General features: G+C 35.9%; 2 protein-coding genes and 1 long non-coding RNA gene across 5 annotated transcripts; 1 reads left to right on the top strand and 2 right to left on the bottom strand.

Moving 5' to 3' along the window:
• Positions 1-41,029: 41,029 nt before the first annotated feature.
• Positions 41,030-92,199, bottom strand: LOC129533268 (uncharacterized). The gene is made up of 4 exons (XR_008679377.2): positions 92,157-92,199; positions 86,667-86,790; positions 42,106-42,201; positions 41,030-41,393 (listed from the first exon to the last, which is right to left on the bottom strand). It is a non-coding gene; the product is annotated as an uncharacterized lncRNA (long non-coding RNA).
• Positions 92,199-136,514, top strand: GNPDA2 (glucosamine-6-phosphate deaminase 2). Of its 2 annotated transcripts, none has more exons than XM_019025605.3 (7): positions 92,199-92,357; positions 96,604-96,762; positions 100,438-100,539; positions 101,557-101,739; positions 107,697-107,881; positions 110,893-111,067; positions 136,280-136,514. In XM_019025605.3, exons 2-7 carry the CDS (start codon positions 96,639-96,641, stop codon positions 136,342-136,344), a joined length of 834 nt encoding a protein of 277 aa, XP_018881150.2. In that variant the 5' UTR covers positions 92,199-92,357; positions 96,604-96,638; the 3' UTR covers positions 136,345-136,514. The 2 variants fall into 2 exon arrangements, with proteins under 2 accessions (XP_018881150.2, XP_004038675.1); XM_004038627.5 differs by lacking the exon at positions 136,280-136,514 and adding an exon at positions 115,710-116,717.
• Positions 118,188-140,546, bottom strand: GUF1 (GTP binding elongation factor GUF1). Of its 2 annotated transcripts, XM_004038626.4 has the most exons (17): positions 140,146-140,546; positions 138,376-138,487; positions 138,087-138,235; positions 137,725-137,805; positions 136,511-136,588; positions 135,602-135,685; positions 132,897-132,961; positions 132,212-132,415; positions 130,781-130,920; positions 129,529-129,652; positions 128,961-129,093; positions 128,076-128,219; positions 127,137-127,270; positions 124,414-124,515; positions 123,185-123,304; positions 121,474-121,510; positions 118,188-120,316 (listed from the first exon to the last, which is right to left on the bottom strand). In XM_004038626.4, the coding sequence occupies exons 1-17, from the start codon at positions 140,308-140,310 to the stop codon at positions 120,179-120,181; spliced, it is 2,010 nt and encodes a 669-aa protein (XP_004038674.1). In that variant the 5' UTR covers positions 140,311-140,546; the 3' UTR covers positions 118,188-120,178. The 2 variants fall into 2 exon arrangements, with proteins under 2 accessions (XP_004038674.1, XP_018881149.1); XM_019025604.3 differs by lacking the exons at positions 129,529-129,652; positions 130,781-130,920 and having other exon boundaries at positions 140,146-140,533.
• Positions 140,547-144,179: the final 3,633 nt, after the last annotated feature.

The following is a 144,179-nucleotide window of genomic DNA, read 5'->3' as shown; positions in this document are numbered from 1 at the left end:
GGAAAATAAATGTGTTATTCCGCCTGAGAATCTCATTACTTGAACCAAATACAGGTGATAATCCAAGGTCATTGCCACAACAGGGAAAGTAGATTGGTCTCAGTCGGAGTCTCCAAGCATCATGCATCACACATGAGTCAAAGGTTCATGGTCTCACTCTCTTGAATTGTGTTTATCAGCAACAGCAGATTAGATTATAAAAGTTAGTGGTGTGCTTTTAGTAACTGCAAAGTAAAGGTCACTTCAAAATTGATGTATTTGGAACAAACTGTGCTCTACATTCTGTTCTTTGTACCTCACTGCTTATTATTAGAAATTTACAAAGGGGAGTATCAGAGTAGTAAAAAAAAAAAAGGTCATTCCTATCGAATTCAGATGTAGTTTGATTCATTTCTATAAAAATAACTAATGCTTCTGAAATTCTTCAGTTGGCTTTTGATGATTCACAGAACTACAGTGCAGCATGAGAACAAGTCTGTTAAATGTATTCCCCAGACTTTGAGCAGAAAAAAATAACTGAGGAAGTTGCCTATTTTTCAAATGATATAACATATGCAAAGTGCCAGGAATATAACGTAAGTACTCACTAAAAATTAGCTCCCGTCACAGTTACCCAAAGCCTTCCTCCTTCTCCTCTTCCTCCAACTCCTTTGCATCCACCTCCTCCTCCTATAGTGTAACAATCAGAGATAGATTGCCTTGGCAATTCCAGAGTGTCCACAAGCCACATATTCAAAAATAAATTTCTAAATTCTTCTCCATTTCCCATTGTCCTGTGCTTAGTAGTACTAATTCTAACAACTAGGATACATAACATCAAATACTTTAAGGCAATTGAGTGTTTTCTCACTTTTTTTGTACAGAATATTAAAAATTCAGTTCTTTAGAATGTATTCATGAGCTTATTGTTTTATGGTTTTTCTTGTTTACCTGGTAAGGTCTGAATGTTGCTGTTTTCCAAAATTTTATATGGTGAAATCCTAATCTTCAAGGTAATGGTATTAGCAAGTGGATCGTTTTGTAAGGTGATGAAGTCATGAGGGCCTACTTCTAATTAATGAGATTAGTGCCCTAGAAAAGAGACCCCAGAAAGCTACCTTGCCCCTTCCACCATGTGAGGACACAGCAAGAAGTCACCATCTATGAACCAAAAAACAGGCTCTTACCAGACACCATATCTGCTGGCACTTTTATCTTGGATTTCCCAGCCTCCAAAACTATGATAAATACATTTCTGTTATTTATAAGCCACCCAGTCTATGGTACTTTGTTATAGCAGCCTGAATGGACTAAGACATTTCTATTAGAGGCTTTTAAATTTTTTTCTATTTTATATGAGTGCTCACAAAGAAAAAAAAAAAACCTACATTATGGAATATGTCCATGTCAAAGGGATATGGGAACTAACTAAAGGAGCTTCCAGTGACCATAACTGGAACAATTTGAACAACAAAATTAATAAACTAGTATTGTATTACAGCCCCATAAAATAAATATTCATGAGTTTATACTAACATAAATAAACAATTGGATAAATAAATAAATAAGAAGAGACAAATCTTCCCTGTAGAAGTACTTCAAATAATGTATCGAGAACCTGTGCACACAAGGCGGTGGAGCATAGCTCCTCATTCCTGAGATGTAGACTGCACATAGTGGCATCCTTGCAAAGAATACATTACAGAAAGGGTTGGGGGGATAGTAACTTTACAGTGGAGAAGCCTGAGAAATGCTATCTAGCCAGATGATCAAGGTTAATATCAACATTGACAAGGCATGTTGATAGTATGTACCCTTGATATGATGTGATAAGAATGGCACTTTATTTCCTTTCAAATACAAATAATCCCAGTTGAAGCATGTGAAAAAGATTAGTTGCACGCCTGCTGAAGCATATCCTACAAAACACCTAGCACTTCTCAAAACCAACAAGGTCATCAAAAGCAAGGAAAGTCTGAAGAACTGTCAATAGCCTAGAGTAGCCTAAAGAGACATCATGACTAAATGTAATGTGTTATCTTGGATGGAGTCCCAGAAAAGAAAAAAAAGGGATATTAGTTGAAAACCAAGAAAATCCGAATATGGACTTCACTTAATAATAATGTGTAATTCTCACTAATTTTTACAAATGTACTGTATTAATGTTAGATACTAATAATAGAGGAAGCTGGATAGAGGGTAATGGGAACTATATTTGCAATTTTTTTGTAAATCTAAAACTATTCTAAAGTAAAAATTTTATTTAAAAAATATACACATAGATGTACTCTTGGTTTTCTAAATATAGTTAGCTAGCTTTCTCAGGCAGCTCAACCAACTAAGCACTGAATTAAACCTCAAAAAAATCCTTATGAGGTAGGTACTATAATTATGGCATTTTTACAGATAAGATAACAGACTGAAATAGTTTAAACAGCTTTACCAAAGACCTACCCAAAAGTGGCAGAGCTGGAATTGAAATACAGAGAGCCATGTTCTGGAACCTATACTCTTAATCACCATCTTGTACTATCTCATAATGTGACAATATTCATAGAAAATACAAAACAATCTACACATCTATTTTTTAAATTAATAAATTATTTTGGGAAAGTTATTGCTTACAAGGTCAAGATAGAAAAATCTGTTATAGAAGATGTCCAATTAGAAGTAGCTGCAGTATGTGACACTCACAGAGAGAAATGAAAGAGGAAAGCAAATACAGCACCTTCACCTGAAATATCCAGGTACTCACATTGGGATTGATCAGGGAAACAATTCAACCCATGGAGAATAAAGAAAAGCAGGGCAGGGAGATGGCCCACCTGGGAGTGACACAGAGCCAAGGCAACCTCCATTCCCAGCCAAGGGAAGCGGTGAGTGAATGTGCAATCCCAGGATACCATACTTTTCCCATAGATCTTTGCAACCTTCAGATCAGGAGATCCCCTTGTGATCCTGTGCCACCAGGCCTTGGGTCAGACACACAGAGCTGTGTGGAGTCTCAGCAGATCAGCTGCTCAGACACGCACAAAGATCCAGGAGCTCTATATACTTCAGCCCCAGGATTCTCAGCAAAGGTGACTGCAACACAGGAAAGGCAGGAGATCCATACATACCCCTAGGAAGGGGACAGAATCCAAGGGCCAAGCAACATCAGTCTGAGGGCCCTACTTCCACAACACCTCACAAGATAAGACACACTGGCTTGGAATTCCAGCCAGCCACTGGCATCAAAGTGGAGCCTACATGACAGGACAGATTCCCCAGTGGGGAGGGACAGGCTGCCATCCTTGCTGTTTGGTCAACTCAGCTGTTCCAGCCTACAGGCTTTGCAGAGTCCAAACAGTCCAGTCAAGGAAGAGTTTCCCTGGTGCAACACAGCTGCTTTGCCAGAATGTGGCCAGACAGCTTTTTTAAGTGGGACCCCTATCCATTCCTCCTCACTGAGTGGGACCTCCCAGCTGAGGCCTCTAGCGACCCCTGCCCACCCATATTCTATGGACAGAATTCTAATTTCTCCCTGGGACAGAGTGCCTGGCGGGAGGGGCAGACCATTATCTTTGCTGTTTGGGTGACTCAGTGGTCCAGCCTGCCAGCTTTGGAGAGTCCAAGCCAACTAGGGCAGAGCTGGTTCCCCAGCACAGCATGGCTGTGGACAGATGGTTTCTTTAAACAGGACATGGATCCATTCCTCCTCACTTGGAGGGTCCTCCCAGCTGCAGCCTCTGGCCACCTCCACCTGTGTTTTATAGCCAACAGAGCTCTAATTCATCCCTGTGATACAGCGTGTGGAGGGGTGGGGCAGGCCACCACCTTTGCTGTTTGGGCATCTCAGCCAATCCAGCATACAGGTCTTGGAGAGCCCAAACCAATAGGGGGCTGAAGGGATCCCCAGAATAGCACAGCTTCTCTACCAAAACTCAGCCAGATTGCTTCTTTAAGCAGGTCCATGATCCTCTTCTTCCTGACTGAGTAAGACCTCCCAACTGGGCTCTCTGTCACCATTTATAGGCACATTCGGGCTGGCAACAGGTCAATAACCACCTGGGACAGGGCTTCCAGAGAAAGCAGCAGGCTGCCATCTTTGCTGTTTCACAGTCTTCACTGGGGATATATCCAGGTACTGGAAAAACCAAAACAAGTAGGGTCTGGAGTGGACCCCGAGTAAACTGCAGCAGCCCTATGGATGAGTGGCCAGAATGTTAAAAGAAAAACAAACAAAAAACAACAAAAAAAGCAAAATCTCCATCCAAAGGCTGGCAACCTTAAAGAAAGGTAGATAACCCCACAAATACAAGAAAAAAGCAGTGCAAAAATGCTGAAAACTCAAAAAGCCACAGTGCCCCCTGTCCTTCATATGACCTCAACACGTCTCCAGCAAGAGTACTGAACTGGGCTGAGGCTGAGATGGCTGAAAAGACAGAAGTAGGCTTCAGAATGTGGAAAAAAAAAAGAACTTTGCAGAGCTAAAGGAGCATGTTGTAACCCAATTCAAAGAAGTTAAAAATCATGATTAAAAAAATGCAGGAACTTACATACAAAATAGCCACTATAGAGAGGGATATAACGAATCTGACAGAGCTGAAAAACACACTACAAGAACTTCATAATGAAATCATGAATATTAATAGTAGAATAGACCAAGCAGAGGAAAGAATCTCAGAGCTGGAAGATTATCTTTCTGAAATAAGACAGGCAGAAAAGAATAGGGAAAAAAGAATGAAAGAGAAATATGGCATTCTGTAAAGAGACTGAATCTATGACTGATTGGGGTACCTGAAAGAGATGGAGAGAATGGAACCAAGTTGGAAAACATACTTCAGGATATCATCCAGGAGAGCTTCCCCAACCTAGATAGGTAGACCAACAATCAAATTTGGGAAATCCAGAGAACCCCAGTAAGATACTCCATGAAAAGACCATCCCCAAGACACATAATCATCAGATTCTCCAAGGTCGAAATGAAAGAAAAAATGTTAAGGGCAACCAGAGAGAAAGACGAGGTCACTTACAAAGGGAAGCCCATCAGACTAACAGCGGACCTCTCAGTGGAAATTCTACAAGCCAGAAGAGATTGGGGGCTAATATTCAATCTTCTCAAAAAAAAAAAAAAAAAAAGAATTTCCAACCTAGAATTTCATAGCTGACCAAACTAAGTTTCATAAGTAAAGGAGAAATAAGATCCTTTTCAGACAAGCGAATGCTGAGGGTATCTGTTATCACCAGGCCTGCCTTTCAAGAGCCCCTGAAGGAAGCACTGAATATGGAAAGGAAAAATCATTACCAGCCACTACAAAAACACACTGAAGTACACAGACTAGTGACACTATGAAGCAACCATATAAACAAGTCTGCAAAATAACCAGTGAGCATCATGATGACAGGATCAAATCCACACATAACAATACTAATCTTAAACGTAAATGTGCTAACTGCCCCAATTAAAAGACCCAGAATGGCAAGCTGGAGAAAGAACCAAGGCTCATGGTATGCTGTCTTCAAGAGACCCATCTCACATGCAAAGACACACATAGGCTCAAAATAAAGTGATGGAGGAAAAATTACCAAGCAAATAGAATACATAAAAAAGCAGGGGTTGCAATCTTAGTTTCTAGCAAAACACACTTTAAACCAACAAAGATGAAAAAGGACAAATAAGGGCATTACATAATGATAAAGGGTTTCATTCAACAAGAAGACCTAATTATCCTAAATATATATGAACCCAATGTAGGAGCACCCAGTTTTGTAGAGCAAGTTCTTAGAGACCTTCAAGGAGACTTAGACTCCCACACTATAATAGTGGGAGAATTTAACACCTCACTGGCAATATTAGACAGATCTTAAAAACAGAAAATTAACAAAAATATTCAGGACCTGAACTTGGCTCTTGATTAAGTGGACCTGGTAGATATCTGCAGAACTCTCCGCTCAAAAACAATAAAATATACATTTTTCTTATTGCCACACAGCACTTACCCCAAAATTAATCACGTAATTGGAAGGAAAACACTCCTCAGCAAATGCAAAAGAACTTAAATCATGCAGTCTCTCAGACTACAATGCAATCAAATTAGAACTCAAGATTAGGAAATTCACTCAAAAGCATACAATTACATGGAAATTGAACAACGTACTTCTGAATTACTTTCGGGTAAACAATAAAATTAAGGCAGAAATCAAGAAATACTTTGAAACTGATGAGAACAAAGAGACAACATACTGGAGTCTCTGGGATGCAGCTAAAGCAGTGTATTAAGAGAGAAATTTATGGCCCGGTGCAGTGGCTCACACCTGTAATCCCAGCACTTTGGGAGGCCAAGGCAGATGGATCACGAGGTCAGGCAATCAAGACCATCCTGGCTAACATGGTGAAACCCCATCTCTACTAAAAATACAAAAAAATTAGCCAGGTGTGGTGGCGGTCACCTGTAGTCCCAGCTACTCAGAAGGCTGAGTCAGGAGAATGGCGTGAATCCGGGAGGCGGAGCTTGTAGTGAGCTGAGATCATGCCACTGCACTCCAGCCTGGGCAACAGAGTGAGACTCTGTCTCAAAAAAAAAAAGAGGGAAATTTATAGCACTAAATGCCACATCAAAAAGCTAGAAAGATCTCAAGTTAACAACATAACATCATAACAAAAAACTAGACAACCAAGAGCAAACACTCCCCAATGCTTGCAGAAGACAAGAAATAACCAAGATCAGAGCTAAACTGAAGGACATAGAGACATGAAAAACCCTCCAAAAAATTAATGAATCCAAGGCTGGTTTTTTGAAAAAATTAATAAAATAGACCACTAGCTAGAATAATAAAAAGAAAAGAGATAAGATTCAAATAAATACAATCAGAAATGATAAGGTGGATATTACCACTGATCCCACAGAAATATAAACAACCATCATAGAATATTATCTCTGCACATAAACTAGAAAATCTAAAAAAATGGATAAATTCCTAGACACATACACCCTCCCAGGACTGAACCAGGAAGAAATTGAATCCCTAAATAGACCAATAACAAGTTCTGAAAATTGAGGCAGTAATAAATAGCCTATCAATCAGAAAAAAAAAAAAAAAAGCCCAGGAGCAGATAGATTCACAGCTGTACCCCACCAGAGGTACAAAGAAGAGCTGGTAGCATTCCTACTGAAACTATTCCAAATAATTGAATAGGAAGGATTCCTCCCTAATTCATTCTATGAGGCCAGCATCACCCTGATACCAAAAGCTGGCAGAGATACAACAAAGAAAGAAAACTTCGGGCCAACAGCCTTGAGGAACATTGATGCAAAAATCCTCAACAACATACTGGCAAACTGAATCCAGCAGCACATCAAAAAGCTTATCCACCACAATTAAATAGGCTTCATTCCCACGATGCAAGGTTGGTTCGACATACACAAATCAATAAATGTGATTCATCACATAAACAGAAATAAAGATAAAAACCACATGATTATCTCAATAAATGCAGAAAGGCCTTCAATAAAATGCAACATCCCTTCATGTTAAAAACTTTCAATAAACTAAATATTGAAGGAACATACCTCAAAATAATGAGAGACATATATGACAAACCTAAAGCCAATATCATACTGTAGAGGCAAAAGCTGGAAGCATTCCCATTGAAATCCAGCACAAGACAAGGTTGCCTTCTTTTACCAATCCTATTCAATAGAGTATTGGAAGTTCCTGCCAGGGCAATCAGGCAAGAGAAAGAAATAAAGGGTATTCAAATAGAAAGAGAGGAAGTCAAATCAGTTGGCATGATCCTATATCTAGAAAACTCCATCACTGTGTTTCAGCCCAAAAGCTTCTTAAGCTGACAAGCAGCTTCAAAAAACTTTCAGCGTACAACATCAATGTGCAAAAATCACTAACATTCTAATATACCAACAACAGTCAAGCAAAGAGCCAAATCAGGAATACAATCCCATTCACAATTGGCACAAAAAGAATAATCCTACACAAAATGAACAAAGCTGGAGGCATCATGCCAACTGACTTAAATCTATACTATAGGGCTACAGTAAACAAAACAGCATGGTACTGGTATAGGAACAGACACATAGGCCAATGGAACAGGATACAGAACCCAGAAATAATAGTGCACACCTACAACTATCTGATCTTCAAAAAGACTGACAAAAACAAGTATTGGAAAAAGGTTTCTCTATTTAATAAATAATGCTGGTACAACTTTCTAGCAATATGAGGAAAATTGAAACTGGACCTCTTCTTTATACGATATACAAAAATCAGGTCAAGATGGATTAAAGGCTTAAAGGGAAAACCCAAAGCTGTAAAAACCCTAGAAGAAAACCTAGATAATATCATTCAGGACATAGTCACAAGCAAAGATTTCATGACAAAGACACCAAAAGCAATTGCAACAAAGGCAAAAATTGACAAAAATTGATTAAACTAAGTTTCTGCAAAGCAAAAGAAACTATCAGCAGAGTAAACAGAGAACTTACAGAGTCAGAGAAAAAATTTTCCAACTTTGTGTCTGACAAAAGTTAATATCCAGCATCTATAAGGAACTTAACAAGTTTACAAGAAAAAAGAAACATTAAAAAGTGGGCAAAGGACATGAACAGACACTTCTCAAATACATACATACATATATATATAATATAATATATATATTATATTATATATAATATATATAATATATTATATATAATATATATAATATATTATATATATTATATATAATATATTATATATAATATATATAATATATTATATATATTATATATAATATATTATATATATTATATATAATATATTATATATAATATATATAATATATTATATATAATATATATAATATATTATATATAATATAATATCTATATTATATTTAATATAATATATTATATGTTATATTTAATATATTATATTAAATATATTATATATTATATATTTATATATATATTATATTATATAATATTATATATATTATATTATATATTATATATAATATATATTATATTATATATTATATAATATATAATATAATATATATTATATATAATATATAATATAATATATATAATATATATAATATTATATATAATATATAATATATAATATATATAATATAATATATAATATATAATATATATAATATATATATACACACAACCAAGAAACATGAAAAAAATCTCAATATAACCGATCATTAGAAAAATGAAAATCAAAATCACAATGAGATACCTCACATAAGTCAGAATGGCTATTATTAAGAAATCAAAAAACAACAGATGCTGGTGACGTTGTGGATAAAAGGGAATGCTTTTACAATGTTAGTGGGAGTGTAAATTAGTTCAATCATTGTGCAAGACAGTGTGGCAATTCTTCAAAGATCCAGAGACAGAAATATTATTTGACACAGCAATGTCATTACTGGGTATATACCCAAAGGAATATAAATCATTTTATATACCCATAAAATTTTTATTTTACACCCAAATTAAAAAGACACATGTATATGTATGTTCATTACAGCACTATTCACAATAGCAAGAACATGGAATAAACCTAATGCCCATCAATGAGAGACTGGATAAAATGTGGTACATATACACCATGGAATACTATGCAGCAATAAAAAGAAACTAGATCATGCTGTTTGCAGGGATATGGATAGAGGTGGAGGCCACTATCCTTAGCAAACTAACACAGGAACAGAAAACCAAATACTGCATGTTTTCACGTATAAGTGGGATCTAAATGATGAAAACACATGGACACATGTAGGGGAACAACACACTGGGGCCTGTCAGAGGGTGGTGGGTGGGAGGAGGGACAGGATCATAAGAATAGCTAATGGATGCTGGGCCTAATATCTAGCTGATGGGATGATTGGTGCAGCAAACCACCATGGCACACATTTACCTATGTATCAAAGCTGCACATCCTGCACATGTACCCCTGAACTTAAAAGTTGGAAATTAAACAAATAAAATAAAATACAGATGAACAAAAAATAATCGATTATATTTCTGAAAGTTCCCATAACAATTGACTAGAAAATAAAAATGTTAAAGGACATACTATTTACCGTGGCATCAAAATTATGTAATATAGTAAATCTAGACCAGATGTATAAGGTTTCTACATAGAAAACAATAAAACATTATTGAAAGAAACTAATAAATACTTATATAAATGTAGGGGTATAACGTTTATTTTGTAAAGACTTGATATTATGAAGAAATAAATCCTTCAATTCTTCTAAAACTTCTCAAAAGGTCATTAAAGTTACAACAGGATGTATGGGTGTGGAGTGTGGTAGTGTGTGTCTATCTTTACCAATTATCTTAAAATTTAAATTGAATGCAACAGACTCAGAATAGTCAAAATACTATTCAGACAGACAAAGACAAAAGAATTATCACTAAAACAACTGGAAAAAATATTGGAAAAAATTAAATGTACTCTTGTGTCACATCATAAATAAATATCAAAACTAAGTATAATATAGGTGTAAATGTAAAAGACAAAACTAGAAATTTTCAGAATGTATTATGAGAGAATATCTTTATGACCTTGGAGTAGGATAAAGCTTTTTAAACAAAACACAAAAAACACTAAACCAGAAAAATTTTTTAATTGGACTACATAAAAATTTAAAAATTATAGCCTTCAAAAGATATAATCAAGGGAGATAAAGGCAAGCCAATGTACAGAAGAAAATATCACACACATATATGAATATATAAAGAATTCTACAAATCAAAAATAAAAAGCTAGCCAAAATAAGCAAGACAGTTAAACAGTTACTTCACAAAAAGGACAGTCCTAATGGCAAATAAATACATGAAAATATTTTAATCTTAGAAGTAATCAGAGAACTACAAATGAAAATCCCAAAGAAATACCACTAGAAACCCATTAATGACTAAAATTGAGACTGAAACATTTTAACAGGGATATAGATTAACAGAAACTATCACACAATGCTGGTGCAATTATAAACTGGGACAACCATTTTGAGAAGAGTTTGGAGTAAACTACTAATATTGAAAATATGCACATACTATAATAGAAATTCCACTCCCATCTATATAACCAAGAAAGATGTGGACACATGCAGCAAAAGATGTATACAAAACTGCATATTATTTACAAACATTTCAAACTGGAGAAAGCCCAAATGTCTACCAACATTAAAAAAGAGGAAGATCAAGAGAAGTTGCTAAATGGGTACAAACGAGCCATCCAATTGAAGAAATAAGAACTAGCGTTAGATAGATCAGTAGAGTTAATATAATTTGCAGTCATCTATTATACATTTCAAAGTAGCTTTTTGAATTTGAATACAATTTTGAAATAGAATTCAAATGGTTCTGGTATAAAGAAAAGTCAAACATTTAAGGTAATGGATATCCCAAGTACACAGATTTGATCTTTACCAACTATATGAATGTATTAAATTATCACATATATCCCAAAATTATGTACATCTATTATGCATCAATTAAAAAAATAAAACAAAATGGATAACAATTTGTGGAATAATAAAACAATAGAATACTATGAATCAATGAAGGTGAACAAACTGCTACAAGCAACAACATGGATGAGTCTCACCAAACATAAACATTGAGCAAAAGAAGCAGATAAAATGAATCATTTACTGTATGATTTGATTTATATGAAGTTTGATAACAGATGAAACTATAGTGTAATGATTAGAGATCTGTGCTTCAGTGAAAAAACTGCAAAGAAAAAAGCATATATTATAAAAGTCAGAAGCATGTTTACTTTGGAGGCTGGGGTGGTGAATCAGTGTTTGGACATGATCAGTACTGGACATGAGGGGGAATTTTGTGGTGGTGGCATGTTTTATTTCTTGACCTACATGGTGATTTTATGGTTGTTCATTTTGCACTTTATAATTCATTGGGTTATAATTTTTTGTACACTCCTAAACAGAATATATTTTAAAAATGAAAATATAAATTACTTTACTTTACATTTAAATATATATTATTTTATATATTTAATGCATATAAATCTTAGTATAAATAATTATACTATATGTTATATAATTATGCACATTGTGCCTTATTATAAAACTTTTACATATATAAAATAATATTTATTTAAATGTAAAACAAATTAATTTTACATTTTTATTATAAAACAAGGCACATTTTATAATAAGGCATTTTCTCATGTTTAACTGTCACAGACTACAGAACAAGAGACCCTTGGGATCCCATTCCCAGATATACCTAACTTGCAAAATACCTAACCAAAATGAAAGTGAAACAATTTTATTCTAGAAAAAAGATATATTTACCAAGGATGATTGGAACGTCTTCTTTAATTACAAATTACTCATGATTTCCAAGAAAGTCTTTCTGCAGAAGGCAAGACTATAATCACTCTCAGAGCTATACAGTGTCCCCATTGTGCTGTTAGACAGGATGGTAATTAACATGGTCACAACTATAACTGTCAAGCACGAAAGCAATGCTGAGTGTATTTCTGATCCAGCTGCTATCAGCATGGGGTACAAAGATTGAAAATATTGCTAAGAAATCAGTCTCCTTCATCAAAATTGAGCTGGCTTTGAGCAGTAGTTCAGAAGCTTTCTGAGAACAAACACAAGTACAACTAATTGCTACCAAGAAAATTAATATAGAGGGCTCTATTCTGTATTTCACCTGTGGTTTATGTGCAGGTGTTCTAAATGCTTGCCAAGAAAGTAATATAAGTTGTCTCAGGAAACAAAAAAGAGGTGAACGGCATCTCTCTGAGTACACAAAAGAAATGTATCAATTGTCAAAACTAGTTACAGTCAAGATCAGCTTGTTATATTTTGTTATATAAAGCCTTCCATTTCTAGAAATTAATAGTGAATATTACTGGCACACTAAGCGAGCAGTGAGGGGTCATTGGTATGAGAGAAGGAATCAGAGGCCAGTGTTCTCCAGCAGAATTGAGTATAGAGTAAGACGACTATCCAAGAAATGGACTGCACAGGTTATGTCCCCTAGTGACTGCCTCTAGGGTACATACACAGGGCCACAAACAAAAGTTTTTATTTTTTTTCAGAGTCCCTTTCTATAAAAATAATTTGATTAAAAATACACTACAAAAATCCATGAGTCTGTGAAAGATATAGCAAGTAGAAGTGAACAGGGGAAGAAGTTTAACTGCAATGTAGACCTAACAAAGTCTTGGCCAACCTGGTGAACACCTCTAAAGGGAATACTACCTGTCAGGGTATTTGATGTCAGGCTAAAATGGACAGGCCTTAGATATCTAACCCTCAGTCATCAGTTGTGGCTTCCAAAGGAATGTTGTGACTTGGAGTGAAACAGCTTTGGGCAACTAAGGCAAATCCTGAAGAAGCTGAGGTCTGGAGGCTGCCTGCTGACTGCAATGACCACAGCTTGGCATCAAGATCTCTGAGGTAGTATCTGCATGATGTATTTCTATGTCTCCCATAGTTCACCATGATGTCTCTTCTACTGAATTTTCCATAAACATTAGAGTGACAGCCTCTCCAGGATTGCTGCAGGCCTCTTTTTCTGAAGGAAAATGGAAGAGGGAGGGAGTGAAAGTTAACCTTAGGAAGGCAATTGATTCTCGTCGTCTTTCTTCTCTGCTATCTATTCTAGAACTCCCTCACCATCAGCTACCAACTCTGCTGACCTTGGAAGCTTACCTGATGGTATGAATCAAACACTCGTCTCTGAAATCCCTGAACCATGATCACTGTGCTTTTCTCCAGCTGAGATTTCTATCGCTGTCCATTTATAGTCACAATAAAGCAAGAAAGAACCAAGAGACATTGTCTTAGTCCAGTCTACTATAACAAAAATAGCATATATTGTGTAGCATAAGCAACATACTCATTTCTAACAGTTCTGGTGGCTGGGAAGTCCAAGATAAAAGTGCCAGAAAACCTTGTGTCTGGTGAGGGCCCAATTATTGGTTCACAGACAGCTAACTTCTTATTATATTCTCACATGGCTGAGAGCAGAGAGAAAGGATGTAAGCTCTCTTCTGCCTGTTCTTATAAGTATACTTATCCCAGCATGAGGGTTCTGTCCTGATGACCTAATTACCTCCCAAAGGCCCCATGTTCAAATGCCCTCACATTGAGTATTAGGGTTTCAATATATGAATTTTGGGTTGACACAAGTAGACCATAGGAGGAACTCAAGTAGATTACCTGATTTTATTTATATTCCTCTCTGTATTGTGAAACAGCAATCTGAACAGATGATAACCTTATTTTTGCCTGCTGGTTCCCAGAGAAACAGAGCTCAAACTGCCCAGGCAGCAGTGATAGCTTATGATTCAATGGAACTATTTTTGTACCACTGGTGAAAAATGTTCCCCCTTTGGTAATCAGGACTTGTAGCTATGCAGAACTCAGAGTTGTAAGGAGAAGATACGCAAATTCTTCATCAGTCCCTGAAATTCATGGTATGAGGTACCATTCCTCTTCCTATACCTTGGTTTCTGAACTCACGCATTCCTTCCATAGAAGGCATGCACTACATACAGGTCTTTATGTAAATGTGTACAATGCAACCTAGACTATAGTGCCTTTTCTTGCAGAATATTGCTGCCAAGTTAGCACACCAGCTGTTGAGGTCCCTATGAGCAGCTGTTGAGGTCCCTGAGGTCCCATTGAAACAGGCAGTTTCAATGCTCTCTCAGGCCAGCAACTTGGAGTGACATGGCATGTAATATTAGCAATAGCTCTCACAGTAATGGGCCCATTTCCACACCCCCTTTGCTGTAAAATAGTTTATCTGGTCTGACACAATTTTATGTGGTACCACAAGCCAACGAATTAAATACTCTCTAAGTCTCTGGACAATGTGCTGATCAAAATTCTATTGACAAAAAAAGAAAACCAATAATCAACATGTCTGTGTAAAAAAACACTGGCTATTCTGGAACAGAGGGTCCTGATATAATCAACTTTCTATCAAGTGGCAGGTTGGTCTCCTGAAGAAATGGTTCTTATTGGGGTTTCAGAATTAGTCTGTTGCTAGTAGGTAGGAAATTCAAAGGCTAAGCTTGATCAGGTGTCGTAAGTGGGAGTTCACAATTTTGGGCCTAGGCACAGTTCCTATATCACTATGAAATGGACACTGTGGCCACTTCATCTATCAGCCTATTTTGCCAACATTGGAGTAGTTGTTGAAAGAGTCTGGCTAATGACAATTGGCTAGGCCATTTTGTGTAGTTGGTTGTTTAGTGCCTCCTCAATGGTTGATATTCACTGGTGGTTATTATGTGAAATACAAAGATCCTCAAACTTCATTCACTCCCATATGTTCAACCACATACATTTATCCCATATCTTCTTGTCCATGATCTTCCAATCTTTTTCCATGAATGTGTGTGTGCATTCTAACCTTGGGTCACTTCTCTTTTCATACTAAGTCAATGCCTGGATGCATCACAATCACTCTCTCCATTGGAAAGATTTTTTCTGTACCACAGTTTTTCAAGGCATCCTTGAGTAAGGTTATAGCGTAGCTGGTATCCATATTTGGCCTATACTTACATACCAAGCTGACCTATCTGGAAGCCAAACTCAGAAATTTTTCATTTTTTTTTATTTTAGTCCTACAGTATGTCATAGAGCCATAGAAATGAGCTGAGAAAGAAATGCTTGTACTATTACTGGTGGGAGCCATAGGGACCTCAACTACCTGTTTATGCAAATTTCTTGTGTTCTCTCAACCTGTTTGTGCTCAATCCTGGATATCACACTTTCATCTTATAATAGGGTTACTGTTGGTATTATCTGACTATGGCTTAGTAACACTTATAGGACCTAGCTCATGATAGTTCTGCCCACATGGTCACTTGCAGTCCCATGGTCAGGCCTGGTAGCTTGTCAAGAGTTATTTTTCAAAAGACATAATATTCCCTGGTTTTATGGCATTTCTCCATTATCCCAGGAACCTCTCTTGTGCTTCACACAAAATCAACATGGTCCCATTTCCTATCACTGATAGTTCTAACATGCAGGTTCCAACAGATTGCATAGTTCAAAAAGAAATACTGCTTATATCACAGCCTCAGTCTGCTCAGAGCTCTTTCCTGCTCCATCCATACTCAAAGATAGCAACTTTTTAAATTTGTTTTGTCACTCAGCATCCAGGCAAAGCAGTATCCCTAGGTGTTAAATAAGCTGTCTCCAGAGCACAAAGTAGCCCACAAAGCACTGTGCTTTCTTAGTCATGGAAGAATAAGAAGCAATATGTAATAATTTAACTTTGACTCTGGACAAGGATGTACTGGCAGGCTCTGGTCACTGAACCTCTAAAATTTTCCTCAAGTGGTCAGCCCCCAAATCTTTTAGGGTTTATTTCCTACTCTCTGGAGCAAATTTGTCTTACTGAGCCTGCAGCAAGACTAGCCATCTCTTGCTCATCCAGGCAGATCTACATATTATTGATGCAATGAATCAATGTAATAGTCTTCAGGATATAAAAAATGGTCCATATCTCTTTAGACTACATTGTGAAAAGAGAATTAACATAGTCCTGGAGAATAACTATATACCTGAGGCCATATTAATCATTCTAGCAAAGATACTTTCTTTGGCATGGTAGTTGTAGTTAGAGCTACTATTTACTTGAGCTTGCTGTAATGCAGAGTCATTCTACAGGATACATCTAGTTTCTGCAGTGGCCAAACTGGTAAGTTCATATTATATGTGATAAATATCACCATCCCTTCATTTTTTAGATTCTTAATAGTAACTCTATACTCTCCATCTATGCCCAGTTTTTCACTGTGCACTATTTTTTTTAAAATTTATTATCTTGGCTGAAGGCAGAGAGGGCATATTCAGAAGCTTTCATTAGGCCATTGCCCTGCACACCAAGGACCAAAAATGCAATAGTGCCATCTTACAAGCATCTAAATCCCAATTATATAGTCAGGATAAATTAATATATAATTCAGGGTAAATGATTACCATGGGTTGTGAATGCACAACCTCAGTGACGTTTCCTCCCTGCAACTGAACCTGGCCCAAAGGAACTGAATGTAGGAAATTCTTGGTTGGCTACCATCTTCAGGGTTGGGCAATAATTCCTTCATTGAAGAGGGAATGGAGTTGCACAGCTCCTTGTCTACAACAATAGATTAAAATTCAGATGTAAAAGTAAACAGACAACTAATGAGAGGAGAATAATGTAATAGGGAAGAATAGGCTTTCAGAAATCAGAAATTTGTAGTTTCTAAGGGGAAAGAGATGATGCAATAAAAGTCCAGTTAGGAGCCAAGATAATCCAACAGATAAGAGAGTTGTATCACTACAATCGTCAGTAGCAAACACAAGCAACACTCCACCTCCCCCTAAAATGAAATGTGCTTTGTATAGATATGAGCTTCAAAGTAATTCCCCATGCTCTTTTTGCTACCTTTTTGCTGCTTTTGAACCTCACTTATAAAGTCTCTTAAGCCAAAATGGTTTGTAGGCCATAACAGAAACTTAAATTTAATTCTAAACATTAAGAAATACCAATTCAAAAGTTTTTTGTCAGAGTAGTGATATGATCTGATTTACACTTTTACTAGTTATCTTAGGCTTTTCTATCAAGACTGTATTGTGAGGGGAAAAGAGTAATAAGTAGGAATTCCAGTTAAAAGACCATCACACAAGAGTTCTGGAATAACAAAATAAGTCAACTCCACCATAAGCACAAAAAACACTTGCCCAAAAAATGGTTAAAATCAACTTTTTTTAAATTCTAGAAATTACCAAAGGCTTGCAACATTACAAGGAGCATTTTTTTGAAGAAAAATAGCTGAGTCTTCATAATGACAGCCAGTTTTGTGGCATGTTAATTTTCTCTATTTCCATCCCCCTTGCCACAGCTCCGCAATATCCTTCAAAATAATCAGTCTTGCAACAACAGTAGCTGTAAAACTCAACAATCTAGCAGCTACTGGAGAGGGCACTAGATCATCCCCCTAAGACTCACATACAAATATTGTTACTGTTTGGCATGTTTGGCAGCTCCCTAGAGAATTCTCATTCACAGAGCTTGTCTTTGTTTTATGTAATTCAGTATTCACTCAGTGGTATAAGCTCTATACCCAAGACATTTGTCAGAAACAATCAGTGGTAACTGTTTATCACAGCCGATTAGGGCAGCAATACCAGTTGGAACAAACAAACAGAAACTATCCAAAAACTTTAGGTCTTAAAGTTCTAAATCTTTAAGGAATATGGGGAATAAAATGTTCTTAGGAAGACATACATCTAGAGATCTAGAAGGCTATGCACATGTGCAGGGCAATGTGCTTGCCCAGGAACAGTATGAAAGGCCATAATCTCTCACCTCCGGCTGATGATGAGACTCTACAAAGCAGGATGTGAAGACTAAGGTAGAGTTGTTAATCAATGAAATCTTGAAGGCATACACTGTCACACTCTGTGTTACAACATAGCAACAACAACAAATATGAAAGTGAGGAATTCTGATGTCAACATTTTTCATATTATGCAATTTAAAATATCTAGTTTTCCACAAAAATATTGTGGCATACAAAGAAAGAGAAAAGTATGGCCTATGTATAAGCAAAAATACATTCACTAGAAGCTATGCCTGAAGAAGCTCAGATGTTGGTTTACTAGACAGAGACTTTTAATGAGTTAGATATATATCTGTGTGTGTGTACACATATATAAACATATTTTTCAAGTACTAATAAAAACCATGTCTAAAGAATTAAAGATATGTGTAATAACAATGTCATAATAAGGAAAATCAATAAAATATAGAAATTATTTTAAAAAACAAACAAAAATTCTGGAGTTGAAAAGCATAATAAAATTTTGAAATTTTATTTTGAAATGAAAATTTACTAGTGGGGCTCAACAGAAGAGTTGAGCTGGTGGAAGAAAGAAATAGCAAACTAGTATCTATTTTACTAAAAATAGAAAGATAGGTTAGTTGAGATTATCTAGTTGTATTAGTCCGTTCTCACACTGCTATAAAGAAATACCTAAGACTGGGTAATTTATATAAAAAGAAGTTTAATGGGCTCATGGCCACAGGCTGTACAGGAAACATGGTGGCATCTGCTTCTGGGGAGGCCTCAGGGAGCTTTTACTCATGATGGAAGGCAAAGTGAGAGCAGGCATCTTACATGGCAAGAGCAGGATTGAGAGAGAAGGGGGAGTGCCACACACTTTTAAACAACCAGATCTTATAAGAACTCAGTGTCACAATGACATCACCAACGGGGAATGGTGTTAAACCATAAGAAACTGCCCCCATGATCCAATTACCTCCCACCACGCCCCACCTCCAACACTGGAGATTACAACTGAACATGAAATTTGGATGGGGACACAGATCCAAACCATATCATTCCACCACAGCCCCTCCCAACTATCATGTCCTTCTCAAATTGCAAAACACAGTCATGCCTTCCCAACAGTCCCCTAAAGTCTTAACTCAAAAGTCCAAAGTCTCATCTGAAACAAGACAAGTCCCTTCTTATCTATGAGCCTGTAAAATAAAAAACAGGTTAGTTATCTCAAGATATGAATGAGGTACAGGCATTGGATAAATATTCCCTTTGCAAAAGGGAGAAATGTGCCAAAAGCCAGGGGCTACAGGCCCCATGCAAGTCTGAAACCCAGCAGGGCAGTCATTAAATCCTAAATATCCAAAATAATGTCATTTGACTTCATTTCTCACATCCCGGCCATGCTGATGCAAAGGGTGGGCTCCCAAGGTCTTAACCAGTACTAGCCCTGTGGCTTTCCAGGGTTCAGCTCCCACAGTTGCTCTCATGGGCTGTCATTGAGACCCTGCAGCTTTTCCAGGCATGCGATGCAAGCTGTTGGTGCCTCTACCATTCCAGGGACTGGAGGATAGTGCTCTACATCTCACGGCTCCATGAGGCAGTGACCCAGTGGGGACTCAGTGTGGGGGCTTCAATCCCACATTTCCCCTCTGCACTGCCCTAGTAGAGGTTTTCCATAAGGGCTCTTCCCCTGCAGCAGTCTGCTGACTGGATATCCAGGCTTTTTCATACATCCTCTGAAATGTAGGTGGACGCTCCCAAGCCTCAGCTCTTCCATGCTGTGCACCCACAGGCTTAACAACACATGAAAGCTGCCAAGGCTTATGGCTTGCACTCTCTGAAGCAGCAGTCCAAGCTGTAACTGGATCCCTTATAGCCATGACTAGAAATGGAGTGGCTGGAATGCAGGGATCAGTGTCCTGACGCTGCACTGGAAAGTAGGGCTCTGGGCCTCACACAGAAAACCATTCAGTCCTCCTAGGCCTCCAGGCCTGTGACGAGAGGGGCTGCTGCAAAGGTCTCTGAAATGCCTTTGAGGCCTTTCCTTCATCCCCTTGGTTATTAACATTTGGCTCCTCTTAACTTATGCAAATTTCTGCATCCTGCTTGAATTCTTCCCCAGAAAATGGGTTTTCCTTCTATACTGCATGGCCAGGCAGAAAATTTTTCCAGCTTTTATGCTCTACTTCCCCTTTAAATATAACTTGCAGTTTTACATCATTGATTTGCTCACACATATGGGAATAGACTATTAGAAGCAGTCAGGCAACATCTTGAACACTTTTCTGCTTATAAATTTCTTCTACCAGATACCCCAACTCATCACTGTCATGGTCAAATCTCCACATATCCCTAGAGCAGGGGAACAATTCCTCCAAGTTCTTTGCTATAGCATAACAAAAGTGATGTCTGCTCCACTTCCCAATAAGTATCTCATCTCCATCTGAAATCTCCTCAGCCTGAACTTCATTGTCCATGTCAATACCAGCATTTTGATCACAGCAATTTAACAAGTCTCTAAGAAGTTCTAAATTTTCCCTCATCTTCTTGTCTTCTGGGCCCTCCACACTTTTCCAATTTCTGCCTGTGACCCAGTTCCAAAGTCACTTCTACATTTTCAGATATCTTTATAGCAATGCCCTACTCTTCAGTACCAATTTTCTGTATTAGTCTGTTCTCATGCAACTATAAAGAAATGCCTGAGATTGGGTAATTTATACAGAAAAGAGGTTTAATTGGCTCAAAGTTCTGCAGGCTGTATAGGAACCATGGTAGCATCTGCTTCTGGGGAATCCTCAAAATGCTTTTACTCATGGTGGAAGGCAAAGTGGGAGCAGATGTTTTACATGGCAGGAGTAGGACCAAGAGAGAGAGGTAGGAGGTGCCACTTTTTTGTTTTGTTTTGTTTTGTTTTGAGACAGAGTCTCACTCTGTCACCAGGCTGGAGTACAGTGGTGCAATCTCGGCTCATTGCAATCTCCACCTCCCAGGTTCATGCCATTCTCCTCCCTCAGCTGCCCAAGTAGCTAGGATTACAGGCACACACCACCACACCCAGCTAATTTTTGTATTTTTTTTTTTTAGTAGAGATGAGGTTTCACCATGTTGGCCAGGATGGTCTCGATCTCTTGACCTTGTGATCTGCCAGCCTTGGCCTTCCAAAGTGCCAGGAATACAGGCATAAACCACCATGCCTGGCCAGTGCCATACACTTCTAAACAATCAGATCTCACAATAACTCACTATAGTGATGACACCACCAAGGGGGGATGATGTTAAACCATGAGAAACTACCCCCATGATCCAATCACCTCCAACCAGAACCCACCTCCAACATTGGGGATTGCAATTGAATATGGGATTTGGGTGGCAACACAGATCCAAACCATATGAAACAGAAAGAAAATGAATATGGGAAAGAGCATAGCTACAGAGACATGTGAGACATGAACAAGGCTATCAACAAATGTATTATGGAAGTATCAGAAGGACAAGAGAGAGAAAGAAAAAGACAAAGAATATTTGAAGAAAGTGTCTAAAAGCATCCCACATTTCATGAAAAAGTGTAACCTATACATCCAAGAAGTTTAATTTAATAAACTACAAGTAGAATAAACCCAGAGACTCACACATTGACACATCATAATCAAAACGTCAAAAGGAGTGAATTATCATGTGGAAGAAATCCTCAATCAGGTAACAATAGATTTATTAAAAACTGTAAAGGCCAGAAAGTAGTGAGATGACTTATTCAAAGTACTGAAAGAAAATGAGTGTTAACTGAAAATTCTACATTCAGCAAACTTATCCTTTAAAAATAAATTTAAGTATTCCAGAAAAATAAAATAGGAGAGAATGGAAAAGGACACTAGGCCATAACTCGAATCCTCACAAATAAATAAATAGCACCAGTAAAGTTAACTACATAGGTAAATATAAAAGATGGTATAAATGTATTTCTGTTTGAAACTCTTTTTCTCTGCTATATGACTTAAAACACAACTTCAACAAGCAATAATTGTAAAATGATGCTAACTGGCATTGGCTTATAATGTATAAGAATATAATTTGTATAAATAATAGCACTAAAAAGGAGAAAGAAATAAAAATATATGCATACAGGCATACACACATATATGTGGTTTTATATATTATTGAAATTAAGTTGGTATTAATCTGAAAAATATTGTTTCAAGTCAAGTCAGCTACAAATTCCAAGACAATGTATAAACAATATTTCCTGAAATATAATCAAAGAGACAATACAAGAATGAAAATAGTATTATTAAAAGTATCTACTTAACACAAAAGGGAGCAATAATGGAGGAATAGAGAAACAACAAAGAAAAAATAAAACTTACATAATTAGTAATCATGTTAAATATAAATGGATAAACATTCCAATCAAAAGGCAGAGACTGGCAGAATGAATAGGAAAAAAAAGAGTCAACAGTATACTTTCTAAGAGAGATACACTTCAGTTGAAGACAAAAATAGACTGAAAGTTAAATGACAGGAAAAGGTATACTATGCAAACAGTGACCAAAAGAGAGTTAATGTGGCTATAATAATATCAGACAACACAGACTTCAAGACAAAAAACGTTGAAAAGCAGAGGACAGTTTATAATTATAAAATGGCCAACATATCAGCAAACAATTATAACTATATATATATAATATATAAATATATATAACAGAATCCCAAAATACATGAAGCAAAAACTGACAGAATTGAAGGGAGAAATAATCAGTTCAACAATGGTAGCTGGAGCATTCAATACCCCATTTTCAATATAGGATAGAACAACTATCCAAATAACAAAGATAAGATTTGAAAATTATCATAAGCTAATAAGACCTAATGGACATCTATAAAGCACTCCACCTGACAACCCCAGAATACTTATACTTCTCATGTGCATTCGAAACATTCCTCAGGATAAACTATATGCTAGGCTATGAAAAAAGACTCAATAAATTTTAAATTATTGTAAATGGAGAGAGTGGTTTCTCCTATCTTAATGAAATGAAATTAAAAATCAATTATAGAAGGCCATTTGGAAAATTCACAAATATGTGGCAAACAACACATTCCTAACCAATGGGCCAAAAAATCACAAGGAAAATTGAAAATATTTTGAGATAAATGAAAACAAAACAACATAGTAAAATTTATGGAATGCAGCTAAAGTAGTGCTCAGTTGATCAGTTATAGCTGCAAACACCTATGTACTAAAAGAAGAAAAATTTCAAATAAACAACCTAATGTTCCACTTTAAGAAACTAGAAACGAGCAAACTAAATCAATGCAATACAATGGGAGAAAATAGTATGAATTATAGTGGAAATTAATGGAATATAGAATATAAAAACAATACAGAAAATAGACAAAACCAATAATGTGTTATGTTAAAAGAAACACAACAAAAAAGATAAACATGTAACCAGACTGAACAAGAAAAAGAGTCCCATTATTAAAATCAGTATTAAAAGAGGAATAATTTCTACCAAGCTTATGAAAATAAAAAATATTAAAATGGATTATTAAATAAATGTATATGAATAAATTAGATACCTAGATGAAATGAACAGATTTCTGTAAATTCACAAACTATAAAAACTAACCCCAAAAGGTATAAAAAATCCAAATAAACCTACAATGACCAAATAGGTTGAATTACTAATTTTTAAATATTTCAAAAGGAAAAGCACAGGAACACACAACTTCACTGGTATATCCTGCCAAATATTTTTAAATTAACACCAATATTAAACTCTTTCAAAGAGCAGAAGATGAATGAACACTTCTCAAGTCATTTTAAGGAGGCAGTGATCAAACCAGATGGAAATATTACAAAAAAGAAACTACAAACCAGTATTTTTTGAGGAATATGTACACAAAAATTCTCAACAAAATAGTAGCAACAATTCAGCAACCTAGAAAGGATCATGCACCATGAACAACTAGGATGTATCCCAGGAATGCAATGTTAATGTAAAACATGTTGCTATGGTTTGAACATTTGTCCCCTCCAAAACTCATGTTGAAAGTTGTTTGCCTTGTGGCAGTGTTGAAAAATGGTACCTTTGGGAGGTAATAGGGCCATGAGCTCTTTCTTCTCTTGAGTGGGATTAATACCATTATAAAAGGGCAAGTTTGGCCCCTTATTGTTTCCTTACCTCCCACTTTCTGTCATGTGGGGACCCAGTATTCCTTTCTTCCAGAGGACCCAGCAAAAAGGCCTTTACCAAATGTCAGCTCTTGGATTTTGGACTTCCCAAACTCCTGAAATGTGAAAATATAAATTTCTGGGTTTTGTAAATTACCCAGTTGTGGTTTATCAGCACAAAATGGACTAAGATACATGAGAAAATAAATCCATGTCATATGCCATATTAATAAAAGAAAGAAAAAAGCACATGACCATTTTAATAGAGAATTGGACAAATTCAACAACTCTTTATGATAAAAAATCTCAACCAGAGTAGGAAGACAAAGAAACTTCCTAAATTTGATAAAGGGTTGCTATTAAACATGCTCAGCTAATATCATATTTAATGTTGAAAGTCTGAAATATTTCTTCATAAAATCAGGAACAAGCATGTCAACTCTCAACAATTTTATTAAACATTGTGCCTAAGGATCTTCCCAGGTAAATTAAGCAATAAAAAGAAATAAAAGTTAACCAGATTTGAAAGTAGTAAAACTATCTTGTTTCATAGATGACACATTCTTGTATATAAAAAATCTTAACAACTCCACCAAAAAACTATTAGAACTAATAAATGAGTTCAGCACATTGCAAGATACAAGTTAAATATAATAAAATCAATTGTATTTCTACATACTAGAAAAAAAGACAAAATTAATAAAGCAATACTATTTACAATAGCATCAAAAACAATAAAATAGGTGTATATTTAATAAAAGTAGGGCAAGATTTGTACATTAACAAGTATGAAATATTATTGAAAGAAATAAAAGAATAGCCAAATAAACAACAATTCCATGATCATGGATCAATACTGTTAAGCTGGCAATACTCCCCAAATTAATTTCTAGATTCAATACCATCTTTATCAAAACTCCAGTGACTTTTTTGAGGGTCAGAAAAGGGAAAGTTGATCATCAAATTCATTTGGTGGCAACCAAACCAACAGCTAAACAATTTGGTGATATCTATACAATGGAGTACTACTCAGTTATAAAATACACATATATACGCACACACAATTGCCTGGGTCCATCCTTCAGACCCTGAACCAAAGACACACACTGACATAGATAGCATGCCTGATTGCTTTGCCAATCTTGCATTACTGGGCAAGCTAAGAGCTCCCCTTTTAATGCTGCATCCTTAAGACAAGGTCCCATAGCTGGAGCATGCCTCTTGTCCTTTTTCCTATTTATTGGAGGAGGGGGCTCAGGTAAAATCTCCGTTTCCTCTTTGTTATTTTGGCCCGTGATATTGGGCCTGAGGGAAGAGGAGGCGGTAAGGCAGGTGACAGTTCCTCCTCCTCCCACTTTTTAGGCTCTTCTGTGTGTAATGGAACCGGAGCAGCTCTAACTAAAGCCCATAGTGTTAGAGCTGTTACTGGGACCCGTTGCCCTTGTGCATAATGTTGTTTAAGATTTCTCCTGGCTGCGTGCAGTGGCTCATGCCTGTGTTGGAGGCCAGGGTGGGCAGATCACGAGGTCAGGAGATCAAGATCATCCTGGCTAACACTGTGAAACCCCGTCTCTACTAAAAATACAAAAAATTAGCCGGGCATGGTGGCGGGCACCTGTAGTCCCAGTTACTCGGTAGGCTGAGGCAGGAGAATGGTGTGAAACCGGGAGGCGGAGCTTGCAATGAGCTGAGATGGTGCCACTGGGCACAGAGCAAGACTCCATCTCAAAAAAAAAAAAAAAAAAAAAAAGGTTTCTCCCTAACTTGTTCTCAGAGCTCTACATATGGACTATGGTTTACAACAGTTTGCATTAGGTCCCTTAATTAAGCCTGCGAAACTGAGGCTCCACTAGCCTTAAGCAGCTGTTTCAATATTTTTATATACTGTTTTTGTTGAGCTGATGACTGTTGTCCCATGATGAAACTTCAGCCTGAACAATCCCCCGCCAAACTTGGAAATCCTGACTGGGCATCAATGACTTACTGACTCACTGACCTGCACAGTCCTTTTCACCTTCGTTTTTGGGGGGTCCATCATGCTCCCTTCGCAGTGTTCCTCACACAGGGCACCAGCTTGGTGGGGGGGGGGGGTCCATCCCGCAGACACTGACCCAATGGCAGATGAATAACATACACTGACACAGATATTATGCTTGTCAGTCCAGCTGAGCATCCAGGCCACTTACAGACTCCAAGGAGAGTGCTGTAAAGAGTAGCAGCTGGGGCCCCAACTCACTGGCCTTCCCGGCATTTTTTCAGTACACATTACATGACAAAAGCTCTCAAGTAAACACCACTAGAGGTAATTACCATTGCTGATCCCCCCAGAGTAGAGAGCAATCATGCACCCGCGGATGGCCAAAGCTTAGTCTTAAGACCACATGATTAAACAAGCTATTTAGATAGACTCCTCTACATTCCTGTGTTAATTATCCTTGCTATAGCTCAAAGAGGATTAGGCTGCCTTCAGCCATAATTTTATCTTAAGGCATTTGCAAAAACCTCAGGCCTTCCAAGAAAATTTGTATTTATTTTATAATTTCTCCCACCATCCTGACTGAACCCCTACATACAATAACATTAATAAATGGTAAAATGTTGTTATAGAAAAGAAATAGATGCAAAATAAGTTATACTGGATAATTTATTTATGTAAAATTCAAGAATAGGCAAAACTAATCTAGGGCTATAAAAATAAGAATAGAAATTACTGGAAAGGTGGAGATGGAGTAGAAGTAGATGTGAGATAACCTTCCAGGCTTATTACAATATTTTATATTTCAACTAGGGTGTAGGATACCTGTCTGTGAACATTTATCAATCTGTATACATAAGATCAGTGCATTTCTCCTTCTGTAAATTATATCTCATTTTTTTAAGAAGTACAAGTCAAATTCACCCAATTATCAATTTTCTGAAAGCCAATTATTTATTTTTAGGTTGACCTTTTTCTCTGCCTCTTCCCCGAATCCAATTTTTCTATTTCATTTGCAAGTGAATGAACTTCCAACAGGCATCTCTTTTTTATGTTTTCAAACTTACGTCTTTCTGCACCTGCCCCAGAAGCTCCCAAAACAAATCAATTGTCAGTTTGTAGCACTTGTTTCATGCCAAACTATTGAAACAGGAGTAAGGCAGAGCAAGATATGATGCCACAAGATAAGAGATGATAGCAGACTCCAATTTAAGCAAAATATAATGTATTTGCAAGTAAAACATCTTGTTAGGGAAAGAAAATTCAAGAACAGTGCAAAAGCAAAGAATGGGGTCAGGCCACTTAAGAAGAAATTAAACATTCAAAAAGTTGTTAGAAAAGAATTTTTAAAATACTTCCTCATTTGAAATAAAAATATGGCTCACAGTAACTTCTTGTCAGCTTCCATTTGAATATAGGAAAAATATCTTATTTTTAAAAATCCTCTTTTTAAAATTGATCTCATGGTAATAGTGAACAGCATCGTGGTTACCAGAGGCTGGAAGGAGTAGTGGGCAGGGAGATGAAGAGGGGTTGGTTTTCATGGGTACAAAAATAGAGCTAAATAGCAAAAATAAGTTCCAGGGCTTGGTAGTACAATAGAGTAACTATTGTTAACAATCATTTGTTGTATATTCCAAAATAGCTAGACAAGAAGATTTAGAATATTCCCAACACAAAATAAATGATAAATTTTTGAGATTATGGATATTCCAATTACCCAGACTCAGTAATTACACATTGCATATTTGTTTCAAAACATCACATGTATCCTATAAACATGCACAACTATGTATCCATAAAATTTAAAAATAAATGTTTTAAAATATGCTTTTTAAAATCTTCTGCTATGGCATTAAAAACAAACACATGGACCAATGGAACAGAATAGAGAACCCAGAAACAAATCCACACACAATGAATTCATTTTCAACAAAGGTGTCGAGAACATACTCTGTGGAAAAGACAGTCTCTTCAATAAATGGTTCTGGGAAAACCGGATGTCCATATGCAGAAGAAAGAAACTAGACCCCTCTCTCTCACAGTGCATAAAAACCAAGTCAAAATGGATTAAAGACTTAAATCTAAGACATAAAATTATGAAACCACTACAGGAAAAAATTGGGGAAAAGCTCCAGGACATTGGTTTGGGCAAAAAGTTCTTGAATAATACCCCACAAACACAGGCAACCAAAGTAAACATGGACAAATGGGCTCATACCAAGTTACAAAGCTTCTGCATAGCAAAGGAAACAATCATGAAAGTGAAGAGACAACCTACAGAATGGCAGGGAGTATTTGCAAACTACCCATCTGGACAAGGGATTAATAACCAGAATATATAAGGAGCTCAAACAACTCTACAGGAGAAAAAATCTTGTAATCTGATCAGAACATAGGCAAAAGATTTGAACAGACATTTCTCAAAAGAAGACTTACAAATGACAAATATATGAAAAGGTGCTCAATATCATTGATCATCAGAGAAATGCAAATCAAAACTGCAATGAGATATCATCTCACTCTGGGTTAAAATGGCTTATATCCAAACTACAGGCAATAACAAATGCTAGTGAAGATGTGAAGAAAAGGGAATCCTTATACACTGTTGGTGAAAATATAAATTAGTACAACTACTGTGGAGAACAGCTTGAAGCTTTCTCACAAAAAAGTAAAAATAGATACCATATGATCCAGCAATCCCACTGCTGGATACATACCCAAAAGAAAGGAAATCAGTATATTGAAGAGATATCTGTACTCCCTTGTTTGTTGTAGCACTGGTCACAATAGCTAAGATTTAGAAGCAACCTAAGTGTCCATCAACAGATGAATGGATGTTGAAAATGTGGTACTTATACACAACTGAGTACTATTCAGCCATAAAAAAGAATGACATCCAGTCATTTGCAACAACATGGATGGAACTGGAGATCATTACGTTAAGTGAAATCAGGCAACTATAGAAAGACAAATGTCACATGTTCTCACTTATTGGTAGGATCTAAAAATCAAAACAATTGAACTCATGGACATAGAAAGTAGAAGGATCATTACTAGAGGCTGGGAAGAGTAGTGGGGGGAGGGGGAGGAGGTGGGTGTAGTGAATGGGTACAAAAAAATAGAAAGAATGAACGAGGCATACTGTTTGATTGCACAAGACAGTGACTACAGTCAATAATAACTTACTTGTACATTTAAAAATAACTGAAAGAGTGTAGTTGGATTGCTTGTAACACAAAGAATTGAGGGGATGAATACCCCATTCTCCATGATGTGATTATTTCACATTGCATGCCTTTATTAAAATATCTTATATACTCCACAAATATATATACCTACTATGTACACACAAAAATTAACAATTTTTTTTAAAAAACCTGCTGTATTAAAATTTTAGTAGCTTTCAGTGATTATTTTAATTCCTCTTCTGGGTTTCAGTCTCTCTATCTCTTTTTTTTCAATTAATTTCATTTCCATGGTTGATGCTTTAAAAATGTCTTCAGCCTTTAAAGCATATTAAAATATATATGCTTTGCTCTGTATAACACTACACACACACACACACACACAAATTATATTTCACATTTTGTTCTTGTAATGAAAGTTATTGCATTTTTGCTGAGATTTGCTTTTAGATAATTGGCAAATATATATGACACTTCATTTAGATGTATATGAAATGCTACAATATTTTTTTCTTCTTTTATTTTTTCTCTTTGGAAAAATGTTTTTAATATGTCCTTCTCTAAAGAAACATTATCTCTCAGAAAAATCACACAGACAGCTAAAAGATGTATTCCAACCCCATACCAATAATATTATTGCAACTTCACCACTTGGGATTTGCCTGGATGAATAAATGACAAACTAAATAAATAAATTTATTCTCTTGAGTTTATTTTTCAAGCGAGTAACCATATTTTACATTATAAAAGCAGCATCTTATTATAGCAAAGCCATAATGTCATTCTTTTTTTCAACTTTTTAATGACAGGATTTAAAACTCATAAACTCTAATCAAGTAATTTTTTGATGTATTTACTCTTAGTTACAAGGATGCCCTTTAATCATTTAAATGTTTTCTCTTTAAAAAAATAAATAAAGATACTTAATGGTAGCAATAAAATTTTTATAATTCTATTTTTGTTGGTGTATTGTGCACCTGAAGACACCACAGACAAAATTAAAAAGTAAACAAGGTGGGTAAAGTATTTGTAGTAAATAAAATCAACCACAATTAATATCTCTTGGAAGGATGTACTGAGTTCAGTCAACTCACAAAAAAGAAACAAAAACCAATCAATAAACATATGGGGGATATGTCCCCCTTGGAACCAAATATGCGTTAAAGTAGCACAACACTATTTTTTCCTAGCAATTTGATAAAACTTAAAATGTCAATATTTATTGTTAAATAGGATGCAATAAGTTAGCTGAAGGGAATGTAAATTGGAATAAGCTTTGTAAAGTACTTTAGCTACAGATAGCAAAGCCTTGGAATTGTTCATACTTTTTTACATAGAAGTTCCACTTCTAGTAATTTATCCAAAGGATAAATTGCACAATAAGCACAAAGTATTATCATAGCAGATCTCTGCCAAGTTTAAATTATTAGAATTAAAAATGTTTGATAACTGTATTAGTCCATTTTCACACTGCTGATAAAGACAGTGGACTTTCTTTCTGGACTGGGCAATTTACAAAAGAAAGAGGTTTATTGTACTTACAGTTCCATATGGCTGGGTAGGCCTCATAATCATGGTGGAAGGCAAGGAGCACCAAGTCACATCTTATATGGATGGCAGCAGGCAAAGAAAGAGCTTGTGCAGGGAAACTCTCATTTTTAAGACTATGATCTCATGAGACCCCTTCACTGTCACGAGAACAATACAGGAAAGACTCACCCTCATGATTCAATCATCTCCCACTGCGTCCCTTCCACAACACATGGGAATTATGGGAGCTACATGATGAGATTTGGGTGGGGACATAGAATGAAACCATATCAGTAACCAAAATGTACAAAATTTGGGCACTAAAGTAAATTTAAAAGAGCCTATATTTGATGAAATGCCATACAATGCCCCTCGAAATCACATTTCTCTAAGACTTAATGCTAGGAATAAATGCTCATAACTCAATCATAAGTGAAAAAACAAAAGCAAACTAATAAAAACAAACAACTATACACCTACCCAGTTTGACCACCTGTATGTGAAGGGGCTCTCTCTCTCCTGAAAAATTCAGGGGAAATTAAATTATCTTTAATGGATTAAGTTTTATAATCAGCACAGAATGACTTAGAATAGGCATATGCAAAAACCTCTGAAGGAGCAGGAGAGCATCCATGCAAGCAGCTACCACCTCTGGAGAGGAAGCCCCCATACATTATATCACTGAGATTTGTCACTTACTTGAAAATGTTGGCTAAAATGGACAATTAAAAAACACAGATAGAAATACGATGACATAAAAACAGATGATAGGCAACAGATTGATGAATCAATAGATAGAGTTATTCTTTTGCCAACCTTGTGATATCTGACTAAGGCTTAGATCTCACATATAGATCTGCTGACTATAGTTTAGTGCCTTATTATTGATAAACATATACAAACTTTTAAAAATCTTTAGTTTTCTGTATATACTTTTTTAAACCTAGAACACAACTTAAAGTTAGTCATAAGTAATATAAGTGTAAACTCTTTTTTAGCTGTTTTCCATTCCTTTATTTATAATTATATACATTTGGCTCACCTAATCCTAATTTGAGAGCAATTTCTTTTTAGTGACTTCCATTATTGTGTCTTTCCACAGCTTTCATGTTAGCCTTCAAAAATATAGTAATTCCATTTCTTTATCCAGTCATATTTCATTAATTTACAGAAATTTAATTTTTTTTGAGATAAAGTTGCCCAGGCTGTTGCCCAGGCTGGAGTGCCATGGCACAATCATAGATCACCACAAGCTTGAACTCCAGGGCTCAAGTAACTCTCCCTCCTCAGCCTCCACAGTAGCTGGGACTACAGGCACATGCCTGTAGTCTGGGTAATTTTTTGTAGTTTTACTTGAGACAAGGTCTTGCTATATTGGCCAAGCGTTTCTTGAACTCCTGGCCTGAAACAATTCTCCTGCCTTTGCCTCCCCAAATCCTGGAATTACAGGTATTACCCACAATGCCTGTCCATAAATTTAAATTTTAATTTGAGTTACTTTATACCAAAAAGTCTAAACTGTGTGACATTAGCTTAGTGGTCAAGTCAGATAGAAAGGAAGATGAAATGAGGAAGCAATAATTACAATTTATGTAATGCAGTGCTAAAAAGTGGAGAAAAAGAATAGCAAGACTAAACATCACTCCAAATAGCTGAGTAAACACCAAAAGTCATCATGGAACTTAACTTTAATGCCTGATTAATTCTGAAAAATCTGCTATTAGCTACAATACAGAGATTCACAGTAAGAAATCTATAGCTATTTATTCTTTTGCTAACAGTATTTACCATATGTTACAAACAGCTGAATTGTCTTTTCCAAGCTCAGTGAAAAGACTATGAGTTATAATTCTAAAATTTCTACTGTTTTGGTTTTCTGTATATCATTTCCAACAACCTTGTAAATTGTCTCAATATGATATATGGTAGGAATTTTAAAACACGTGTTGCCTCCATTTGTAGCCTCCTCACTATTCCCCACAGGTAACAGGACCTTTAATCTAGCTATATATAGTAAAACTCCAAGTAGAAGAGATGGACATGGTTAGAAGGGACAGAATGGAATTCTCACAAGAAGGTTGGCTGGGATTGCATTGTGGTTTGAATGATGGTGTCCCCTCCAAATTCATGTCAAAATGTAATTCCCAATGCAGCAGTTTAAAGAGGAGGGACCTTCTGAGTAGTAATTAAGTCAAAAGGGCAGAGACCTCAGAAATTGATTAATGGCCTCCTAAAACAGGCTTCAGGGAGAGTTAGCCTCTGCTGCTCTTCCACTGTTTCTTACGTGATGATGTGCCATTCCTTCCCTCCAGAAGATATAGCAACAACAGTACACCATCTTGGAAGAAGAGACCAGGTCCTTACCAGATACCAACGATGCTGGCATCTTGATCATAGACTTCCAAACCTCCAGAACTCCAGCATAAATTTATATTTTATATAAATTACCTAGTCTCAGGTATTTTACTATTACAACCCCAATGGATGAAGAGAGCTTGTTCCCTTGCTGAGGGTGCACATAAGAACACTTTGTCTGTTTTTGGTTGAGCAATTTGGGAGAGCCCAATTTAGACTAGCTACATCATATATAAAATAGTTTTTCCACTCAGGTACTTAAATAGCATATACGTGTGCTGCAAGCTATTGGTGACTATACATTTTTTTACAATGATAAACTTTTTGCAATGCAGACAAGTTTACCATAGTTAAAATTATGTTTGAATACTCTTTGTGTGGTTTTCTTTCTGAACACTGTTGGAATAAAATTCTCCATGAGTTTCTCATATTTCCCTATGTCTTGTAAGCAGTGTTACTAGCAGATATTTTTCTGGACTATCTTTTGAAGGATGTTTGGATAGCAAGGACCCATGGAAGATGGAGATATTATCTACCTCTGAGGCAGAGTGCAGGTCTGTTTTCTGTGCAATATAATAAAAATAATGTCTCCTTTCAGAGCAAAGATTGGTCAAGTTTGCTTTCAGCCATCTTATAATACATTGGGGTTTCCTAAGCATGAGGTTTCTCAGCTGTGATACTAACACAGTGGGCACAGCATCCACCTTGACCCATCTATACATTGCTCCTGTGGGGCTTAGTGTGGGTAAGAGCAAGGGGATAAAATGAAACTTGAAATTCATGCTACCTGCTGTGCCAAGGGTAATACAATCCTTTGTCTTTGAACAAAAATAAAATTCCATGTCTGCTGGTGACATCCGTGAAACAGTGGCAAGCTAACTTGTTAATTTACAGGTAGAATAAAAATCTCAGATCCTTCATAGTTCTTGATAAACTTCTAAATTTAAAATTAATACTTTTGCACACATGACCTCATCTGCTTTGAGAGAGTGATCTGTATTTGCAATACCTCTTAATATTGCCAGGTTGTCACTATAAATATACGGATTCAGAAGTTTCCTAATTTTAGTATAATAGATTCCCTAAAATGTGACATTCAAAGAACATGTTTTTTTTTTTAACTTATATTATTTTCCAGAAAGAGACTTGGACTTCAGAGGAATCATCTATTCACTTTCAGAGTCTTGTGGACTTTTATATCTTCAGCATTCAGAGATAGGATTAGCAAAAAAGAGGGCTAGTTTGGCCATTCTTATCTGTGTCAACTACAGAGGAACTGTCACCTAGCTCATGTCACTGAAAATTTTTCTTTCTGATTCCTGTTCAGTTCCCTGGAAAGGTATGTATGGTTTGTTTTAAAATGTACATTTCTTCTGTCAAGGCATATATCCACTGCTAAAATATAAAATATCTTTTTAACTGTATTTAACTTTTATTCCCCATATGCCTTGGCAGAATTAGCTAAACCTGCAGATATGAATATTAAGATTGGGTATGAATCATGTGGGTGTCCTATTAGGAGCTTTCACAAATCCTTGAACTGATTCACGTTCAGCCATAAGCATCTCACCTATACTCCTGCTACAGCAGCCTAATTTATCTCTGTATATTAGTCAGGTTCTTCAGAGAAACAGACCACATAGGATACCTATAGATATAGAGGAATATATTTATTTATTAGGAATTGGGTTGCACAATTATGGAGGCTGAGATGTCCCACCATCTGCCATCTGCAAGCTGGTAGGCCATGAAAGCCAGTGGTATAGTTTCAGACCAAGCCTGAAGACCTGAGAACCAGGGATCTGATGGTGTAAGTTATGGTTCGAATCTAAGGCCCAAGAATGAGGAGAGCCAATGTTTGTAGACAGGAGAAGATGGATGACCCTGTTCAAGTAGAGAGAGCAAATTTGTCTTTTCTCTATTTTTTAATTTTGTTTGGACTTTCAATGGATTGGATTATGCCCATCTACATTGGTGAGAGCCACTTTCTTAATCTACTTATTCAAATGCTAATATCTTCCAAAAATTCCTTCATATTAACACCAAGAAATAATGTTTTACCAGCTTTCTGGGCATTCTTTAGCCCTGTCAACCGAACATATAAAATTAACCGCCACATCTTGATTTCACTATTGCCTTCAAACAATCTTCTACAGATAGCCACCAAAGTAATTTTAAACATAAATTGTACCATAAAATATTCTGTAACTAAAATGATTGTTTTGGATATATATTCTCTAACTCTTAAATGGCCCTTAATCAATAAATCTGCACCATACGTTAAATCCATTCAGTTAGTTTGGCATACATTTGGAGCACCTACAAGAAAGGAATATTGCTCAAGGTTAAAGATTCTATAAATATTTCACTGAGTTTTTATTTATGGCTGAGGTGAGCATTTGTTTACACCTGCTTTCAAAACTTTCCAAGCTAAAGTTATTGCATGTCTGCTCTCTGATTTAAAATTTGTGAGTTTCAATTGCACATTCATTTAGATACTGGGTCAAGCCTCAGATTACATTTTAACAATAACACTAATATTTCCCACAGGTAGCCTCAGCCCATCTCCATGCAGAAAAAGAGTGTTTCTATAAGATGTGTCTTTATCAAGTTTCTCGCTTTTAAATCCTTTTTTACTCCTTTCAAATATCAAACACTAGTTTTACACTTAATCAACAACTCAGAATGGCTGTACTCCAAGTACTTGTCAGAGTATAACCACAAAATCAATACTGATCAATACTTCTCACAAACTATGTTGAATGAAACTATTTATAGATGATTATCTGAATAGGTAAATTCTTATCTGAAGAATAGATAAACTCATTCATCTACTATGAAATATCTCATTGGGTTAAGTATGATTGTCAAAGAACTCTGAAACTTTTGGCTTGCCCAAAAACTTACCGTGAAAGAAATTCAATTTGACATTAGGCTATCATTATTTTTTGAGAATTTTTTAAAATAATAAATTGCATTTCAGTAACAGGCATAGCTTAATATTTTGTGTTGACTATGTGCCCAGCACCATTCTAAGAATCATATGCAGCCGGGAGCGGTGGCTCACACCTGTAATTCCAGCACTTTGAGAGGCCAAGGCAGGTGGATCACGAGGTCAGGAGATCAAGACCTTCCCGGCCAACATGGGTGAAACCCCATCTCTACTAAAAATACAAAACTCAGCTTGGCATAGTGGCACATGCCTAGAGTCCCAGCTACTCATGAGGCTGAGGCAGGAGAATCACTTGAACCCGGGAGGCAGAGGCTGCAGTGAGCCGAGATCGCACCCACTACACCACTCCAGCCTGGCAACAGAGCGAGACTCCATCTCAACAACAACAACAACAACAACAACAACAACAACAACAACAACAAAAAGAATCGTGCATCAGATTTCATTTACTCTTCACAAAAAAAAAAAACGTGAGTTATACCCTACTGTTTTCAATATTTTAACAATGAGGAAACTAAACCAACAAAGAATTTTCTCAAGCCCATTCATCTTATAAATGGTGGTAGAAAAATTTGAACCCAATTTAAGATGCCATTCCCTTAATCATTACAGAAACCACTACTGTAGTTAATTTCAGGATGTAACTAAGGAGCGTTTTATTGCATTTATATAGTGCCCTCTCCAGGAAGACTCATGGAAGGAATAGTTTCTTCATATCAGTAGAAAGAAAAAAAATGTTATTCTTCTTTGAAGCCAAAATTTCTCCTTAATTTTCTAGAAGTTATAAATTATTTGACTAAAAATTTATTCATTTTTGGATTGCTACTCAAAAGTTTGGACCCACAGTGGCTCATATTGGAGCAATTGACCAATTTTATAAACATACATTTTGCATATTAGACTCATCAAATTTCCCTCCTGTTGATATTGAATGTAAATATTTATCAGATATAAATATAAATCAGACACAGCTAATTGGTGGTAGTCGGAAAATCTAAGTTTCTGGTCTCAAAATATTCTTTCTATTGTGCTATCCCCAAATATTTTCTGATGAAGAAAGATAAGGCAAATACAAAAAAAAAATAAGATCAAACCAGCCTACAAACAGCCGAGTAAACACTAGAGACCACAACATTGGTTTATTGCATGGTTAACTCTGAAAAACTGAAATTCACTAACTGCAGCTTTACAGACTGTCTGTGCTGTGTGTGTGTGTGTGTGTGTGTGTGTGTGTGTGTGTGTACATATCTATAAGGGAAGGAAGGAAAGAAAGGAGGGATGGGGGAACAGAGAGGGGAAGGAATTTATTGTCACCTGTTAAGTAAGAAAAATGATAAATCTTTTCATCTCATTTTGTAGTTAATTTAAACTGGACTTCACTAAAGAAGTCAAAACAAGGCTGGGTATGGTGGCTCACACCTGTAACCCCAACATTTTGGGAGGCCAAGGTGGGAGGGTTGCTTGAGCCCAGGAGTTCAAGACCAGCCTGAGCAACATGGCAAGACCCCTCTCCAACAATTAGAAACTTAGCCAGGTGTTGTGGCATGTGCCTATAGTCCCAGCTACTAGCAGGGGGGTGGGGGTAGGGGCACTGAGGTGGGAAGATCACTTAAGCCCAGGAGGTTAAGGCTGCAGTGGGCAGTGTTCATGCCAATGCACTCCAGCCTGGATGACAGAGCAAGACCCTATCTCAGGGAAAAAAAAAGTTACATAATTATAATATTATACACGCCTAGTTCTTCTGCTAAGAGAATTTCTCTGTTATATACGTACATGACCCTGGTTTCCTCATATAAATCCATACTTCCAGTCACTGGAATTGGACCAAGAGTGAGTACCTGATATCAGGGTAGCCAATCCACCTGTTTGCACATGAGTCATGGCCAGGAAAAAATGGATACATTTACGAATTAGATTTTTTTCTCCCTCAACAAATTGAAGAGGGGATACTGAAAGATTATGTTGGTTAGCAGTGGAGCTATAATTGAATTGTATCATGCAGTTGTGTTAGGCCATAGCAAGCTATAAGTAGACACAGAGTGAGGAGGTTTGTTATTAAGTAAGGCATGAGAGTTTATTTTTTATAGCGTGGTCAGGGAAGCTCTTTTTGTGATGGCATTTAAATGAAGATATGATAAGAGTGAGGAGGAGAGGTATAGTGGGTTGACAGTGCCTCCTCCCCCAAAAAAAGTTATGTCCAAGTCCTACCCTGCTACCTAGGAATATGACTTTATTTAGAAATAAGGTCTTTGTAGACATAATTAAGTTAAAATTCTCAAGATGAGATTATCCTGGATTAGGGTGGGCTCTCTACCCTATGACTGATATTCTTATAAGAGAATAGAGAAGGAGATGGGGAGACACAGAGACACAAAAGAAGGTGATATGAAGATGGAGGCAGAGATTAGAGTGACACATCTACAAGCCAAGGCTTGCTGGCAGACACCAGAAACGAGGAGATGCTTGGAATGGGTCTCCAAAAAGAGCCACACTGCCAACACTTGACTTTGGACTTCTGACCTCTGAAACTGTGAGAAAATAAATTTCTGCTGTTCTCAGCCACCTATTTTGTGGTACTTTATTATAGCATTCCTAGAAAACAAATGCAGTGGGTAAGCCATATACATTTCTGAGGGAAGAACCTGCTTAGCAGGTTGGCTCTGAGTAGGAGAGAAATGGATGGTAGGAGATGTGGCCAGAGATTATGCATGTGAATTTGATATGTCTGTTATAATGCCAAGTCCCTGTAGCCAGGGAATGTTTTTGTGTTTCTGATTTATTTTTATCATGGTAAGTAGGAAGCTCCATAGAGTTAAAGTGGAGTTGATTTTTAAATTTTTGACAAAATATGGAAGTTACTTGTCAGCTTTGTGTATAGGCCCCCATCACCTCAAATGGGCCACATACAGGCAGCTGAGGAAAGCAGTGACACAGAGGAGGCACAGAGAAAGAGGCAGCAAGTCCAGAGAGAGAGATGGTAGAGATGAAAAATGACAAATTAGGAAGAAGCCAGTCCAGACTCTATCAAGGGTTCACATTTTGCTCAGTCAGCCTCAAGTTCTCTGAAATAACTGGTATAACAAAATGATAGAAAATTGTAATATCTTTCTGGAAAATTCTGATTTACCAGATATGTGAAAATACATTGGTTTATTAACAACTCACTATGAATAAGTTTGTCAGATCAATTTTCCAAGAGCAAGCAACTGATAGAATTAATGGATAGTTAATAGAGGTTTAACCAAAAGCAAGGTTCGTCTCTGAGAAAAGTCAGATGCTAGAGTGAGATTACATAGCAGATCACCGTCAAGACAGAAAAATGCACAAAAGCATCTATCCAGGAGGCCTCAAGAGTAGATAAGGAAAGATGAAAGAATTTAAGCTTTAAACATCAGGAAAGAATTGGAACAATGAGCTCCACTGATCAGTTTGTTTGTCCGTCTCTTTCATGTGTCTCTCTATAGATCTTCCTGTTTTATGACCTCTCCACAGACAAGCTTCATTTCCTTCACTGTCCATGCAATAAAACAACCAACCAATAATGCATGGGTCTCCTGTATTACAATCTTGGAACCAAGGAAAAAATGACTTCCATTTTCACCTGTATTTCCAGGGAATGGCCTCAGTTACTCAAATGGTCTCATCTCTGGCCCTATCAACCATGGAAATGAATAAAATTATATAACAATAATAGTTCAATTCTCACTGCAACTATATGAATGAATGGGGAGATGATTTCTGAAGAAATTTTTAACTAATAATACAATAGGTAGGTATTAGATAATCTAATACAAATAGCAAATATAATTATAATCAGCATATGCCCATCCTATTCTATTCAATTTAGGTAGTCTCTTTCCCCAATCTATGCTCACCATTGTTAGGGGCAGTGAATCCATACTGGTATGCAGCAACCTCTATTCTTGCCTCCTCAGAAGAAAGAATTTGAGGGGCATAAGGCAGAGTGAGAGACTGAGGCAGGAGTAAAAGTTGAGTAAAAGTTTAGAGCAGGAATGAAATAAAGAGGGACAAGTGGGCGACTTGACAGATCAAGTGCCCTGTTTGACCTGACCTTTGACTCATGGTTTTATACACTGGCATATTTCCAGAGTCTTGCATCCCTTCTCCCCTCATTGTTTTCTTAGGGTTGCTGTCTGCATGCACAGTGGCCTGCCAGCACTCGAGAGGGGCCACATTTGCAGTGTGTTTACGAAGTTGTGCACATGGTCAATTGAGGCATTTTTCCCTTACCAGCTGCATGTTTGTAGAGGAAGATTGTATACCAGTTAAACTCTGCCATTTTGCCTCTTAGTGCACATGCTTGAAACAACTCACCTGACTCCTAAAATCTTATCAGAGAGCTGATCACCAGTTTCAGGTTTTTCTGTCTATTGGGAGACTGTCTTTCCCTGGCACTTGATGCAACTAATTATTAGGTTTGTGCATAAGTAATTGCTGTTTTGCCATTACTTTTATTTTAGAGAAACAGTTAACAACCACTTGACCATCACCTGATGGTCATATAACACTCCTGGTTGGGGAGAGGGGCTGTCTCCTTCCCTGCTGATGTCTGACTAGCTGCCTACTATAACATTTCACACGTCAAGAGTCCAAGACCCCAATTCTTTGGGGAAAATGGATGAAGGTCAGTCTTCTGTAACTGCCTCCTGCTGACAGAGGGACCGTGGTGGTTGTTCTGTGGGCCTTAGGCTCTTGTTACCTGTCAGGGCAGTGTGACTCCATGGGATGGTAAAAGCAGTATCCAGCCAGGTCCAAGGAAGAGAGGGGCAGGATTTCACCTCTGTCTTGTCCCACTGATGGGGCATTCTATCGGCCCCCTGCAGAAGGGTGGCTCTTGAATATTAAGGGGATGTATCACTCACTGAGGATTATCTTGTGCTTGATGGCCTGAAGGCAAGAGAAGACAAATCAGGTTATTAGATTTAGAAGTTGTCAAAATGAAATAACAGGGTGAGGACAGCTCCAGAAAAATATCCTGAAGCTGCTGCCATGCCCACGTAGCTGAAAGCTATAGTCATGCCTGCTAAGACTTAGGGGGATGGAGCTGCTAGCTAATTCCAATATGTGCCCAGCATTAGAATCTTGATCCAGATTTTTGCATTACTCATCCCTCCTATTTCTTTTGAGCTTAAGCTAGAGATCACTAGTTGGTTCACAGAAATAAGCAGGGTTAGTCTAAATTGCAGATAAATCTCAAAAACTATTGATGAGACTAGAATCTAATAACAAGTACTATGGTACATTAACATAATTTTTCTCTCACCAGTTCTCATTTCTATTAAAAACAAATCATGATAGAACTGATTTATTTGTGAAATAAGCTTTAGTCTTATTAAACTTGGCCTGGCTATTTGTATAAAGCACAGCAAGAATAACTATTTGCCATATGAGTTACTTTTCAAATTGGCTTTGATGGAACTTTGTTCCATGAGAAATCTCAGATAAGACTTTTTAAAACCTTAAGCCCAGCCATGGGTTTAAATCTTCAAATACCTGTGCCATCAAATAACTGTATGAGTTGAATAAATTCCTTTCTGCTTGAGGTCCCAAGATAACTCGGGGCTCCTGGGCCTGTCAGAAAGTGATATTCTTTACTTACCACAGGTCAGGAATCCTGTACAGGAACTGTGTAGAGTAGGTATGAGGCCAGTTTTCCCAAAGGGCTTTTACTGGATCTATAAGTCAAATATGATTCCTTAAAGGAAAGCACAAATTCCAGTTAGCAAGGCTTTACAAAGTCTTGGTAAAACAACCAGTTTCCAATTGTGTCCTGTTGCAAAAGAAAACAGATTCTTACTGCACTTATGCAAATAACTATATTCACATGTTAAGAATATTCATAGTTTCCTAATTCTAGAAAAATCAGGTAGAGAGAAACAAATATGCTCCAAATTTTGTTTATAGGAGTATACTTTACTCAATTGTTAAAAGGTGTAAATAGAAGAATTATTTCAGTCTTCTATTAGGTCAGTCCATACAGTTGACTTATGCTCTGCTTAATACTCGTGAACATTTCAGCTCTCCTTAAGTGTCCTGAAAGTTTTTCCTCTATTCTCATGTCACAATCTCCGAATCAGAAACCTGCATTTAAGAACACCAGTTAGAGTCTGATAGCTGATTATAAAAACACATTTTAAAGAGGATCAAAACAAGACAACAATTGTATGTAGATTAAAAAGGTCTTAGGGAAGCCACAGTCAAAGGCACAATTGACAAGGAAATTTGTTAACCTCTGTGGCACAAAATAATTTGATACTTATAACTATTACTGATAATATATACTAAGTTACATCAGAATTACAGGAGTTTCACATGATTATGGCCAAATATTACCTTTGCTTTAGTGTACTATTAATGTTAAATCCAGCTCCTAATAAAACCTTTAGACAAATCTATTCAATCTTAATCAGTTTGACCATAAGGTAAGATTCTCATCACCCTTTATAATTTTCTGTTAAAGAACAGAAAAATGCTTTAAAAAACATGCTGTGCTTTTATTCCAATGTTAATTTTATGGAAAAACTGAAAAATACCCATTTAACTTTAGCCAACATGATCACACACAGAATTTCTTTGACAAAATTTTTTGACAAACCTCCTACAACTTGCTTTAACCTTCAGCTTTATCCTATCCACCTAATAACAATCCTTTAACCCTCTAAGCTAGGCGAAAAAAAATTACATTCCTATGCCTTCTTATAATCTTTTACTAAAAGTACGTTCTACTTTCCTTACATGCCTTGCATTGAAAACAGTTTATCCAGTAGCCTCAAATATATGTTACACTGTTAGCACTTAGCAACTTTTACTTTTAGTGTACAACCTGGTAAGTAAACGATTTTAGTTATGTACTAGGTGTGGAGCCTAGGACATCAGATGGAAGTGCAGATAAGGTTTGACTCTTACAAGCATAGCTAGGGGGCATGGCTAACTCCGTATGTCCCCAGGCCTTACCTGGGGGATAATTTAATGGCTTTAGAGCAGGCAAGCTGTACATTTAAGAGTCATAGTAGCAGTGTATGAAGCATTTAGTATGCCTAATAACCTTTAAAATTATATATTATTTCTTTATGTAAATTCCCTTTCATGAATCTTTTTATGACCTACACAGAACATCTATGACATGCTTGGACTTTCTGACTTGTCCTAAACATCCCTCTTTTTAAACAACATTTTAAACAACTCTTTTTAAACAGTCATTTTACTTTAGGACAATAATTTACCATACAAGATCCTTTCTCATATAAAATCTACTTTCTGTATAACCTTTCTTACCAAAAATACTTCTTTACCTCAATATTCTTTGAATTAGACAGAAGTCATTTCCCTTTCTGTTAGGAAGTCATGGTTTGTACTATGTGTTGCCATGAGAGTCCTGTGAAGGGGGAGCAGATAAGGAGTTTATCTATATACTGTAGGAGTTATCCCCCTTCAAGAGATTGCTCAGTTAGATTTTTTGCTAGGGTCTATCCAAATAAGGGTGGGCTATTTCTAAACCCCTGAGGAAAGACAGTCCAAGTCAAAGTTATTGGTTAAAGATTTAGGTATCTTTCCCAGAAGAAATAGGGATATTAGAGCAAAAGACAAATTTAGAGGTTGAGTAAATATTAAGCTGGCACCCATTTTGAAAAGTATATTTTTGCCCCAAAGGGTCGTGATCCTTTTCTTTAGGAGAAGGAGCTGTCATTTACCCCATTACCTGACAGGATTTGGAGGACAGCTGCTCAAAGGATATTAGCACATAGTAGGAAGCTCTTGAACCTGAAAGGTGAATTTATAATTTTACTTGCCACCTCCAAAGTTGCTCGTGCCCTGTTGTTGACGATGTCTAATCTGGGAGTTGGCTGGAGTAGAGAGCCCCTTCAGCTCAAGCTCATCAAAGATTGGGATTCCATCCTGGGGGCCCTTTGGCCTTCAGGGCAGTCCAGTTTTAGTGGTTGAGCTTGCGGCAGAGGGGGCAAGCAATGCAGGGCTTTTTCCTATTTAACCCATTGGGGCAGTTTGCCTTCCAGTGAGCCTGGCTTTCCATACCAATGGCAGTTACCTGGAGGAGTGTCCTTAGGACGACCTGGAGGGGACTGGAGAGCTTGTAAAACAGCCAATAGTTGAGCCTGCCTCTTATTTTTGTGTTTGTTCTTCTTTTTCCCTCTGTCCTCTTTATTCTGCTCTCAGTTGTAAAAGACTGAAGAGGCTAATTTGAGGATTTCCTGCATAAGGTTATTGGGGTCTCAGGCTGATGTTTGTATTTTCTCCCAGTTCATTTTTAGGTCAAACAGTATTACAAAGTAAAACTAGTTTGTTTTTTTTTTTAAGGTTTAGGGGAATCAAACTTTTTCCAGTTTTTGGGAATAATCCAAGGGGCAAATCCTCTGGTATGGAGATGCAATTACTCATCTGTGAAGAGACAAGAGAGGAGAAAAAAAGGAAAAAGAAGGTGTCCCTCTTACTTTCCTATTATCCTGAATAGGGCATCCCCTCTTTGTCCTTAGCATTTTGGAATAAATCTGTCTTACTGTGTACCCTTAACCTTGGTCTCATCTTGTCACAGTTACCCACTTGAGAACACAGGAGATACCGGAGTGACAGAGAGCCAACTGTTCATCCTTGGGATTCTGAAATAACCAGTCTTAACCTTGTCTTTATCTCTGTTCTAGTGGTAATCTGTTAGCCTGGAACCAACCTTCATCTCTTTCTAATGGGTCCCTTGAACCTGTGGTCTTGGGCTGGGCTATATCCTTGTCTCCATGACCTTACAGTGACTCTCACTCAGAGTATTCTACCAACAAAACGATTATCTCTTTTCTCAGCTTCCTATTTCCCATGGTCTTTGAGTAGATGAGAAGCCTGTTTTTTAGCTAACTACTGCAAGGGACTGGACTTCTCTCCCTTTGAATATGATCTTGAAGGTCTTGATGCATGTTGAAAAGGGTATGGAAGTGTCAGAGAATTTGAGGGAACAGGAGTAGGAGTAAGTGGGAGGAAGCAAGAGGGATGCTCATAAAAAGCCTTCATATACTTGCAGAAACAGCAGCCCTTAGATTTGAGAGGGAAACGTTTATTTGCCCTCTTGACATAAAGCAGTAACCTCCAGAGGACTTGGGCCTTGGGGAAAGAACTTGCAAATGACAAGAGAATAACTATTCTTCCTCCTAAAGGGGTGCTAACTCAAAAAAAGAAGGTAGGTGGGATCCTTAAAAAACCACCGAGTGAGGCCCAATGCAGGCAGACAAACTGCTTCAAAAGCCACCAAAAAACTTAGCCCTGGAGTATAACAGGGACAAAAAGTATATGGTAAGTCATAAAGAGCTGGCAGAGACTCTTTATGAAGCTGGAAGAGTTCCAATTACTGTTGGTCCCAGCAATGTGCCAGCAGATGGGAAGAGTTGGAAGTAATCTGAGCTGGTAGGGTAAAAACAAATAAATCTCAGGGGATATTTGCAAGAGAGCCTGTGTATTTGCCTCCACGCTAATGCAAGAGCCACAGGTACATGAATAACGGGGAGTATGTATTTAAGAAGTCACGTGGCATGTGAGGTGAAAGTAAAGAAGAGGCAGAGATGGACGGTCTTGTGGTGCACACGGCCATTTCAGAATACGCATGGAGAACAGGTCATGGGGGTTTTGGGGAAAGAGCCAATTTTAGTTGGAAAAGCAGAGGAAACTGCAGACATTGCATGGTCTTATACTTTAGACTTACCACTCTCACAAGCCTCTCATCCAGGAGGGTCGTTAGTGTCTCAGTTCTACTCTGTGCAGACTCCAAGGTCCTTCCCAACCCTGCAAGCCACCCATCAGAGTGAGCTGAGGGATCAGCCACGGGGAGCAGAGCCACCGTGGCTGAAAGCGGGTTGGTTAGTAAGCAAGACAGTGAAAGGGGAGAAGGAAACTGTGTACAAGGATTGAACACCTTCAGCCAAAGAAGGCAAGGCATAGAGGTGTGTTACCACCAGGGAATGTATCCAAGTCATGTGGCACCAAAGTATGTCAGCAGCAGTGAATCTGTATGGGTCTGAAGCAACCTCAATTCTTACTCCCTCAGAAGAAAGAATTTGACTGAAGGGCATAAAGCAGAGTGAGAGACTGAGGCATGTTTTAGAGCAGCCATGAAAGTTTATTAAAAAGTTTAGAGCAGGAATAAAAGGAAATAAATTGTGCCTGGAAGAGGGCCAAGCAGGCAACTTGAGAGATCAAGTGCCCTGTTTGATCTTTGACTTGGAGTTTTACATGTTAGCATACTTCTGAGGTCTTTCATCCCTTCTCCCAATTCTTCCCTTGGGGTGGCCTATTTGTATGTGCAGTGGCCTGCCAGCTCTTGGGAGTGGCTGCATGCTCAGTGTGTTTACTGGAATTGTGCATGTGCTCACTTCAGGCATTTTTCTCATACCAGTTGAGTGTTCCTAGAGGAATTCATACACCAGTTAAACTTTGCCATTTTTCCTCTTAGTGTTCATGCTCGAGCCCAGTCACCCAACTCCTGAGACCTTATCAGGAAGCTGATCACCAGTTTCAGGTTTTTCTATCTATTGGGAGACTACATTTCCCTGGCGCTGGATGTGCCCAACTATTATTTTAGAGAGACCGCTAACAACTGCCTGACCGTCATCTGATGTTCAGCTGACATTCCTGGTGGGATGCAAGGAGCCCTCTCTTGCCCTGATCATGTGTGACCAACTACCTACTGTAACACCATTACTGATTCTATTAGATTCATGAAAATGCTGTGTAACACACAGAAGCTGCTAATATTTTCAGGAATCCATTGTTCTCATTTCATGTTGATAGCAATGTCATTGAGAAGCTCTTTTAGAAATAATTTGGCAATCGTTATCAGGAACCAAGAATATGTTTTCTCTTTACATATTTCTAAAGAAAAAAATGGAAATAAAGCTTAACAACGGTGAGCATATCAGTATTATTAGCAACTTTTCCCGCTTTCACCTTCCTCTCTCTCTCTCTCGTAACCTCAGTAGTGTCTCCTCTATTTCCATTTTCATTCTCCACTCTTCTCAAAAGTTGTTGTCTTAACTGAAGCCTTAATATCTTGCCTTGTACCTTAGGCATTTGCAATATATTTTTATCAGGACAGCACCTCTCTGAAAGAAATGTTAGTACCCATTCTTAACATTATTTATGACTATGACAAATTGGTAAAACTTAACAGTTAAACACTACAGAAACAGGCAGTTATAGCCATTAATCCGATTATCTTAAAACTAACAAGAACATGGAATAATTGCCATAAACAAATGCTAGGGTAAAAAGACTGAATTCAAAATTTAATCCATGAAGTGAATATAACCACTACAAAATGAGATGGATATATATGAATAACACCTTAAAGGAACAAGGAAAAAGAGAAAATAAAATGTATCACCAGTGGTTTAATATACAGACTTTTGAGTGAATATATTTGTTTCAGAATCTTTGCTATGATTATAATTTTATTTGCATATAAACACATATAAAACATAGTGAAAAAGGAGTTACAAACAAGATATAGTGTTATGCCTTGAGCCTCCATGGACAGTTTTGATTTGGAGGTTCTCAGTGAAATCTCAGCTCTCCTACTCTGACCCCTCCCACTACACACTCAAATTAGCTGCAGTGCTGCAAAGGATAATTTTTAATAATAATTTTAAATCAGAAGAACAGAAACTTTCCTACTCACTGCCCACACATTCTTCCATTTCTATCTCTTTAGAGAAATAATTCCTTAGCCCTGCCATTAGGTTTCTTCTTTTTATTTTTTTTATTTTTTTTATTTTGAGATGGAGTCTCCCTCTGTGCCCAGGCTGGAGTGCAGTGGCGCAATGGCGCAATCTTGGCTCTCTGCAAGCTCCGCCTCCTGCTTTCATGCCATTCTCCTGCCTCAGCCTCCTAAGTAACTGGGACTACAGGCACCCACCACCACGCCCGGCTAATTTTTTTATATTTTTAGTAACACGGGGTTTCACCATGTTAGCCAGGATGGTCTCGATCTCCTGACCTCGTGATCCGCCCGCCTCAGCCTCCCAAAGTGCTGGGATTACAGGCATGAGCCACCGTGCCCGACCGCCATTAGGTTTCTAAACACAGACCTCCAGATTCCCTTGTCTGCAGAAAGCTTAAAGTCATGTGCACACAGCAATGGCTCAAAATTCCCATGAAGAGCAGCAAGAAACCATGTTTCTCCGAAATTCCTATTGTATGGCAGGTCCCACATCTCCTCAGCATCCCTCTTGGGTTTTGTTCCCAGTCATTCGTCTTATATTTGTTTGTTTTGGAAAACCTTCAATCATCTGTCTCCTTTTGGATGCAGGAGAAATCAGAAATGTTTCTGATTTACCAAAGCACTCTTAGAAAAGCACATGACAATTTTTGTCAATTTATTCTTCATAATTAGTCCATCTGCACTGATGACAGAGCTTGAACGCTTTGGAAGTCTTAAGATTTGGAACATTATGATTTCTGTTTTGTAGCTTTTCTAATATTGCTTCCCTTCCATGTATTTGTTGAGAGCAATTTTACTTCCTAAACTCCACTTCATACTTCTCCTTGGATATGAAATCATTCCCCTTCTCAAAAGTTAAACTAAAATGAACTTTGTGTACCCTGGTATTCCTAAAAAGTCAAAACCAGAATGTAAACATTGTTTCTTTAAGATATGTGTCTCAGTTATTTGTCCTCATCTTTTAAATTGTACTTTATCTTAATGTACCTTTGAAGTTTTTCTTTTGACAGATAATGGAAAATGAGAGGGAAGGAGGACAAAGGAAAAAGGAGCACAAGCCTGCATTTACTGAGCAGAGAAGCAGCACCAAAATAACTTCCACTATTGTATTCTTTTCCACCTCCAGCAAAGGTGGTATAGTTTCAGACTGGGAACAGTTTGTCTCCTTCTGCTTCAGATGACTCTCTTGCTTTAACAAACATTGTGGGTAGGGGGAGTGGACACGATCTGTTCCAAATGTTCTTGGGCAGAATAACAGAGTTTAGGTTAAATGAACCTAAGAATGCACACAGCACCATTCTGCATTTACCATATTAAACAACAACCAAAAAAAAAAGCAGATAATTTTTTATAGCTTCACATGCTTCTCCTCTTTGCCAGTGGTTTTCCCAGTAGCTCTCAAGCTATTTTTAAACACTAAAAAAAAATAACAAAGCACTGACACTTTTTCTGAGGACAGATGAGCCTTTAATCTTTCATAACATGCCAGTGAATTTAGTTGGGACATAGTTTTTGGTATAAGTTGTCTGTGATTTGTGTTGCTAGGTTATAAAAATGTCTATGGCCCAGTCAATTTTTCCATTTTTTTTGGAGAATGGAATCCTGCAGTAGTTGGGGTAGCTATTCCACAGCCGTTCTCCTTTTGTAGACATTTTGTGGCCCTTAATATATTGTCTTAGATCTAGGCAACAACCCATCTACGGAAAAATCTCCATAGCAAGAGGCACCAAATTACAATGATAGGCTAAAACAACCCCAGAGAGCGTGGAAACACCAACACCCTGCCCCCCATCCCCAAACTATATGGCTGATGCACAGTCCTCTGGGAAATGAGCGGAGAAAACCACCATAACATGTAATAAATTCTCAGTGAATGAATGGATAACCCAATATGTAACACTACAGAAGTAGTTATATCTGAGAAATATTTGATAAACGTACTTGTGGAGACAGCTTACCTTTTTAAAATTCTGAACAGACATTTTTATGGAGGTAAAACACACATAACATAAAACCTAACATTTCCCCCCATTTTAAGTGTACAATCCAGTGGTATGAATTACATTCACAATGATGTGCAACCGTCACCACTATCCACTTCCAGAACTTTGTATTCTGTACCTATTAAACAATAACTCCCCATTGACCCCTCTCCCCACCCCTGGTAACCTCTGTTTCTGTCTTTATGGATTTGCCTATTCCAGGTACCTCATGTATGTGAATAATATAATATTTGTCTTTTTGTGGCTGGCTTATTTTAAACTGCATATGCTTTCCAGGTTTGCCCTTATTAGGGCATTATCAGAATTTCATTCCCTTTTAAGGCTGAATAATATTCCATAGAATATTATTTTATATTAATATATACACCACAATTTGTTTGTCTCGTTGTCTGCTGTGTAAAAGGGTTGTTCCACCTTTTAGCCATTGTAAATAATGTTGCTATGAACACTGATGTACAAGTATCTGTCTGGGTCTGTGCTTCCAGTTGTTTTGTGTAAATCTTAGAAGTGTAATTGCATGATCATGTGGTAATTTTAGGTTTAACTTTTTGAGGACTCTCCATATTGTCTTCCATAGTGGCTGTACTATTTACATTCCTAGCAGCAGTACACAGGGATCCAAAATTCAGGAAGATATTTTACTTTTTAAATCCCACCTCTCCCTCTGTGTGTGTCAAGCATTTATTGAACATGTATAATCAACAAGATGTCAGAGTGAGTCAAGCACAAATGAGGCACTGTTAAACTTGTGTTCTTTGAATTGAAAAAAAAGGTCCTGATAAGAGTTTGGGTAGTTCAAAATTAAAATCTGATGTTCATTGATTTATATAAAAGTATGTATTGCTTATCAGTTTAAGTTATTTGCATTAATAGGGTATTTTCTTTGCTTTATTCCTGCGCATATTATTTTTAGATCCTAGCAGTATCAAAAAATGAGTACATTAATAAATATTCATGTTGGCTACAGTCAACTCAATGCAAATATTGTAACTTATTTTAGTCTGCCCAATATTTAGTAATACTAGAACAGGCAAGAACAAGATAGTTATTATAACCACTATTATTTTTAAATGCTTACTAGGTGGTAAAAACTGGGTTAAGTGCTTTACATACATTATCCATGAATTAGGAACTATTATGTACATGCTAGGAATAAAGAAAGTGAGACTTGAAGACACTGGGGAAATTCATCCAAGGTCACATCGCTAATATACGGTAGAGTTTACTCATACCAACTCATCCTGGTCAGATTCAAGTTCAGAATCCTAATTGCCTCATTTATTTTGACAGTGTTTGGTAATGGTTAAATACACAGGAGTTTTTATGAGAGGAAATATTAAGAAATAATTTTCAAGTTTCATCCTAATTTTCAAGTTTCATCCTGACTCTTGGCAGCCATTAACAGTGTTCCAATTGCTTCTACACATAGTTTGAAACAGCTGGAATAGGATTATATTGCTATTATTTATCAATTTAGAATGTTGTTATTATTTACTTCTGGGAAATCACATACTTCCTCAGAATAGTATGTATCTATATTTATTGAATATATGAAAGTTTCTTTCCACTTTTGAATATAAAGCCCAGCAGAATTGGAACTAGAACATTTAATCAATTTTAGGAATTTCAGAAAGTTTAGCAAAAACTCATCTAAAAAATTTTTCTACAGATAAACTCTTCCTTTGGCTTCCTATTTTACTTAAAGTAAAATCTCAAACCTATTACCTAAAACTCATGACATCTGTCAGACCTCATGGCCACAACTCCCACATCATTCATTCTCCTCCAGGTTTACAGGACCCTGTGGCTGTTGCTCTAACACACCAAGCAAACTCCCACATCAGGACATTTTCACTTGCTATCTCCTATTTGAAATCCTGTCCTTCCTGGTATTCACATGGCTCATTTCTTAGTTCCTTCAGGTATCAATCAAATGTCATATTCCTGACAACCCTCTATAAAATAACACCACATATCCCCTCATCTCTATCAGTCACCCAGTCTTCACTTTGCTTTATTAATCTTTATAGTACATTTCATTATGTAATATATTATCTGTTTGTGTTAGTTATCCATATCCTTCCATTAGAAAATGAGGGTCTTGATTTTGTTCAATTCTATATTTTCTTTACGTAGGATGTAACTGGCTCTCAATCAATATTTGTTGTTTGAAGAAAAAGAGAAGGAAAGAGGAAAGGAAGGAGGATATACATTATTTCATTTATATGCAGAGCAAGCAACATAAAATATCCTTAAATCCAGGAAATTTGTGGTGCTAACAGAGATCTTACTGCAGTATTTTGAATCCAGACTGTTGTCCTTCCTTTAGGTTTATAGAGCACTGTTTAATATTTTCCAGAAAAAAAAAACTCAGTTTGGAAGATAATTTAAATGAGATGGATAAGCCACTGAATGGAAGACAAACTCAAACAGCATGGGAAAAGAAAAACAATGGAAAGCAACAGGTGAGGCATATCCACTTGCCAATAGTGTTCTCATGGTCCAGCTACCTCCATCCCATTTAGGGATGACGGTAGCAGTATTAAAAGATTTTTTCAAAGCATTCTTTAGACTATAGCTATAAACTTTTAACTGGAGAACCTCTCTAGAAATAAAAATTTGATATAGATTTCTTCTTTATTTTCTTTCTCTCTTTCTATTTATTTATTTATTTATAGAGACACCATCTCACTCTATCACCCAGGCTGGAGTGCAGTGGCGTGATCATAGTTCACTGTTGCCTCAAATTCCTGGGCTCAGGTAAGCCTCCTGCCTCAGCCTTCTGACTAGCTGGGACTACAGGCATGTGCCACCAAGCCCAAGCTAATTTTTTTTTTAATATTTTACAGAGAGGAAGTCTCACTATCTTAGCCTATCTGGTCTTGAACTTCTGTCCTCAAGCAATTCTCCTGCCTCGGCCTCCCAAACTGGATTTTGTCTTCAAATATTCATAATGGATACAGTTTACCAGGCACAATCTAAGGCACAAACACAGCTTCTGGATATATTAGCATTGCCCTCCTCCCTATACCCCATTTATATCACAAAGATGCTAAGCTCCATGTGAGGTGAGGAAATGTGTAAAGTGAATGTTATAAATGTTAACAGCAGCAGTTCATAAATCACCTATTAAAGACGGGGACACCTAAGACACTGTGTGCTCTACAACAGTGTAAAAAAATCTCCAGTTTCTCTTCAAACAAACGATTTTTCTCAAGAAAGACTACAAGCACTGTTTTTTGAGTAACCACGTTAAAAAAAACCTAACTCCTGTCTTAACCATTCTAATTAAGCTACAGCTATGCTTCCAGACCAAGAACAGGTACTCGCAGGTGGAGCTGCAACTCAGCGACAGAACATGTAAAATTTGAAGCCATAACTTTGAGAACTTTGTTCCCCGTAATGTGCTCAGGCATTTCTGTGCAACATGTCTTGTCACCATGCCTGCTGCTGCTCAATGCACAGTCACGCAAGCTGACAAATAGGTCAACATCCTGAAGTGTAGTCTCAAAGGTGCTCAGAATTCTTCCAGGTGAGCTTTATTTCTTCTACAAGTTTTATTGTTTTGCCATTCACACTTAAACTGTAATATACCTAGCATTAAATTTTATGCATAGTGGAAAGAAGGGATCAAATTTCATTTTTTTCATATAGGTATCCAAATGAGGCAACACTAATACTGAATAATCTATTGTCTCTACTCTTCAGTATCACTGAAATAATATTTTAATTTTTCCTATGTTTGGTTCATTTTTCAAGAAATCGTTCCACTTCAACTAGAATTGTATTTGTTTATAATATTCTGTTATCATTCTCTTAAAATGTCTGTAGAATCTATAGTGACAATCTTTCCCTTCCTGAATGTTCATTTTTGTTTGACATTTTCTTTATCAATTTTGCTAAAGTGGTATATATTTTATAGTCATTTTTTGCAGAACTGAGTTTGACTTAATATTCCATTCATTTTTTCCATTTTTAAGAATGTCCGCTCTGTATTTCCTCCTTTATTTGGCTTACTTTAGTTTTAATATGTTTATATTTTTTGAAATTCTTACAATGAAAACATATCACTGCCAGTGAATATAGACATTTAACATTAAAAATTTCCCTTTAAGCACTGTGTCTCACAAATTTTGATGTGTTGTACCTTTAACCTTTATTTTTATTTAATTCAAAATATTTTGTAATTTCTCCCATGATTTCTTGAGCCATTAGTCATTTATAAGTATATTGGTTAATTTCCAGTTGAGGTTTTTATAGATAATCATTGATCTTTAATTTATTTTCTATGGTATAGAACATACTCTGTATGATATAAATCTTTTGAAATATATTGAGACACATTTATGACCTGTAGATGGTCTATTTTTGGGAATGTACCACATACACTTGAAAAGAATATATATTCCACAACTTGGACTATATATCCAATTGTAGAGCACTTCATCCAATATTCATCCAATATTCCATATTGGATGAAGTGCTCTACAATTGATCTTAGCCAAAAGTCTGAGAGGCGATAGACGAAGTGCTCTAAATATTATTAATTAGGTCAAGGCTAAAACTGTGTATATTTTTACTGATTTATATCTAACTGTTCTATCAATTACTCATAGAGCAGTGTCAAATTCTCCAGCTATGTTCATATGTCAGTTTCTCCCATTAGCTCTGTTTATTTTTTTATGTATGTGTTTTCAAGCTCAACTATTAGGGGCATATATAGTTAGAATTGTTATGTCTTCTTGATTCATTGACCCTTTTATCATTATGAAATGATAAAATGGCCCTCTTTCTCTCAGAAAATCGTATTTGTCTTGAAATACATCTTATCTGATATTAGTATAATCACATCAGCTCTTTGATGGTTACTATTTGCATGACATATATTTTTCTATTGATTTTCTTTCAATTTTTCTGGGTTTCAGCAACTGAGTTGTTTGTTCTCAATAGCATATTTTAGGTGTTTGTTATAAATAGCATATTTAGGTGTTGTTATAAATAGCATATTTTCAGAACTTTTAAAATCTAGTAGTATAATCTCTGCTTTTTACTGAGTGTCTAGTTTATCTTTGTTAAATGTAATAATACAGTGGAGTTTAGAGGTAACAGTTTTAAATGTTTAGATCTAACATTTTATACACCAGAGATTACAAAATTAATTCTTATAACAGTCTACTTACATTTAATCTTATACCACGTTACATAAAATGTTAAGAACTTTGCCAGAATATCCTTCCATTTACCCTCCCCTCATGTTCTTTTTGCTATTGTTGTCTTTTATTTTATGCTTTACACCTACATACTACAAGCCCCAAAATCCAAACATATAATATAGCAAATAACTTTTAAGAAATTTAGGGAAAAAATAGTCTTTTATATTTACTCTCATTTTACCATTTTTGGAGCTTTTTATTGTTGCCTGTAAATCCAAGGTTATATTTAATGTTATTTCCTTTCATCCTGAATAATTTATTCTACCTTCCTTGTACTCCAGATCATCTTGAATTATTTCAGCTGTTACATATCTGTGAATGTCTATCTGACTTTTATTTTTTATATAGAATGCTACATATAAAATATTAGATTGACCCTTTTTTCCCTCTGTGTACCAAAGTTATAATGTCATTGTCTACCCACCTTTGTTTCTCATGAGAAGATGGTGCATTTTGTATTATTTTTCACACTTACAAACTTTATCTAACCCCTACTCCCAACTGCTTCCAAGGTTTCTTTCTTTACTTTTGGTTTTCAGTCATTTGACTATGATGTTCCTAGTGTTATGTGTATATATTACCTTTTTGATGCTTAAGGTATATGTTTCTCTAGGTTGGTGTTTATTCACCAAATCTGGAGAAATTTAGCCATCATTTCTGTTTTTAAAAAATTTCTTTTAACCTTTTTTCAAGACAGGGTCTCACTCTGTTGCCCAAGCTGGAGAGCAATGGTGTGATCATTGCAGCCTCAAACTTCTTGCCAGGCGCAAGGGATTCTCCCACCTCAGACTCCTGGGTAGCTAGAACTACAGGCTCATGCCACAACATTTGGCTAATTTTCTTTCTTTCTTTTTTTTTTCTTTAAGAGATTAGGTATCATTATGTTGCCTGGGCCAGTCTAGAACTCCTGGTCTCAAGCAGTCCTACCACCTTGGCCTCCCAAAGCTTTGGGATTACAGGCATGAGCCACCATGCCCAGTCTAGATATCATTTCTTTGAATAATGTTCTTATTCATATCTTGTGCTTTTTCTTTGTATATTCCAGTTACACACACATTAGTATGATATTATCCTACAACGCACTGAGGTTCCATTCATTTTTTAAATTATTTTTCTCTCTATTCTTCAGATTATATGATTTCTATTAATTTGTCCTCAAATTCACTGACCAATCTTTTCTTCTGCCATCTTCTCTCTGCTATTAAACCTCACCAGTAAATTTTCAAGTAATATTACATTTCAAGCAATATACTTTTAAGTAGAATTCTTATTTTTTCTGTCTTATAACATCCATTTCTCTGCTCAGATTCTTCATCTCTTCAGCATCATTTCCTTCACATCCTTGAACATGCCTATAGTAGCTGAATTTTAAATCTTTGTTTTCCAATTCTATCATCTCCAAGAATGTTTCAATTGTGTACTTTTACTTTTAAAAATCAGCCACATTTTCCTGTTTTTTCCCCCATGTGTAGTAGTAACTTTTAGTTTTATGCTATGCATTATGGATTGTAAAAACTAGACTCTGGATTCTAGAATCTTCCTCTAAAGAGTGCTGATTTGTGGTTAGTAAATAACTAAATTACTATGTATCTTCAACTTGTGTGGGCTTGATTTCATAATTTCTTGGGGAGGATTTGTTTCAGTTTAGCCTTAGTCTTAGGAAGAATGCCTAGTCCTGAGGAAATAATCATTATTCCTAAGTCATAGCCCTTCTGGGGTTTCAATTAAAAGCAAATCTCATTTGGAAATATTTAAGTGTCAATTCCCATGATCCTTGTGCTGGGCAGAAATTCAAATCTTTGCTTAGCATTTTCAGCCTACAGGCAGGTTTTCTTTCTATATTCCTTGGAATCTCCACTGTGCATGCACAGTTCTGGTTTATCCAACGATGTGAGAGAAGTTTATATGCAGATTTTGGGTCGTTCCTCTTTTTCAAGTATTTTCCTATTCAATTTCCAGCTGGCTGGCAGTCCTGAACTCTAACTCTAACCACTTAAGCTATGAAAACTGTGGCTTTTTGCTTGAGTTTTACTCCCTGGCACCACAGACAAATATTGTTTATCACTGGCAGATCTGAGGCACAAGATCAGGGACACCTGGCTTAGAACTAGTGCTAGAGAATGAAATAGCACCAGGCTAGAAAATGGAGGGTAAGCATTCATCTGGGAGTGAATCTTTCGTGGCCAAAAGCTAAAGGAAGAGAATCCAGCAGCTCCTAGGCCGGGAATCATTATTCCTACGGATCAATCAGAACCAGATAAGTCAGGGAAAGGCACCAGTCCAATAATAACTTATTAAGCAGAAGTGATCAAAAACACATTAACTTGTTCTAAAATGTTGTAAGAACTTTCCAGGGTATTGATTCCCCCTTGTGTCTTACGTCACTCACTACAAAAGAACACCTTGTAGTAATAGTCATTTAATTATGCTGTCATAAAATATTTTATGCAACCAAAAAACATACTTCTGTTGTTGCTGTCTTACTATTTGTCTATTATGGCTATAAAAGAGTAAAAACATTTTCATTCCCTTTCATCCAAAAACTTTACAATCTAACAGTTAATGAAAGGTACTCTTAGAAAGATAGGATGACAAGGGACTACTGAAATCATGAAACCTGCCACCTTCATTTTACAAAGGGGAAAACTGGAGAGTAAGGGACTAGATCATGTCCCCAGACAGTGAATGATAGAGCCAGATCGGAACCTAGCTCTCCTTCCTGAGTCAATGACCCTGTTCCATCTATTTCACTGCATCCTGTCTCCTCCATTATTCCCTGGGGCCCTGGAAAGCATCCAGCCTATAAACTTCCTCGAATTGGCAAAGCATCCTAAAATACATACATGGTTATTTTGGACATAATCACGATTTAGTTATCTCTGAATAAAATCTCGAGAAAAATCAGTAGCTCTACGGAATCACTTAATTTACCAAGGATGGTATTTTAGTCTCTAGGAACGTCTATCTAAATTTAGACTTTTCCTGCAGCAATATTTCTTTAAACTGTACACCACGCACCACAAATTATCGTTACATCACTTCGCTTTTAAGTGATTGGTTTTTTTTAAAAAAAATAGGTAAATAGTGACCCCCAGTGGCAAAACTTGTTAGTATCCGCACACTGTAAAGAATTGAAATAAAATGAGATGCTGGCCAGGACAATTTTGACTGATTGTAGGATATTAGTGTCCTGTAAACATACCCTAACTAACATTAAAAAAAAGAAAATGACTCTCATGTATTCCTATGGAATATCTCTAAAAGAGAGATGGAAAGTTATTTCTTATTGTGTAATTGAATACTATTGTTTACTTTTACTTGTAGTGCCATTTTTTCTTTTACTATATTCAAAAATTAATTTGGAAATTGATTTAAAAAGCTATAACCATGAATATAAACTAACATATTCAGAAATAACTGACCTTAAGCTACATTTTTATGTTGGTGCTACTCCGGTAAAATCCAGAACACAATCCGTATATCCAAGCTTGCAGATTGACTCATATGTATTAAGCGAGTGAGAGACCAGTAGGCAATGATTATCTCTTTGCTAAATAAATATTGCCATTCCAGGAGGCATATGCTGAAGCTGTGAAGATTCTCCAAATTCTTAAACATTATTATAGCATATAATTTCCTTCATAAAATGCCATAACTAAATGGAAAAAAAAGTTCTTCACACCCTTATCGATTTCATAAAACAGCTCTAAATTTTTGCACTTATAGAGCTATAAAAATTAATTCTCCCTGGAGTACTCACTGAAATAATTTCATGACCTATATTTTCACATTTTAAGATAAAATACTTAGTGATCTTGCATATGACATACAGTTATGCCATAGGTGAATTTAACTGCTTGGTTTTAACATAGCCCGTGCTTCTATTTCATAAGCAGTCATTTTGTGAGACTTCTTTACTGTCTCATTATTTCCTGTTCATCCTCTTTTCAGGTCCATTTTCAACAGAATAAATAGAGTTATTTATCACATATGTGATGAATCAAAAGCACTAAATCCTTGTGCATGTGTGTGTGCATGCGTGCATGTACGTGCATAATTTACAAATATCAATCATCTTCTGGATCTTGTGGAAATTACTTTGAATTATTACTAGGGTTTAAAATATACATCAAAACACGGACACTTACAGCTAGATGCTCTATTTGAAAATCATATTGTCTATGGAGCCAATAAGATGAGCTCTCATTTAAGGTAACAAGTATCAACACGCTTCTAAAGGAAAATATTAATAACATAAGTGTGAACGTGTGACTGATTTAGAGAAAACAGAAAGCAAGCTAGAGCATAAATGGAAGCTGTTTAAAATTTTTTGTGTGATGTCTGTAAGATATAGAAAAACTAATTCTGACTTTGACAGTAATCTGTTTACTCTGTTTAGTTCATAAGAACTCCATCTGTCCAAGTTATTTTGCTGCATGAAGAAAGGGACAGGAAATTTGCATGTAAAGACCTATTTACAAATTGATGTAATTTCATTTTAGAAAACTGTGGAAATCTACTACTTGGAGTTTTTAGTTTCTAGACTTCTGTTTCCAACTAAATAGTTTATTTATTGAGTAAATAATCATGAAGATCATTTAGGTTCTCTGGGATGTTAACATAACAAAACAGTGGATAAAATACACTAACAGTTGATTTAACTCTGAGAATATATTCACAATAAATTATCCCACTTTTGATGTTTTTATTTCTCCCACAGGAGCAACATTCAATAAACAAGTCACAGGATTACATAACTGACAAACAGCACCAGAATACATAAATATGTTACTATTCCTTTTAGTCTGAAGCTATAGCTACTACATAATATTGAAGTGTGTATATTAAATGTTGATTTGGGTGACATTATATTGATTACAACCTTTTATTCAAGAGCATGTCTAAAAGCTTAGCAATAACTAAGATTCATATTAGTAACCTGGAGGCCCTAAAACATTCCTCTATGTGATTAATAAAATATTAATTATAATGTTTATGTAGTTTTCTGTTAACTAGGTAGCAAAAGTAACAGTAACATGAGGAGTAATAATAGTAATAGCAACAGCAGCTTACATTTATTGAGAAAGATGTGTTCATTATTGTCCTAGTCTTTATATCAATTATGTTGACTAATACAACCCTATGAAGTAGAGATAAGAAAAATAGGTGGTAAGTGGTATAAGGTAGGTGTTCAAGGTGACATAAGTAATAAGTGGTGACAGTTAAGTGTTCAAGGTCAGACAGATGGCAAGTGGTAGCAATTACATGTCCAAGGTCACAAAGGTATTAACTGGTAGAGGTTTTGTGCCCAAGGTCACATAGACGCTAAGAAGTTAGTTATTCAAGTTGAAATAAAGGTAGAGGTTATTTTCTCTACTGTGGAACAGGTGGAAAGTGACAGAGTTATATGTTCAAGACCACAAAGGTGGTATGTGGTAGGATTTACATATCTGAGGGTATATAGGTGGCAAGTAATAGTCTCTCTAGTCTCAGTTTTATCATCAGTAATCTGCAGTTTTGGTCTGGTTGACTGTGGAAGATACCACTAGTTGCCCCAAATCTGTCTTTTTTTCTGACACAGTAAGGCAGCTATAGCTGACATGACTGCCTAACGAGGACTTTATTTCCCAGTGCCCCTTGTAGACAGGTGCAGCTTAGTGATTGAGTTCTTACTAATGAAATGTCAACAGAAGTGACACGTAATTACTTCTGGCCTAGCCTGTAAAACCTTGCACGGAGACCCTGTATCCAGGCTCACTTCACAAGCTGGAAGAAAGTACCTAAACAGTGAAGCTGTTGAGGACAATGGCTTAGGGTTTCGCCCAGAAACAAAGTAGAAATAAGCCAGTTCTCTAAAGGATTGGCTGGAGCATAGCTGTATGCCAACCTATAATGCTCACCTCAGACTGTAACATGCAAAAAATGTTTATTTTCTCTAAGCCACTAAACTTGTTTTATTTGTTATATCAGCTGAGTCTTCCCTTAACTAACTTGCAGATGCCTTAAATTCTAAAATGCTGAAGTTTTAAATAATTGAAAAGTTGGTAATGTTATGGTCATAAATTTTAAAACGTATAAAGCAATAAATCATTTGATAAATCTAGAATCCCTAGCACTGACTCCTTTCCATAAGATGTTTTATAATATATATCATGTCTGATGTTTAGTTCTCTGGATTCTAATCCTTTGCCTTTCTTTGTATCATAGCATCACTTATTATAACTTCAACACCCCCTATCATATTTCCTTAGACTTTAATCCATACTAAAATATTAAGTAAAAACCACAATAAAGAGATCATGGTATTTTGCTACAGATAAGAAATTGTGCCAGATCAGTTTTCCAGCATTTGAACAACTTTAGGCTCAGAATCCACGATTAAACTGAAAGAGATTTTCTTTCCATAATACCAATCACCTTTAGTTTTAATGAATATAAAAGAGGTGAAAACTGTGAAAATAAATCAATGCATTCTTCCTCAGAAAAGCAGTTTGCAGTAAATAGTATGTTGGATAATTTAAATTATAAAAAATATGTTTGATTTTTTTTAAAACAGTCCTGTGGAAATTATTCCAGTTTTGGAAAGATGGGGGCAAGTCTCAGACATGTTGCAAATTAGCTAATAGTAGCAGCTCCATCTTGTTCCATTCACAAGTGTTTCAAAATATCCATTAAGCACCCTATGAATCACGGGTGGGACGGTGGGTCACAAAAATATGTAAAACACAATTCTAACTTTACAGAAGTTTCCAATCTAGTTAGGGAGAGGAAACTAATACATTTGATGTTAAATACAAATATGAAAGACATTCATCGAAAGAATAGTTCAATACATGCTGAAGTGAATTAGAGAAAAATTCCCAGAACAAAAGCATCTCAATTTTAATTTTGATTGGCAGCACAAAGACTGTTTCAAAAGTGTGAAGAAACTGGAATGAACAAAGTTGATAAAAATAGTGGGACATTTCCAGGTCAGGAGAAGTAAGGAGGTGGAAATCTGGGCTGGACTAGAACAACAATAAAGGAAGAAAAGGAAAGATGGTGCTAAATTATTGAAGACTTTGAAATGTAAGTTTAGAATTTGTGTTTGACACCATAGGAAATAAGAATAAATTATATATTTCCAAGAGAGTTGCCTGCTGAAATGTTTTAGAAATATTACTATGAAAGCTTTGTGGGAAATGAACTGAATTGATGAGAAATTGAAGACAAATAGACATCAGTTTCATGGAAATATGAAATACACATGTTGGTAAACCATAATAAGCATCATTGAGGATGTGGAGAAATCAGAACCCTTATGCTCTGCTGGTAGAAAAAGAAAATGGTGAGGCTGCCTTGGAAAACAATTTGGCAGTTTTTCAAAATCCTAGACATAGAGTTACTATATGACCCAGAAATTCCATTCCCAGGTACATACCAAAGGGATTGAATGCGTATGTCTACACAAAAGTTTGAACATGAATGTTCATAGAAACATTCATCATAATAACCAAAAATGGAAATAACCTAATGTCCATTGGCTGATAAATGAAAAGGTAAAATGTGGTATATGCATACAATGGAATATTACTTGGCAATAAAAATAATGAAATACTGATACATGTTACCACATGGATGAACCTATAAAACATTATGCTAAGGATAAGACACCAGTCATAAAAGGCCAAATATCACATGACTCCATTTATATGAAATGTCCATAATAGTCAAATCTATAGAGGCAGGAAATAGATCAGGGGTTACCTAGGGTCAAAGGGGTGGAGGGCTATTGGGAGTGATTACTAGTGAGTAAAGGGTTTCTTTTGAGGCAGATAAAAACAAATGTTCTAAAATCGTTGTGATGATGGTTGCACAGCTCTGTGAATATACTAAAAACCATTTAATTGCATACCTTAAATGGTTAACTTTTATGGCATATGAATTATATCTTAATAAAGTTATGTTTAAAAAGGATTTGTTGGGATAAAGATAATAGCTGGGACAACCTTGAAATTATAGATTTACAAATAGAGCTACTATACTGATACTAGAATAAACCCTGTAAATTTCATGTGTAAATATTTAGAACAAATGTATATTTTTTAATTTATATATTTATTATATATATATAAAATGTCACAAGGCCCACCCAAATTGAAGGGGAGGGGACACAGATCTGCCTGCTGATGAAAAGAACTGCAAAGTCACATTCCTAAGGGTGTGGAGATGGGAAGGAATAGATAATTGTCACCTTATTTTTCAATCTAACTGAAGTGAATGGTGGGGGGAGCATCAATAATTAATCCCTGGTTTCTTGCCTAAGAAACTGGGCAAATGATGGTGCCACTTACAGAGATGGGGCCAGTAAGGCCCTATACTGGTTTTCCCCCAGAAAATGAATAAATGTTCCATGCATGTTTCCAGTATTCTAAAAAGTAAATCTATACAAATGGCACAGCAATAATAACTGTAAGAACTGTGGTAGAATAATCAATGTAAGACCCAATTTAAGAAAACAGTTATTACTGAAAACAATATGGCATTGGGGGTAAGAGTAGAATCTACTAAACTCTCATAGCAAACACTGCCAGAATGTGTAGAATAAGTCATGATTTCCTTTGACATGTGAAGCCATATAAAGTCAAATCTCACATGTGTCACATCAAGCTTCTTGTGGGAATTCACAAAATGCAACAATTTTCAAGGATGTTATATACACAGGCTTTATATTTAATGTGCTTTGCTATGTTTAAATCAAGTTCAAGGTCCTCCTAGGAGTAGGAAAATCCCATATGTACTATTACAGAAAAGAGCAGAGTGGGTTTGTAACAGAGAAGGAGTCTTTGAGGCGAGGGGACACGACTGAAGGTATGCATTGTCACAAGCCAGGATGCACCATTGTACAAGAAAAAGGAAGTTAAAGTAGTTATGATTTGTCAACATGTATTCTTTGCTTAGCTCAAAGCGTATTTTCAGACTATCAGCTGGTTTTATGAATGGGGTTTGACTTTTTGAATTTAACTTGCTTCTAATTATTGACTCCCATGCTCAGTGCAAGTTTCCCATGACCAAATGAAGTAAAAACTTTAGTTTTCTATCTTGGTATTCAAGGCCTTCCCTAGACTTCCCCAATTTATCTCTTGCCCATATTTCTCAATCCTCTCTTACATTTAGCCAAAGAAATTGTCTAAGTGTGCTGTCCCACAAACACACCTTGTCCTTTGTTTCTTTGCCTTTACTTACGTCTTTATTCTCTACCTGATACTTTCTCATGATTTCAGCTCTTCAAAAATTGTATTTGTCTTTCAACTTAGGACTCCAACCAATTCCAGGAGCTTATTAGAATTTCTGTTTCTTGAACTTCCACTCCAGTTTGTGAATCATCCTTGTCATTTATTTCAGTCTGGCTTCTACTGCATTTTTGTTTATCCCCTACATTCTTGTATATTTCCTGATGAGACATGAATCCACTTGCAGGGTGAAGTTGCCAGGAGTGGGATGTGAGAAGTGAGATCTGAAGCCCCCCAACTCCGCCAACAAAATGGTTCCATTGTTATCTGCTTCATATACTGGTCTACAGAATTCCACGTAATATGTCATTAGAAAAAAAAAAGAGTTCTGTAGGTGTTTAAAAGTTTTAAAACTACTGTTTACTTATTTTTGCATCCTCTGGTGTTCTAGACATAATCTTTTTCCCATGGTAGTGGGCAGCAGTATATGTAAGCTAAAATTGTTATGATATATAAAATTGTTCTCTTACTGCCAGAAGGAACAATAAAGGAATATCAAATATGAGAAATCACATATTAAGTCAGTTGGCATATATTACTGATAATTGCAAATCATTTGCTAAAAAATAAAAGTGGCAATCCAGCAGAAAAATAAGCACTTTTAAGCACTATTACATAAGGTAATTGTCAGTGATGGGTTCAATTGGGATCAAATAGCCATGAAAAGAAGCAAAATCACAACTTCCTAAATCATCAGAACTTCTTAAAATAAGTAGTGAACTAAGATATGAGCAAGTATTAAATTATAGTGTGCATTCACTCCTGCACTCCTGACATAAGTATTCAATCATAACTATAATATTTCATACCATCTTAAGCCTCCATCTTTGCTTTATCCAGTCTGGTGGGCAAAATAATGCCCATCAACATATGATCACACTCTAATCCCACAGACCTGTGAATATGTTACATTAGATAGCAAGGGAGAGTTAAGGTTGCAGACAGAATTAAGGTTGCTTAGCAGCTGAAGTTATGGTAAGGAAATTATCCTGGATTATCCAGGTGGATTCAAATGTAACCACAAGGTTTTCTTTTTTTTTTTTTTTTTTTGAGATGAAGTCTCGCTCTGTCACCAGGCTGGAGCATAGTGGTGTGATCTTGGTTAACTGCAACGTCCGCCTCCCAGGTTCAAACAATTCTCCTGCCTCAGCCTCCCGAGTAGCTGGGACTACAGGCATGAGCCACCATGCCCGGATTATTTTTGTATTTTTAGTAGAGATGAGGTTTCACCATGTTGGCGAGGACACAAGGTTTTCTTAAATGTAGAAGAAAGAAACAGGACAGTCTGAACCAGAGAGATGGCATTATAAGAATGGTTTTGCTGGCTTCGAAGATTTCAAAAGAAACTTGAATCAAGAAACCCAGGAATCTTGCAGGAGTTGTAAAAGGCAAGAAAATGGATTCTTTCTTGGAGCCTCCATGAGGGAATACAGCCCTGTCAACACGTTTATTTTAGTCCAATAAGACCCATTGCATATTTTGACCCCTAGAACCATAAGATAAATTGGTCTTGTTTGAAGTCATTAAGTTTGTGGTAATTTTACACAGCAGCAATAGGGAGCAAAAACACTTCCCAAGTTATTTAAACCATCCCCCAGATGCCCAGAAACTGCTCCGTCCTTACTAAATATCTTTCCTATTTCAGTTACCTGTCATTACTCCCAAACTATATTTATTTGTAAGATGATCATTATAATTTGATAAGATAGTGATATTTTCTATGAATTTCTTTGTCAGAAAAATTACCGGGAGAGTTATTACCAGGCCTAATGAATATTTAAGCCATGATTATTCAGCTATTTTAATTAATGTCATTTCAGACACCAATCTAGAAGCAAAATGTATTCTTGACTCCTCAAATAGTACACACTAACTTTATTGTTATTTTTAATTTTAAGGAGATAAACTTGCTGTTTGTGTTATGAGTTGATCTCTTCTAAAACACCTATTTTTAGAAAATTGGACATCATTGTTACAAAGAGAATAAAATGCCTAGGAATGTAGCTAACAAGGGAAGTGAAAGCCATCTTTCTGGAGAACTACAAACCATTGCTCAAGAAAATCAGAGAGGACAACAATAAATGGAAAAACATTCCATGCTCATTGAGAGAAAGAACAAATATTGTGAAAATGGCCATACTGCACAAAGTAATTTACAGATTCTATGCTATTCCCATTAAACTACCATTTATATTCTTCACAGAATTAAAAAAAAAAGCTACTTTAAAATTCATGTGGAAGCAAAAAAGAGCCTGTATAGCCAAGACAATCCTAAGCAAACAAAGAACAAAAGTAGAGGCATCACGCTGACTTTGAACTATACTACAAGGCTACAGTAACCAAAACAACATGATACAGGTACAAAAACAGACACCAGACCAATAGAACAGAATAGAGGTCTTAGAAATAAGACCACATATTTATAACCATCTGATATACAACAAACCTGACAAATACATGCAATGGAGAAAGGATCTCCTATTCAGTAAATCATGCTGGGAAAACCACTAGCTGTATATAGAAAACTGAAACTGGACCCCTTCCTTACACTTTATACAAAAATTAATTCAAGATGGACTAAAGACTTAAATGTAAAACCCAGAACCATAAAAACCCTAGAAGAAAACCTAGGCAACACCATTCAGAACAGAGGCATGGGTGAAGACTTCATGACAAAAATGGCAAAATCATTTGCAAGAAAAGCCAAAATGGACAAATGGGATCTAATTAAACTAACGAGCTTCTGCACAGCAAAAGAAACTGTCATCAGAGTAAACAGGCAACCTACAGAATGGGAGAAAATTTTTGCAATTTACCCATCTGACAAATGTCTAATATCCAGAAATTACAAGGAACTTAAACATATTTACAAGAAAAAGACAACCCCATCAAAAACTAGGAAAACGATGTGAACAGACACTTCTCAAAAGAATATATTTACATGGCCAAAAAACATATGAAAAAGGCTCAACATCACTGATCATCAGAGAAATGCAAATCAAAACCACAATGAGATACAATCTCATGCCAGTCAGAATGGCGATTATTAAAAAGTCAGAAAACAATAGATGCTGGCAAGGCTGTGGAGAAATAAGAATGCTTTTACACTGTTGACGGGAATGTAAATTAGCTCAACCATTGTGGAAGACAGTATGGTAATTCCTCAAGGATCTAGAGCCAGAAATACCATTTAACCCAGCAATCAGATTACTGGGTATATACCCAAAGGAATATAAATCACTCTATTATAAAGCTACATGCACACATATATTCATTGCTATTCTTATTAACAATAGCAAAGACATGGAATTAACCCAAATGCCCATCAATGATAGACCAGACAAAGAAAATGTGGTACATATACACCATAGAATACTATGCAGTCATAAGAAGAAAGAGATCATGTCCTTTCTGGGGACATGGATGGAGCTGGAAGCCATTATCCTCCAAACACCACATGTTCTCACTGATAAGTGAGAGCTGAACAATGAGAACACATGGACACTAGGAGGAGAACAACACACACTGGGGCCTGTCGGAAGGGGCTGGGAGAGGGAGAGTATCAGGATAAATAGCTATTACACATGGGGCTTAATACCTAGGTGATGGGTTCACAGGTGCAGCAAACCACCATGGCACATATTAACCTATGTAACAAACCTGCACATCCTGCACATGTATCAAATAAATAAATAAATACACACACACACACATATACACATATATATATGGATGAAGAGGAAAAAGAAGAAAATTAGGCATTGTTTCATCTTCCTATAATAGGTATGTAGGTGGAGCATAAGTGAACAAGAATAATTATAGTGATCTCATTTTTAACACAATTTCATCAAGATATTTCAAACGTATTTAAAAGATTGTCAAGGTCAGATAAAATTAAGAATTGAAGAAGAAATCATATTAGTATTTATGGATGCATAGATTTCTTCTGTTTAAAAAATACATTTATGGAGTACCTTTTAGAAAATGTGACTCTTTTAATGTAAAAATTAAAAAAAATCACTAGAGAGGTTCCAAGATGGCCGAATAGGAACAGCTCCAGTCTACAGCTCCCAGCGTGAGCGACACAGAAGACAGGTGATTTCTGCATTTCCAACTGAGGTACTGGGTTCATCTCACTGAGGCTTGTCGGACAGTGGATGCAGGAGAGTGGGTGCAGGCCACGGACCGTGAGCTGAAGCAAGTGAAGCATTGCTTCACCCGGAAAGCGCAAGGGGTTGGGGAATTCCCTTTCCTAGCCAGGGGAAGCTGTGACAGATGGCACCTGGAAAATCATGTCATTCCCAACCTAATACTGAGCTTTTCCATTGGTCTTAGCAAATGGCACACCAGGAGATTATATCCCGCACCTGGCTCAGAGGGTCCCACGCCCACAGAGCCTTGCTCACTGCTGGCACAGCAGTCTGAGATCAAACTGCAAGGCGGCAGCAAGGCTGGGGGAGGGGCACTGGCCATTGCTGAGGCTTGAGTCAGTAAACAAAGCAGCCAGGAAGCTCGAACTGGGTGGAGCCCACCACAGCTAAAGGAGGCCTGCCTGCCTCTGTAGACTCCACATCTGGGGGCAAGGCATAACTGAGCTAAAGGCAGCAGAAACTTCCACAGACCTAAACATCCCTGTCTGACAGCTTTGAAGAGGGTAGTGGTTCTCCCAGCATGGAGTTTGAGATCTGAGAACAGACAGACTGCCTCCTCAAGTGGGTCCCTGACCCCCGAGTAGCCTAACTGGGAGGCAACTCCCAGTAGGGGCCGACTGACACTTCATACGGCCGGGTGCCCCTCTGAGACGAAGCTTCCAGAGGAATGATCAGGCAGCAACATTTGCCGTTCTGCAATCTTTGCTGTTCTGCAGCCTCTGCTGGTGATACCAAGGGAAACAGGGTCTGGAGTGGACCTGCAGCAAACTCCAACAGACCTGCAGCTGAAGGTCCTGACTGTTAGAAGGAAAACTAACAAACAGAAAGGACATCCACACCAAAAACCCATCTGTACGTCACCATCATCAAAGACCACAGGTAGATAAAACCACAAAGATGGGGAGAAACCAGAGCAGAAAAGCTGAAAATTCTAAAAATCACAGCACCTCTTCTCCAAAGGAACGCAGCTCCTCGCCAGCAATGGAACAAAGCTGGACAGAGAATGACTTTGATGAGTTGAGAGAAGAAGGCTTCAGAAGATGAGCAATAACAAACTTCTCTGAGCTAAAGGGGGATATTCGAACCCACTGCAAAGATAAAAACCTTGTAAAAAGATTGGACGAATGGCTAACTAGAATAAATAACATAGAGAAGACCTTAAATGACCTGATGGAGCTGAAAACCATGGCACAAGAACTACAAGATGCATGAAAAAGCTTCAGTAGCCAATTCAATCAACTGGAAGAAAGGGTATCAGTGAATGAAGATCAAATGAATGAAATCAAGCAAGAAGAGAAGTTTAGAGAAAAAAGAGTAAAAAGAAATGAGCAAAGCCTCCAAGCAATACGGGACTATGTGAAAACACCAAATCTATGTCTGATTGGTGTACCTGAAAGTGATGGGGAAAATGGAACCAAGTTGGAAAACACTCTTCAGGATATTATCCAGGAGAATTTCCCCAACCTAGCAAGGCAGGCCAACATTCAAATTCAGGAAATACAGAGAATGCCACAAAGATACTCCTCGAGAAGAGCAACTCCAATACACATAATTGTCAGATTCACCAAAGTTGAAATGAAGGAAAAATGTTAAGGGCAGACAGAGAGAAAGGTCAGGTTACCCATAAAGGGAAGCCCATCAGACTAACAATGGATCTCTCGGCAGAAACTCTACAAGCCAGAAGAGAGTGGGGGCCAATATTCAACATTCTTAAAGAAAAGAATTTTCAACCCAGAATTTCATATCCAGCCAAACTAAGCTTAATAAGTGAAGCACAAATAAAATCCTTTACAGACAAGCAAATGCCGAGAGATTTTGTCACCACCAGGCCTGCCTTACAAGAGCTCCTGAAGGAAGCACTAAACATGGGAAGGAACAACCAGTAACAGCCACTGCAAAAACATGCCAAATTGTAAAGATCATCAACGCTAGGAAGAAACTGCACCAACTAACAAGCAAAATAACCAGCTAACATCATAATGACAGGATCAACTTCACACATAAATATTAACCTTAAATGTAAATGGGCTACATGCTCCAATTAAAAGACACAGACTGGCAAGTTGAATAAAGAGTCAAGACCCATCAGTATGCTATATTCAGGAGACCCATCTCACATGCAGAGACACACATTGGCTCAAAATAACGGGATGGAGGAAGATCTACTAAGCAAGTGGAAAACAAAAAAAAGCAGGGGTTGCAATCCAAGTCTCTGATAAAACAGACTTTAAACCAACAAAGATCAAAAGACACAAAGAGGGCCATCACATAATGGTAAAGGGATCAATTCAACAAGAAGAGCTAACTATCCTAAATATATATGCACCCAATACAGGAGCACCCAGATTCATAAAGCAAGTCCTTAGAGACCTACAAAGAGACTTAGACTCCCAAACAATAATAATGGGAGATATTAACACCCCACTGTCAACATTAGACAGATCAATGAGACAGAAAGTTAACAACAATGTACAGGAATTGAACTCAGCTCTGCACCAAGAGGACCTAATAGACATCTACAGAACTCTCCACCCCAAATCAACAGAATATACATTCTTCTCAGCACCACATGACACTTATTCAAAAATTGACTACATAGTTGGAAGTAATGCACTCCTCAGCAAATGTAAAAAACAGAAATTATAACAAACTGTCTCTCAGACCACAGTGCAATCAAACTAGAACTCAGGATAAAGAAACTCACTCAAAATCGCTCAACTACATGGAAACTGAACAACCTGCTCCTGAATGACTACTGGGTACATAATGAAATGAAGGCAGAAATAAAGATGTTCTTTGAAACCAACGAGAACAAAGACACAACATACCAGAATCTCTGAGACACATTTAAGCAGTGTGTAGAGGGAAATTTATAGCACTAAATGCCCACAAGAGAAAGCAGGAAAGATCTAAAATTGACACCCTAACATCACAATTAAAAGAACTAGAGAAGCAAGAGCAAACACATTCAAAAGCTAGCAGAAGGCAAGAAATAACTAAGATCAGGGCAGAACTGAAGGAGACAGAGACACAAAAGACCCTTCAAAAAATCAATGAATCCAGGAGGTGGTTTTTTGAAAAGACAACAACATTGATAGACTGCTAGCAAGACTAACAAAGAATAAAAGAGAGAAGAATCAAATAGATGCAATAAAAAATGATAAAGGGGATATCACCACCGATCCCACAGAGATACAAACTACCATCAGAGAATACTATAAACACCTTTACACAAATAAACTAGAAAATCTAGAAGAAATGGATAAACTCCTGGACACATACACCCTCCCAAGACTAAACCAGGAAGAAACTGAATCTCTGAGTAGACCAATAACAGGCTCTGAAATTCAGGCAATAATTAACAGCCTACCAACCAGAAAAAGTCCAGGACCAGACAGATTCACAGCTGAATTCTACCAGAGATACAGAGATGAGCTGGTATCATTCCTTCTGAAACTATTTCAATCAATAGAAAAAGAAGGAATCCTCCCTAACTCATTTTATGAGGCCAGCATCATCCTGATTCCAAAGCCTGGCAGAGGCACAACAAAAAAAGAGAATTTTAGACCAATATCCCTGATGAACATCGATGCAAAAATCCTCAATAAAATACTGGCAAACTGAATCCAGCAGCACATCAAAAGCTTATCCACCATGATCAAGTGGGCTTCATCCCTGGGATGCAAGGCTGGTTCAACATACGCAAATCAATAAACGTAATCCATCATATAAACAGAACCAAAGACAAAAACCACATGATTATCTCAATAGATGCAGAAAAGACCTTTGACAAAATTCAACAGCCCTTCATGCTAAAAACTCTCAATAAATTAGGTATTGATGGGACATATCTGAAAATAATAAGAGCTATCTATGACAAACCCACAGCCAATATCATACTGAATGGGCAAGAACTGGAAGCATTCCCTTTGAAAACTGGCACAAGACAGGGATGCCCTCTCTCACCACTCCTATTCAACATAGTGTTGGAAATTCTGGCCAGGGCAATCAGGCAGGAGAAAGAAATAAAGGGTATTCAATTAGGAAAAGAGGAAGTCAAATTGTCCCTGTTTGCAGATGACATGATTGTATATTTAGAAAACCCCATTGTCTCACCCCAAAATATCCTTAAACTGATAAGCAACTTCAGCAAAGTCTCAGGATACAAAATCAATGTGCAAAAATCACAAGCATTCCTATATACGAATAACAGATGAACAGAGAGCCAAATCATGAATGAACTCCCATTCACAATTGCTTCAAAGAGAATAAAATACCTAGGAATCCAACCTATAAGGGATGCGAACGACCTCTTCAATGAGAACTACATACCACTGCTCAATGAAATAAAAAAGGACACAAACAAATGGAAGAACATTCCATGCTCATGGATAGGAAGAATCAATATCATGAAAATGGCCATACTGCCCAAGGTAATTTACAGATTCAGTGCCATCCCCATCAAGCTACCAATGACTTTCTTCACAGAATTGGAAAAAACTACTTTAAAGTTCATATGGAACCAAAAAAGAGCCCGTATTGCCAATACAATGCTAAGCCAAAAGAACAAAGCTGGAGGCATCATGCTACCTGACTTCAAACTATACTACAAGGCTACAGTAACCAAAACAGCATGGTACTAGGACCAAAACAGAGATATAGACCAATGGAACAGAACAGAGCCCTCAGAAATAATACCATACATCTACAACCATCTGATCTTTGACAAACCTGACCAAAACAAGAAATGGGGAAAGGATTCCCTATTTAATAAATGGTGCTGAGAAAACTGGCTAGCCATATGTAGAAAGCTGAAACTGGATCCCTTCCTCACACCTTATAGAAACATTAATTCAAGATGGATTAAAGACTTAAATGTCAGACCTAAAACCATAAAAACCCTAGAAGAAAACCTAGGCAATACCATTCAGGACATAGGCACGGGCAAGGACTTCATGTCTAAAACACCAAAAGCAATGGCAACAAAGCCAAAATTGAGCAATGGGATCTAATTAAACTAAAGAGCTTCTGCACAGCAAAAGAAACTACCATCAGAGTGAACAGGCAACCTACAGAATGGGAGAAAATTTTTGCAATCTACCCATCTGACAAAGGGCTAATATCCAGGATCTACAAAGAATTTAAACAAATTTACAGGAAAAAAACATACAACCTCATCAAAAAGTGGGTGAAGGATATGAACAGATGCTTCTCAAAAGAAGACATTTATGCAGCCAACAGAAACATGAAAAAATGGTCATCATCAGTGTCCATCAGAGAAATGCAAATCAAAACCACAATCAGATACCATCTCACACCAGTTAGAATGGCGATCATTAAAAAGTCAGAAAACAACAGGTGCTGGAGAGGATGTGGAGAAATAGGAACACTTTTACACTGTTGGTGGGACTGTAAATTAGTTCAAGCATTGCAGAAGACAGTGTGGCAATTCCTCAAGGATCTAGAACTAGAAATACCATTTGGCCCAGCAATCCCATTACTGAGTATATACCCAAATGATTATAAATCATATGCTATAAAGACACTTGCGTATGTATGTTTACTGTGGCACTATTCACAATAGCAAGGACTTGGAACCAACCCAAATCTCCATCAACGATAGACTGGATTAAGAAAATGTGGCACATAAACACCATGTAATACTATGCAGCCATAAAAAAGGATGAGTTCATGTCCTTTGTAGGGACATGGATGAAGCTGGAAACCATCATACTCAGCAAACTATCCCAAGGACAGAAAACCAAACACTGCATGTTCTCACTCATAGTTGGGAATTGAACAATGAGAACACTTGGACACAGAGTGAGGAACACCACACACCAGGGCCTCTCGTGGGGTGGGGAGGCGGGGAGGGATGGCATTAGGACATATACCTAATGTAAATGATGAGTCAATGGGTGCAGCACACCAACATGGCACATGTATACATATGTAACAAACCTGCATGTTGTGCACATGTATCCTAGAACTTAAAGTGTAATAAGAAAAAAAAAAATCACCAGTCAAGATTTGCCAATATACTGACTTTCGACAGTGAATCTCTCTAAATCTCAGTTTTTTCATATTTAAAACTGAGCTGATTTTACCTAGATTGGTTCTGAGGATAAAATGAGATGATATATTTAAGGCAACTTGTAACCTGCTAAATAACTTTTTTTTTTTTTTTAAGAGATAGGGAGTCTCACTCTATCACACAGGCTGGAGTGCAGTAATACAATAATAGCTCACTGCAGCCTCAAACTCCTGGGCTCAAGGGATCCTCTTGCCTCAGCTTCCTGAGGAGCTGGGACTACAGGTGCACCCCACTATGTCTGGCTCCAAATCACTCATTTTCCCAGATCCTACTATTAGCCAAACACCAAAAAGGGCACACAATTGTTAACACATTAACACATTAACACATTAACACATAATTAGGCAATATATTAATAATTAACATATAATATTATATATATTATATATATAAGAGAATTATATGATGACCCACGAATAACACAAATTGGGAGGGAAGTGATGAGGTATCTCTGTACTTAGGGTATCAGAGTGCCTACTATGTGCCAGGCACTAGGCATTCTAAGTGTTTTATGCATGTTATATCATTTAACCCTCCAATCATGCTATTGTTTTTTTCTTTTCATTAATGAGAAAGGCTTAGAAGATTTACTAACTTTTCCAAGGTCTGGCAACAATAAGTTTTAAATCCAAGTCTATTTACTTACTTATTCATTTAACAAATAATTACTAAGCATCTATGTTGTGTGAGACAGTGTCCCAAAGATGATCAGTGAAGTCTTATGACAAAGATGGTAAATCTGACATGTTGTTAGACACCTAAGTGTAATTGTCAAGCAGGCAGTGAATATATGAGAGAAGGCAACATTTGGGTAATTGCCTAAAGGTAGCCAGGGAGTTTGGCATGCAGACCTCTGAGTGGAAAGCACTTAAGGGAGAATAAACAACAAGTAGAAAGGCCCTCGGATGAAAGGCTGGTATGGCTGAGGCTAAGTGAGAAAACGGAAAAGCACCAGAAGATGAAATCAGAATGGCAAAGGGTGGAGAGGGGAAGATCATACACGACCTTGTAGATCATAGTCAGGTCTTTAACCTTGTTCATGATACGAAAATGAGATTTTATTTCTAGGAGGCCATGTTTTAATGGATCACTTTGGCTTATTACACTGAAAACAATCAAGAGAGGAGACAAAGACTGGTTAGAACACATCTTCAATAATCCAGAAAACAGAAGGTATCAACTTGTACAAGTATGATAACAGTAGAAGAGTGACAAATCGTAAGATTCTCAATATATTTGAAAGTTGAACCTACAGGATTTGCAGATAATTTAATGTGGGGTGTAAGAGAAAGAAAGGAGTCAAAAATGACAGCAACATTTGCAGCCTGAACAACCAGAAAGATCAGTTGCCATTAACTTTTGGGAAGAAAGGATTAGATTGGAAATATCAGGAGCTTAGACTTGGACATAGTAAGGTTGATATTCTTATTAGACATTCAAGTATATTTGTCAGGTAGGAAACTGGATATTTCAGACTGGAGTTTGAGGCAAGAGTCTGGGCAGGAGAAATAAATTTGGAACCTATCAACATATAAATTTAAATCCCAGATCTGTTTCATTCCTAGCTCCTAACTGTTGAGAACAATTTTCCATTGCATTTCTTCAATTTTTGTTTAGCAAATATTCTTGGAAATAAGAAAGGCTTTCTCCCTCTAGGTCAGAGAACAGATTTGTCTCCTGATCAAGATAATAAAGACATTGTCTCTCTCAGGAACAAAAATCGGATATGTTGACTTAAAATGCAGCTCCTTAAAAGATTGACTTCCCAAGGTCAGCGTTTTTCGGCTGCAACACAAACCCACTGTGTGTGCAGCATCCACCAGGGCCCACTCTGCATCACCCCCATGAGCTGAAGAAAGGGCAAGGGAAACAATGCAATCCTGAAACCCATACTGCCTAATGCCCCATGAGTAAGAAACTGACTAAATCTATTCAGGTTCATTATTTCCTTACCAACCAAATTTACAGAAGTGTGGGAAGTGAGTCAATCTAGCAGCTTAAATAGTAGTGGCTGCTTAGGGACTACTTGACCACTTAACAAAACATACTAATACTTTTGGCTATCTGGGAAAAATGGAACTTAATATTGAGGGACTAGAAATGAGGTGGGACAGGACAGAGACAGAATGGAAAAGCAAACATTCCAGACAGAAGGAACAGCATAATAAAGGTCTTGAGGTGAAGAAGAGTGTAACTATTAAGGGAAACCAAAACGAAGCCTACTGAAGACTTCATCCAGAGATCTTTTGACCTGCACATTATACCATAAACTTCTATCTTTCTGAGGCTAAAACAAAATTTATCTTTCCATATCATTATTGTGTATGTTAAACTGTCTGAGAATAAATAATCCCCATTGAGGTACGAGTGCATTGCAGGAAAATTGGGTCAGGAAAGAAGCTTACAAATCTCAGCCTTAAAAGTAATAAAAATTGTATCTCAACAAAACTAAGCACAATAGCTCAGTACAAATAGCATATAGTGGGAGTACAAAACTGAAGGAGGTGGGTATGGAGAGCGAGTATAGATTCAGGAGGGGCCTTTCATGCTCTGCTTTGAAGGAAGTTAAACTTTGTCTTGAGGTTTAATGAGAATCATTGAAAATTTTGTAACAAGGGCAAAGACATTCTTTGATTTGAAGTTTACATATAAAATCACTCAGATACTAGAGAGAAAGTTGAACTGGAGAAGAAGAATTGTGATAGAAGCAGATAAGCCAGTGAGGCTGTTGTTGCAGTAATCCATACCAGAAATAATACAGTTCAGTACAAAGATATTAGCAAAGGGGGTTAAAAGAAGGAGTCAAATTCAAAATACATTTAGCAGTGAAAATCAATTAACCTTAAATTTCAATAGACTAATTCCAACTGTACATAAGAGAATAATTTGGGTTCATTTTCTTGTGTAATAAGAAAAGAGATGGGCACATGTATTAGTCAGGGTCCTCCAAAGAAATAGAACCAAAAGGACATATATAGATATGTAGAGAAAGATTTATCATGAGGAATTGGTTCATTTGATTATGAAGGCTGAGAAGTCCCCAAATCTTCCCTCTGCAAATTAGAGGCCTGGGAATGCTGTGGCATAGTTCCAGCCCAAACCCGAAGTCCTGAGAACTAGAGAAGCCAGTGATCTAAACCCAATCCAAGTCTGAAGACCTGAAATCAGGAGTACCGATATCCAAAGGTGGAAGAAGACGGATGGCTCAGCTCCTGAAGAGAGAACAAATTTGCCCTTCCTCCAGATTTTTGTTCTATTCGGGCCCTCAGTGGTCTCGGATGATGTCCACTCATCAGTGAGGGCCATCTCACTAATCTAAATTCAAAACTCTTACAGAAATATCCTCACAATCAAACCGAGAAATAATAGTTTACCAGCTATCTGGGCATCCTTAAGTCTAGTCAAGTTGATACATAAAATAACCTTCACAACACAGTTGCTAAACTCTTGTCAGAACTCTGTTGACATCTCTATGCAGCTCTCTCTCTTTGTCAAGCAGTAGCCTTGAGCATCATATCTTCAAACAGCAATGTTCATAACAGGAAGTAAAAGGATGAGCCCTCTGCACAGGCATCTCTGTTTCTTAATCAGAGAGAAAGGTCTTTCCCAGAAGACTTGAAGCTCATCTTCCTCAATGTCCCATTAATGAGGATTAGGTAAATTGTCCATTCCTTAAATGCAAGGAAAACTGAGAAAGCACAATCTGGCCTTTCAGCCTCTAAAATAGGTGGCAGTTTCCAGCAATAAGAAGAGAGGGTTGAAACTGGCTGGTGTAGAGATAAGCAAAAACGTCTCCGAGAGTCGTTGATTAGATGTGGAGGCTGAGAAAGAAAGTGAAATCCAAATTATTGCCAAGACACCTGGCTTGGGCCATTGGCCAGATGGTATTGCCATTCACTGAAATAAACAATGAAACAGGAATGGATATGGGGTAAAGAGTGCTGAGATCTCTTTGAACACATCTGAATTTCCAGCTGTAAAGCCTAGAGCTCAGTTTCATAGGAACTTAGAGCTCAAGCTTGAGAGGAAGGCTAGAGTTTAAAATTTCAGACAATATAACTGAAGTCATAGGATGGAAGTGTTTGTTCAGAGATAACGTATAAAGTGAGAAGACAGCCAAAGAAGAAATCTGGGAAAGAAAAGCCCATTTGAGAGATTAAAAAGGAAAGTCCACAAAGGTAAGAAGGAAAGCAGGAAGAGAACAATATTTTTAAATGGAAGAGAGGTCAATGGAACTAAATGCTTCCCAGAGATCAAATAGGAAGATAAAGCGTGCCCATCAGTTTTAACAGTGAATATGTCATGGTGACTGTTGCCAAGCAAGACAAATATCTAGGAAGTTAATTGTAGAGGATTTTTTAATTGTTGGTATTGGGTTGTTATGCTGTTTATTTTTGAATAAGACCATTGTGAGCCCATGAGGAGAGAGCTGGAAGACAAGGGAGCAAGGGCAAACTATAATAGCTATAAAATTGTAATGTACAATTGTCAGGAAGTGTCTGTGCCTTGGATCTTTGTAGAACCAGCACGGTCACCTATTAAGTCTATCTCCTTCTTCCCAACATATAAAATATTAGCAGCCACTTCTCCAATTTCACCTTTTGCCTTTTATTGTCATTTTATTCTCTAAAGAATACATTTTCTTTTTCAAGGTTAACTTTGTTGATACTAGTTTGTTCACTACTCACAAAAATGGAAAAAAATGAAATTTAAGGGACATACTATCCAAAGACAAGCACAATTCCCACGGTAATAATCTGAGACAGAGCCCCAGTTCATACGGAAAAGTTGCTATTCAAGAAAATCTCCTAAAATTTTTGATCACTCTATTTTGTGTTTTCTTTTTGAGTTATCTGGTAAATCTCTTAAATCTAACAAATGAAAATGGACACTATGTTTTATATTGTAGAAAACTTCAGTTTAAGGGATTTTTAAGTAGTTTTTGCTGCCTGTTGCTGCTATTCTATAGAAGGACATCCAGAGTGACCTGCTATCCATAAAGATGGACTAGAAAAAGCAAAACCCACAGTTTATATGAAAATGCAGTAGTACTATCAACATAGCCTGTCTTACATCAGTTTCAATCACGGCCTCTTATGTAAAAGTGTAGCACAGCAGCAGCTTTCATTTTAAATAGAAATAACATTGAATACCGAGCACCTACCATGTTCAGGCTTTATGCTAAATGCCAAGAATATAGCTGAGGACAGACCTACAAAGTCCTCATATTCATGAAAGTTATTCAGGACTCATTTTAATAACTCTGGAATTTTAAATTCCATTCCAAAACCTCTATAAATATGAAGCATTTCACTGCATGGTACAAATAGTTTTATCAATAAAAGAGAAGTATTGTCAATAATTTCTTTGGCATATAATCTTAAATTATTTATTCAGTATGCCTCTAAACTTTTCTCTTTAGCTTCCACTGGTAAATTTTAGAATACACTGACTAAGTTTTACAGCTATTTTTTTACAACAATATATTCTTCAATACAATACCTTGTGATATTTAATTCTAAAGCCCTTATTTAATCTTAGTGTTAGTTGTCATTGGAAAGCCTCTGAGGCTATAATTTCACAGTTTATGATCCCAGGAAAACTTCCTTTATTAAATTACAGTCAAGAGACAGCACTTTACTCTGTTATTAAAATTGAAATTCCCTAAATCTCATTATATATTCTTACTATCTGCATTTTTATGATTCTTGTCTAAAGAAATCTTAAGAACATCTCAGTTCTGATATAAATTTTTCAGACTTTACTATCTGGCTTTTTTGTCTTTCAAAATCAAAAACTCTTGTTTTAATTTAAAACAATAGTGACTAAATTGAAATGGCAGCATATAAATGATGTTTTATGTTGCTCAGAATGAACCTTCCTATAATAAACGCAAACATGATAAGATGTAAACCATGGTGGACAGTTTTGGTAAAATTAGATTTTAATAAAATATTTAAATCAATATTCATGCTTGCTTTTGATTACACAAAGACTATTGCTTCACCCTTAGCAGTTAAATCATCTTATCTCTGCAACAGGAGCTTGTTCCTTCATTTCTACTTGTGAACACTGCACCTTGCTCATTTAATCAATTGTCCTCTTACTCTTTCTGTGATAAGCCTTTATTCTACTTCAGTGTTTGTGTGGAGGGGGACAATCTGGTTAAAGTTAGTCTTGCAAGTGGTGACTTTAGCATTTCCCCCAACTTCATCAAGCCTAAAATGACTGAAATAAATGTAAAATCTAATTAAAAATAATTAGCCTGCTATGCAAATGTATCTTCAAGTCAGTTTCCCCATCTCTCCTTATAACCAGATGGCTGACTAAAATCCCAAATCACATTAACAATCTAAATGCCCCTTTCACCCTCTTAGACTGTACATTTTCTGTAAGAAGTGGGTGATGTGAGCATATTCCACTTTCCTGTAGGAAGGCTTTTATTCTATCTGATTATATTTTCAACTATCTGGCTAAAATTATGAATGAAAGCTTATTAAACCCTTAGACATCCTGTATTGCTTGCCTTGTCAATGGAGGCCCAACTCATGAGCCAAGAAACCTGATCTGACACACATTTGCTCCTGCATGAGGCAAAATGTGTGGCAACACCTTTGCTCAGGAGCATGAAACCCATCTTGGAAGATATATCCAACATCTCTGAGAGCCTTGTCATCATTCCTGAGGGTACAGGGAACAAAACAAGGCCACATCCTTTCTCCAATGCATTCGGCAGATGTGTATCCATTAGCAATAGCTACCATGATGTGCAATAAGTGAACGCAAAGCTCAATCAGATTAGAAAGGAAGTAGAATAAGGAAGTAGAGAATTAAGGTTATTTTTGCAGTCAGTATGCCACAAGATGGCAAGTAATTATTTCTATAAAATTATCTTCTTTCTGGATCAAATCTGACCTTATTTTTGCTTTTATTACATAATCTGAGCAAAAAAATTTATACACAAACACATGCACATACAAACTTTCTGGGTACCCTTTAGTAATATACACGCACTCGCTCATGCTGATCTACATTTCTTCAGTTTCTACTTCTAGCACCAAGATCCTCTAAGATTTTGACTGACTTCTCATCTACGGGCTTACAAATGTTTTCAATTTCCTTTTACATAATTCAGACAAGAAAAATGAAATACAAAATATTAAGAAAGACATTAACCTTCAATTTATATGAAACTTCCAAATAACATCTTTTTATTTTTATTTCCTGAGAATTTTGAACTTGATTCCATGAACACAGTATTTTTCAATCAGGTTTTATGCTTAACACAGTTATAAATAATTGCTGATAATGACTTTTTAATAAAGATCTCTCTGAAAATTTAATACTCACCCTTTATAGAGAGCAAACAAGTTGTAACAACTGGCAGAAGAAAATGTATTGCTTTTTCACCAACCACAGCAACTCATTTTTCAGCATTAGACAGAATTTGGGTAATAAGATTTTACTGAATTGTATTGGAAGGGGCCAACCATTCTTTAAATCCAGCTGAGATCATTCATAGGGATTTGATTTACCCTCTTGACTTAACTAAGGAATGGGACAAAATGTATGAAACAACATCTTTGAAAACACTGGACATTCAGCAGTGAAGGACAGAGATTCCTAAGTGATGAGGAACAAAAAAAAACGAGCCCTACAACTGTCTTAGATTAATGTCTACAGAAAGTTTCCATGTTGTAGTATAGGGCGAAGGAACTCAGACAGAGACCCACTGTCTCACTGTTGAGAGGACAGAACTGGGAGTCCAGGAAAGCCAAGGTGGCTAAGTTTGCAAGGCAAAGAACCAAGAGGAGAGAGCTACACAGAAAGAGAACTCTAGAGATCTCTGCACAGAAAGAGAACTCTGGAAGTGTTCCCCTGGAGGATTCAGCTGAGTATTGATCAGCATAAGTATGTGAGGAAATTATGTGAGCCTAGGGAGAGAGACACCTGAAAGGTTAGAGAACAGTGTCTGAGGCACATGTAGGGAAAGACGTATTGTCTGTACCCACAACTAGAAGAGAAAACACCATAATTCATGAAGTCAAGTTTAGAATACTAAGAAAGTTCTTACTTCCGTAATAGGGAAAGTTGACCTTAGAAAAAAGCCCTGCTCTAATCCTACCTAAAGATGCATAAAAACAAGACTGAAATGGACCAAACTATTTCCTAACATTTCTAAGTAACTTAGCCATGTCCCAAAACAAATCTCAAGGATATTTTTAGGAAAACAATAATATCAAGCACTGAAAAAGGTAAAATTCACAATGTGACTATCAAATGGAAAATTAACAGGCACGCAAAGAAGTAGAAAAGTATGTACAATAAGAGGAATAAAAGTTGATCAATTTAAAGATAATCAGAAATAACACAAATAATAGAATTAGTAGATAAGAATATAAAAACATTTATCATAACTCTATTCCATATTTTCAAGAAGTTAAAGAGAAAATTTTCCAAAGGAAAACCTAGCAAACTCTATCAAAATCAATTGTTTCAAAACTCTAGATATTAACAAAAGACTTGCAGAAACCTGGGGATGACTTATTCAATGAAAGTGGCTAAATATTAGTAAGAATAGTGAGTTTTGTGGTGTTTTAGCATACCCTAGGCACATCTTCACTCCCCAGATCAGTGGCAGAAACAAGGCTGCAGCACTTTCAAAGCCTCATTTCGAAAGAACAGCCATACTTAGCCTGTTTGTTTAAGACAGAAGAACTCTGGAAGAATCCACTGAAAGACTTATCTTTATTTTGCCTAACTCAGAACTCATCTAGTGATAAAGTCACTATCAATAGGAAGGAGGCATTTGTCAAAAATTCTTAACAGGCAAACTGTTTAGTTGCTGCTGGCTGAGTTGATGGTTAATACTTGGGGTAAACAATAGATCAACCAAAAAACATGGAAATGCTGGGGAATAAGATATCACTGGAGACTTGAAAACTCCAACATGTTCTTTGGAATCTAGAATGTCAAACACATGCATAGGTTGATGTACACAATCAAGAAAGACCCGAGAGACCCCAAGCTCTCACCCATGGCTAACCTATAGGCTCTGTGCAAGGAGGAAGTAAAGGCTAAAGCAGAGTTGTAAACTGCTCGTGTTGTAGGTGTGTCCCAACACACACACACGCACACACACACACACACACACACAATCACTCAGCAAGGACTGTGGAATTATTCAGACATTTAAGGGAATCTCTGCGTAATCATTATCTGATCATTAGGCTAACAAAACAGAGATTTCAGTGGCCACACACATGAAAGAATTTACTTGTGACTTTTGTGCAGAAAAGTCACTAAACAAACAAACAAAGAATTACTACAAACAGCAACAAAAAACTCTGCAAACTAGTAAAAGAAGAGAAATCTTAAGCCAAAGCAAGCAGAAGGAAGGGAATAACAAAGAGGAGAGTGGAAATAAAAGAAATAGGAAATAGAAAAATAACGCAAAAGAATCAACAAAACCAAAAGCTGGTTTTTTGAAAAGATCAACAAAACTGATGAACTTTAAGGGAAAAAAAAAATGATTCCAATAACTAAAATCAAGAATGAAAGAGAGGATATTTCTACCAACCTCACAAAAACTAAAAGGATTAGAAAGAAGTACACTGATATGATTATATGCCAACAAACTAGGTAATCTAGATTATATGCCAACAAACTAGGAATCTAGATGAAACAAATTCCTAGATGAAACAAATTCCTAGAAATGCACTAACTACCAAAACTGACTCAAGAAAGGAAATCCAAATAGATAAATAGTAAGTAAAGAGACTGAATTAGCCATCGAACAACTTCTAACAGATAAAAAGCCCTGGAACAGACCATTTCACTGGTAAATTCTAGGAATTAACACCAGTTTTTCTCAACAAAAAGAGGAGAGTAAACTTTCTCACTCATTCTATGAGGCCCATATTACTCTGATACCAAAGCCAGACAAAGACAACAAAAGAAAAGAAAACTACAGATTAGTGGCATTACAAAGATAGATGTTAAAATCCTCAACAAAACACTAACTAACGAAATCCAGCAACATCTAAAAAGAATTGTACATTACCAAATGAGATTTAGCCCACGTATGTAAAGTTAGTTCAATATAGGAAAATCAGTGTAAACACCATTTAATAGACTAAAGCAAAAAACCCAATAGTTATCTCAACAAACACAGAAAAGTAACAGAATCCAATACACTTTTATTTAAAAAAGCACTCAGCAAACTAAAAATAGAAGAGGACTCCCTTAATCTGATAAATGGCATCCATGAAAAACACACAAACCTCATGCTTAATGGTGAAAGACTGAAAGCTCTTCTCCAAAATTAGGAACAAGACAAGGATGTCTTGTATTAAATATTGCTGTGGAGGTTCTAGCCAGAGCAAATAACATGAAAAAGGAATAAATGTCACTCAAATTGGAAAGGAAGTAAAACTGTAACTATATATAATCTTACATATAGAAAATCCTTACACACACACACACAACTCTTATAGCTAATAAGCTAGCTCAGCAAAGTTGCAGAATACAAAACTGACGTTTAAAACTCAGTTGTTTTTTGTCTTTGTTTGTTTTGCTTATTAACCCAGTCCTGGCTTTATTTTTATTTTTTAAACACAGTTTAATTGAGCAATGAATTATTTGCAAGTCTAGAAGTACTGGCTTTATGGATTGTTTTGGGCACCATGATCTTTGACATAGGAGTATTTTCATTTTGTTTTGCTTTGCTTTTCGTTTTGCATTTTGTTGTTTTTAAAATAACTTCAACTTTTTTATTAGATTAAGGGGTACACGTGCAGGTTTGTTATTTGGGTATATTGAGTGACACTGAAGTTTGGGGTATGAGTGATCACATCACCCACTAAGCATAGAACCCAATAGGTAGCTTTTCACCCCTCCCTCTCCTGACTAATAGAACCTAGTGTCTATTTTTCCCATCTTTCTGTCCATGTGCACTCAAATGTTTAGCTCCCACTGATAAATGAGAACATACGGTATTTGGTTTTCTGTTCCTGCATTAATTTGCTTAGGATAATGGCCTCCAGCTGCATCCATGTTGCCGCAAAGAATGTGATTTCATTCTTCATCGTGGATGCCTAGTATTCTACGGTGTGTATGTATCACATTTTATTTATCCAATACACCATCGATGAGCACCTAGGTTGATTCCATGTCTTTGCCATTGTGAATAGTGCTGTGGTGAAAATACAAGTGCATGTGTCTTTTTTGGTAGAAAAATTTAATTTCCTTTCAGTATATATGCAAGTAATGGGAATGCTGGGTTGAACAGTAGTTCTGTTTTAAATTCTTTGAGAAATCTTCAAACTGCTTTCCATACTGGCTGAACTAATTTAAATTCCCACCAACAGTGTATCAATGTTCCCTTTTCTCCATAGCCTTACCAGCATCTGTTATTTTTTAAACTTTTAATAATAGCCATTCTGACTGGTGTGAGATGGTACCTCATTGTGGTTTTGCAAAACCTGTTGTGTTCTTGTACATTAGCAGAGAACAATGCAAATATGAAATTAAGAAAACAATTCCCTTTACAATAGCATCAAAAAGATACTTAGGAATAAATTTAACCAAAAAGGCTCAAGACTTATATGCTGAAAACTGCAAAACATTGCTGAAAGAAATTAAGAGCTAAATAAGTGGAAAGACATCCTGTGTTCATGGACTGATTGACTTAATATAGTTCAGATGGTAATACTCACCAATTGATCAATATATTCAGCATAATTACTATAAAATTCCAATGACCTTTTTTTTTCCAGAAATGGTCAAGCTGATTCTAAAATTCACATGGAAATGCAAGGTATCCAGGATAGCCAAAACAGCCTAAAAGAAAGACATGGATGACTCACATTTTCTGATTTTGAGCTTTATTACAAATTGATCTTAATCAAAATAGTGTGGTTCTGGCATAAAGATAGACATGTAGCTCAATGGAATAGAACTGAGAGCCCATGTTTCTGTGGTCAACTGATTTTCAGTAAGTTTGCCAAGGGGGGAAAGAACAGTCTTTCAAGGGGAGAAAGAACAGTCTTTTTTATCTATGATGCTTTAACAATTGAATGTCTACCTGTAAATGAATGAAGTTGAACCTCTACCACATACGATATATAAAAATTAACTCAAAGACTTAAATGTAAAAGATAAAACTATAAAACTTTTATAACAGATCATAGGTGTAAATCTTCTTGACCTTGAAAATTTTAAGATTTGAAGTCACTGCTTCCCTTTCCTCCCTGGTTAAGGGAACAGCTCCCACAGCAGCTGCTCATGACCTGTGCCCTGACTGATCCCTTCCACCCCCGTTCCCTTGGCACTCTGTTTTGGCCACTGTGTAGGGCCACAAACATACCCTAAATGTTAGCCAGTGTAAACAGGATAGTTCTCAAAAACAGCGCTTATCAAGCTATCTGTGGTGAAGGATATATTTTTTTAAAATTTTCAATTTGTCACAAACCAGTGCTTTTGTAAAACATGATAAAAATGAATAACTGGAAAAATAAAAGGAAAAAAGACACAAAATACAAGCCCAAATTTTTCTAGTTACATAGCTAGCACATTAAAATCATGACATCTGAAGAAAAAGTAGATAAACTGGACTTCATCAAATTAAAAAATGTTTTTCCTTCCAAGGACAGCATCGAGAAACTGAAAAGATAAATCATAAAATGGGGAAATATTTCTAAATCATATATCTGATATGGCTGTACTATTGAGAATATATGAAAACCTCTTATAATTCAACAATAAAAAACAAATAGCCCAATATAAGAATCAAGAAATGATTTGAATAGACAGTTCTCCAAATAAGATATCAAAAGTGCAATTATCACATGAAAAGACGCTCAACATCATAAGTCTTTAGAGAAACGCATATTCGAATCATTTCATACCCACTAGAATCACTATAATAAAAAAGATAGAAAATAAGAAGTGTTGGCAAGGGTGTGAGAAATTTTTAATCCTCATGCATTTTTGGTGGAATATGAAATGGTACAGTTGCTGTGAAAACAGTTTGGCAGCTCTTCAAAAAGTTAATCATGTAGTTACCATATGGCTGAGGAATTCCACTTTCAGGTATATATCCAAGAGACTTGAAAATAAATGTTCACACAAAAACTTTTGTTTAAATGCTCATAGCAGCAGGAAACAATCCAAATGTCTATTAACTAGCAAGTAGATAAACAAAATGTGGTATATCAACACAATGGAATATTACTCTGCAATAAAATGTAATGAAGTACAACATGGATGGAGCTAGAAAATATGGTGCAAAGTGAAAGAAACAAGACAAAAAAGGCCACATATGGATTCCATTTATATGAAATATCTAGAATAGGCAAACCCACAGAGAGAGGAAGTATACTAGTGGTTGCCAGGAAATGAGGTAGGGGAGGGAGCATTGGAAGTGACTGCTAACAGGTGATGAGGTCTCTTTTGATGTGGGGTGGGGGACAGAAATAGAAAAATAGAATTAGATAGCGGTGATGGTTACATATCATTGTGAGTATACTGAATTGTATACTTTAAAAGCCTGAGTTTATAGTATGTGAATTACATCTCGATGAAAATTATGTAATAGATAACCTGAATAATCCTGTGTTTATTCAGGAAATTGGATTTATAGTTAAATTTTTTCAAAAAAGAAAACTCTATGTACATACGGCTTCTCTAGTGAATTCTATCAAGTATTTAAAGAATAAATTATGTTACTATAATTCAACACAAATTATTCCAAAACATTGAAGAGGGAAATTTTCCCACTCAATTTATAAGTTTGTTATTACTATGATACTAAAACTAGACAAAGACGTCACACACACAAAAAAACTAATAAACAAAAAAACTATGGACTGATATCCCTCATACACATAGGTGTAAAATTTTTAAACAAAATTTTAGAAAATTGAACCCAACAATAAATGTATAAGAAAGACCCTGACCAAGAAAAACAATGACCAAATCTAATTTTCCCCAGCAATAAAAGTGCACTCAACATTGAATTCACCAACATATTAGAGCGGAAAACCATACAACCATTTCAATAGATACATAGAAAGTGTTTGACAAAATTCAACATCCATTGTTGATTAATAAAACAACTATCAGCTATTAGTGAAATGCCTGATACCAAGGCTGGGTAGGAAAAATACAAGGTACACTCAGAGTCGTTCTGTGTTGGAGTCTTCATAACATACAGTCATGCATCACTTAATTATGGGGATACATTCTGAGAAATGCATCTTCAGGCGATTTCATTATAGTGTGAATGTTATACAGTATATGCACACAAACCTAGTATATATACACAAACTACACATAAATGGTATAGCCTATTGCTCCTAGACTACAAACCTGTACAGCATATTACTGAATACGGTAAGCAATGTAACACAATGGTATATATTTGCATATCTAAACAAAGAAAAGGTATAGTAATAAAAAGTATAAAAATTAAAAAATATTAACAGTACACCTGTATAGGACATTTCCCATGAAAGGAGCTTGCAGGACTGGAGGGTGCTCTGGGTAAGTCAGTGAATGAGTGGTGAGTGAATGTGAAGACCTAGGACATTACTGTATACTACTGTAGATTTTATAAACAATGTAGAGTTAGGCTACACTAAATTTATAAAACGATGTTTTTTTTCTTCAATAGTAAATTTAATTTCCTGTAGCTTTCTTACTTTATATTTAAATTTTTAAAAAACTTTTTGGCCAGGAGTGGTGGCTCACGCCTGTAATCCCAGCACTATAGGAGGCTGAGGAGGGGGGACCATGGGGTCAGGAGATTGAGACCATCCTGGCCAACACAGTGAAACCCCATCTCTACTAAAAACACAAAAAATTAGCCGGGTGTGGTGGCATGCGCCTGTAGTCCCAGCTACTCGGGAGGCCGAGGCAGGAGAATTGCTTGAATCTGGGAGGTAGAGTTTGCAGTCAGCCAAGATTGCGACACTGCACTCCAGCCTGGACAACAGAGTGAGACTCTGTCTCAGAAAAAAAAGACTTTTTGACTCTAGTAACAACGTTAAGGTTAAAACACACATTGGAGAGCTGTCCAAAAATATTTCGTTTCTTTATATCCTTATTCTATAAGTTTTTTTATTTTAAAATCTATTTTTAATTTTTTTTCCTGTTCAAATTTTTTTGTTAAAATGAAGACACAAACACACACGTTAGCCTAGGTCTGCACAAGGTCAGGATTATCAATCTCCCTGTCTTTCACTTTCACATCTTATCCCACTGGAAGTTCATCAGGGCAATGATGCACATGGAGCTCTCATCTATAATAACAATGCCTTCTTCTGGAATACCTCCTGAAAGACCTCCCTGAGGCTGTTTTACAGTTAACTTTTAAAAATATAAATAGGGCCAAGCACAGTGGCTCACACCTATAATCCCAGCACTTTGGGAGGCCGAGGCAGGCAGATCACGAGGTCAGGAGTTCGAGACCAGCATGGCTAATAAGTGAAACCCCATCTCTACTAAAAATCAAAAGAGATTAGACGGGCGTGGTGGCAGCTGCCTGTAATCCCAGCTACTCAGGAGGCTGAGGCAGGAGAATTGCTTGAATTCAGGAGGCAGAGGTTGCAGTGAGCCAAGAATGTGCCATTGCACTCCAGCCTGGGTGACAGTGCGAGACTGTCTCAAAAAAATAAACAAATAAAAATAAAAATAGAAATAGAATGAATACACTCTAAAATAATGATAAAGAGTATAATATAGCAAATACATATACCAGTAACATAGTCATTTATTATCAAGTATTATATCCTGTACATAATTGTATGTGCTAGACTTTTATGAGACTGGAAGCACAGTAGGTTTACACCTATGTAGCCACAAACACGAGTGGTGTTGCTCTACAACTTTACGTTTACTACAATGTCGCTAGGTGGTAGGAATTTTTCAGTTCTGTTATAATCTTATGGGACCATTGCCAAATATCCAGTCCATTCTTTACCTAAACTTCCTTATGTGGTACATATCTGTAATTCAAGACTGTAATCCAGTCTCCACCTTCCTACAGCATTCTTTCTAAAACACGTATGTACTAGTCTCTTATCTTCAATTCATAAAGCTTAAGTGACTCCCTATTGCCTACAATACAAAGCCTAAATTCTATGCATAGCCTACAAACTACTTCATCATTTTACCTCAATCTTTTTTGGAGAGACAGGGTCTTGCTATGTTGCCCAGGCTGGTCTCCAACTCCTGGGTTCAAGCCATCCATGCACCATGGCCTCTGAAAGTGCTGGGATTACAGGTGTGAGTCACCGAACCTGGCCAAAAATCGCTTTTGCAAACTTACTGAAGGCTATAGTACTAACAAACCTGTCTATTATCAGTATGTGAGCAATGTTGCTGTTTGAAGCTAAATCAAGGAGAATGTAACATCCTACTCTTCACTAAAGGATGCAAGAGGAGTCATTTCATCCAAAGAAGCAGGCTGGATTTACAACCCAGGTGAAAAACTTCATATAACGAGTTTGAGGACACATCGTTTTACATTTTTTTAACTTGTAGTTTCCACGGAAACAGAACCTTAAGTTGGCTAGGAGTCAAGATTGTATTGTTCCTAACAGAACCCTAAACAGTGTTATTAATGGAACAGTGTTCCTGATGGAACATGGTGAAGACACAACACACTTTTCTCCTTTTGAATGATAGCTGCTTTCTTTACAATAATTTCCACAGCCTAATTCCTTCCCACTCCTGTATAAACATCTGTGATACCCAGCTCAAAGCTGATTCCAGCTTCCCCTATCCCTTTCTTAGACTCATTCAGCAAAAGCCAGTACCCTATTATATAGTCTGTTTTCTCTTACTGAGACGCTCCCGATTTCCCATGGTACTGTTTGCCCTTTTGCAAACTTGACTTTGATGAGTTTTTTGACACGAGACGCCTATCTGTCATTGCGTTGGCAAATATGCATTCAATAGCTTGGAGTAGAGAGAGAAATGTATTCATAAATGGCAAATATATTCATGTTGCCAAACAGCAACATAAGCAACAAAGTACGTGTGAGCACTACGGTCTTACATACTAAATCTGATAAGCCTAAAGAATCTACTGCAAATCCCTCTTTGAAAGATGGTGGGGAGGGGAAAGTAGCGTAAAGTGATGACCCAGAAACTGCGATCTTCTAGGTAGGAAGTGCGCCCCGCCGCTCCGAACTCGGACCCACCTCCTCGCGTCTCACCTCAGGAGTCCTAAAGGCGGTGCGCATGCGCAGCGCCCGCCAGCCGCGCCGCGGTTCCTTCCTGCGCCTTTATCTGCATCCGGGTCCGTGGGATTCGCGCTCCGCTGGTCAGCTGGGGTCGCTCTCGGGTGGTTGGGTGTTGCTTGTTCCCGCTGTTCCAGCGTCGAGGAACCATTGGGTCTGCCGGTAAGTTTAGCGGGGGGTGCGGCGGGGGCGCCAAGAAGGGGACTCGGGCTGGGGGACCCGACGGCAACTTCGCCCTGTGCGGTCTTTGTGCTGAGACGGGGACGCCGGGCCGGGGCGGAATGGGTTGTCAGGAACCTCGAGGCTGGGGGCGCGTGGGGTCTCCCGTATTGCCACTCGCGGACCTGGTTGTCCTCTCCGGATTTGTGCCTACGGGAGAAGGCGTCCCTGTCCTCTCCTCTCTCGCTGCTTCCTCTTGACACCTCTCTCTACACTCGTTAAAAATTCCTAACAGTCATCCTCATTTGCATTCGCTGTCCTTTGCCAAGTGAGGGCCAGGCAAACGCGCAGCTGAGGGGGATCTGCAGCCCCCGCCTCCCGGGCAGGAACCACAGCCTTCTTTGCTGTCTCGTCCCTCCTCGGGTCGGTCCCACACGCGCGGCCAGACCACCCTTACGCTTTCAGGACAGGTCAGGTTGAGTAGGGAAATGCTCAGAGCAGAGGTTCTGCAAGTGTAGATTCTGGTCTTGGCCCCACCATTAACTAGCTGTGTAACTTCACGGGTGTAGAAGTTGTCATCCAGCATTGAAGTTTTGCGATTTATATTCAGCAGCCCTTTTTCCTAGCGATGCACATCCAAAATGAATCAGCACCTGAAGGAAGACGAGGGAAAGGGTGGTGCTCTGTTGTTTTTTGATGCTGTCTTGTCGTGATGCCAGAGAATTGCATAAGGCCACAATAGTTTGGATCTCTGAGGATTGGCAAAAACTGGAAAAGTCAAATCTTAAAAACTTAAATGTGGTGAAGAAATTCTTCTTTGCTGTGGGTGAAGGGATTCATTTGGGACTTTTGGAGGTGACTCTGCGCCCTCCAAGAGTTTAAGAAAACAAAAAGTTGCCTGTACCTTGGTCTGAGAGACTTGCTTAAACTTCGTTTCAGTGAGGTGTATGGTGTTCTTAACAAATTTCACCTGATTATGAATATCCCCTGTGATAATTTGCAAAAGCAGAGATTCCTTGGACTTCATTTCAGATCTTTTGAAACACTGTGTCTAGGGAGAGGGACCTGAGAATCTATATTTTTAACTAGCATCCTAAGTGATTCTCAACCGGTAAGACATCTTTGGCTAATGTCTCTTTGAGTCAGAAACACTTAATTTTAAAGCCAGCTCCCCGGGCCACTTTTTAACGTCAGCAATAAACTTCTTGTAGTTGCAGTTTTCTGTATATGAAGAGTGAGAATAATGCTTTCAACCTCAGAGACAAGTGATTCTAAGCCCTTTGACAATAGAGTTCTTAATCATTTTTGTGTCTACAGAACCTAGCATAGTGCTTAGAATATAATAGGTCTTCAAACGTGTGTTGAACTGAGAAAAATAACATGCCCAGGATGCAGAAGACATTGGAAAGCTCTAATGCTTCTCGTCCTCCTTACCTTATTTTTTTCCGTTTTATTAACAATTAGCTGGCCATATATTCTTGTTAGAAGTAAATATATCTTTTGATGGTCATTACAGCCAATAATTCTTTCTGATTCTTTGGTTTAACTCTAAAATTGTTTTTGACATTAGAGTATGGATTATATTTAAGTGGAGGCTGAGTCCATTTGTTGGACTGAATTTATGACTTACTATGTAATTTATTTTCTGTAAATAAATAATTGTTATCGGGCCAGAATTCTAGATCATGGTGACCATGATTTTTTGTTGTTGTGTCAGAATTCGAAACTGTTACCTTCTTAAAGACATTTAGATTCCATACATTTATTTTAATAAGACCTTTTAATCTCATTAATTTAGAAAATTTGACTTATTACTCTATGTAAAGTGTGTGGGTACAAAACTCAGGAATGCTGAAACCATGTTATAAAAAGCTTGGTATTGGTGACTGATCCATTTAAATATAAAAATAAGAATTAAAAATCTAAGAATTATGGGAATTGTTAAAGAATGTTCAGTAAATGTTATAAGGGGACGTTTATAAACTATTGATGGTAATGTCAGTTCAACTTCTGTAGAAAAAAGTATGAAGATTTCTCAAAGAACTGAAAATAGAACTACCATTTGATCAGGCAATCTCACTACTGGGTATCTACCCGAAGGAAAATAATTCATTATATCAAAAAGATACCCGCACTCATTTTTATCTCAGCACTGTTCACAGTGAGGCAGTAGAATAGGGTCTGGAGGCAGGGGACTTAAGGCCAATTCGTGCTGACTTCCTAAAGCTAAATCAAAGGAAAACACCAAGATCTGGGGGCAGGAAATCTAAGGCCAATTTGTGCTGACTTCCTGAAAGAGAAAACACCTGCGTCTGGGGGCAGGTAACCTAAAGCCAGGTAACCTAAAGCCAGTTAACCAATTAACGCAAACTTCCTAAAGCTAAACCAAAAGGAAAATACCCGTCTCCCCATGCCCAAGTAGCAAAGGACCAAAGGCTACTCTCCCTACAATCGACTGCCTTCCACCACCTCTCAGATGGAAGGGGAAAGTGCCTTGGATTGTCCGTGGACTAAGCATGGGCCATCCCTTCATCTGCATAGGGAGCCAATTCACCTCAGCCTTTAATTAGCCACGGACCAAATCCTTCATGCAGATAAGGGGTAACCGATAAGGGACCTCAAAAGGAGTACTTAAAACCCAGAAAACTTTGTAACCGGACCCTTGAGCCCCTTGCTTGGGCCCACTCCCACCCCGTGGAGTGCTTTCTTGCTTCAGTATCCCTGCTTTCGCTGCTTCATTCCTGTGTTTCGTTCCTTTTGTGCAGTTCTTTGTTCGAAATGCCAAGGAAATGGACACCTCACACTCATGACCTTCCTTCCAATAACAACAGTAGCAAAGATAAGAAATCAACCTGAGTGTCCATCAGTGAATGACTGGATAAAGAAAATGTGGTATATATATACACCACGAAATTCAGCCATTGAAAATGAAATCATGTCTTTTGCAGTAACTGGAGGCCATCATCTTAAGTGAAACAACTCCCAAATAGAAAGAAAAATACCACATGTTCTCACTTATAAGTGGGAGTTAAATAATGTGTACACGTGGTGATGGAAAGTAGACTGATATTAGAGGCTTAGAAGGGTTGGGGAGTAGGAGTGGGTAGATGATGAGAAATTGCTAGGATCATTGTACATTATTCAGGTGATAGATACACCAAAACCCCAGACCTAGTCACTAAATAATATATCCATGTAACAAAATTGCATTTGTACCCCTTAAATTTATACCATTTTTTTTAAAAAAAAGGAAAACAATATGTCTTACAGATAACAGAAGCTGTGAGTTACGGTAAGAATGCTGATTTCCACATTATTCATGGTATAAGTCAACCTACATTGTGTAAAATGGAATTATGTAGCTTTTAAGTGACTCCGATCTCTTAATATACGTATAATAATTTTTCTTAATTTTAGAATAATTTTTGAGGAACTAAAATTGCTTTTTGTCAAGAAATTTCTCCTCCAGAGATGAGCAGTTTATTTAGTTCACTTTGTTTTTTCTTCTGTTGAATTCTCTTATTAAAAATAACATGTCTAGTGTGATCCTATTGTTATAATTTGAATTCTGACCTTGTTGCTTACTACCTGTGTGACCTTAGTCAAATTATGTGAGTCCATTTTCTCATCTATAACTGGGCATTTTATTTACTTCACCAGATGGTTGTAAGGATTAAAATATGTACACTTGTCCCTGGTATCTGTTGGGGATTGATTCTAGGATCCCCCTTCAGATACCAAAATCCACAGATGCTTAAGTCCCTCATATTGTATGACATAGTACTTGCATATCACCTGCACCCATACTCCCATATACTTTATCTCTAGATTGCTTATAATACCTAATACAATGTAAATACTGTGTAAATAGTTGTTATACTGTATTGTTTAGGGAATAATGACAAAAAAAAGTCTGTACCTGTTTAATACAGATGCAAACATCTTTTTCCCCTAAATATTTTCAGTTCTTGGTTGGTTGAATCCTCGAATATGGAATCCACAGAAGGCTAACTATACTTAAATGACCTAGCCCACTGCCTTAAACTCAGTGTCTGCTCAAAAGAGAACAGCTATTACTGTTTTTTAAATTCAGATTGTATATGTGCATGTCCTTCTTCAGTAATGTACTTTTAAAAATCATCAGTATATTCTTCTGTTTCAGTGCTCTATTATTTACATCTTTTAAAAAATTACTGAATTTAAATTATCTATTTATTATGTAAAGTGTTCTACAATGGACTTTTCTCAGGTTTGAACTTGTTCTGGAAGCTGTGCGTCACCGTAATGAGGCTTGTAATTCTTGATAACTATGACTTGGCTAGTGAATGGGCAGCCAAATACATCTGTAATCGCATCATTCAGTTCAAACCTGGACAGGACAGATATTTTACACTGGGTTTACCAACAGGTAATTAACTACTTTTTCCATTTTATATTCTGATATTATCTAAATTTAATTCTGATGGAATTGAAGGGTTTCTCTTAAGATACTTTCCCCATTCATTTATTGGCATGTCACTAACTGAACATCATAGTATAAAAGGCCAGAAAAATGCATATATATAAAATCTACTATCTACAATGTGTTACTAGTTCTTGTGCCAAAATTTAGTCTCACCTGTCACTCCAAAATGCAATAGGAAATATTGTAACTTAAGTGTTGTTCGTATTTTTTGTACATTTTTCTAGTAGTCCTTTGTTTTGGGGGAACATTGCTTTTACCATTCATACCAGTTTTTAGTTGATTGGCTTTCTTATTAATCATTAAGAGGTACCTAAGGTATGTACTGTTGCCTCTTAATTTAACTTCACCTGCCTTATAAATCCTTATTAATATAGAAGTTATAAATTATATATTATATAATGTTTATTAGCCTTTTACTATTTGCTTCTTCTATTATAGATGTATTACAAGTGAAAAATATATCTTCATCACAGTAATTACATATTTTATTGAATTCAGTTTTCCATTAAGCATTCTCTTAAAAAACGACTAGGTGGTGTCATTTGATCTTATGGCACTTTATTTGATCCATGATTTTCACAGAGTATTAGACCTGGAACTAAAGTTGCTCCTTATTGACTACAAGGCATTTGTTCTATACCCCTGAGCCTTGGTTTCCTTACCTATAAGAAAGATAAGGATAATAACTTAAGATGCTGTTTTGAGATTCAGCTAAGATAGTGTATGTGTAAGTCCCTTGTATACTGTAGTCTATAAATTTATAGTTCCTGTGTGTTTTATTTAAACAGACTCTTTTCTCCAGCTCCTCCCCTCATACATGCTAATTACATAAAAACTACAATTGTAATTTTTTCCCACTTGAGTAATTTCCGTGAATGGTACTCTTCAAGTTGATTGTTTTGTTTTGCTTTTTCTCTTTTGGTCCAGGGCAGTAGATCTTGGTGAGAATGGCAAAAGGGTTTTTTTTTTTTTTTCTCTGGACACACTAGTACTACACCCCCAGCACCCTCAGTTCTGATATGTGACCCCTTGGGGTTGAACATGGTTTCTGTATAGTTTCTATACTGTTACCCTTCATTACACTCAGCCTACCTCTGTTAATAACATTGTGTTAATTATGATGCAGAATAAACAGTAATTTGAGTGGGGACAGAAAGACTTAGAGAGTCTTAAATGTCAGCAGTGCTAAACATCTTTTTGTGTGTTTAGATCTACAACTTTTGCTTTATTTTGGGTAGTATAACTGCTAGTAATATACCTGCCAAGTGAGGATCTCTGGAAAACCTTGTTGAAATTTTCCATTACTCTCCTTCATTGATCATTGACAAGTTAATTATGTCTTCTTCCCCCACTGCTTCTGAGACTTGAACATACATGTCGGTAATTGCTAGTACCAGGCTGCATTGTAATTATCTCCCTATCAAGCACAATTTCTGGGCAATATCTGTTCAATTTTATATTTATTCACATGACCTTAATGAGCTTGACATTTAAAGGCCTGCATGCTGTGAACCTGATCTGCTTCCCAAAACTTATTCCCACCATCTCCTTACACAGAACTGGGCTAGGTATATTTGACTGCTTGCAGTTCAAGAATAGGCTTGAAGTTGCTGGCTGCTTTGCTTTGCTTTCACTCATATTCCTAGCATGTTATTTAATGGAATCTATATGAACTCTGGCACCAGGCCTATCTAGATTGGAATCCCTGGTTTCACAGCCATATGACATTTGGCAAATTCCTTAATCTTTTTGACCCAGTTATTCTGTCTTCAAAATGGGAAAGATAATGCCAGTTTCTCAAGGTTGTGAGCTTTATGTGAGGTAATATATAAAAACATTAGCACAGCATTTAGCCACATGGTAGACAGATGTCATCGTTGAACCTCCCGCTCCATCTTTTCTCTGCTCTGAGTTAGTTTCCTCTTTGTTGAAAGTGTATCCCTTAATCAAGACTGAATTGAAATGCCATTTTCTTTTATTGTTCTTCCAACTCGCAAGATTGTAGTCTTTTTTATTTGATGTTCTGCAATACTCAGACTTCTTTTAGATTATTTATAATGTTTTTCCTGTGTTATGGTTATTTTGTACTTGCTTATCCCTACATTGTGAGTTCTTAAAGAAAATGTCTTAATCTTTGTTTTATATAAATCATAGTAGGTACTTGCTAAATTGTGTTAGTAATGACTATTACAAAGCAAATATAAAAATTAAGTTTCTTTAACCAGTTCTTTTTTTTTCTTCAGTCTTTTTTTTTGGCCACATTGATTACAAAATAGAAAATGAATTTGTCACCTCCGTTGTGACAGCTCACCTTTTTATTCATATATCCTTAAATTGAGAGACTCCTATAACTCGTCTCTTGACACTAAAAGAGAGAAGAGATTCACTTATCCTTCGAGAAAGGAAGAGGGAAAGCATATTTATCCATCTTTTAGACAGGTTTCATGTTAGTGGGCTATAGTTGTTGAGAAACGTAAAATTTTACTACATAATTTTTAAATTAATAATGGTAATTGAAAACAACATATGTGCTTAGAGCTTTTAGAAAATCTTTTTTTCTTCTGCTGTGTGGTATTTATTTATAGCCTTGTCTATTCTGACATCTCAAACAAGAGGCAGTCTTTTTACTATTCTTGAATTTCCTTTGTATTTGTTTTTGTCAGATACTGTTTAGTTTTATCAGATTTCTGTATAATACTTGGGTTGGAATTTTTTGTGCAGCCTTTTGTTTTACACTGTTCTGTTTTGTGATGGTGGGTTAGCTAGGAATCAGTACTCCAACTAGGATTGGGACGGCCAGATAACTTGTTAGAAGAATGCAGTCAATCTAGCTTTTCAGTTTGAAGTTAAAATGAAAAAAAAAGTAACAAATTTAGAAAACAAAGATGAAGGCCATCCTCGAGTGGCTAAATATATTTATTTTTATTTTGTCATGTCGTGAAGCACCATCTTTTCACATATCAAACTATAATTTTATAAAACAATAGAATCAAGAACTCAGATGAAATATCCTCTTTCCTATAAGTTCTATCTTAAGCAAAAATAACTTCTTTTTCTCACCTTACACATTTTAGCTGATGCATGCTGAAGTTATCAAAAGATGAGAAACAGGGGCTCCATTTAGAAAGCTGTAAGGCCAAAGTCACTACTCAATGTTTGCCAGTTTGAGATTCTATTTTGAAAGTAGGGGCAATATTTAAATTTAGCCCTGTTTTCCCTTTTAATTTCAGTAAATGGTCAACACTTGACCTATTTATATATCATTTGTGCAAGAACTCAAGATTTTTTTTTTCAGAAAGGGAGATTTTTAAAAATTCAGTTATATATTCTAGAAGCTTCTAATCTTAAAATTTGTTATAGTATATCCCAGTACCCAACAACTCAAGGATAATTTTCCAAACTTTAATTTTTATTGACAGATTTCCAGCTTTATTCAGCAAATTCTAGTTTACCAAAATTTCAAAGTACTTGTTAGTTGATTATGTATTTAAGTTAATAATTGCCTAATAAATCAGAGCTACAGAATATTAAGTAAGAAAAACACAGGTAAAGTTAATAAAAAGTTTATTTAATAGATTATTAAGTCATGTTAGAAAATGGAATTTTTATGTCTTTTAGGGAGTACACCTTTAGGATGCTATAAAAAACTAATAGAATATCATAAGAATGGACACCTTTCTTTTAAATATGTGAAGACCTTTAATATGGATGAATATGTAGGTAAGCTATACTTAAATATATTGACTATTATTTGGATATGTTATATTTGGAATAAAATGAATGTAGTTTTAGAATACTAGTATATTTGAATTTATGTTTTGAATATAATATTAATGTATGAGTATATTTCTAAAATGTACTGCTTTGAGATGAGATTGGGAGTTTATTTAAAAACCTGTATTTTTGTGATAGTAGCACAGAATAGTGGAAGGAATGAAGGACTAGAAATCAGAAGCTCTGCATTCATCCTGGGCTCTGCCACTCAACAGTGATGTAACTTTAAGCCAGTCTACTCACATTTCTTATTCTCTTTTTTTCTTAAGGCAGAGTTAAAACCAGTGTTGTCAGGATAAACTAAGTAATGTATATGTAAAAGTAATTAGTTAAGTATTTTTTCAAATAAAAAGCTATATTGGTAGCCCTGGAGCTTTTATAATTTATTGTTAACTTGTCTACCTGAAATCTATGATGCATAGAAACTCTGTGTTAAAATTTAAATATAGAAATGTGTATTTAATGGTAGCATAAATGATAGCCAAAGAAGTGTTGTGATCCCACATAATCTGCACACATACAGGATGAATAGAGGAGGAACATGGCTATCATTTCACTTGAATGGCTAATTCATTTATTTTGAGCTTAACATGTAAGTCAATTTCATTGGTTAAAATTTTGTGTTTGAGAAGAGTATAGTTACTAAGTGCACATGAGCTAGACTTTCTGTGTTTGAATCCTAACTCCTTTGTGAACTATGGGACCTTTGGGAAAGATTCCTGTGTTTCAATTGTTCACCTACAAAATGAGATAATAGTGTTCCATAGATGTTTTATCAATTAATGCATACATTTAAGGTGATTAATACTGGGCATATAATTATATATTCCACATAAAAATGCTTTTACATTGAATATGGTATAGAGAAGTTAGATTTATTAAATAGCACTTATGACTTAAAAAGAAAAATAAACTTTAGATTTATTTCAGGAATACTTATATTTTTATTAACTTCATCTTTAGGACTTCCAAGAAATCATCCTGAAAGCTACCATTCTTATATGTGGAATAATTTTTTTAAGCATATCGATATAGATCCTAATAATGCACATATCCTTGACGGGAATGCTGCAGATTTACAAGCAGAATGTGATGCTTTTGAAAACAAAATAAAAGAAGCTGGAGGAATAGATCTTTTTGTTGGAGGTATGTAAAAACCTTTTGTCATTAACTGTTTGTTAGTGTTTGAATTAGGGATTTTTAAATTTAAAAAATAAATCTTCCCATTGTGTAATGTAAAGAGCACCTGTGGCTGTCTGTAATACGCATTTATTCTGCTACTGATTCCTGTTTTCATTTTCTTCAGAAAATAATCTTAAAACTCCCGTCTTAATCTTCAAATTGACAGCTGGAATTGTTTACCTTATGCCTTGAGAGGTAGATCCCAATCCCCATTAAACTCTGTTAATTACCTCTTCAAAGTTGACAGTTTACCACATCTTTCAAAATGAGTAATATGTTTCTTTACCTAAATGATAGCTTCTTTTTACTATTTCTTTAAAACTCTAGCCAGCCTACTTATCAAATTACAGAGTTTAAACGTTTGCATGAGGAACAGGTGGATTTTAGTAGATTACTTTAATTGTTTCATCTTACTGAGTAATCAGTTAAGAATGATGTAAAACTTTTTACTTACCAGCCTTAAGTTAATATGAGTTAAGCTGTATAATTGTCATAATAAATTCCAAAATTAATGTTTAATTTACCAAATTCCACTTGTAATTTATATATGTGTGTGTGTATACATAATCTACAGTTAAAAATAAGTTTTTTCCTTTGTAATGACAACGTGGTTTTCTATTATCAGTATAAACTATCGCAGACAGCTGGCTAATTGCTATAAGAATAGTTCAACATCAACTAAGCTAAAATCAAAATTTTTTGCCAGATTCTTTAATATTCAACTAAAAATACTAATGCTGTAAATTATCTGTATATAACTTATTATTAACTTAATAGAACACTGATCAAAATTACATGAATTTGATCTTCAATAGAGCTGTCCTGAGGTTAATTTATACTTGAAGTGGCCAAGTATGGTTGAGATAGTTGATTATCGTTGGGGGAAATTTGGTTTTAAAGTCAGATGTAAAATTGTATCCTGTTTTAGCCACTTAGTATCTGTGTGACCTGGGAAAGTTTATTGAAGTTCAGTATAGGTACATCATTTGTAAAAGAGGATTAATATTAAACATTCCAAAATTTGTGAGAATTAATCATGTTGTAACATGTATAAAATGCCTTACACAGTGCTTGGTATATAGTTGGTACTCCATAAGTGCTACTTCAGTCTTCTCTTTCTCTCTCAACTGTAAATGCTGAAATAATTGTCCCTTAGAATTACTGAATTCCTTGGGATTTTTACCGAATTCCCTCTAGGGACATCCAGCAAGACTGAAATCTTCTCTTTAAGATAGTTTTTACTTCTACCTAGCAGAGTCAATAACATTTACTTTCTTGATAGAATGGTTGTTTATTGGAGCAAGAAATCAAGTTAGACTATTGCTTTTCAAATTAGAAGGTTATCTGTTTTAAATAAAATTTACTAATATTACTTCAGTAATCCTAGAGAACATTTGCATACTCCTGCTTTGTACGTATGACTCAATTTTGAGATAATTAACCATTTGTACCTTCCAATATTCAGGCTAGACAGTAGATATTTGAGAGTGTCTGAGGGGTGCATAGACCATCTAATCTTTAGATTTTCTAAGCTCCACACCAAAATCTAGTAGAATTACTGGAGTACAACATACTTCAACTGCTTATATCAAAAAATGTTTTCACTCATTTACTATAATGCAAAAAAAGGCTCTTAGTTGTTTGAGGTTCATTATTAAAAGTGGCTGCTTGAAAATGTCTTCATTTGTAGACTTTCTTTCCCCCTTGTTAATTTATTGACCTTACATAAGTATGCATGTGACAAATCTCTTGTAGACTCAAAGGTAGGAAATAGATTTTACTATGGGGAATAACACTGATAAGAACACTTGATTTTATTCCTTTGCCTGCCTTCCAGAAAGCATTCATAGCATAAAATAATGTTTAAGCCTGTAATTCTTATCCGAGATGTCTGGTAGAACTTTCCTCTTTCCTTATAACTTTAAATCATTTCGTACTTCTTTTCAGCTATTTTTTTTGGGGAGGGGGTTATGTTTCTTCAGTATAAACCACCTCAGTTCTCCTTTTGAAATAGATGTTGCATAAGTTATAATTATTTATGTTTATCACTGACACCACTAAAAAGAATTTGACTTGGTTTTTTAACCAATTTGTCTTAAGCTTCCTGTAGTTGTTTCCCTGCTCCTCCCTGCTCCCAAATATATTTTAAGAGAGTTCCTGTGCCTCTTACATTAACATCTTCACTCTAGTCATGGATGATCCAATGCCTGACATTTTATATGTACCATCTAAAGGACATAATTGTGCAGAGAGAGAGAAGGATTATTGCATTTTCTTTGAACTTTTCCTTATTTGGGATGCCCTATTATTGGATATGTATTCATGAAAGAATCTCATTTCTTGATCTAGGTTTATCATCATTGGATTTTTAGATGAGGATTGGCATCTGGGTCTTACAACTACCCTTCTTTTGTTCCAGGGTTTGGTTAATAAAAACTCTAAGAACTGTGCCAAATGGGATCAAAATATCAGCTTTATTAAAGGTAAAGTTGAAATAGAGATTGCAGTTTGGGCTTGAAGCCAGAATGGGGTTTTTCACTCCTGCCCTTTGAATTGGAAACAGTAGAATGAGAAGAGCTCAAAAATGTTAATCTGCTATAAAGAGCAGAGGTCCCTTTCCTAGAGGGAAGAGGGAAAGAAAAGGGAGGAAATACATACTCAAATGTTTTAATTCCTCCTCTGATGGCAAACGTGTTGAGAGAAAGGGTAAAAGGTGTATCATGCAATTCCTGACTTAACCCCAGCAATAAGATATACAAACATGGATTTTTAAAAATAAAATCTAGGGCTGGGATCCGGTGGCTCACACCTATAATCCCAGCACTTTGGGAGGCTGAGGTGCGCAGATCACCTGAGGTTGGGAGTTCGACACCAGCCTGACCAACATGGAGAAACCCCATCTCTACTAAAAAAAATACAAAATTAGCTGGGCGTGGTGGCACATGCCTGTAATCCCAGCTACTCGGGAGGCTGAGGCAGGAGAATCACTTGAACCTGGGAGGCAGAGGTTGTGGTGAGCTGATATCGTGCCATTGCACTCCAGCCTGGGCAACAAGAGTGAAACTCCGTCTCAAAATGAATAAATAAATAATTTTAAAAATCTAGTTTTACAATAAAATCTAAATATATAAACTTTTAAAATATCTTAAGGCAGTCGTGTCTTGGGTTTTTTGTTGTTGTTGTTGAGACAGAGTCTCGCTCTGTTGCCCAGGCTGGAGTACAGTGGCTTGATCTTGGCTCACTGCAACCTCCACCTTCCAGGTTCAAGCGATCCTCCTGCCTCAGCCTCCTGAGTAGCTGGGACTACAGGCACTTGCCGCCATACCCGGCTAATTTTTGTATCTTTAGTGGAGATGGGGTTTTGCCACGTTGGCCAGGCTGGTCTCGAACTCCTGACCTGTGGTGATCCACCTGCCTTGGCCTCCCAAAGTGCTAGGATTACAGGTGTGAGCCACTGCGCCTGGCCTAATAGTGTTTTTAAAAAGTAAAAATAAAAGAAGACAGTGGAGAAAATGTTAACCTTCTGATTTGGTTGCATGCTTGGATTCTTTGCTTTGGTAGAAAAAGGAAATAACTAATGGGATCAAAAGTAAATTAACTGGAATGATTCTAGGGTAACTCACAAACTGAAGGAAAAGTTAAAACAACCAAGTCTTTGGAAAAACAGAGAACCTCAGATCTCAGAAGTAGAAACTCGTCAATCTTCTCCCTGCAGTGCTGTCATCCAGTGCTTCAGTTCGCCATGCTGTCTTCCTTACTGTATCCCTGGTCAAGATTCAGATCCAGACAGAGATTCTGATTGGCTCAGCCTGAGACAAGTGCTTATCTCTAGACCACAGTCACTTTACCTAAGAGGGATATAGGAAATTAAAATTGTTCCAGCCCCTCTGGTGAGGGGAGCAAGGCAGAAGAGAACAAGGTGGGAGGTGGAATAAACTATACCGAGCTGACCAAAGAATAGCAACCATACATTCATTTATCCAGCCATTATTTAATAAGTGTGTCCTATGTGTCACTTGTTGTTCTAAATGGTAATATAGTAATGAAGATAAAGCCCTTACTTTCATGAAGAGTGCATGTACATTCTACCCTTAGAACTGTAGGAACACAGGAATGACATTTACTCCAGACAGTGAGTTTTAGAGATGTTTCATAGAGGTGCTGATATCTTAATTTAGACTTAAAGGCTGAATAAGAATTAGCCACATTTAAAAAAATAATTTTATATCAGGAACCTCAGTTATTCATAGCCAACAAGCAAATATCTTGACCCACCTCTGTTATTAACGTTTGCTCATAATTTCAGCTTGGCTGTACACTTCTATAAGGCCCAAATCATCAGTGAGGTCAGTAGTAGTAGATCTTAGTAGACATCATATTTTTTTCCTGAAGCTTGTATTTTCCTGATCCCATCCTTCCCTCTACACATATATAGAGAAATATAAATGTTAGGGATATGTATACCTAAGAGGAGAAACAGAACACTTTTACAAATCTAGAGAATTTAATGTCTATAATTAATACATATTTATAAGCAGATACATACTTAATAGAAACAGTCAATGCATATTAACCATATGTAGGTCTGGCCTTATGTCTCCATATTAAAAATTCATAAATTGTTGTACTTTGGCATTCTGTACTTGCTTCAATAGAGTATTCATTTCTTCATTTTTCAAAACTGGGTTACTCTTTGTCATATTTTATCTTGTTGTGGCCTGGGAAAATTTTGTTAAACTTGTGTGCTAAGTGTCAGTAAAATACAGATATCATTAAAGTAAATATGCAGAATATAAATGTAAAAGATATTTTAATGACTCAAGGAATTGGCGGATTTATTTTTTGGCTGAGGTTACCAGAAATGTGACTAGCTACTAGGGTACTTATAAATAAAACTCGATTTATTTATGTCATGGAAAGATTCTTAAGTTTGTGAAAAGAATTACCTTCCATTTCCTTTAAATAAGAATGTCATATTCCTGTCTATATTTTAGAGGTAATCCTAGAATATTAGAGTTGGCACTAGGTCTCTTTAAAGCAGTGTTTTAAAACTGGTTGTCACCCATTATTATATCATAAAATCAATATAGCCAGTCACGTGCAACATTTTCCTTTTGTTAATGAAATGCAATGTCATAGAAAACAGCTTGTATGGTTCCTAGTAAGGGTAAGTATGATTTCATGGAATTCTTGTCTTAATTATATTTTATATGTTTGTGTTGTATATGTGTATATATATATATACTAGACTGCAATATCAAATGTTATTTCTTACAAGGGTTACAGTCAGAAGTTTGAAAAAAAAAAAACTGTTGCCCTAGACATTATCTTGTCCAATCCACACATTTTTATAAGTGAGGAAACTCTCCTACAGAAACGTCTACTAGTTAATTGCCCTATCTGGACTACAACCAAGTAAATTAAAGTGTGACTATAAAGATGTCCAAGTTAGGAGTCAGAAGACAGATCCGAGTCCTGTCTCAGTATTTACCCAGTTGTGACATTGAACAAGTCACTTATTTTTCTTGAGCATCAAAATTTCCTTTTGTGTGTTAAAAAAGGTGGAGGAAATGAGGGAAATAGATGTGGCTAATCTGACCATCTCATAAGATTATTAAATAATATTTGATAATCTATTGTGATGATGCATGTGAAAGGGCTTTATAAATTATCAAATGTTATATTAATATAAGGTGATACTTAATTTTACTGTTAGAATCATGCCAGCTCATTGCTAAACATGTAGAAAACATGGAAACATTTGTTGAATCAATACAGAAACAAATATTTTAATGCAGTAATAGGAATTCAAGTATAAAATAAAACAAGGTAAGTGATTTTTTTTTTGTTCTTTAACGCACATTGAACTTTGTGAAACCTATTTGCTTCATCTGTATATGTATGTATATTTCTTTTGGAAGGAATTGGTCCAGATGGTCATATCGCTTTCAATGAGCCTGGATCCAGTTTAGTGTCAAGGACAAGATTAAAGACTCTAGCAATGGATACCATCTTGGCAAATGCCAAATATTTTGATGGAGATTTATCAAAAGTGCCAACTATGGCTCTAACTGTTGGTGTGGGGACGGTGATGGATGCTAGAGAAGTAAGCATTAAATGTTCTTTGCTGTTTTTCTTTTCATGTTAATATATTAATATTTTGGAGGGGTTATGATGCTGAATAAGTGATATTTTGATTGCATTCTATTTGCAGTATAAATTGTTTTCTAGTTTTCAGTAACCAACTTTTGTCAGTCTCATTGACATGTTTAGGGATCAATTAAGTCTTTTGGAGCTGTAAACTAAGAATTAAGCACCACCACTTTTGAGGTACTATTTCACTTGCCTATCCCTGCTCCAGTTTGAGGTCCTAAAATCTTACTGATCACATCGTTTATTTTTTATTGAAAGTGTCTCATGACAGGACTGTTGGGACAATGATGCAATGCTAGTTACACTACATCTTTTTTGGAGCTCACAGGATGATTTAAATGCTTTTTGACTGTATGTTATGTAGGATGATAGAGCCCTGTTGGTTTCCAGCAGAAAAGGAACTCAGCTAGGGCTGCAACTGTTCTACATTTGGTATATTTAAGCATGGAAGAGCTCTGAACAGAAAACCCTGTGTAATTTTTAAGTTTTTTTAAATTGGGCTGTCATTTTCTTCCTTGAGAATACAGAACAAATTGTAGTCAGTTCGTGGTTATATGTAGTTAAATTATATGGAAACCCAGAACTCTGTTCCTTTCTGGTAGCCAGATTGGACAGGTTCAGAGGAAAAAAGTATAGACAAGGTATGATGAAAAAGTAACTTACCTTGATATATTTAAACTTGAACATACTAATAGAACTGTCAATCAAAATATATGAGAAACCTAGAAATCATAGGTATATGAAAAAAAGACCTTTCAAGGACTGAAACTTCATAGTCAATAAGGATTTTAGAGCAATCATTTCTAAAATGTGAAACTGAGTTATGTAATAGATTTATTACATTTAAGAAGATGTAAGTTTTAATACAGTTTTTATGCTGATTTTTAGAACAAACAGTTACTCAAATATTGAGTTTTTTTCTTTGGATCAGTTTTTACCCAGACAGGAGTGCAGTGTGTGATTACAGCTTACTACAGCCTCAACCTCCAGGGCTCAAGAGATCTTCCCACCCCAGCCTCCTAAGTAGCTGGGACTTCAGGTGCACACCACCATGCCTGGCTGATTTTTCAATTTTTCAATTTTTTTTTTTTTTGGAAGTGACAAGAGCTCACTGTGTTGCCCAGGCTAATTTCCTCATTTATTAAAAATTACATTTGACTTAAAAATTCCAACCAAGAAGGGATGTGGAGGATTTAATATGAGCTTATAGATTTTTGTAAATCACTTATATCAGTTAATGGGATGATTAAATGTTGATTATTCTTTAAAATTAGTTTATTTCGTAACCTTTTAAAATAGTGTTATTGCTACACTTAAGTAGCAAAAAGCTGTATCAGTGCAACATCTGCCTGAGCACTGGTTCTCAAACATTAGTGTACATAAGAATCACCTGGTATCCACACCTAGCTTTCTTCTTTAAATTTAGGGATTCTGCAGTTTGAACAAACATAACAAATTATTCCATATAGTTTGTCCTTTCCCATGATATGAGAAATAATCTCCTTGAGAGTAGAACAGGTATGATATAACTAATCACATATCAGATCAAGTCTATTTAAAGACCAATTTGTTTTATCTATGCCTTAGCCATAGATAAACACCAATAATGAATTCTTCATCCTATGCTAAGCTTCCAGCAGCCTCCTTTCCCTCCACTCCCTTCATAATGGTAATGCCAGGTATGTACTTACCTTTTCTCACCAATAAAAGTTTGGTTGTCTTTTTTTTCTCAGTATATATACTTGATGTTGAGATTTCTTGCCACCTGTCCCATTACCTTTTTAGAGTGTGCATCCATAATGAAAAGACTCTTAGCTCATATTGTCTAATTGTTAGAACTTTTACAAGAGGCAATGTAATGTAATTGTTAATCGCTAAGAATATGCACTGTAGAAAAAAACTACTTGTTTGTATCTTACCAAAACCTTGGGCCAGTTACAGAATATGCCTCAGTTTCCTTATCTTTAAAATATGAGTAAGAATAGTATTTCTCTCATGGTGGTGTTTTGAGGAGTTGATGTAATTCAAGGAGAGTGCAGAGTATTTCCTCCCATTTTAGGTCTAGTTATAAAATATGTAATACAAAATTTGTTATAAATATTTTAGAACTACAGCAATTTTAACATTGTTTTTTAAAACAATTGTAATAAAAAAAGTTTAAAGATTTATTATATTACAAAAATATGTGTGTAGATGAGGTGTTAAATGGGATCAATTTCCAGCTTAAACATGATAAAGAAAAGATTCCGACACATACACATTCACATTTGCAACATGCCATTGCATTATTTCATTGGCATTTAGGGCCTGGGGACCAAGAGCTTGGATTTTCTGTAGCTTATAAGGGTAATATCAGTCATATGTGATTATAAGACAGTTCCTATGTGCTTATAAAACAGTTCCTATGTTTAAGTAGATCCCTAATCCTTTTTTAAATCCAGTTTTTATTCTGAGTCAACTTTAAATAGCACACGTTCAGTGAAATGCTCTTCAGGCTTTTCTTGATAACTCTTCAAATTACCTGTTGTTTTAGAGTCTTTGCTTTTCTGACATAGTATCTTTTGCTTATCTAGACTACAGCAACTTGGTGTATCATTCTAGATTGTATAAATTATTTATAGATTTGTAACTCTGCTTTTGCAACACAGTCCTTTTGTTTCTTTTTCTTCATTGTCCCAGGTTTCTTTTACACATCATCATTTACTATGTTAAAAATTACAGGTATTATAGTGTTTGCATTAATACCCCATAACAAGATATTGTTTTGCTTTGTTAAACTAGAAGCAACATTTTGTGCTTGTTAATCTTAAAAAGTAGAAATGAATACCTTGAACTATTATGTGGAGCTATGTATTTTTCTTTCTCTCAGAAAAAAATATTGGTGCTTAAGTTCTCGTTTAAAAAAAATAGAGCTTCTTACTCATTTGGAACAAGTTTTAACAATTGATGTTCATAATTTTTCAGGTAATGATCCTTATAACAGGGGCACACAAGGCATTTGCCCTGTACAAAGCAATAGAAGAAGGAGTCAATCACATGTGGACTGTTTCCGCTTTCCAGCAGCATCCCCGGACTATTTTTGTATGTGATGAAGATGCTACTTTAGAATTAAGAGTTAAAACTGTGAAATACTTTAAAGGTGAGCACTGAATTTCAAAAGCCGACTGAGATAATCTGTTGTGAATGACAATTAAAACTTACTGTGACTGTGGAGTTAAATCTCACACTGTGACCTATTGAAAAGTGGCAACACATAGCTAGTTCTTTCAAGGAATGGAAAGTTCTCACCTCAGATAATAGTATCTTCAAAGTAGTACCTATTTTTTTTTTCATGAAGAGAATCTCTTCAGTCTCTATTTTCAGTAAACAATTTTTCTTGAAATCCAAGGTTTAATAATTTACTTTCATATTGAATATACAAGACCAAATAACCCAAAAGAAAATGTATCTTTGTCCATTCTGGATTTCTTTTCATGTTTACTAGTCCCACCTCAATCCCTCTTCCTCACTCCCCTCTAACCTAAATTTAGAACCTAATCAGTGGATAATAGAGGTCTCCCACTATCTAATTTAATCTTTACAATTTTAAGCCAATTTATTCCCATATATTAAAGTTATAATGTCTAAATGTTAAAATAGTATGGAATAAACTCTGCAAGTAAGCAGGAGTTTGATTGCCCAGACTTCATGTTGATTTTCCTTTTTCCTGTAGTCTAGTTCAGTAATTCAGAAACCTTACTCTATCAGGCTGTGTATTACAAAACACATATGCTTGATATAATGGTTTTAAGAGATTTTCAAGGGACATTTTGCCTATACCCAATGTAGAACCTATTCTCTGATTTAAGAGTCAGCTCCACATATTATACATATGTAAGCAAACTGTACAAACAGGTAATTTTCATAAAGCACCTGTATTTACATAGCTGATATTAAAAGTTACATAGTTGATCATATAGATAGGTCAGTGATTCACTATGTAGTATGTATGCTACTTTTGCTACATGATTATACCTTTTAATCTTTTTTACTCTAGTAACTAGGTATTTATTTTAATGCCTATTGGAAAATACACTGAATAAATCAAAGCTATATTTTTTGGATATTATTGCTTAAGACAAGGTCCAAAAAAGCTACCATATTTGATTGGCTCTAATACGCGTTGATCTTGCTGATGTTGGACTGTGTCTTAAAACTGGTGTCAGATCATAGCTTACTGGGTAGCATTTTTTTCTCAGTGGTACATAAAATGGTGTGTCTTACAATCTATAGCATCTCATACTCAGAAATAAAGTATATAATCTTAAATTTTTAATTAAATGCAAAGAAAACCAACTCATAGTTCATGTGTATGTGTGAATATGGCAAATATCTTGAAGGTGTTATACAAATAACTGACATTTGGCAAGCACTGAAAATAGTCTATTTTTAAACAAAATGCTGATCATGCTTTGTATATAGTTTTGTATTTGTACTTATGTTTCATGAGCATTTTCCTGTTTTACTAAATATTTGGAAGCATTTTAATGGATAGTTAAGTACATAAATCATAATTTATTTAAACATTTCCTTATTAACACTTAAAGATTATTTCTAGTCATTTATATTTTTACCATTTAAATTACTAATTTACCAAGCCACAAATATATCAAACTGAAAAACTGAAAAACTGAAAAATTTCTCATTTGTGAATAAAAGAGCATTTGATGGAGTTTTAACTCTATTTTCCCATGTAACCCTTCAGATTTCATCCCAAATAATAGATTCCTTGACTACAAGGAATCCTCACTATCCACAAATTTTAATTCTAGTTTTAAGGAGATTCATTTAACATGGCCATTTTCTAGTCCTCATTAAGTCCCAGATAAATCCCTGTACTAATCTAATTTTGTCACAATTAGGTTTTTATCAGATTTTTATATCTTGGTGAATATTTAATAAGATATTTAATAATAGCCAGTATCTCTATGACCAGGCACTATTCTAAATGCATTTTACTTATTGATTTACTTATCACAAAAATGTTATGAAATGGGTATTCATAGTCCCATTTTTAAATTAATAGGCTTAACAGACAGAGACGTTAAGCTACTTACCCAAAGTCATACAGCACATATTTGGGCAGAGCTGGGTAATAGAAATCAAAATCAGGCTGATCTCTGGAGTATGCAGGCTTTTGTCTATTCTGTTATACTGCCTCCCAGAATAAACTCTAGGTATGATACCATCTACATCAAAACCATATTTCCATCTGCTTTTTTTCCATATGATAATCACTGCTTCCAAAAAAGGTATATCGACATATGTTAGATAATTTAAAATAGAAGGGTGGTAGATGTTTATATGTATTTAGTTCTTTTAGTTCATCTATCTAATTGTAAGCTCTTCTGAAAAATTTTGAAACAGACCATTCATGAGAGGATAGCTGCACTGCATCAAGAGGACACAGTATTTTCCACTTTGGAGCTGTCTGTATTTCTGAAGAGATTTCAGGGTATCAGCCTGTTAGGATACCTCCTTCAATATGAAGACAGAATTTAGATATTCTGGGCTACATATGGGCCTCATTTTACAGTATTTTAGTAAAGGGTAGAGAAATTGAATATTCTTAAATAAACACATTTCAAATGTAGTTTGTATACTTTTCATACCTCCATTGAGTTACTAGTATATCAAAATACTGGAGGATGTAAATTCCTATAATTGTCATCCATAACTCTCCAAATTCCATTCACATCACTACCCTTTCTTCTGTCATCACTGAAAAGTGCTGACCAGAATCTTAAAGGGTTTTATTTAGTGCCGAGATAAGATCTAGGTTAACTAGATCCAAAACAATAAAAATTGTCAGTAAATGCAAGTTTATTTCAATATATACCTATATAATGGTATATACCTTTTGAAAGATACAAGTTAATCACAAGACAACAAGTTTAGTATGTGGGGATTTGTTTTATTCATTCTCGCTTTTCATTTTTACTTTTTAAATAGAACAGCTTTGATTTTTAGTATATGACATCATCATCATGAATTTTTTTCTCTTACTTTGTATTTAGGCTCCACCTCAGTAGTTTGACAAAGGTAGAATGAGTTCATTTTGAGTCAAAACCATAAAAGTTACTTTGTATAGACATTGGTTAGAATCTGTGACATTTAACCTTTCTTCTGGTAATGTTTCAGGAAGTCTGGTGCATTTTTATAAGAAGAATTATTTCTGTTTGACTTAAGTAGCAATTATTTATTTATATAAAATTCATATGTAGAAAGTTGTCAGTTTTTACCTAAAGTCACAGTAAATATTTGACTTAATATCTAAAAAGCAATTAATAGAATTTTCAAAGTAATTATTTCTAGTTTGGAAGCAGTCCTATTTGATGTATAAAAGGTATATCCAGTGTATAGTAAAGAAAAAAATTTTATAAAGGAGTTGAATTTTTAATATTTACTGATATTTTAATTTGCATGTATTTTAAAGCTCTGTGTATTCTTTCGGTAATCAAAGTTGTTAGCAAATGACAGATGAATACTATTTAAGTAGAAAAATGATCCTCTACAAAGTGATACTCTGGAAAATGTTGCATCTTCTAAATCATACAGCTGATATTACCCTTATCTTTGTTGTCCCCTCTCCTACTGGACATGAAGTTTCAGGTGACCTTCAAGTAGGCTGTTGAGAAGCATTCTCTCACTTTCAGTTGCAGGACTAGTGAATGGAATGCTTCCCCCTTCCCTCCTTTAGAGTCCCATTCTTAAGGTTAGAATTTCTCCTACTACACAAACACTTCCTAGTACTCTCTGCTTGTCCTTTAAAAGTGGGTCTTTCTCAAAGCTGGGATTTTAGAGTCCTTTTTGCAGCCTTTCTGACAAGGAACATGTTTACTAACAAGCAACCTCTCTCTCCAATACAGTAATCCCATTTCCTGCAAAACCGCATTAAGTGCCTTTCCCCACCCTCCCATGTTCTTAATACCTGGAAAACTTAACTCATTTCTTTACCCTCCAAACTATAAAATCTCTGGTTCATTAACTGGGTCAAAGACAGTCTTTTTAGAACTTTTTTCTCCCCAAAGAAATATAGTACTGAGGCATTAAAACAGGAGTAACTGGAAGATCAGCTATTTCCCAAGCAGCTTCCATAGCTAAGAGCAGTCTGCAAGTATATGTACCAATTACAAAATGAAAGTTATAATCTACCTGATTTAAAATCGAAATTTCTATTCTGAATTAAATGATTTAATACAGGTTATTTTCTGTCTTGTTTTAGTAACCCTCCCTCAGTGTAGAATTTGTAATCAACCTTTGTCATAAATACACACGCCAAACTATTGGAAAGTAATTTGCCAGATGAATGGATAGGGTAATGTATTAAGAGTGAGACAGCAGTTCTGAGTCCCTGGCTGGAGTCTAGTAGAGGAACTGCCAGAGGATCAAGATCAACATAGACTTTTAGATATAATTAAAACATATTATCTAAGTCAGTATTCAAATTTGTCATGCTTAATCTCTTTGAAGACAAGAAATGCTCTTCTGGTTACTCCCAAAGTACCTGTACACATTCTAGATCTGCACTGTTACATAATTATAAATTGGTATTTGCTAAGTAGATAAAACTTAAGACATTCTGAAACATTTCTATTTGTACTTTTTCAATAAACTTGACTATATCAAGATGGGAACTAAACAGGCTTACTGTGTCTTATAAAAAATACTTTGTTGTCTAAAGTAAATGAGATAGTTCAAAATTAACAAAAACAACTAGAACTGTGCTTTTTTTCTTTAAGGTCTAATGCATGTGCACAATAAACTTGTGGATCCACTATTCAGTATGAAAGATGGAAATTGAAGGAGACTGGAGCAAAATTCTGCTTGAATGAACAGAGCACTTTTTACTAAGTAGTAGATGAATTTTCAGCTATGCAATATGACAAAACATGGGGAATTTTGAAGATTGTCATTTTTTTCATTCGAGTCTCTACGTTAAACATTCCATATTTTGAATATTTATATCTTGTACTTGGGTTTAAGAGAAGTAGCTGTCTCTCAAGATTGACTAGCTATTTATTATAAAGTACTGAAGTCACATAGCCACCTATAAAACAGCATAGAAATGTCTGCCTGTTTAAAAAGTCATTTTAAAGGTAGAGTGTACACATCAGGCACCATTTGTGATACGACTCCAGTGGCATATATTTCATTTTTTAATGACAAGACACTCCAAACCTTTCAGATAACAAACTATCATTGCAGACCTTCACTTTTGGAATGCAATCTTTATATTTTCTGTGCATCACACACATGCTTTTCTGCACGTGGTTGCCTTAGTCATCTTCCTACAGCACCATCTAGACATCAAAAATTGTGCTATATATCGTTGGTAAAGGAAATCTGAAGAGATGACAGTGCCTAAAAGTACAGTTTACATCCTTTTGGAAAGTATGTGTAAGTGCATGTTTTTTGTGCACCTTCTTCTATAGCACTTTTTTACAAATATCTTATTTTTATTTAACGACTTGGGTTCATGTCCCTAATATAAGTATCTTGACAATTATGAGCTTTATACCTAGCAAGCCACTTCAGGAAATTCTTTTGGAGAATATTTTCTGATTATTGTTAAACTTAATATACGATTAGCTTTATTCCTTATAAAATGTCTAAAAGAATAATACGAAGTATATATAAAAGGAATTACTGTAAACTACATTGCTGTAGCAATTTACATAAAAGTATATTGTTTTCTATCTTTAACTCAAATAAAGCGTGTAATAAATAAGTTATCTAAATTTCCAAAAGTGAACCTGAAGAATACATGCAGTCGACTCCCAACAATTATAGTACATGTGAACCTGCATTCATTTTGGGTTTGTTACCATCATGCATTAGAAGAGTTAGGTTAAAAGATGTCTTTGCCTCTGTGGGGAGCAAAAAAATGTTCCTTTTGCTTATTTTGCATTTCATAAGCCCACCTGGTAGAAGAAGCCTTACTTATCTGCTTGTCTATGTGATTAAAATATAGTTTCTTAAAATATTAAAATAGCAAATAAATTAATGAAATAAAATTGGTAATAGGGTTTTATGGTTAAAAGTGGGGGATGGGGTAAATTATGCTGCTTTAATTCCAGATGATGTTTTAATAGCCTTATAAATGTTTTTTAAATAACTAGTGAGTAACATTCCACTTACACTTCCAGTAATAAGAATCATTTACTACAAACTATGCTGACTACCTTAGAAAGTCATACAGCATCACAGTGAAAAAGCTAAAGGTACCTGTTGTGCTACATGATTCACCAGTTATTTCTGTGCTTTAAAGGTCTAAAAATTCTCCTTTCCATTTTCCTGCCCTTGATGTTAGGGGCTTAGTTGAGGTTCATGTACTCAAGCTCCTCCACAAGCTGAGGAACGAAAACTCTGGCCATTTTCATTCCTGCTTTCATTCCCTAAATTGAGGAGCTAAGCTGCTGTTAGGCAAAGAACCTAGCTTTTTGAAGAAACCAACCACTGAATCCCAGCTCTGTCAACAATGGTGACTTTGGGAAATAAAAAAGTCTCAGCTTCTTCCCCAAAATTTTTACATAGATTGAATGAGGGAAGCATACATAGTTCAGCACAGTGGTTGTCACATATTAAAGTCAATAAACGGTGCTATTTTAATATTGATAACGGTGTTTAAACATATTTCAATGTTTGCTAAAATCTTAGTAATATTAAGTCCTCTGAGGAATGCACTTATAAAGCACACAACTCCAAATCACTAAAGTCATCTGACTGGGAAAGTGGGAAGGGGAAAGAAATTAAGCTTACGGAAAATGCTTTTTTGTACTACAACTAAAACTATAACTAAAACTACTTTTTTGTACTACTATAACTAAAGAGTCATAGGTTAAAAAAAGGTAAAATTAGTCTGAATAAAAAAGACTAAGACTGGTAAATTATTAAATAGCAAGCACATAGTACATATTACGTTCCAAGAACCAATTTGTAACTTATCCTTTGGCAGTGATAGAACAGAACACTTTGTTTTACAATTTTTTAATTTCAAATACTGTCATTTCTAAAATACTGCTGTCATGGTCTTTCAGATTTCATCTGTTTTATCAGAACCTGGAAGGGGGAAGGAAGATACATAAGATGATAATGTATGTATCTAGGACTATATCACAGCCTACTTCTACACGATTTTAAGTAAATCTCCACTTAATTTATAATTAAAATGATTTCACAATAACTGTGAGCTCAAAATATCTGAGACATCTCTCAAGTCAGTTTAGAAAGTTTATTTTCCCAGGGTTAAGGTGTGCCCATGACACAGCCTCAGGAGGTCCTCACCACATGTGCCCAAGGTGGTTGGGGCACAGCTTGGTTTTACACATTTTAGAGAGACATGAGACATCAATCAGTATGTGTAAGGTGTACATTGGTCTTGAAAGGCAGGACAACTTGAAGAGGGGCGGGGGCTTCAAGCATAGGCAGGTAAGAGAGAAAGGGTTGCATTTTTTTGAGTTTCTGATTAGCCTTTCACTGAATATACAATTTACATGTGAGAGGAGGGTAGAGGAATAGTCAGTTATACCTTAATCTGGCTTAGTGAAACATGAAGCAGAGAAAGCATTCATTTATGCATTTGTTTCATGTGAGCAGAAGGAAGACTTTTGAGTTCTTTGTCCATAAGGAATTCCCTTGTGAGCAAATTTTATCTTTGTGGCCATCTTATTTAGGAATAAAATGGGAGGCAGGTTTGCCTCAATCAGTCCCCAGCTTGACTTCCCTTTGGCTTAGTGGTTTTGAGATTTCTTTTTCTTTCATATAACCTTAGTATAAAATTCATCCTTGATAGTGTTTATCCCTAAAAGACATTTTCTTCATTCAATTCATTCAAGGTAGAAGATAAAAATCAATGGCTAAATGATGTTGTCTTGCTCTAATACAGTCTGCAGTCTGGTTTGTTCGTTGGCTGAATAAACATGGGAGCTGAGAGCTCTGGAGAAATACAGCCATTTACTGGCTGTGAAATCTCAAGTTAACTACTCTAAAATCGCTTCGATTATGAAATTTAGACAATAATTATTAAAATGTCATTATGAGTTCCTGGTAATACCAAACACCTGTCATTTTACACAAATGCGTTTGAATGTCTGAAAGACAGCTCCTGCCCTTTAGATGTAAACCATTTAGTTTCAAACTAACCACCTGATAAAATCTATAAACATTTTATCATGAACTACAGCAGATGTCTGTTATTTGATGTCTATGTTATTTGAGTTTACTGTTTAATAAGTGAATTCATATCAATTAATCCTGCTAACAAATTTGACACTTAAGGTGATTCTGAAAATCCTTTAAACTTAAAGTAGATGGAATCTTAAGTATGGGGCCTTTTAGTGTCAGTAAAGAAAAACTGCATGCAACAAAATATAGCAGGTCCTCACTTGTTGAGATTCATGGAAATTGTGACTTTAAATGAAATGACACGGCTGGGCATGGTGGCTCACACCAGTAATCAGCACTTTGGGAGGCCACGGTGGGTGGATCATGAGGTCAGGAGTTCAAGACCAGCCTGGCCAACTCTACTAAAGATACAAAAAATTAGCCAAGCATGGTGGTGCGTGCCTGTAATGGAGGCTGAGGCAGGAGAATCTCTTGAACCCGGGAGGCAGAGGTTGCAGTGAGTCGAGATTTTGCCATTGCACTCCAGCCTGGGCGACAGGGCAAAACTCTGTCTCAAAAAATAAATAAAAATAAAATGAAATGATGCATAAACCAATTTTTTTCCTCATCAATGTTACAAACCACTTAAGGAAATGACATCATTCAAGAACATTGTGCTACGTGTCATTTTGCTTAAAGTCAGTTTCTAAGAACCTTTCGATGGCATTTAAGGACTTAACTGTAGTTACAATTGAGTGCTTACTATGTGTCTTGCACCTCTAAATATTTAACGTATTACCTCATTTAATCTTCACAATAACTTATGTAGGTAGTAGTATAATCTCGATTTTACTGAAGAGGAAACAAAGGTTAATTTGGCCAAGGTCACCTTACTAGTGAGTGGTTGGAACAGATATTTGAGAACAGGCAACATGGCTTCAAAATCTAAGCTCTTGCCTACCCACTAACTACTCCCTTTCAACAAAAGACTACTAGTAGGTTATTTGAACCTGAATACCCTGAAAGTAACAAGCAAATTTTATGATTTTCTTTCTGTTGTCAGCATATTACAAATTGCAATGAAAATTCTTTGTTTTCCCACCAATTATTTAGAAGATTGTGTTTTCAGAACTTTTATAAAAGCATCTTTTGGAACTTCAACGTTGCCAATTTTCCTCAGCTTTTTTTTCCCTTCTGCTTGTCTCTTCAAAAGCTTCATTTTTCGGGTAATATCACCACCATACTGAAAAATATTTTAAAACATTGGAAGTCTAAGTCACTCTAAAGAGAAACAATCATATGATTACAGCGGCATCAGTACAACCTTAACAACCATACCAAATTATTATCCATAAGGCAGACATCTCTCTCATCTTCCTAGCAGATCTAATTTTACTGTCTTCTCAAAGAATGATAAAGGATTTAATTTGGATGGAGGTGAAGATTCCCAAGGAAACCTAGTATAATAATATGCATGTCAAGGAAGAATTACCAATCTCCTTACTGATTCTAGGCTTGGAATTTTGACTAGAAAGCCACAGTCTAATATACGTAACTCTTAATCACATAGGAATAAATGTGCCTTTGGAGAAAGAATTGATCATTCAAGTCTCACGATATTTAAGAATAATTTTTCTTTTTTTGAGATAGAGTTTCCCTCTCACCCAGGCTGGAGTACAATGGCAGGATCTCTGCTCACTGTAACCTCTGCCTCCTGAGCTCAAGCAATTCTCATGCTGCACCCTCCCGAGTAACTGAGATCACAGGCATGCACCACGCCTGGCTAATTTTTGTATTTTTAGTAAAGATGGGGTTTCGCCATGTTGGCCAGGCTGGTCTCGGAACTCCTAGCCTCAAGTGATCTGCCCATCTTGGCCTCCCAAGGTGCTGGGATTACAGTTGTGAGCCACCGAGCCGGCGCAAGAATAATTTTTTAACAGCTGAATGACAGCAAACTGGCAAAACAATGTCAGGAGAGGTAGACTTCAACTGTAAGATAAAGCCATTGTTTTCAAAATCTTTCATTATATGTTAGATCAAGAAAACATGTTACCCAGATCATAGAAATAACTTGTAAAAATCTTCCTTAGTATTACATATAAGAACAATTTTCATAAATAATATTTTTGTAAATTTTTATTTTATAAATAAGATGAAAAATACTTTATAAAAATATTTTATAAATAAGATGAAAAAATTTATTTTATAAATAAGATGAAAAAATAAAGATATGGGCAAAATGAACAGGTTGCCATGGTCAAGCTGAAATTTACCTATTCAAAAAGAGAACTTGGAAACAAAGAATGTATAAAAACCAACAATGGAAATCAATAAGTTTATGCCCCCTTTGATTTAAAACCCATAAAAGATAAAGTAGAATAAATACAACTAGATACATACACATTTTGCCAAAACGTTTTTCCTATAGGCTTTCACACTGTAAAAGAGAAAAATTCGTTTAAGTACATAATTCCATTATACTGTTTAAAAGCACTTTCTTACCAAAAACAATCTCCCCTTTACTAGAAAATTTTAATGATAGTATCATTACCTATGTAAAATTGCCATAAGCATATTAATTAGATACTTCAAATGCTCTTGTATTTATTTTCATGTACTTGGCATAAAAGAACAAATAAATTCAACATGTTTATCAACACACATTAAGAAAAAAAGGTCAAGGCTTGTGGTAGGCTTGATTAGGCCAAATTCAAGCAGGATGTGACCTTGATTACAAGAAATACATTAGGTTATTTTTTACTGAATCTAAAAATTACCAATCTAAAAATTAACACTACTACTTCAGAAAAACAAAGTATGTTTATTATCTTATTACTGCCTCTACTGAATGTGGATGGAGTGGCTAGGAACCTTGATATATCCACCCCAGCAGTTATAAACTAATCTATTTCTACAATGTTTGAGAAATTTCTAGATCACTCTAATTTTGAAAATAGCTCCATCTTTATGTATTCCTTAAGACAGAAAAACCAATTTTAAGGTATTATCTCAACACACTTATTTTAGAATGAGCAATTGCTAACTGTCTTAAATTGCACTTTCCAGGATGTTCCCTAGTTATCATTTCTACTCTGCCTGATCTCAGTATTTACGAAACACAGAATAACTAACCAAAGCAAAACAGTGTTAGGAAATGAAATGTATTTCAAACAGTGGGCCTAAAATTAACCTTAAGTCTATATTAACATGACGGCTGTATTTCCTCATTAGGTTTGGGTTAAGGTAGAATTTAATAGCAATTTCCAGCTTTTCATAACTGAGGAGAAACTTCCTATTTCCTAGAAGTCTTAGGATCATTAAGGAAAGGAAATGGGAAGTGCTACAAGACACATCCTGCACCTGCTGTTACAAGCAGAGCAGCTTATTCAGTGTTCTTCATTGTTATTTTTGGGTTTTTGTTAAGAAACTGGGTCTCACTATGTTTCCCAGACTAGTCTCACAGCAATACTCCTGCCCCAGCCTCCCAAGTAGTTGGGATCACAGAATGTGAGCCAACACACCCAGCCAGTGTTCTGATTTATGTATTACATTTCATGAAAGACTAGTGTCCTACACAAATTAGCCTGTCTTCCATATCTATTATAATTCACGTGAGGTCCCTAATCTAGAATGCAAATCCTAACATGGTATTGGCATTCCTTGATTTATAACCTCCCTAGCTCTGCGGAAGTGGGGAAGCAATATTAAATGCTTTGGGTTAAAAAAAAATTGTAATTTTGTCATTTGGAAGACAAAACCTTTTAGTTTCAGTTTCTATTAATTTATAATCTACCTAAAGGGATAAAACCATAAAAGAAATTCCTTACCCAGGAAATTCAGTATAGACATTGATATGAGTGGAAATTAAAACAGTTCCTCAAACCCGTATACATTATACTAACTGCAAATCACATCACCCAGTGCTGTTATATAAGTAATTCAAAGTAACAGTCATTACTTAAATCAGAAAACTGCAGAGCACCATCATACTGTTTCTACAAGTAAGAATAAAGCTTAGGCCAATGTTAAATTAAAATGTTCAATATTCTTTCACTTTTTAGGTATATCAATTCTGAAACTGGCTCAAGACCAAAAATGAATTTCAACTCACGTTTCTCTTGCAATGATTTTACTTCCAATAGCAGCTTGAATTGCTATCTCAAACAGTTGCCTAGGAAGAGAATCCTTCAGCCGTTCACATATGGCTTTGCCAATTGAATGAGCTTTGTCTCTGAGACAGAAAAATACAACTGTTTATATATCCTAAATAAGAATATTTCAAGTATTTTTCTAGGCCAGTTGCATAATCAATGTAAAGGTGATCTCTTAGGGAGGTTCAAATGGAACTTACTTATAAATATCTCTTACTCTCTGAATCATTAACAACTTCTCTGATTTAAAAAAGTAATGTATGATTACAGAAAATTTAGAAATACAACATTAGAGAATAGAAACCGTTCTTGATTCTCTTTCCTTACCCGCTGAAAATGGTTAAACATTTTGGAATGATTATTTTAAACAGATATCTTTCTAGTCATTTTTTTGCATTTTTTTGTATGATCAGTGTTTACGATATATTCTACCCTCTTATTTAACAGACATTTTTATGTCACTAAATATTACTCCACAAGTTTTAATGGCTGAAAATAACAATATGGGTGCTTTGTAATTCATTTTAACCAATCTGCTGTTTCTTGAACACATGGGGTTTTTCCTTTTTATAATTTTTTTACAAATATAAAAGGGCGCGGTGGCTTACGCCTGTAAATCCAGCACTTTGGGAGGCCGAGGCGGGCAGATCAGAGGTCAAGAGATCGAGACCATCCTGGCCAATATGGTGAAACCCCGTCTCTACTAAAAATACAAAAATTAGCCGGACATGGTAGCATGCGCTTGTAGTCCCAGCTACTCAGGAGGCTGAGGCAGGAGAATTGCTTGAACCCAGGAGGCGGAGGTTGCAGTGAGCAGAAATTGCGCCACTGCACTCCAGCCTGGCAACAGAATGAGACTCCCATCTAAAAAACAAACAAACAAACAAAAAAACAAAACAAAAAAACTTGTTCCCAATTCTAAATCCATCATTATAAAATGTTTAAAACTTTTTTTAATATGGTGAAGGGAAACATTTCTATGATACTGTTCTTTTTGACTATTATAGCTCTGTTCTATTTTTAGCAGTCTAGAGAGAAGTGTGGAAAAAAAAGAGAAAGCAAAGTTAGTAGGGTGAACTCTATTTTAATTACCTTAGAAGTTTTTTAAATGCAGCTGCTCAAACAAAAATAAATGAAAAACATATCAAAAGTATTTTCACATTCCATGATTAGTTTCTATTCAACTTACTTGTGTACAACAGTTACTAGCTCCTCTACAGTATTTCCATTCAGTAGAATATCCATTTTTACAAGTTCTGCAGTCTGGTAGCCTGCATCTTCGTAATCAAAACTAAAAGGAAAAAAGTCCAAGTGATAAATATTACACTTCCCGAGAGATTACCTTTATTACTCTTTACTAAATGTCTACTTTCTACCGCATTACACTCCCCAAAGAGATATGTTTCCATCAAAATATTACATACACAGTTTCTTGTGAATGGATGTAAATGTTATCTTTTTATGTTTATTAAATCAAGGGCAAAAGCAAGGGGAATATGTTTATAGGGGAAAGGAAAATAAGTTGGTGAACCTGACAACGAAAATGGTTTATTGAAGACAAATATCATGCCTTCCCAATGTTCCCAGCAGCTGGGAGGCTTCGGACAACACTATATATTATTAATGGATCATTTTCAGATTCATGAGTTGGGTTTCTGTTTTAACTTTCTATTACCAATGACAACTCTATGTTTAAATAAATGCTATGACACTCATAAAATGCCATTAATAAATGAGACCTTTGGATTTCCTATTTGGCTCTTCAGCTTGCACCTCCCTTCACAGGGCTTTTGTGAGGATTAAATGAGTTAATACATGTAAACCAATTAGAGCAATGCCTAGTACATAATAAGTGTTTAAACAGAGCCTAGCTTAGCACACACAAGCACTTAGTTTCAGCTATTACTTTTAACAATGTGGTCAAAGCTTGCAATGTTAGTCAAAACAGACATTTAAATGTTTCACTTACAAAACTGAAGTCTAACAAGAAAATTTCAATTAGGCTTACAAGTTGTCCCAATCACAGACAAGAATATGTATACTCCTATTGTCTTAATTTTAAAACAATTGGTGCCTGGACTTGCAAAATTATGTTTGGTTTCTAAAGATTTTCAGCAGGAAGGTCATAAAGTGACAATAATACACTCTATTAACAGATTATTTTCAGAAGTACTGTTAAAATCCTTTCTTTCTTCAGGAAGCATCACTTATACATTTACTGTATGAAAGATACCATGTTAAGTATCATACAGAATACAAAGCAAATAGAGAATAAAACAGACATGGTCCTTAACTTTGAAGTTGTTACAGCTCCAGCTATGTTGTGGTCCAAAATATTAAAAATCTTAAAAATTTCTTAACTCATTTTTTCAAAAGAAATCATTATAAAAATTGTGTTTTTGTTTCCAAGCAGCCCAATTGATACCTAACCTCTATTGAAAACATAGGTATTCTAGTGTTTCCTTAGAATGCAGGAAACACATTTGTAATTCCAAAAAGCTACTAGTTGCTGTTGATTCTTGCCTCCTGGTATGAAATAAATTTTTTCCTGATCTTAATTCATAGCCTATGATGACTTTCTGTTAAGTGTGGAATTGACTGCCTATGTAAAACATCCATCTTGAACATAATTACCTTAATGCTGGAAGCTGGAATCTTTTATTTTTATGTAGTTCAAAAATAAATCATGTTCTCTCATTAAATTCAAAACGTATTTAAGTTTCCAAACGACAAGGCTTTTTAAGACCACTTATAATTCAGAAAGTAGTACCCAAATGCAAACTAAAATTGACAGACTTCTGTTAAAAATATTTATAAACATTAAACCTAGTAATCTTCCTTTCAACTCTAGTAATTTTAATATGCCCCTCAATTCATTTTACTTTAAATTCCATTGCCACTTACTTGCTCAAGGTCTTGTCTGAAAGAAGACATAGAGAAGAAAAAACTGGGTGACAAAGTAGAAGAAAATTCTCAATACAAAGGAACATGAAGATTCCTTGGTAAGAAGAATTATATATGCTAACTCTCTTCACTGACAAGATGATTAAATAAAGTTAAACTTCCAAGTCACTGTAGCATGTTCGTTAAACACTGGAATTTGTCTCTGCATGTTAACATTAACATTCATGCACTGTGTGGGAGTTTTATAGATGTCAATGTTCATTTATCCCCTTCTGCTTCCCCATGTTTCACATCTGTTTTCTACTATATACTATCCTGTAACATAAGATTTTAGGGCATAGTGAGGGTATCTAGAGTTATATGCCCCAACAACAACAACAACAACAACAACAAAAAAAAAAAACAGCCTCTCAGAATGCTATGCCCTGAGTTCCTTATTTGTTATTTAATAGTAACTCTCCTTTCACTTTTATCTGGCTTTTCTCCATGTACTCCTATGAGATACACAAAGGTTTTCGTGATGAGGACAACCTGTTCCTGGAAAGACTAAGTTATTAAAGTGTTCACTAATGGAGTGGCACATTTAACATTTTTTTACAGACTGAATATGCACTTTTATTTTTCAAATGTAAATAGATGCTCTTGAGATTGCATAACATAAATATACATTTTAAAAGTGCCACTGAGGTTATGGTAAATTTTTGAGATTAGGTCTAATTCTTAACAGACAAGGAATACAGCTCTTCATGAAAAGGGGACTAACTTTTTTTGTTAAAAGAGAAATAAAAGTTAGATAATAAATCAAAGGAAACTTTTCTTCTATAAGCAAATCACAAGTAGTCTGTAACACCTATAAAGTTGTTCCAAGTCATTCTAACCTTAGAGTATGATTCTCAACTATCTTCAAGAAAGCTGAAATTACTAAATAAATGAAGAATTAGTATACCCTTGCTCATCAATATTTCAAAAAAGTTGGTCAGGCATCTTAGGTTCTCATTATTTTTTTACCTAGCATATCCAGAAGATAGGGATTTCAAAGAGTCATAAAAATCTACCACAATTTCATTCAAAGGAAAGAGATATTTAAGCATAACTCTATTTTGATCAATAAATATCATATTCTTCTGAACTGCTCTTCGAGCCTAAAAAGGGAAGGAAGAAAATGGGTTTAATGATAACCTACTCAAATACTGAGGAATAATGTATTTCTCTAAAGGTCTAGTAAAAACTTATAGGCAGTATTTATAATCCAGAGAAACATTTTATATTTCAATTGCATTAGGCTTGCTACCAAAGCTTTTAATCTTTATCTAACAATTTTATCTTTTAAAATGAACACTATTTCATTTAACAGTAAATCAAATGTAACTACATATAAAGTCAAAAGTCCTAATTTCTTGTTTTACAAATAATTAGGTCCAGAGAAATTAAAAGTGTAAGACCAAGATTACAATCTAGTTTTTAACCTAATCAAAGCTCAAGTCACCATTTGACACACTTTCCAATATGTATCAGAGTATTTCACACAGATATTTTTAAGGAATATAATTACATACCATTTGTGGATTAAATCATTTATTACAATGTGGTGAGAACTAAAGCAAAATGGGAGTACCTTCAAATTTATGGTCCCTGAAGTACTATAATTATCTTTCAAACTACTCAAAAAGGCGAAATTATACATTTAGCTAATTATCAAATTTCTTTCCTTTGGGCTAACATATCAAATCAGTAAATTACACAAATTATCAGAAATATTTTTATTTAAAATCAAAATAATTTAAAAAGTATACATACCTATGTGTATAGATATAGACAGATATATATATGAAAATCTCATTAAATTCAGTATGCTCAGCAGAAAGAAATCTTTTAAAACCTGAGTTGGAAATCACTATTTCAGAGGACTAAAACCTAATTTTGTATTAAATTGTATTATAGTTATACCTCGCAAAGCATCATTATTTTTCCAGTGTATTCATCTGGTGTGATAATAGTGCCCAAAACAACTGGCTCCAAATATTCTGTTACTTTTGATTTATCGGGGAATTGTGCAGGATTGATAATTGTGATTTCTTTTTCTCTATGTTCCTAAAAATTAGAAAAATCAGCAATACTTAAAATCTTAATATAATGATTATCATTTTTCTTGTTTGCCTTATATTTTAAAATCCCTCCAGCTGCAATCATTTAATATTAATAACAAGTATTAGTAAACAATATATTCCAATTATTGATATTTACTAAACATATTTCATGGACCATTTAGAAAAAGTATGACAAAAGAATACACTTTAACCTGACACTTATAAAACATTATAGTTTAATAAGTTAATTTTGTTGGAAAATATTTAGATTGCCAAAATTAGTATTTGTTAAAAATGAACAGATTGCCACTTACATGGAATACAATACTGTCTTCATCACTGATTTGAAGTTTAAAATTTCCCAGTCACCAGAATGAATGCTTCACTTTTTACGAGATAAATTACTTATGACCAAAATTACATTTTTCATCTTTGTGCTAGAATCAGAACATTATTTTCACTACTAATTTTACCTTTTACTATCAGCAATAGACTAGTTTTGATAATGTGGAGATTATATCAGGTTAAGAAAAATATTGCATAAATTAGTTTTCAAAAAAGTTCTTCATCATTAGCCATAGGGTAATTCAATGTTTATTACTACTAATCAATAAATATTTTGTTTAATACTTAATCAGCTATTGGTATAGTAAAAAGCTTCTCCTGCATTGTATATACACACATTTATTTTTTCCAAGAGACTAATGCAAAACAGTACTAAATACCAGTACTAAATACCAAGTACCTTTATCAATTTTGATGATGACAGTACAGCTTTATATGGAACAGTAGGGGTTGTTAAAATAACAGAAGCATTATATTCTTGCTCCAGTCGCTGGTTGAAAACTTCCATGTGCAAAAGTCCAAGAAATCCTAGCCTGGGGGAGGAAAAGACAAACTCCAAAATGTTTATGTCCCATGGGCTTCATTTTTTTTTTTTTTTAATGAACATATTGTTACTTTAAGGGAGGGATGGAATTAAGAGTCATTCAAACAATTCACAATATAATTAAATGCTAGCATAATTTTATTAAATAAGATTAAAATCTTTCATTGGGAATCTATTTTAAATCACTATAAAACTTACCCATAAAATGTCAATCCACAACGTGAAACAGGCAGATAAAAATTGTTTTCGTTCACTTTACACTAATATAAACTTATTTTCAGTAAATGTTCCAGAACAATGCACCATTTTATACCTCCCTTACTTATAAAGATATTTTTTAAAAACCTCCCTTTCCTATAAAATATTTTAAAAATACACCATTTACACCTCCCTTTCCTATAAAACACATGTGAATGAATCTTACCTCCAGCCAGCACCCAGAGCAAGGCTACTATCCCGATGAACTGTCACACTGGAATCATTTAAAGTCAGTTTTTCTATAGCACTCTTTAGATTGTTATATTCAGATTGGTCTAGAGGATACATTCCTGGGGATACAATGATTTCTAATTATCACGTGATAAGCTGCCTACAGACCTATCAAAGCACATGTGTAGTGCTGCTAAGTTCCAAATTAGTCATTTACCTTTTAAATTACTTTCTTGTATTTTATTGACCAAAATATTGGTTTGCTAAAAATGAATGATTATTTGGTTTCAAAGTATCTTACAAGTCATTAGTCTGAAAGAATATACAACTAGATTTGCACTCCAAATAATGTTTTTAATGTTTTTGAAAAAATACAGGGAAAAGAAAAAAAAAACATGGGAATTAGGCCTATTAAGAAAACACAGTGTAATTTCAAAAACAAAAGCACAAGACATTCCACAACCCAAATGAAACTTTATTATTGGATAAAAATAGGAGTAGACATGAAAACTATACTGCACTCTCAATTCTCTAAGGCAGATTATCTACTTAAAACCATAGTTAAATTTTGCTTTTTGGTATTTACTGACAAAAACTATAGGAATCACTACCGATTCTCTTTCATCTGACACCTCTGAAGTCCTCTAAAATCCAGATGACTGACTTTGCCTAAAGGTAGGGGTAAACAAAGTTCCTAATTTCCAGTGAGAGAGACTGTAGGGCAAAAATTAAGGGCTAGATACTCAGCACACAGTAACCTGATGACCTTCAATCAGGTCTTCCTTTTTCCAAAGTAAATGAAGTAAAAGATTCTGAAATTATACGTACTTGAGGCAACACCATTCTCTGTCATATCTACATTAGTACAGTACAATATTAAAGTCTATCGAAGATGAAGGCACTCAGTCAGTGTCTACTGATAATTACTAATAAGAACATCCTAATTAGAAAAATGTTTCAAATAATGAACTCCCTAGAAAAATAAGAAAGTTATATTACTGTATCCTATATATCACAGCTTCTTCCTTAAGAGCTTATTTCTTAACACATCCTAAATGATCTCCCACATATAATTTCATCACACATATGAAATTATAAACTGATAAACAGCACAAAGTGAAACAATATGCTGGAATTAGTGGTTATTTAAAATAACCAGAATGTGTATTTTTTTCCTTAACCACTGAGACAGACTTTTAGTTTAAAAATATCATGGCCCTCAACCTTTGAATTTGTGAACTCCTCACCTGCAAATACCATTGGTTTCGCTGATTTAAACCCAGGCAAGGGCTCCATTGGTTGCTTATGTAAACATAATGTATCTCCTATTTGCGCTTCAGTGACATCTTTCATCCCAGCAATCAGATAGCCCACCTGTCCTGCATATCTAAATAGAATTATTATATGCAAATATTTACTGCTTTAATGTTTCAAGCACATAACTCACAATTAGTTCTACCTTCCCAGGAAACTATCATACACTTTCCAAACTTTCCATACACTTTGAAAATAAGTGCTACATATCAATTATCAAACTCTGAAGCTTGTCAGCAAATGAACACACCAGGTCTTACAATCCATTAGACCTCTCTACTTATAAACCTAATGCCTTTTTCATGATTCTGCCAACCTTTGCAATTTAAACAGCAGTTTCTAAAATATATGTAAATACAGTGAAACTAGTAAGTACAAAAGCATTATAATAAGTACACTTGTGATGTCTTTTATTAATGAATTGTGTTGAAAATGTTCTTTAACAAAGGAAAAAAAGGTAAATTTTTATCCAAGAAAAATGTGAACTCTCAACAAACTGGACACTTGATATTCCTCCTGTAGCAAAAGAGCAAATCTTATGAGTTCAGTTTAAGCTTAAAAAAAAAAATCCCTACAAAATTAAAATGATTTACACTTAGAATGAGCTTTAAGAACCTTAAATGAAGATGTGATAATGTTTGGTATATATGGCAGAATATAAATAGATGTCAAAATATTTCAGTAAAATAAAAATAGACTTTCTGACTCAATATAGTGCTGTTTTTAGACATACAACACTAAACACTCAAATGTGATCTGACAGTCATCTGGTTCAATAATTTCTACAGACGAGGAACAGGACCTTACAAAGCTCAAATTATGTACCCAAGGTCATGCCTCATCAGTACCTGATACGGAGTAGGCACTCAATAAATAGTTCTTCTACAAGTCAATTCAGATGTTTTTCTAATGCACACTACCCTTGCTAATCCTACTCCCCAAGAATTTTAATCAAGGTTTTACCATGAATTCCACACTAAAGATTTATTAAGGTTTCTCTTATACCACCTTTACATTGGAAAATCTAGTTATGAAGAAATGTCAAAAATGATACCTAATACGGATATGGGTGGAGGGAACTAACTCTTTCATTGTCTCATCAAATACATCAATATAGGATCCAATCTACCCTTGATCATAAATCTAGTTATAACTAGTCATTTAGAATAAAAAAAGCATCAACTGACGTTTCTATTGTCCTTCCCACGAGATTCCTTTTGACAGAGCATTTACTGTATAGTTGCATTAAATAGTTTTTTTTAAGTTACCAAATGAGGATCATTCTAAGCATACCAAGTTGAGAAAAATGCAGAAATAGAACCACATACAAATGCATTTTAATTTTACTAATGCAGATTACTTACAATTTATGAGTTGGCTGCTCATTAGGATTCAAAACTCCTACTTCATTAACTTCGTATGTCTTTTGAGTATGTGCAGATACAATTTTATCTCCTTTGGAAACCACTCCGTCAAATAATGCTACATTGGCTATCACACCTCTATACTGGTCAAAGGTGGAGTCAAATACCAAAGCTCTCAGGGGATTTTTGCGATGCACTTTAGGACTAGTAAATATAAGTAAAAAGTAAATATATATACACTAAATTAAAATCTTAATAAAATTCCTATTTTCAACTTAGATATTGTACTTAGAGTTCTTGAGAAAGTTTGATACACAACAGCCTAAATAAAAAGACCTTTTTATAAAATATATTAGATTTAATAACCTCTAGTTTTAACAAATTATTTATGAATATATTTGTTCAGCTTAAAGCAAAGGAAAATAACTGCCAATGTACTGAGGTATATTTTATAATGATTGTCATGAAAAGACCTCTATCAATCATCTTTACTTTCACTTTACTGTACTTGCCTTCTATGTATTACTAAAAGCAAATAAATTTATTCTCGCTGCCTGCAAGAATATTTGCCACATCCATTAAGCTAAAATAACAGTTCAAGCTGACAGTCTTTGAACTATTAAACATGGACAGTTTTTGAACTATTAAATAGAGACAACTAGTACAAAAATCACCAAATACTCACGGGGGGATTCTTTCAATAATTGCCTGAAGAACACTCTCAACATTTGTTCCAAGTTTAGCAGAAATCTAAAAAGACACGTGAAAAATATAAGCATTTAAAGTTAAGACTATACTTTTCTATCTTGATGACCTGTGACTTATGATCAGAAGGAAAAAAAAATTCCAATAGTTATCAATTTGAGAAATATACCAAAAGGAAAAGAACAAAGCAAACAGTATATTGACAAATACCTCTTTTTCTATTATAGTTAGGTAGTTCTACAGTTCTAGAATGGAATTACAAGAGAGTCCTAATTATGGTATTGAAAGAGGAATAGTTCGAAATCTGGGTAACAATCATGTCTCTGCATTGAACGCATGTATTTCACCAGTATCTATCTCTTTGAGCATAAATTTCATCATCTAAAAAATGAAGTGATTATTCATATTCTGCCTAAATCTCAAGGTTGTTGTGTGGATAAACAATGTATGTGGATGGCATAAAACCATAAGGCATCTTACTACTACTTTAGTGTTCTCACACCAGAAAAGCAAGCCAACACTCAAGCCACATGGTATGACTAACCTTTATCACTGGTAATAAATGGACTATCTCTGAAATCCTGACTTCAAACTTCTTACTCTTCACATTCACTCTAGACCAGGATTTCTCAGTTTCAGCCCTACTGACATTTTGGGCCAGATAATTCTTTGTTTTGGGAGGCTGTCCTGTGCATTACAGGATGTTCAGCAGCAACCAGGGCACCTCATTTACCCACAAGATGCTGGTAGCATCCCTCCCAAGATGTGAAAACCAAAAATATCTCCAAATATTTGCCCAGGGGCAAAACCACCCACCACTGACAACTACTGCTCTAGACTGTAGTACTTTCTTTACAACAGTCCTTAACTTGTAACTATTGAATATACTACTTGATGCTGTCCATCAGCTTCACCCTCCACTCTGTTTCTATCCTTTCCCAGATGGGACTCCAAGATCCATCATTTACAATCACTCTGGTTCAACCACTTTCTGTTCTCTTCTTATTAGAGGCAGCTGACAAAACCTCAACCTTGACTGCATCCAATTATGTGTTTTTTTCTATGCCCATATACAGAGCAGCTTAACATTACTGGAAAAAAGATATCAAATAAATGGTCGGGTTCGTTTCTTGTATCTGACAACAAGCTATCTTGCCTATGGGCAGCTGTACTTCTTATATACTTATCTCCAAATCAAGAAACATCATTTAATGCAATGCAGATTTTAAAATTAAGGTTCTTTATTAATTTTAAAGTATGAAATGGAGGTTTGTAGACAGTGCTCAGTTTAGCAATGAACTGTTATGTTTTATGTATGTTGTTTCCTCCTGGATCATAATCTCCTTTTCATATGGATAGTTAATACTGAGCCATAATAATTTCACATCTGGGCTACCATTAATAGCTGGATTCTCTGTATCTCTTCTTATACCTCTTTGATCCATTCTCTGTAAGGCTACCTGAATGACTGGTTAATTTGTTTCTCTTGCTTTAAAATCCTTCCATTGTCTTAGAATAATTTTCAAGCTCTTCAGCACAGCAAGAGTCCCAGCATGACTTGATTCCTGCATACCCCTACAAAGCCTTCTCATCCAATCAACCTTTCTCTTCAGTAAACATGCCAAATCTTTTCCTAATTTAAGTCCTTTACACATGCTCTTTTCTCTTCCTGGAATGTTTTTCTGAAAATTATTCATTCCTTCACGTTTCAGTTTATCAGAGACGCTTTTGCTAAGTTATTCCATGTCATAACATCTCTCTAAGAAAAAAGACTTTTCACTGTTAATGATGGTATTTCACCTAGAATAATACAATTTGTCGAATGAATTTCCTTAACAATCTCTATCCTAGTCAATAATTCCTATGTTTACTCCTTTGTTTACTTATTTATTGACTGTCTGCAGAAAGGAAGGGGTCTTGTCTGTCTTGTTCACTGCCATACTCTCAGCTGGCATATACCAAATAAGAATCTGAATGAATTTTATTAAGATTAAAATCAGAATAGTTAATTGTATTTTAATATAACATAATCCAAAATATAAAACCATATATAACTTGCTCTTTCGAAAATTAAATGAGCTTGAAAGAAAAACATTACATTGCTGTGCTGACATACTTTCCACTACCATGTAGTATAGCAGTTTGGCTGTGGCTGTTTAACAAGCAGATCATCATTTCAAAGGTAAATAAAAATTCAAATTTAAAATGGTAGCAACTTTGATATAAAATCTATTGTTTCCTAGCACTACTATAACTAGCTTTTTATAAAATAGGTTTTTGTCAGTTCCAAGAATGATACATACAAAAGCCTTGAAATTAGTTCGAACCTGCTCTTCAAAGACAGTATTTCCACTGGGCAAAATGACACACAAGAAATACTGCAGGGAGTTTCAGAAGGCCTGTGTTTTAGTCCTGGCACATTGGCTAACTAAACCTGTGATCTTAGGAAAGTGATAAAACCTTTGAGCCTCAGTTCCTTTAACTACAGCATCGCAATAATTTCTGTATGTCCTAACAATATAAAAAGGGCTTTTGATAAGGATCAAAGGAAATAATAGTAAAAGAAGTTTGTAAAACTATAAAAAACAGCATATAATGCCAGGTTATCAAATACCATGAAATTTCACTTAGCCCAATTACTTGAGACTTTTTTCAAAGTATAATCTTTTTAGGAACGTATTTTACCTTAATACATTCATCACTTGGAATATCAAACACTTTCTCAATTTGGTTTTCAACCCTTTCAGGATCAGCATTCTTCAGATCTATCTTTAAAAAAAAAAATCCATTATATGTTAGTATAATAAAGATAAGATGTATTATGTATTAACAGTATTTGGAGGTAGTTAAAAGCTTACCCACTTTAACCTAACTGACCCCTCTACAATATTTTTTCAAAAGCAGTAAAATAATCTATATATTAGCAGTACAATTTAATAACCATGATTGAAAAAGAGAAGTTAAGTAGCAGAGCTTGCAAAAAAAAACTTAAGCAGTTAGCTACCCAGGGCAGCAGAAGAGATCAGTAGTAATTTATCAATTAAGCAGCATGTGAACTGATTTTAAAGGTTAAGTTAAATACAACATTAAGTCTGACAACAAGCTGTCTTACCTATGGCCTTCTTTTAAACTTAACTCCATTATCAAGAAATATAATTAAAGCAATGCAGATTTTAAAATTAAGATTCTAAATTAATTTTAAAATATGAAATGGAAGTTTATAGACAGAGCTCAGTTTAGCACTAAATTGTCATGCTTCATGTGTTGTATTGTTTCTTCCTAGATTATAAACTTCTCTTCTTTTCCTATGTATGGTTTAACCTGACAAACATGTTTCATCTGCCCTGCTTCCCTTCCCTACAGAAATGGCCCTCAGTTACCACAAGATAATTCAGGAGAACTATCTTCTCAACTCTGTGCAAGGGTGAGTTTCAGTTGCACTTCTGTTATATACAATTCAAACAGATAAATCCCACCAATATATTTAATAAATAGCTGGCGATCCCTCATATAATAAATAGTACAACTGACATTTAAACATTAATTGTACTTTTAGAAAGTGAAATAACAACACTGTTGTCTCATTGTAATTACCTTATTTATAACTGGAATTACCGATAGCTGTGCTTCGAAGGCAAGAAAGAAGTTTGCTACAGTTTGGGCTTGAATTCCCTGAAAATATCAAGATACAAGATACTGAGATGACCATTCTATTATCTATCACAAAACTTGTAATTTAAGACCATTCCATACATCTTCAAGAGATTTTGCGTTATGCTAATAATAAAATTAAACAAAATGCCATGTAGCTACCCTTCATGCTTTTCTCTCCAAATTATGTCTTTGGGGTCAAAATGAAAATCGCTGATGGTAAAGCAATAATCACATCAAGTAGAGTGAGCCAACAGACAAGTCTACTAAGCTTGAGATAGGAAGCCTTTAAGGAAAGGTACACGGCAGCTCAACTATGATACCTATTTTTCCATGCATCTGAATCATCCTCTGTAATAATTCCTTTCAGTTCAGAAAGCATTTATTGGAGGGCCTTTTCTGTGCCAGAAACTACATCAGGCATTGGAGAAACAAAAGATGTAACATGGACTCTCAAGGACCTCAAAGCTTATTAGAGAACACAGTCATCAAGATAGTTTATAAAGGCCAGTACTGCCTACGTAAGGTAGAGATTGACTTTCCTTGATGGGATCAGGAAAGGCTTAACAGCTTAACACAACAATGTCACCACCACCACTAAAAAAAAGTTGGGTTTTGAATGAAGAGTTTTTGAGAAACATGTAACAAAAGTTTATATTCACTGCTCTTATATGGTCATCTGCTGAGTGTCTTTACGGCTTACACCACAACAGAGCTTAGTAATGTTATTGATTTTTTAAAAACCTAATACTTCCAAATTATTGCCTTAAAATCACCTAAAATGATCTGAAAACTAATGATTTATTCTCAAGATCTGCTAAAAATGGATATAGAAACCTCAGATTAAGAACTGCTAAAGTTGGTGGGGTTTTTTTTGGTAAGATGCATTGACAATATGATGTCACACTTCAAAAAAATACAACAATCTTTTGAACAATTCCAATTTAAAAACTAGTCAATTCCAGAGAATGCTTTAGTGTAATAATATTTCAAGTTAACAGGATGAAACCATATAATTTTCAGTAAGTAACAGATTAAATCTATTTTTCAAACACAAAAATTCTATTTCCAAAACACATTTTAAAGAAAAACTCTTGAAACAACCAAATAGTCATGTCATATCACATGTCACATCATACGAAATGAAAAATACCTACCTCATTTGCATCAACCACAAGTAAAACACCCTGGCAAGCAGAAAGTGACCTGGATACTTCATAACTAAAATCAACATGGCCCTGAGAAACAAAAATATTGATACCTGTAAATGTGAGTTAATTTTTTAGGAAAGAGCATTGTGGCAAATTTATTGACTTTACTTGATAAAAGTTGTTAAATACTCGTTTTTTTTTTTGTAGCCTGCACTTTTGAAACAACTGACACTAACATAAGAACACTGAGAAAACAAACAGCAAAGGCAGATGTTTAATACTCAGTTCAAAAATTAAACAAGGATCTGTTTGCACTACTGACACAATGTTGACTTTAACAATACATGCAAAATTAATATTAAACTTACTGGTGTATCAATGAGATTCAAAAGGTACTGCTTTCCTTCACAATTGTAAAAGAGAGATGCTGTCTGTGCTTTAACAGTGATTCCTCTTTCTCGTTCCACTTGCAATTTATCAAGAACCTGCTTATTATTCTTTGTTTTATCAATTGTCCCTATAAACAGAAACACTTATTGATATTTCTCTGGGCTTTAAAAAAAAAGAGAATATTACTTATAAAATTAAAATTTAAGAGTAAAAGTAATTCCCAATAACTCGCAGCCATCAGTTAAGTATGTAACATAAATGAAATACCTGTAAGTTCTAGGAGCCTGTCAGCTAAAGTACTTTTGCCATGATCCACGTGTGCAACAATACTGAAATTTCTAATATTTTCAACAGGAAACCTAGACATGTCAAGTTTTTCCTAGAAAGGGGAAATACCACATTTAGGAGTATAAATTTTGCATACTATCAAACAAGTATACCAATTCAAAGAATATTCTTTTAATCGTTGAACAATATCATTTCTAGCATTTATATTGTTTATATTATTATTCTAAGAAAAAGACATGTATGGCTAAGTTCATATTACAAGGAGCATCAGTTTAATAGCCAAAGGTAACTATACAGCTAAATAATAATCCCTTAACATTTCTACACAATTTTTAGGGCCAATCAGGAACTGAATTTATTATCGTGAATGGAGAACATGAGACACCTAGAACTTCTAAAGGCCTGAGAATACCTTGTCTAGTAAAACTTTTGAGGCAATGGAGCTACAGAAAAGCTGAAAGAAGATACATTTTATGCTCCTATCACACATTTAATCAGGAATCAGATTTATTTAAAAATCTGTGTCTCTAACCGAGCCTCAAAATTTTATTTTAGATACAATTTTGCTACTTTGCAGCTTCTCTGGTGAGAAAGAAAAAAAGATGACATCCAACAAAAGACTTATCACTTAAAACTTAAAAATATTTTAAAATGGAACTCCTGGTTTTTCGTGTACACATCTTCTTTAACGTTTTACTGAAACACATCACAAATTGCTAGAAATTGTTATCAAGCAAAATATACCAGTTTTTTGTACTCTATTTTTTTCCAATCAACTGCATATTTCACAATCAGCAAAACCATGAAATTACAATGAAATATAAAATTCACGTGAGCTTTGTTTTTTAATAGCCCCATAAAGACAGATAATAAAAGCACAATTATAGCTGAAAGTCTGCCGAAAAAAATTAACAAAAAAAACTAATTCTGATGTTTGCCCTGTAGATTTTCTTTCCCTTCAGTTCAAACGGTATAGAGAATTGCACCATCTTTAAACTTCGAATTGCAATATAAATCCATTTTTAAAACCACAGGCATATTAGGGCCAAAGTTGATTAATTATAAGGTTTTGTCTTTCTGCCTACTTATAGCTTGCCTTCAGTCACTTCACTTTTCTGACTAAACTGTATCCATTCACAATTATCAGAGTTGTTGAACCTCCCACCAGAGTCAAAATTACACAGATTTGCTCTGGCTGAGGTAGAATGAAATAAAACTAAAGACAGACCGAGCACTTCCTGCATTCTAGGTATTAGTCTAAAAAAGTCCACTTCTCACATCACACAAATCTCACAAATTAGCCATTGGATGTTTGATTAGTTCTGCATTCAACAAATGAAGTAGGAGAGTGACAAAGTAGTAACTTGCCCAGGCCACATAGCTACTTAATTTGCAGGAAAATGGACGTTATATTAATATTTACTAGCAACTTGCTTAGTAGGCTTTTTAGGAGAATTAAATAGATAAATAAACGCAAAGCACTTCGACCAGTGGCTCGCGTAAACAAATCAACATTTGACATTGCAAATGAGAAAACCTACAAAGTTAGTGACTTGCCCAAGGTCACACTAGTGAGGAGTGGAGGGTCGGGAACCTGAGCAGTGCTCACACTCTCTGCTCTGCCTCCCTGTACCAAGTCGCAAGCAGGGTTCAGAGCTAGTCCCAGAAAGCCCTATACAATTTCCAAGATAGCATGGGGCACTCCAACGTTTGAAAACTTGGCTAAATCAGATTCCAGGGGGCAGTCACCTTGAATTCTGCGGAGCTGTAGAGCCTGTCGGTAGCCCAGGACTCTGGAGCAGCCCCAAGGGTCGGCGCGGGCCGGGGCCCCGGGGCCACCAGAAGCGCGGCCCCAGTGGCCCGTGGCGGGAGAGCGCGTGCGCACCCCCAGCCCCGACCCACGAGGGTCCACATGACCCGGGCGGCGGAGGCGTCAGGAGAGGGCACCCACACGCAACAGCAGCATAGCCCGTTTTTTTTCGAAGGTACCCCCCGTAGGATCCGGTGGACAGGACTCAAACAGATCCTGTGAAGCGAAGACAATGAACCCCGGGGAACTCTGCCCAAGTACCAGATCCGGAAGCAACCCGAAGGCGCGGCGCAGCTTGCCGCCGTCTGCACGCCGCACGCCGTCGTGACATCAGCGCGTCTTGGCGCCGGGTAGTGGAGTGGTCACGTGATTGGAGGCTTTCGATTAACTCCGTAAAACGCAGGGTGTAGACAGAGTACATATTAGCTTATATTGTCTGCTGAGTGCTGTGCCAATTCCTTTGCATTGTCTCTTTCTTTCTCACTGCCCTGTGGTGTGTGTACTGTCAGTTCCCCCAAACTACCTCTGGAAATCCGGACCGAGTGACTTGCCGAGGAGCTCACAGGTGGGGAGCTGTGGAACCTGGAGTGCCGCCCAGGCAGTCTGATTCCCGAACCAGGAGCCGAGGTCTTAGTCCAGGGACTTAAAGATGCTATTACTAGCACAACGTTGAGACTTAGCCTTCTACCTAATGGCAAAATAATAATGGCACTTTTAAAATCTGGAGGTCGAAATGTATTCCCCATGTTGTCAGTGACTGAGCTAATCTTGAAGTGCATCTGAAAGGAAACGGGCCGTAACATTGATTGCAATACTGAATCCAGGAAGGTTTTGGCAAGAAGTAAAGGGGGGAAAAAGTTCCATGCTGGACCCCCAAAGTTTCCATCGTCATCAAGTTACCACTTCATGGAATGAGCTCTGACGAAGTAAGAATGGGGGATAAAACAGAGATGATAGGTGGATTGCATCCAGTGTTTGTCTCCCACTATTTCTCTTGCGCTTTTCTGGAATATCCAGAATTTGGTGCGAAGGAGGGAGATGACAGCTGTGTTCAGTTCATCATTGTGACTGAAGACAGAATCATTCGTATTGTTTCCAGAGCCTTTGAAAGTTTCTTCATTTGGAGGATTTCTTAGGATCAAGAATTCTGTACCAGACTCAGTTCTTTCTTGGATTTTTTTTTTCCCCCCTGAGTTGGTGTCTCGCTCTGTCGCCCAGGGTGGAGTACAGTAGCGCTATCTCGGCTCACTGCAACCTCCGCCTCCTGGGCTCAAGCGATTCTCCTGCCTCAGTCTCCTGAGTAGCTGGGATTACAGGCGCGCGCCAGCAATCATGGCTAATTTTTGCATTTTTAGTAGAGACGGGGTTTCACCATGTTGGTCACGCTGATCTCGAACTCCTGACCTCGTGATCCGCCCACCTCGGCCTCCCAAAGTGTTGCGATTATAGGCGTGAGCCACCGCGCCTGGCCCTTTCTTGGAACTTTTATGAATTAAAACTACTTGATAGACGACTAATTCTGTCACACTTGTAAGAGAATGAATTTAACAACTATCTTGAAGTAAACACAATAATTTATATTCGATGTTGCCCAGACTTCCATAATTTGCACAATTACCCTCATTAATTTTCACCATATCCTGTCAAAGATAAACAAAGGCAGACACCAGTTAAAGTGGTGAAGACAGATTTTTATTATAGTGATATACTAATGCAATCGGGAATAAGATCCAGAATGAACTAAACTACAATTTGTCCAGAGGCGACTGTATTTTAAAAGGAGAATGCGGGAGTAGGGAAAGAGAACAACTGGGCTTGATCAAAGTCAGGGAAACGGAAATTTACAAAAAACAAGGGCAGAAGAATGGTCCATTTGAAATCCATCTGGGTTGTAAACTGTTGCTTATGGAAATAAGGCTCCTACCCTTCCCGCAGACACTAGGAAATGAGTGCTACTTTCACATGTTGGCTGGAACAAATAAATTATTTTGTCAGTCTTGAGCTTTCTCAGACAGAAATTTAAGGGGGCTTCATCTTAGAGATGCAGCCTTGAGCTGTTAGAAACTATATGAGTTTGTTCAAGTCTTTTAATGTGTGGGCAAGCCGGTAGGGGAAGGACGTGGATGAAATCGTTTGTGCTGAGGGTCTGTAGTTTTTATAGGCAAGTTTGAGGCTTTGCTGATAAGAGGGCTTAGAGGAGTCAGGCTAGAGTTTGTTCAAGAATCTTTGTCAATCCTCATACCGATATTATGTACTTTATATTTTTCTTTAACTTACCTTTATATGTAAATGAATTCGTTTTAAAAGAAAACGTAGATACCATTAATGGAGAAAGCGTGATGAGCTGTCATAAGAGTAACAGTAAATATAACTGTAGTGAATAAAAAATGTGATTCAGTTGTAGGTTTGGTCTGTCTGGATTACAAAAGGGAGATTAGCAGATACTAGAAAAGAATTTAAAAACATTAGCCTCAAACTGAGATTTTTCTCTTTGACCTAACAAGAAGCATTTAAATAGGGTTGAAAGAAAAACTTTATCTGAATAACACAGTATCCTTGAAACCATGTCTGTATCTATCTTGGTGCCTCCAGAGGAATTTGTCCCACACTTTAGAAAACTGCAGTATCTTATAAGGCTGACATTATATTTCCCAACCTACAAATGGAAAAACATATTTGTTAGAAAAATACTGAGCTCCACTGTGTCAGGTTATATACTAGCTGTGGAAACTCAAACAAATTAAGCAAAATGTCTAAAATTACATGATAGATAAATTACATGATAGATAAATGCAAAAAAAATTTGAATCCAAATTTTTGGAAACTAAAGCTCATCTCTTGCAATATCTTTGCACAAGTTTCTTTATTATTCAACTTGAGAAGCAGCAGGAGGTATAGTGACTGAACTTCAAAGAGGAGGTATCTTTCATGTGCTTCGAAGGATAGGCAGTTTTTTTTTACCCAAGGAAATAAATGGAACTTAAGCAGAGGAATAATCAACAGCATAACACATTTTCTCAGTTTCCAGTACTATTCTACATACTTTGTATCAATTCATTCGATCTTCACAGAGCCCTCTATTGCTGGCACTCTTATTATCTCTGTTTCATAGATTTCCAAGAAAAATGTGGCCAACGCTTTTTAAATAACTGTCTAGAGTCACAGTTAGTGATGAACTAGGGCTGTGAGTCCACACAGTCCAGCTGTAGAGCCTGCACCCTTAACCACTCCAGTAAACTCGGCTCAGCTGAGCAAGGATACAAATGAGGAAAAACACACAATAAATTGGGTTAATAGTCAGTAGAGAACAGGGCCAACATTCAGGACAGTAGCATTTTATTTGAGGCGAGGACTTCTGAAGAGCTTAAATAATTTACAAACTCATAAATCAAGACTCAGTTTTTCTGTAAAAATAAATATATAATATGGAGATATGGAGATTGCACTCATATAGTACATTAATCCACAACTATTGTATGGTTTCTATATTTGTAAATATACCGAAGGGAATATGAGTTTGCTAGGGCTTCCATAACAAAATACCACAGACTGACTTGGTGGCTTAAACAATAGATATTTATTTTCTCACAATTCTGGAGGCTAAGAGTTTGAGATCAATGTATCAGCACATCTAGTTTCTTCTGAGACCTCTCTGTTTGGCTTGCAGATCAGTACCTTCTGCGTTCTTACAGGGTCTTCTCTCTATACATGTCTGTGTTCTAATTTACTTATCAAGACTCTAGTCATATTTGATTTGGGCCAATCCTAATAATTTTAAATTAATTATTTCATTAAAGACCCTATCTCTAAATCCAGTCACATTCTGAGATATTGGGGGTTTGAACATCAACATATAAACATGGAAGTGTTGACACAATTCAGCCCATAACAAAAGAGTAATAAAAACAATGTATAAATAACTATCACCTCTAAATTCTGTTTCAAAGTTATTGATATTGTGGAGCATTTCTAG

Source organism: Gorilla gorilla, chromosome 3, assembly GCF_029281585.2.
Source record: "Gorilla gorilla gorilla isolate KB3781 chromosome 3, NHGRI_mGorGor1-v2.1_pri, whole genome shotgun sequence".
Taxonomy (NCBI): Eukaryota; Metazoa; Chordata; class Mammalia; order Primates; family Hominidae; genus Gorilla; species Gorilla gorilla.
This window is presented reverse-complemented; position numbering and strand designations above follow the sequence as displayed.

Coding starts and splice junctions, on each gene's coding strand:
- GNPDA2 (XM_019025605.3), top strand. CDS start 96,639: ATGAGGCTTGTAATTCTTGATAACTATGACTTGGCTAGTGAATGGGCA. Junction 96,763..100,437: donor TACACTGGGTTTACCAACAG/GTAATTAACTAC, acceptor TATGTCTTTTAG/GGAGTACACCTTTAGGATGC. Junction 111,068..136,279: donor AACTGTGAAATACTTTAAAG/GTGAGCACTGAA, acceptor CCTTCCCTACAG/AAATGGCCCTCAGTTACCAC.
- GUF1 (XM_004038626.4), bottom strand. CDS start 140,310: ATGTGGACCCTCGTGGGTCGGGGCTGGGGGTGCGCACGCGCTCTCCCG. Junction 138,488..140,145: donor ACAGCTCCGCAGAATTCAAG/GTGACTGCCCCC, acceptor TCCCCTTTCTAG/GAAAAACTTGACATGTCTAG. Junction 127,271..128,075: donor AAATAATGATGCTTTGCGAG/GTATAACTATAA, acceptor TTCCCTTTTTAG/GCTCGAAGAGCAGTTCAGAA.